General features: G+C 41.8%; 1 protein-coding gene and 1 long non-coding RNA gene across 5 annotated transcripts; both read right to left on the minus strand.

Annotated features, from left to right (window-relative positions):
• Positions 1 to 316: 316 nt before the first annotated feature.
• Positions 317 to 10128, minus strand: LOC137665393 (uncharacterized). Its single transcript, XR_011048499.1, has 3 exons — positions 10047 to 10128; positions 4318 to 4377; positions 317 to 472 (listed from the first exon to the last, which is right to left on the minus strand). It is a non-coding gene; the product is annotated as an uncharacterized lncRNA (long non-coding RNA).
• A 28245-nt stretch (positions 10129 to 38373) lies between these two features.
• On the minus strand, positions 38374 to 111602 carry FAM53A (family with sequence similarity 53 member A). 4 transcript variants are annotated; one of them, XM_068403322.1, is made up of 5 exons: positions 111530 to 111602; positions 88778 to 89024; positions 81467 to 81521; positions 78372 to 79171; positions 38374 to 39561 (listed from the first exon to the last, which is right to left on the minus strand). In XM_068403322.1, the coding sequence occupies exons 2-5, from the start codon at positions 88853 to 88855 to the stop codon at positions 39238 to 39240; spliced, it is 1257 nt and encodes a 418-aa protein (XP_068259423.1). In that variant the 5' UTR covers positions 88856 to 89024; positions 111530 to 111602; the 3' UTR covers positions 38374 to 39237. The 4 variants fall into 4 exon arrangements, with proteins under 4 accessions (XP_068259423.1, XP_068259420.1, XP_068259421.1 ...); XM_068403319.1 differs by having other exon boundaries at positions 78372 to 79174; XM_068403320.1 differs by having other exon boundaries at positions 78372 to 79174; positions 111444 to 111530.
• Positions 111603 to 144179: the final 32577 nt, after the last annotated feature.

Here is a 144179-nt window from a genome sequence, read left to right on the forward strand (position 1 = left end):
CAGCATAAAAACCTATGCAATTTTCTAGAGGCTAAGAGGCCTTAGATCTTATTGCTTTGTCTTTCTTACTGCTGGTAGGGCATTCAGCCTTAAGAAAACCATTAAGAATATGTTTTCCCAGGGTATCCCAGGCTTTTTGCTATTCAATAGCAGGGAAAAAAATGAATTAATATTATTCTGTTGGTTTCACAAACTGAGAGAGTGGACTTAAGGATTTTCCTCTCTTAAAAAAAGTTTTATTTTGCAAGTCTCAACTGTACCAAAATCAGCCACATTTACTGCAGAATAACCCCTTTAGGGTTCAGTGTGTGTTTGAAATATACAGGCACGTCAGATGAAAACCAGAAGTATGAAATTAGTGTACCAAGAGAAAAAGGCAAGGATCAGATCGGATCCTCTGGGGCTGGCTGCCGGCGAGCCTGTAGCGTGTGTGTGCTCTCCGCTTTACTCCCAGTGCCCTTGATTTCTCAGGCTGTTTTGAAAGACAAAAAGAAAGTTGGTAATCATACACCGACAGATGGTTCCTTGGTTAGTTAGTCTTTATTTAGAGGGAAGCAACTGCAATTCATCAGCTTTTTTCTTTTTTTTTTTTTTTTTTTTTTTTAATAGCTATAGCACGGTGAACTTCCAACTCCAAATCTATTTCTAAGAAGTATTGTGTGGCAGAAGTCTATTAATAACAAACCTTGGGCTGACTGGAAATTTCCTTTTTCAACATTCATATTCCATTCTTTGAGATGTTTTCACTCAATTTTGTTTCATTATTCAATGACAGAGCTGCCTAGAAAGTTTTCCAGTGAATGCTGTATTAAATATATTGCTTTCATGCCTATAATTAGAACTCAGATGTTTCTTTCTTATTTTTGGACTTCCTTTCTTCACCTTAATTGCAAATTGATAGCTAATGAGCTGCTTGGTTTTTATTTTGGTCCTAAACGTTTTTGATGTATTATTTTGGGGCAAATATTATTCTTGTAGCACCTCCACATGCAGATCAGTATTAAGCTGTATCTGTGAATAGTCCTTTTGAATGGTATTTCGTAGAACTTTATATGCACCTAAAGTTAAGAATGTCTCTAACTTTGCTAGATGGAAACCTGAACCAAAAATTTGGACTGATTGGCTTAAAGTTGAAGAGCAGCTCTCTACAATAACTAGAGAAAGCTTGTGTCCAGCTCATGCCTAGGGGTTCATTTTCCTTTTGACCCTTTTGTGTTGATGTAGGAATTTATTGCACATCTTAGATCCAAGCAAACAGCAATTTCTCCAAGATTCCCTAATTAAGGGAAAACCCTGTAAAAAAACCCCAAATGACGAGAGACTCTTTGAGGGCTTCTGTTCCATGTTTCCTACCTGAGCAGACATTAGTACAGGCCTGCACCAGAATTAGTGAGTGCAAACAAACTTGCACAGGAAGTTTTATTGAAGTCCAAGTTCTCTTTTACAGGCATGGGGGAGACTTTCACTGTTTGTTTTTTTTTTTTCCAACAGCACAAACTCTATGTATCGGAACTACTCAGTTTTTCAGGTATTAAAGTGGGTTGAAGAAAAAATGATTACTATTTTGACCTTTTAAAAATATATTTAAAAAATATTTTAGATTTGAAAAACAGAAGGGGACCATCTCTATACTTAGTTACCATAAAGAACGTAATGTAGCTGTGGTTATTTATTTTTAAAGAATTCCTCTGAATTTTGTGAGGGAAAATCTCAGGGAACTCAAATAGTAAATTTAGTATCTCTAATTCTAAAAGAATCTGATCCAAGCCCACTCCAAATTATTTTATATTTGGGCCTGAGGTTTTAGGGTAGTCTGTTACAAATCTGTAAAATTCAGATCTACCTCAAAGCCAGTCTATAGCTGGAGGAATCAGAGCCAAATTCAACACTATTTTCAGGTCACTCAGCACTATGCAAGTTCAAATTTTTTTAAAATTCTTCACTTTTTTCTCAGGTTATTACCACTACTAAATATCTATCTCAATATTCATTCTATAACAGGGATAAATGAGAGTAAGAGTCCCTTTCTCACAGGTGTTTTATGGATATATCATATTGCTGGCCATCTAGTCAAAAAATGTGTATATTGATTTCCTCTGAGGAACACCATGCTGTTAGGAGACAGGATCTCTGATGTGAACAACTCTCTCCCTTGCAAACCATTGTCTTCCTTGTCCTCTTTTTATAATAGAATCATAGACTCATAGAATGCTTTGGGTTGGAAGGGACCTTTAAAGGTCTTCTAGTGCAAAAATGCTCTCTTCTTACTGATATAAGTCAGTAGATAACCAGGCATTTCTTCTCTTGTTTTATCCTCAGTTTATCTGCCTAGACTTCAGCTTGCCCAAGTGCTGTTCAAAGGCATTAGGATGACACCACATTTTCACAGGGAGAAAGAATATGCCACAAGGAGATGCAATGGGAGGTTCCTTACACAAACCTATTCAAAGGCCTGGACCAACAATTTCAAGGATTTATTTTGTGTATGTTCTTCTTGCAGGCAAGCTCAAGGTAGACTCTCTGGTCCAGCCAGGACTGTTGACCTTCTCCGTCTCCTCATTGTGAAAAATGGATATGTTCTCAGATCTCAGCCCAGCCAACATGCTCTGCAGGCACCTCCCTCCCTCCCACTGACTCGGTGGGTTCTCCGGCGGCCCTCCTCCTCTTCCCTTCTTTGGCACTGATCTGAAATCCCCACAGGTCACACAGTGGGCAACGAGATTAAGACTGAGATTTGTAAAGATGATGCCTTTTGAGACAGCTTAATAGGCCAGATGCTCAGCTGAGGATCAGGCCATCTGTCCACTCAAGCCCTACCTGCACCAAACAGGTTATTGCTAGCAGAACTGTTAAGTGAGAGAGGGAGACAGTTCAGGACTGCAAACCCAAAACCCAGCTGCACAGGGATGTAGAAGGACCTCCTGACAGTAAGCATGTGGAAGAGAAAATGGGAGATGATGTTCATGGCTGATAAAGGCACTAGTAAGAGGGAGAAAATCCCAACTGCATGCACAGAGAAGCACTTCTTTGTTTTTCAGCAGATGTGAAGGAGCCCAAGAGTCAGCAAAAAAACATAATTATACTAACTTTAAACCCCTTTGTACTGCCAGGGTAGTGTGAACTGAGTCTCCCCTATAAATGACAGTCAGACCCACTCTCCAAAGCCAGTTGCTCCTTTAGTGCAGTGATCTGTCTCCATACTCGCTGATAAGCAGTCTATGCCCCGTGACTTATAATAAAAGGGAACGATGGTCCCTGAACAAACCCCAAGAAGAGGTATTGATTTGCAAATAGTTTAAAAGAATATTCAAGGGTCATGAGGTGACCCCTTTTCAGCTCTGACATTTTATATCAGGGAGGATCCTATTGAGATGGGAATTCATATCCTAGACATTGTTTTGTCTTGTTTCATAAATAAGTTGAATAGCTTAATTGATTGACAACCACTGCACTTTCCCAGCTTCCTCAGGCTCAAAAGTACACTGCTGTTTTATGCCATAAATAATATGAACTTTCAATCAGCTGCCAGACACAAAAAGGAACTGAAAATTCTTCATACAATAGCTGCAATCTGGCACATGAAGCACTGCAGGTCTGACAAGGAGAGCGGTATTTGGTATCACCAGGTATTCATTTTCTTCCTGTGGCAGCAATAGCATTTTCCTACCCAAATGACCTAAATGATAAACAAGAAATACCCAGGGTCCCCTGCAGGGAGGAAGACCAGTTTTTCCCAGCATTTATGTGTGTCCAGGAGTTAGGAAACTGGTTTGCAGTCCTGTGAACACAACATGGGGAATGACATGCTGGACCACCAAATCCGGTCCCTTGGCGGTGCCAGTACAACATCCCCTTATCCCTCCTGGATTCTGATCCAACTCCATCTCAACCCGAGTGATGTTATTTGCCCCCAGACTACCCATTTGTCCCCAGATCTCACTTCTCTGATTGTTACAAACCTCCCCCTAATTTCCAGTCCAGGCTTATTTGTGATTAATTGAGATCAATCTCTTCTCATGGTAGGTTTATTCTTTTACTCAAAGAGCTCTTTTCCTCCCTGGATATTTAGCTCCCTGATGGATTTAGTGTTCATTTCTCCTCCTCAGCTTTGGTTTCACTAAGGGAAATAAATAAGCCACACACTTTGAATCTCTTCTTTTTAAGACCATTTAATGACCTTGTCAGCAATTCTAGTGACTTTTGGTGAGCTCTTGGGTTAGCTTACAGCCAACGGGTTCAAAAAATGGGTGCAAAAATGAGCTTGAAAGTGCTGAGGACTTCCTTTTGAGAAAGAAAGGTGTGGATGTAAGTGCTTACCTTCAGTTGCCCAAACTGGAAAACATTAGGTCTAATCTCCCCGTGCTTTAATCTCCTCATCTGTAAAACAGAAAGACAATACAGACCTCAAAGGGGAGTAATTAATGTTTCTAAAGTGCTCCGAGATCTTCAAGTGAACGGTTAAATTCTAAATGCGAAGCTCTTTTGTCTGTTGTTCTTTCCTTGTTACTTCTTAAGGACTGCAAACCCTGGAGAGAGGGCACTGGGCCAGATTAAAGCCCAGGAAAGGCTTCCCCGTTGATTACACTGGGAAACTTTTATGCAAAAAGTTTCATAAAGTGTGACAGGCATCAGTTGCTAAAACAGAGCAATAAAAACTGGGAGAGAAAGAATACTGATTGAAACTGTTGCAAGGCCAATTGTTACGATCAGTAGTTTTTTTCTTTAGAAGAAGCACCAAACAGTTAAATCTATTTTTCTTGCTTTGCTTCAGAAGAAATCTCTCCAAGGATGACCACCATATGCAACCTCATCTGTAATTAATAAATGTTTGGAAGGACAATTTCCCACTCAACATATGAAATTGTAGATGATCCCTTAATTCCCCAGACATTTGCAAGCCTTGTCTTGTCAGAATTGAATTTACTACAGCTGATTACCCTGAGAATGCACTGACCTTCTTAGCTCCTGCTGTGGTCTTTATTTTTTCCATGGCAGATAATATGGGGACCAGAAACTGGGGACTTGGTAGTAGGGATTATGTGATACTAATGAGACAAAGCTTATTGTTGATGTTAACTGTTATTATCACTAAAAAAAGTGCACAGCTCCAGACAGATGGACTTCACTTTGTTATACCAGGAGGGAGCGAATGCATTTTGGCAGTAGCAGCATCTATTTAAAATCTGGATCACATCTGGTGCCTCTCTGAAGCAGACCCTATCTGATCAATCAGAATTATGGCCCTTCAGTCTCCAGATGAGTTAGAAGAAATTCATTATCTGTTTTGAAGCTTGCTTCTCTTTCATCTATTAAAAAATGAAATAAGATTCATTGTCACTTGATCCATTTAGCTACTGAAAGAAAAAAAGACAGGACAGTAATTAAACTAACTAGCAAGCTCCGCATCTGAAGACATGATTAATTCTTTGAAACACTGCGCATGTAGGTACTTGGCTTACACTAGGCTTTAGTCAACAGTTTCTTAGCTGATGAAATAGACAGCCTAGGACTTATCTCCATTTCTGGTTATTTCATAAACTCTTGGAAACACCCACATGAATTTCTTCAAACTCTGTCAGAGGTCAATATTTGTCTTTCAGGCACATTTAGTCCCTATGCTGGCCATGCCGCTTGGGAGCTACTACCTTGAGGAAAGCAATGTCTCCATGGGGCCTCCTACCACCAAGGATGTCTCTGTCCTCCTGTGTATCCCCTTCTGGACCAGCAGTTTTGAGTGATGAAAACTGACACTGAAATACTGGGAATTCTTCCATGTGAGGTCTGTGGAACCCAAAAAGATGGTGAGAGCCTGAGTTTACAAATAACTAAAAGCAGAAAGAAAAAGGATGTGTCCTGTTCTGGATCACTTGAATTTCTTAATGTGATTTTTCTGATTACAGAGAGAGTTTTTTCTTGCCTTTGCTGATGAGCACAGAAGGCACATCAACTATGACTTAGCCAATGAAGTTAGTCATTGCTTCCCTCTTTACCATGTGTTTTCTTTGAGGTGGGTAAGAGCACAGTTCAGAAAGTAGCCTTCTGAAAGCAATGGACTTTTATTTCTCTCATTTACAACTTTTAAAATAAAACTTAAATTAAAAGCTAAGGTATTTTATAGGTGTTATAACTAAAGCTGGTGAGAGAACAAAATGGTATTTTGGGGATGGGGAAACTCAGGCTTTAAGTTCAAAACCTCTGAAGAACAATTTAAAATGCTCATCAACATTTGGGAAATATTTCTCAAAATTCATTGTCAAATTGCTATTTTTGATTGATTTGTGCTAATGAAACCCAGAGAAAGCATCTACTTTTGTGAGTGGGGTGGGGGCAGTGACCATAACCTTCCAGAGGAGCATCAGGTGTGCAAAGGAGACCAAGGCTGGCATTAATTTCTTCTGTAGCAGTGATGGCTCGGGAGCAAATGATTTTGACTGCTTATGGATCATGTCCAGATGGGTAACGTACAAAATGAGGTTATAATAGCTGCCTGCCCCAAAAAATGCTAAACCACCTTCAAAATTAGGTGCGGTGACTCCAAAGCCATTTATCTACCATGGGTGCAGGAATGTCATGGCAAACTTGGCTCTGGATGATATATATCAAAATCTCCTGCTAGCAGTACTAACTTCTCTGGAATTTCTACAAATCACAGATGACAATTTTCTAACCAAGAAGTAAAAGTTAACGGTAACTAAGGTGGAAGTAATTATGTTTGATTCCTGTCTAAGCCAGTTAAAAACACATGGTATTTCAAGACAGCCAGTTTCACAAAGCTGAATCGAGTACAAAGCAGCTGTAGGGAAGGATTGAAAGCTAAATGTGATGCCTGTAGTGAAAAGTTTAAATTTTTTTAGCTAAATGTAAAAAAACACAAACAACAACAACAAAAACAAATTAAAAGTGTAAGTAAGAAAACATGGTTCAAAAACCAATTTAGACTAGAAAAGGATGTAAAATGAGCAATAATAAAGATGAATGGATGGATGTTTAGAAGATGGATGTTGTAAACACTGAAAATACATCCTGGGGCTATATAAAATGAATAAGGAAGCAAAGGGAAGCAAGGAAATACATATGGCCGAAGAAAAAGGCAGTAAGAAGCAGATGTTTGAGCCCATTGGGACTGAGAATAACCCTACCAATACTATAAGCCCATGAATAGTAAGAGCATCAGAATAGTCAGTAATAATGCAGAAAGTTTAACAAATACGTCCTTTCCTTGCCTAGGAGAAAACCAGATGTGTTCATATCATAAGGAAAGGATGAATATTTTCCACTCTAGCCATAATCAACAGTGAGGTAAAACAGTCACTACTAAAGTAATTTTTTAATATCCATACAACCAGGTGCCTTGCACCAGGATTACTAAAAGAGCAGGTTAGAAAGTTCCTCTGGATGCTGATTTTAGTAGCTCAGGTCCAGAAGTAGCAGAAACTTGAGAACAAGTAAATATTATGGCAATGTTTGGACATGGCAAAGGAAATGATCAAATAAGTACAAGTCTGTCAGCCAGACAATTACCGAGGGTAGTAGTAGCAGAAAATTTGACACAAGATTTAACTGCTAAAGAATTCAAGCAGGTACTCTAAATAATAGCATTGTACAAGAATTTACAGAAGACAGAGCTCCTGGAAGTTGCTAATATAATCACTGTGAAAGACAGAGACAGATAGGACCCATTGCTTTCAGTTGTTCTCATCTCCAGAAAAGAGATAAAATATTCACTTTATCCCCCAAGGAAGAAATATTTGGGGGTTAGGAAAAAGTGACACAAAATTCAGTCTTATGTTCGTTGAAAAAGCCTTTATCAAACTTAGAAGGATGGAGGAGGTCCTAATGAGGGCTGGTGCAATTTGATACACTTTTTCACTGAAAATTACCAGCTGTAAATTTTTTGGTTAGTTGTGGTGATGCAGTAATAAGTTTTTGTTAGTATAATATTTTAGCAATGGTATAAAGCCTTGAAGCAGTGCGATCCAGAACAGCTGAAGAAACCCGTATCTGATACGAGATATTCTTCTCCCCTCTATTTTTACATGCACTTCAATAATTAACCTCCAATATAAAGAAATAAAGCATTGGTGAAAGAAGTCGAAATAAAGAGCCAACCTCATCTAATTTCTGCTGAAGTCAGAAACAGGCATGAAGCATGGTCTCTGTAAATAACTGAAACTCTTTTGAAAACATTTGTCATTTCTTTGCTGAAATAAGGCATGTGGAATTCCTTGAGGTGAAGAGACAAATTCCCTTTCTGTCCTGAACTTTCAGAAATAATCCCAGCACATGCTCACCACTTCCAGATGGAGCATGCAACGGCAGGTTACCGAGCTCAGGGAATGGCTGGGGTTCATGTTGACGGTTGCTTTGTGCAGTTATTTCTGCATTTTCCAACAGCCCTTTTACCATATGGAGACTAAGCTCACTTTCAATCTCCGAACCATCACACTTCAAAATTTTCCATGACTCGAGGACTGAAATCCCAGATTAGGACACAGGAGCATTACGAGGTGTCCAAATTCCCGCTGCGGTCAGTGGAAATGTAGTCAATGCAGCCAGTGAAAATTGGGAAGTTATTTGCCTAAAGAAGACACCCACTTTGATCAGCAGGTTAAATTGCACACAAACCCCTTTAACATTTAATTTTTCAGAGGAAGTTATCCGATGCTTTGCAGCAGGTAAACAGAGCCCTCTTTTCCAAGGAAATATTTCAATATATGTTTCTCTGTGTAATAAAATTTCTCCTCAGGACTGTACAGAAGGCATTGCTTATGACTTTCAAGCAAATGTTCTTTCAAAGACCTCATTGTTCCTCAACCTTATGGAAACTTCTCTACTTCACGTCTCTGTCCTCCTAATGCATGATGTCTGAAGGGTGCAGCTACCCCCAGATTCTTGCAAACACTGTGCCTGTTTTCAAGAATAAGTGCAAACGGAAGTTTTGCATTGATTTCTCTCTGTTTCTTTTTCTTTTTGAGAATTTATGCTTCCTCACTTCTGAGTGTGCCTGTTGACTCTTTTGAAGGAAGGAATATGCCAGTGTTCTCCCAAATGCTGCTTGTGTCCTTCCAGCTCCAGCTGGGAAATAACACTGCATCCATGCCAGGATTGCAGGGGATGCAAATCCCTTGTACCAAGACTGTCCTCCCCAGTCACCCAAACTAGAGCCATCTCTGTCTTGCAACAGAGAGATAAGAAATGACCAGCAATTTTGCTCAGGTCATCCTAAGTCGTAACCTTCAGTGCGAACTCCCCCACTTGCAGGAGGAGCGTGGGAGGTGCACGGTATGACAATGCCTAAGGTATGAACACATTTGCATCACATTGTTGATAATCAAGATACGCTGCCAAGCGACTGTTTATAGGTTCTTGGTTTTCGCATTGTGATTTGCAATATTCCAGAATATATGTGAAAAAAAAAAAAAAGACCCCAAACCAAGATGATGCCCTGCAGCACCACCTTTGATGATAGAAACATATTTTCCACACCTGCCAGCTTCACACTCAAACCAACATCTGCTTAATAAACATAAGGGGAGAAAAAAATACCGACTCTGGAGTTTCATCAACAGTTAGAGAGAACCTGTTAGTGTGTCAACAGTCAGCTATTTCTGCTTGATGACTGGCACGCAGGTCTGGATGAGGCGTGTTTCTCAGCTGTTCTCATTTGGGACAAGGGCAGGATACAGGTGTATACTGATTTTACAAAGCAATCAGATAACCTGACTTATGGATTGCATTAAAAGGAATCTCATGGTGGAACTCAGATATGAGATCATCTTGTTCATACATATGGTATAAGAACGTTTTCATCCCAGTTTGAGTTTGGATTTTAGAGCTAATTACATTTAGTTAGACAAGATTAGGAGATATTTTAAGTGCTTTGACAGTCTTTTTGCTTTGCAAGCCATGCCAATTGCCAACTATTAGCACCTTACCATCTTCTGATCTTCACCCCTGACATTTTTCTTTGAAGTCTTTTATTTCAGATTCTTTACGTATTCTTTAGAGCCCTGCCTAATCTTCCCACCTAAACGTTGTTCACTCACCTTCCACACATGCCAAGCATTACATTGCTTGTTGACTTACTTAACAATACAGCCTTGCAAGATTTCAAGACGCTTGTCGTCACAATGTTTGATAATATAAATATTCCCTGGAAGAAAAAAGAAAGTACTTTTTTTTCCTCTGAAATATTTCATTCTAATTTTTTTCTAAAAAAAATTATTAAACCCAAAATTTTAACAGTTTTTATGGCTTTTACAAAAAGGGAAACAAAAGCCAAATATATTAAAGAAAGACACTGAGCTGGACTGAGAGTGCAACAAAGCATTATAGTCTTAATTCCTAAAACCAAGTAAAAATTCAGGATCTTGGCAGGAGTCAAGGTTCCTCCAGCTGAATTTCAGTAACCTGAGAACTTTAATAAACTTGGCCCAAGCCCTTCAACAGTTAAATCAGCCTACAAAAGAGGAGCCCCTTCCCTGGGGTCCTCACTGGAGCACCGTTTGCCATCAGCTGAGCACATGTCCTGCTCGGTCCCAGCACCGCTGGGAGGAGCTCCCCCTTTCAAAGCCAGCCAAGTTCATTTGCGTCACACTCGCTGCCTGCCCGGGATCGTCCCTTTTCTGTGCCTGTGCCCATTTGGCAAGCCCCCGGCCCTTCCCCTAGCCCGTGCTCCTATCACTGCAGTCTGCACACACACGGATTGCAGCCTGAGCACCATTTTGGCATTTCAAATGCACAACACCTGTTTTGAAGGTTAACAGATAGTGACAAGAGTAATCACAGCCTCTGCTGAAGTTCTAGCCTGCCAGCCAGACAATTATGTTATTATTTTCAATATTTTTTTCTCCCCACACATACATACCCCATCACTTTGCAAGCAGCTCCACAGACAGCTGCAACACGCTCCGTTTCGGAAAGACGGTTGCCTTTTCTCCTTCCCAGTAGCCAACAGCTCTCAATGCCCTTCCCTACCGTGCCAAGGCACTGCACCGTGATGCTGCTTCTCGACAGATGCATGGCATGAGGATGCTCCAGCAGCTTTGTCCACCTTTTGTTCATCAGGGCCACCACACAAGGCGACGTTACCTCTGGAGCTCCATCCTCACATTTCGCCTTTATGGGCTCTGAGGTCCATGGCCAGGAGGAGTCATGAGCTGTCCCGGTCATAGTTGCACGCTGCAGGACTGGGACTGGAGCTGGGGTGACTGCCAGGGCAGGAGGAGGAGGCTCATATATCCTTGTCTAAAGGTTCCCATGACCAGAAAGTTTCTCCTAATCTCAGTGCAGGGGGCTTTCATTGGTCATTGAGTGTGCTTTGACAAAGGTCTTCTTTCCAGGCAGCCTGGGCTAGTCTCTTGTGCAGGGAGAAGGATGGGGAAAAGGGCCTTAAAATGTGAATGTAGCAACGTCCCCAGCTCCCCTCAGCCCCTATAATACAGTTTACTGGTGTTCAGTCCTACAGCCTCAGTGGGGACACAGTTCCTGGCCATTGCAGTGTGCAGAAGAACACTGGCCTAAACCTTCATATTTTCAGCATTAGGCTTGTGGAAAATTCTGTCCAGGAGTTCCTCTGGACTTTTCAGTGCACCATTTTGATTTCATCTTACCACAGAAAGGGCAGACCAAGCTTTCTCCTTCCATCCCTGGAAGAGGGTCCAAAGATACCTGCAGCACTAAGGGCATTCAGAATCCCTCTCTAGTACAAACCCTACTGTCCTGAGCTAAGCAGCATGGACACTGAGCGAGGGTTCCTTCTTCAGGGTGCTTAACACACTCTGCAATTGAATCCCCAGGGTAGAAAAAAAACGTTGAACCTGCTGGATGTAATCTGGAAGGGTAGGGGGGAAAAAGCCAGGTTGTTGATTCACAGAACAGGGGCACTCAAATTTTCAAAAAGACTTTTTTCTTTTTTTTCCAATTAAGCTGAAAAAAAGGCAGCTATAAATACTCATTTAAGAGGTCATTAACTCTGCCACCCAAAACAAAGCAAACATAGCAGCATTGAAAAGAGCCGTGATTAGCTGACAGAATCTGCAGCACTCCTCTCCAGTGAAATCCATTGCTCGTTTCCCCTGGAGCCAGCATGTGTTTTTTGTAGGGCTACACGAAGTGGATAGCCCTGTCCTCATCCCAGCGACAGGGACACCAGCCATGTTCAGCAGGTACGCAGCACCAGAAGGTGGTGGCAGGGACAGCACTGGAGTCTTCATGGTGGAAAGTCAGAGGCTCAAGATGCAACTAGAAAACATGACATTATTGGTGTTTATTATGTGCCAGCATAAGAATACACACAGGGCTATTTAATTTGGGGTGGGAAGAATGGATAGGGCATAAGGTTTTTCTCTTCATTTGCTTCCCAGCTGCCTAGCAGGACCTGTAAATGAGCACGGCAATCTCCTAGTTTGCATAGAATCATGGAATCACAGAATGGTTTCGCAAAATCATCTAGTTCCAACCCCCCTGCCATGGGCAGGGACACCTTTCCACTAGACCAGGTTGCTCAAAGCCTCGTCCAATCTGGCCTTAAACAGGGAATATCATTTCACCTGTAACTTTCTGGCAAAATACCAGTTTGGAGGAATCTACAGTTTCCCTATGGATAGGAAGCTGATGGCAGCACAGTTTCCAGTGGGCTCCCTTACTTGCTCTTAGTTAAGAAAGTTCACAGACCTACATGGGATCTGTTTAAGGAGGTAGTCATGGGGCACCTGGGGTTGCCAGATGCTAAAATCTTGTGCCAGTGTCCCCTGACCTAAGGTTGCACTAGGGCAGCTTGGAGGCATCACATCTCAGAAGATGAATGGTGGAGTTTGGCATGGGAGGGACAAGCCTGGAAGTGGTGCTGAGATGATGAAAAGCTGTCAACAACAAGCCCAGATCTCACCTGCCCCGTTCAGGGAGAGGGCTGGGAGAGAGAGGAGAAAAGGAATGTGGAACTGGCTCCTGTGCATCACAGAGTGGCTTCGTGGTACCTGGAGGTATTGGATTCAAGATATGGCAGATCAGCCTCACCAGATGCATTTGCTACCTGGACCACGTGGTAGGAGAGGGGTAATAGCACAGACCCAAAAATGCAGGTGATGGTGGCCTGACAGGGAGGTTCACACCAGTTCACAGTCCACCTGCTCCTGGTGTGGGACTGAGACCCCTCCGCAGGCTGGAGCACTGGCACATAAAGGCTGTTGTGGAGTCTAAGAAACCAGAATGGCTCAGCAAAACAGTCCACAGAAGGGAAAAGGTTATTTAAGGGTGTTTGCCCAGGCTACGCACCAGCAATGCTCTGTTTAGAGGCTGACAGCCCTACTGGGGGGAGCAGTAGGAGGTGAGGAGTTAAGTGCCAAGTTCTCATCAGCCTTTTCCAACCACAACACTGCTGCTAAATTTAAACAAAATCTGTTCCCGTCCGTTCTGCACGCCACGCTCTTCCCTGTCACATAAGGCGACCTGAACCTGATACACCCTCCAGGCCTGCCTTTATTTATTTATTTGCAGACTGGTCACCTGGTGACCACCCATCCCTCCAGAACATCCCATGACCTCAGAGGCAGCCAGGGTGCCAGGGACACCCAGCCACCACTGCATGGGAAAGGACGGAAAAACGCAACCCCGCATCCCCAGGAAGCGTAAGGATCTGCATGTTGTTCAGCTCTCATGTAACATGGGGCACCGTACCTTCTCCACTAAAAATAAGGGTTACATTTGTACCAAAGCTATTCCCAGAGAGAGGTTAACTTCACAAATGCAATTTTTTTGAGAGCAGGTCACCTTGGCAAACACTTTTCCTTTCTCTGAGAGAGGAGAGATGGAGGAAACGCCTTCCCAGAGCTCCTGTGTCCTCAGCTGCACGACAGGTCAGTAAAGAGCAATGAAACACCCCATCAACCGAGCCCGTGCTATTAAATTCAAGCCAGCGATGCCATATGAGTTTTCCCCATATCATATAATCAAATAAAACTGAAATTTCCATTCCTTTTCAACTGCACTAACGCTGTTGGAATGATGTGTAGGGCAACACCAGGAAAGTTACTGCTGTAAAGTAAGCACCTGGGGTTTAGTTTGCATACTGTATGGACTGGGGGATATTATCTATTTAATGTATTAGCAGCAGAGCTTTTAGGAACCTGAGAAACAATATGTTTGCATATTGCCTGTAACTAACACTGTTAGTGAAAACATTCTGTGGTATATTGCTAATAGGATACCAGAAATCCCAAAACAGGAACAACACCGTTAGCAAAATAACATAGGGCATGTCCTCAGCAGAAGGGAGAGGCAAAACACACCTATATTCCACACTGGCATCCAAAAGTTTCCCATTTGTGAAAGCCAAAATATTGTGATGATCACAGCATTTCTGAATGAAATCCAAGATGGGTGGGTGGGAAAATGCCAGGATCTTTCTTTTTCTTCAAAAATTTCTGAAAGGAAATAATAATTTACAAAATGTTTCTCACTGGAAAAAAAGTTGATTAGAAAAGGAAAAAGAAAAGGAAAAAAAAAGAACAAGAGAAAGAAAAAAACACCAATGACCAATTCTAGCTACATATGATCCTGCCAAAGCAGTTTTTGTAATTACTACTCCAGGAGAGACCTTGGCTATGACTTGGGTTTCCCCACGCTTAATTGAAGTAATACATAACAACATTAAAGAATTTGTTCTTTTTGCCATGGTCAGTTATGGCCTGACCTGGAAGCTGTGGCCAAACTACCAGAACTTTCTTGTGTCTGATACTGTGATGTTGGGTTTTGGTTTTGTTTATTTTTTAAGTAACCCTGTATGGACTGCGCGTGCTCTCTAAACAAAGCCAAGGCTGTGAACACCCAATGCCACTGAGCACAATCCCCCTGCTGTGCCCAACAGCTCCCAAACACCTATCTGGCCCAATGCTTTCCCCATGGATGACTCCATCCTGGGACTTACCTGTTTTAGCTGCTTACATTTAAAAATAAATAGAGAAAAGAGGAAATTTCCTTTTTCATTTGCTTTCTTTCAAGTCTAGCTAGCCTCATAAATGACAAGGGGGGGCTGAGGGGACTTCAAAAGATCTCCTGTATGGTATTCAGGATTTGAAAATCAAAAGGTGAGACTTTGGCACCACACAGGCAAGTGTGCAGAGTAACTGCTCTGATTGATAGCTGGACCCAACCTCTTCTGCATTTCAGCTTAGCAGGTTAATGCTGAATCACTGTTTGTGAACCTGCAAATGATCTAGAGCAGCTACACAAGGCATATGACTGAAGCCTTCACTTCAGAACAATCTAGAAAGCCGTTCAGATTTCTGATTCAATATCAGTTTTTTCCACAGAGCATAAATTATTTCTGTCATACAGACTTGGAGACAGCTCTGCTTATGACAACTTGTCAACAGGGCAGCAGAGAGAGACAAATGCATTATAATGCCTTTCAGTCCCTATGTATGAAAACGTGGATGGATTTCTGGGGTGTTGCTCAAGCCCAAATACCAGCTCAGCATCACATGTGTTTGGGGCACTAGATAAATAAAGCTACCTACATCACTTATGAATAACAGAAAACATTCGATAACAGGGAGAACTTCCTTGGTCCTTCAGGAGAGGGTCATAGCTGTGCTAAGGGCAGAGACTTGTTCCCTGACATGTGGCTGAGAGCACTCCCGCACCAGTGAGCCATTCCCCATCACTGGGAAAGCTGAATCCATCCCTGGTGACCTCTCAGCAGACAAGCTGACCCCAGCACGGGAGGCAACAGAAGGAGAGCATCCACTTTCTTGACTCATCCCTACAAAGGACTTTGCCTCTTGAGCACCCCAGAGCAACAGTGTGGGAGACACCAGCCTTGTACTGAGGTGGAGCATCTTCCTCAGTCCTCAGCCATGACTCTGCAGTTGGCCGTGCCAGGCCTGCTCATAGCCAGACACCACAAGGACATCACATATAGGTTAATTTTAAATATAGAGAGGTGATCCAGTCCTCTGCCACTGTGCAGCTAACCGATACTTAGCCAATTAGATTGATCTGAGTGTTCTAAATGGGATGTAGTCAGCATTTAAGTAGATCATTGACAAAAATAGAAAATCAGAAGGATCTGGGAGTTATTTTGGTCTAGCCTTTGACTGTAAATGGTGTGGCTGATAGCTGAGACCACTGGCTCCATTACAAATAAAAGCGCCATCTGGAGTAAACAGATGAACTGACTCAAATAGACCAGCTTCTGGTTTTACATCTTTATAAGTCTTTTCCTATGAGAAATACTCTTAACAAAGTCTACGTTGCCCTATCCCAAGGTCCCTTTTACAAGGGAAACAATTAATCCCTACTATCCCCAAATACCTTCTCTCTTTCATGTGTATCCAATTATTGCTGTACAAAAATGTTTTCAGATGACGTCTTTTGATTCAGAACACCAATATCCATATATGAAAATACAGCCCATATCTTCCAGCAATATCAGAGGACTTGGTTTCCAGTAGATAAGATTGCTGCACTAAACCATATTTTGGAATGCAATATCCAGCTTCTGATCTCTGACTGACTTAATATTTGCTTCCCCCTGTAGCATTTGAGAAATGTTAATGGTCTTTTTTTTTTTTCCAGCCAACACCTGTGAGAAGGAGGGAAGTAGTATTATCTCTGGTTTACAGAGGATCACTGTTAACAGAAACAAGCTAAGGTCAAGGTTATCTGAAATGTCTACAACCCAGCCAGAAATAGTTCTTCTGGGTCCTACTGCAAGTATTGAAAAGGGTAAGAAAGTTGGTCAAAATTGTTCTTGGAAGCTAAACTTCCCCTGACAGTAAAAGAATGCTTAATCCAGAAGAAAAACACCATCACAAATCCCAGCGGGTGAAAGCTGAAATAAAGCACTGAAATAGACAGTATTTTTCCCAGCTGTGAGGATAACCTTACCATGATCTCCCCAAAATGGGTCCTTCAGTCAAGAGTGGATGCCTTTTACAAGCTCGTTTGGAAGCTATGAGCTTGATGCAAAACGATATCTTATGGTCTGAATCGTGTAGGAGGTCAGACTGAAAGATCTTCATAATCCCTTCCAGCCTTAAAGTCTATGACAGATTAGTGTCTTTCACATGGATAGTTCTTGCTTTGAGCAGATGCTGAATTATTTCAGCATTTAAGTGTTTTGCTGCTGGGTCTGATAGGATTCACTGCTCCTGCCATGCTGCCTTCCAGCTCTTTATCTTCAAGAGAATGCCCTGCTGGTAAGGGCTGACATGAGCTTTGTTTTCCAGTCACCATTTTATTATAACAAGCACTGGATCCAAAATGAACTGACAACCTAAGATAAGAAAGTGGCAGAATTTTCAGCCTCTTTCTCAAGACAGGCACATCCCAGAAACACCAATTGAACACATGGAGGAAATGCTTGAAAAACACTTCCTGTGCTGTTTTGTTCACATTGATCCAACATGCCAAGGATTCTCAAGTATACCTGCCTGGAAAATTTCCAAACAAATCCTGGGATGCCAGAATTGTGCTTTAGCAGATGAAACCTCCTAATATGTCATCTTGGACTGATGTCCCTTGAGGAGAAATCTAGTATGAGAGTCCAGCCTAATTGCAAAATCATGGAATAATTTAGGTTGCAAGGGACCTCCGGAGACCACTACTTCAACCCCTGCTCGAAATAGGGTCAGCTTCAGAGCTGTCTGCTCCAGTTTTGAGTATCTTCAAGGGTGGAGAGTCCTCAAACTCAAACTACTGGAAGAAGAGCAATAAATAATGGAACCAAACTCTTCTTGGCAGTTGTAGAAGGTAGAGCAAGCGACAGTAATACAGGGTAGCAGAAGAAGTTCCCAAGTTGCAGCTCAGGAGGCTCAGACTGGCAGCTCTGGGACCTGTAACTGGAGAGGGGGTGGAAATTCCACCCTTGGAGGTTTTCAAGACTTGGCCAGGCACTGGCTCAGCTGTCCTGACTCACTGTTAGCAACAGCCCTGCTTTTCATGGGAGGTTGGACTAGAGACCTCCAGAGGTCCCTTTCAACCAGTGGGTCCATGATTCTCTAAATAGATAGATCAATGGATCAATCAATCAATGGAACCCAACATAGTGTTTGCAAAAGTAAGTCATACTTCAAAAATCTATTAGTTATTTTTGAAGAATTGCCAGACATGAGGGCCAGAGCAGTTTGGCTGATTCACTGCACTTGGGTTTTGAAAAGCATTGACAGCTAGTAAAGGCTCTAAATAAATTTTTGTCATGGATTGTCATAAACTCATATCAGATAAAACAGGGAGTTAAAAGTAGGCATAAATGATGATATGCATGCACACATACATATGTGTGTGTATATTTTTGTATATATGCACATTCTGACACATGTAATAGAAGAAGAGTTCCTGGAAAGTCCCCCAAGACCTTGTAACTCGTGCTGGAGTTTCAGCTGTTTAATGCAATCACAGTGACCTGGAAAAGGGATGAGTGATGAAACGACCAATGATCAAGTACTAAAAGTTATCCAGGATTTTCAGATCTAAGCCTGAATGTGAGTAATTGTGGGAGAATCTCAGGACACTGAGTAACCAGGCAATGAAACCACAGTTAAAATTCAGTGTCAATAAGTGCAGATTAATGTACGTGGGAGAAATCATCCTAGCCATACATAGGAAAAGGACTGAACTAGTTGTGAATAATTGTCTGAAAATTCCAGCTCAGTAGCTTTGAAAAAGAGAGTGATAGGATTTATCAGAAGAGGGTAGAGAACAAAATAAACAGTCCATTGAACCCCCTCAAATTTTGGAAATTTTAGACAGCCCTGGTCAATATTTCTCAATAGCAAAACTACAAAAGGTAACAAGGAGGGCAACGCTGATCAGAGACTTGGAGTGGCATCTGTATGCCAAGTGACTACATCAACTCTTCAGCTTGAAAAGAGGTGATGGAGGGATGGGTCCCCAGATGCAATGACACCAGAAACAAGCTACTCCATCTGTAGGTTTAATTCCCCTCCGCCCTGGCTTAGATTCTTTGCAAAAAGCATAACTATGCACAATTCATACCACTGCACCCAGATGCCACCCATAATGTGTGCAGAGAACAGGCCAGTTAGGAGCCTGAGGTCATTTAGGTATTTCATTCTGCGATGGCCAAATTACGTACATGTGACAAGGTCTGCCAAAAACCCCCCATTTCAGTCTGCAGAGGTAGGCTGAGAGAAGGAAAGAAAGCAAGAGACAGACCCCTGACTCACAGGTCCTTGGGTGCGATAAGAATAAATGAGAAATGGTTCAAAACAAGATGCGTCTTTCCCACCCACAGGCCCCATGATGGGACTGTAACAACCATATAGTCTTCGAGTGGTGTCAGGAACGTCAGGGATTCCAGTTTAATGCTGTTACTATTTACTTATAAATAGTATCAGTGGGTGGAAACTCCCATTTCCAGTTTTGTAAGGGAACAAATCATTTTAGAAGTCTCCGCTCTCTCCAGAAATATCAGCATCAGGACACGTGACAGGTTCAACAGCCTTGAGGACGAGATCTGGGCACCAAGAGTGGTGGACAGGACACTATACTGCATGTGCCAAACTGGGGCTGGTGCACAAAAACTGACTCACCTGTTACTGTTCCCAGGTAATGAGTCCAGTGAGAGAAAAGCAGTCTACTCCTTGGATCTAGGAGCTTTCTCCAGGTCTTGGCCACACGTTGCTGTAAGAGGCAGGGACCTGAACTGTCAGACGTTTTTGTGACAGCTGAACAAATTCATATTTGGTTGACAGTCCTTTCTGGAAAGACTTTCATACAATGTGCTAAATACACTGGAAGATTTATGATGTAGGATGTTAAAATCTAGGATGTCAAGATGGTCAAGTTAGTAGTTCCCATCCATACTCATACCCAGCTTTCCACATGCTATGTACAGACCCTTGAGTACAGAGGTCTTGGTGGATGAGCATCATCCAAATGGATCTGGGCTTCTCCTCCTGGTATAATCAATGTGAAAGTCACAGATCGGAACTTCTTGGCAGTAGTACTTTGACTTGAGCATCTTACAGAATAACAAAGCACTGGTATAGAGTCCTGCAAAACCAAGCAATGCCACTTTTGAGTTTCAGTTGTGCCTGACAGGTTTCAGAGACCAAAACTCAACCCCACAAAGCTTTGCAAACAGAGTGTGACAGGAAAGTTGGCCAGCACCCAAGCCCATTCTGACAGGGGAAACTGGCATAGCTGTTTCTGAAAACACCTACTCAGTTCACCCATGCACCGAGGAGTTTTACAAGTTAGTCATTAACCACCTCACCCCTGCTGAAGTGCACACAGTGTATAATAACCTCATGATGTGGCTGTCTATGGCCAAGTGCCTTGCAGACCCATTACGTCTAATGGATCCAAGCCCTCACACACCCCTTTGGGGTCCTGGGAAGAAGTGGAAAGAAGGAACCTTGGAAGGAAACTCCCAGGATCGTTTCAATGGTACCCTAGCTGCCAAAAAGGAGTCAGGATCCTCTGTGGGTGCAGCCTCAAGTGACAAAGGTCAGTTACAGAAAGTCAGCTGAGGCATTACAGTGCCTGAAAACAGCTGCTAGAAGCTGCATTGTTTGGCACTGCTCACTGGCAGGAGCTCGTCCAGGACATCAGAAATTGGAGTTTCTCCTCTACCTGGAAAAGACTCAAATCCCTGTGTCGCTTAGAAGGTGTCTTAAACCATAGAGATACTGGCACTACTGGATCAAGGCATGTCCTGCTGAAGTTGGCCCAACAGGTAGCCACACAGGAAAGACTTGTGGGGCTAGGAAGATGCCAGGTGGAGAGAAATGAGACCTCATAATTTGGGCATTCAGCAGAGACCTAGTTCCTGCTTCTTGCTCCAAGTGGGCATCCTTACCATTAGACCTTGCCTCCTGTCTCCAGGACAAACTCTGCATTGCACCACTCATTTCCTCATCTGCCCATATTTTCAAGTGGCCCGTTAAACCTTGACGGGCCAGGAACAGATCGTGCAGAAGAGGACCAGCCCTCTTCTCTGATTTTGAAGGGATCTGCTTTGAGAGAGCTGCTTTCTGCCATGGAGCCCCTGGCCCATTGCCCCCTCAGAGACGACAAGCCTCGTTAGCACAAGGGAGGATTTCCTGACCACCCTCTGGCACTCGGGGAGGCTGCCAGCAAGCGTGGGGAGGGTGTTGCTGCAGTGAAGAGCTGGAGAGAACATCTGATAAACAAAAGGTTTCCCTCCCCTTCACAGCAGTGACATTACGGAAGGAAACAAAAAAAGTGACACAGGGCTGAGATAATGCCCTGCACGGTCTCTAAGCCTCTCGTAGGGTTCCCGCTGCCCTTCCAGACTGGAAAGCCTAGGAAAGAGAACATGTCCCAGCTGCAGAGCCCAAGGTCCTTGTCACTCGCCAGCACCTTTAGGACCCCGCCAGCCCTAACTAATTTCTGCTGAACATGCCATGTAAGGTCTTAAGCATCATGGTACCACCCCTGTACCCTGAAGCCTTCTTCCAGGCAGCAGTTGTGGTTGTAGCTACTTTCCTCTCTCGCACACAGTAGTTTTGCAAGCGTGTCAGCTGCAGCCAGGGAGTGGGTCCGGCAGGTGGCATTTCCTCAGCTGCACACAGGGTCTCACTGAGGACCGCCACGCGCCCTTGGAGGAAGGAGTTTTACTTCCATCTGGCAGCTCTCAGCGCAACAAATCGAGCAACGCATTGTTAGTTTTAAGACAAAAGGGGAGGGAAAGAACAAAAGATCAGAGCAGGACTGTTTTCTGTCTTGTCATCTTCCCCGGGGCTCTTTCCTGTTTATGAAAAGTTTGCTGAGGGCTGCAGATGAGCCTCAAGTACAACCTCTGCTCCAGACAGCTTCGAGCACTTGGGAGGAGGAAATGACTCCAAACTTGGCAACACAAGGCCCGTCTCTGCCTGTGCGTCCTGCCACTCGCTGGAGAGCAGAAAGCAAAACCTCTTGGAGGAAGCGTGCGGAATGCTGTTTTTTGTCACAGCCCTCAAAGTGAAGGCAAATGCACGCTGAAACCATGACACTTAAAAGGATGCAGGGGACCTGCCGCTCTGACAGAGTCATGGATGTCATGGAGTCAACAGCACACCTAGAAATGAGGCTGTTTTACCATGGGATCATGCAGGGTTTCTTGTGGAAGTGACTCAAAAGGAATGAAGATCTCACACCTCAAGGCTGCTGAGTTTGCTTGTGCTCATGCGTGAACGCTTTTAGCCTACAAACCTCAGGTGTGCTGCCAAATAGTTATGGGAAGACTTTCCCCTGTCCAAATTGTGTTTGCAAGGAGGTAGCATTTGCTGTGGCACTTGCAGAGCCCTTGTTCCTGCAGTAAAGGAATGTGTGTAGGGTTCTGGGTTGAGATCTTTTTTTAACAGGAGCAAAACCTTGGTTTGCAAACACAAGAGCCACTCTGCCCTCAAAACAGGCAAATCTGCTCATGATGGCTTGGCTTACGATCACAAGTGCAGATTTTGGAGCACATGCAGGGATCTGGCGGTTCTGTGAGGAGATCCGTATGTTAACCAAATCTCTTGCCCGTGGCATCTCCCCACCCTCCCTTCCAGGCCTGGCACAATGAAGTTCTTTGGGGATCATGGTTCCCCCTCATTCAGTGCAGAGGGTAGAATCATAGAATGGTTTGGGTTGGAAGGGACATTAAAGATCATCTAGTTCCAACTCCCTGCCATGGGCAGGGTCACCTTCCACTAGACCAGGTTGCTCAAAGCCCCATCCAACCTGGCCTTGAACACTGCCAGGGAGGGGTCATCCAAAACTTTTCTGGGCAACCTGGATACCAGCCCAACTGGCCATCAAGATCTACATACTCGCCCTGCCAGCAGCACTGCCCCATGCAAGACACAGGGCTTGTGTAACATTTCCCCCCTCAGGCTGGACTGTGTGTCCCCATGGAGTAAGGGGCCACGGTACTACCTTCCAGCAAGGAACCCCTCTTGGGGCAGCTCTTGCCTCCTATCACTGTAGCCCCAGACACTGGGCAGAGCTTGCGAGGAAACAGCCACAACTGTCATCAGTGCCCTAGGTAGAACCTACCTGAGCTGCCCACCTGGGAGGGAAAGCCAAGAACCTCTGAAGAGGACCTGGCCACCAAACCTTATGTCTTTCCTCCCTCTCTCTCAGATTATGGGAGGAAATCTGGAGAAAGTGCAAAGCTGCTCCTTCTCTACAACGGCAGGTCAGGATTTGATCCACCAATGATGCAAAGGATGATGCATAGACAAGTTGCACCTGTGCACCAGTGCTCTTGACAGGGACCTCAGGGTGATGAACGAAAGGTCAAATAGCTTGGGTGGGGAGAAAAAGGTAAAAAAATATTTTGTCCAAAGGAAACAGAAATGGGCCATGGCACAGACCCATCTCCCTGCTAACCAGCAAAGCTGTTGCTGCACGAACCTGGAGAGTCAAGGCCCTGTGGACCAGCCCTTGCCTCACTCCCACAGCTTCAGCAACAACCATCACCCACGAGAGAAGCAAAGGCTTTTCCCCAGGCGAAGCTGAGGGACCCTTACCCTGCCCAGGACCCTTCTGTTCAAAACGACCAGCTAAAACATGCTCATTGCCATGCCTGGGAAAAGTCCTTCTGAGGCCCCTAGTGTGAAAGGTGAATCCAGAAACCATCCTCATGGTACAACAAAGAGTGCACGGTGACCAAGCACAGTTCAAAGGTGCTCTGTTGATCAGCAAGACAACATTTTCCTCCCATATACCAGCCCTGCAACTGCAGGCTGTGGTCTGAAGCCCCCTCCCAGGTCCAGCATCAGCACATGGTCTCAGTGCAGTGCCCCTTTGGCTGTAGCTGTGGCTCAGTGAGGCTGTAGTCCTCCAGCACCCTGCTATGTCTGCTGGCACAGAGACACCCTGGCTGTCGGGAAAGAAAGGAGATGGCTCAGCTTTCCAATTCCCAGATGATCCTCCAAGGCAGGCAGTAAACAACCCACAGCAAACAGAGCAAATGGGACCAGAGAGACAGTGAAGTGACAGAGACATTTTCAGATGGCTGGAGTATTTTGCAAGCCAGGGGTGATTTGAGTGGGGTTGGCCCGAAGTTTGCATGTAGGCAAGGCACAAATAGCCTTTGTTGGCCAAAACCCAACATGTCCTACAAAGCTAAGAGAAGGAACTGGAGGAGATCCTGCAGGGTGCAAGTGCTGCGCACCCAAAGCATCCTTCAAAGGTAGGACCCCACCCTTGCTGGCACTGCTGATACACAAAGGTGCTACTCAAAACGGGACAGAGTTATAGTCGCACTGCATGAAAGACGTCCTTACCCTAATCTGCTTTTCAGGCTGTTCAATTCCTCATTCAATTCAACCTCTTCCCCAGCCCTGGGAGTCCAGGGGCTGTTGCCTTGCAGGGCTCTTCCCTCCCGCAGCCTCCCCATGATCAGGTCCCTCTCTGGCCAGAGGAGCAGCCTCCAGAGCAGCTGTGTGCAGTGGACCTCATGGTCCCTCTGCGTGGGCAGCGAGGCTCCCCTGGTACAGCTGGACTTCTGCCACCCAGCCCTGGGGACGTGAGACTCAGCCACAGAAGGGCAGTTGTTCTCCAAGGCAAGACCCATAAGCATCCATTTGAGGGCAGGTCGGTGCCAAAGGACACCCTTGAGAGGGGGTGACACGTCCCACGCAGGCAGTGGTCTCCACCCCTGCCAATGCACTACAGGTGGCCAGCAGCAACTGCAAGCTGTCCTGAAACTGGAGCCTTTACAACTAGTTAGATAACAGATATGGTCCGTTAGTTTGGCAGGCCGACAGGCCCCCGTGCCAAAAAGCCCATCTCTACTCAAAAGGGACAGTGTTAACAGTAACTCAAGAGGATGCAACAGAAGAAAATAAACAACAGTTGAGGCAGTTGGTGTAATTGGCCAGCGGACGAAAATAAATTTATGCCAGCTTGTGAATACGGCTGCTGAGCATGATTCAGTGTGTAAATTGTGTGGCACAGAGCATAGGGCAGACGGGAATAAAATTAAGTAAGAGACAAAGGCCAGGCTGCCTCTTAGAGAATATCAGCCTCCCAGACACCCAGCTTTTCCCATTTCTGCCCGTTTCACCCACATGTGTCCCACGACATCATTAATGTATGGGTTTCCCAGCCAGCCATAATGTTTTTCAGAAGGGACATATGCCTGGGCCACTGCTAAAACAAATACCCAAAGCCCCCAAAACCCAAGCGGAATTAAAGAAAGAAAATGTCCGCAGAAAATCCCAACCATTTCAAGTGCTCTTTGAGCACCACATGTGAATAACAAAGAGCGAGCCTGCCATTTATTCCTTTGCGGATCACTTTTAAGATCAGCTTTTGTTCTGAGCTTTTTAGAGCAGCTCGGGTCCAATGGACAAAAATTCCATTCCCAGGAGCACACAAGAAAGAAATGGGAGCCCTGGGCTGCACATTTCACCTTTACTTTTTTTATTCCATACTATAAAAGTTCGGCACGGTCTTAACACGCTGAGCCAGCATCTTCCTTTATGCAGTGGGGCCGACAGCTTGGAAACTGGGATTCTGCAAGGAGGAAAGGAGGACGGAGGCTATAGATGATGTGAATCACCTAGAGAAAAAGAGACCTCAGCCAGGGTGGATGGGATCCTACCAAACAAGAACATAACTGCTGCTTTGCAGCTGCTGCTTCTGGATCTCACAGGCAGCAGAGGAGAAAATATCTCCCCGTTCCACATCCTGACCTGGATACGTATAAGGCAATTTAGACACCTACTCATCTCCTAGTTTAGCTGCAAACCACTTGCTCTCATCTGCTCTCTCTGTGAAACACCAACCTACCTTTTTTTGCAGGAAAGCTCCAGCTCTTGCTCACACAAAGGTGGTTTCAAAGGCAGCAGAACCCCAATGCTCGTGTTCTCTCCCACCTTCACAGAGACGTCCCAGCTTGTTGCCAGCCCAAGCCCGTCCTTTGCAGAGAGCTGAAGGTCTCCTTCCTACAGAGAAAGCACTGAACAAGCTCCTGGCAAGAGCTGGGTTTCCTCCCTTCTTCCTCAGACTGATGGGCTCCTTGTTCCCCCCCACCCCAAATCCTGACTTGTTCACTCTGTTTTTTTCAAAAAACAGTCAACTAAATCACAGCGCAAGGCAATGAGATCACTATAAACTCTGCAGATGTTACCACTGCTATCCTACAATTCCCTCTGTTTTCCTGAGCCATATGGGAAGATACTGCCTCTCAGCAAAGTATAGACGTGAGAAGTCTAAAGGGCTATGCCTCAGATAACAAAGGCACTAGAATTTCCTTGACAATTATAACTCTAAGAACTAGAATTTTTTTCTTTTTTTTAACTATAGAAGAAATATTTGGGCCAGATTTTCAAAGATTAGTTCAAATCCCATTTAGATAGGCCTGGTTTTTCCCCTTAGAGGCTTTTTGAAAAATCAGGTCATAAAAGTCACGTTAGGAGACACTGAAGGCAGGGACCTTCTACCAAACCTTGCCCCAAACAGCTTCCCTCGTCTACAGAATCACTCTTTTTTACAGCTGCCCACGGAACTTGGGAAATAATGTCACACTGGTAGCATCAGTCAGCTGGAGGAATTTGGGACCACTGAAGTTAGTGCTGTTCGATATAGCTGGGCATATTTAAGCAAAAACATTTTCATGCTCTGATAGGATGCACAGATTCACTGAACCCGAGGCCAGGAGGATCCACAGCAGGCATCCAGCCTGGCCTCGTATGGCCAGTATAGAAACCATTTCCTTCTTTGAATATGACAAATGCATCCATAGCGTGACCACAGTCTCGTAAGCATAAAGCATTTTAGGGTAAGGTTAACTAATTAACAACAAATTGTGTTTCTCACCCATTTGAAACCACACCGTTCCTTTGGTATGGTATCCTGGGGTGCATTAGGAAGAATGTGGCCAACAGGTCAAGGGAGGTTATCCTGCCCCTCTACACGGCCCTGCTGAGGCCACATCTGGAGCACTGTGTCCAGTTCTGGGCCTCCCAGTTCAAGAAAGAGAAGGAATTACTGCAGAGAGTCCAGCGAAGGGCTACAAAGATGATCAAAGGACTGGAGCACCTCTCTTACGAGGAGAGGCTGAGGGAGCTGGGTCTGTTCAGCTTGGAGGAGAGAAGACTGAGAGGGGATCTTATCAACACTTACAAATACCTTAGGGGTTGGTGTCAGGAGAAGGGGGCCAGACTCTTCTCAGTGGTGCCCAGTGACAGGACAAGGGGCAATGGGCACAAGCTGAAACATGGGAAGTTCCATCTGAATATGAGGAGGAACTTCTTTACTTTGAGGGTGGCAGAGCACTGGCACAGGCTGCCCAGGGAGGTTGTGGAGTCTCCTTCTCTGGAGATACTCAAAACCCGCCTGGACGCGACCCTGTGCAACGTGCTCTGGGTGACCCTGCTTTGGCAGGGGGTTGGACTAGACGATCTCCAGAGGTCCCTTCCAACCCTTAACCATTCTGTGATTCTGTGATTTAGGAAAGCTGTTTGTGGGCACACGTGGTTGTGTGTAGACACAGAATCACAGAACGGTTGGCGTTGGAAGGGACCTCTGGAGATCGTCTAGTCCAACCCCCTGCCAAAGCAGGGTCACCCAGAGCACGTTGCACAGGGTCGCGTCCAGGCGGGTTTTGAATATCTCCAGAGAAGGAGACTCCACAAGCTCCCTGGAGGCACTTGCTGCTGCATTGTCTCATGGTGAGGAGACTGTAATGTATATCTTTGTACCTGCAAAGCCACTCATCCAAAGTCCTCCAACTGCCTTGCAAATATTAATTGACGACTCACATCCTGAGGATGTAGGTAAATATCAACTCCCCCATTTTACAGACAGGTCAACTGTTGCATAATGCCAGTCGATGTTATTCAGAAACTAAAACTAAAAGGTCATTGTCTGGTTTAAGCACTATGTCCCATTCCCTGCGTTGTGTAACATTACTTCATGTTAGGTAACCATTTTTTCCCCAGTATTTTATATGCGTGTCTACCCTAAATGCGGCTGGCTTCCATGGCTGTCTGTTCTGCAACCATAGATAAGTGTTCTGCTTGTTTATTGGTGATCTCCTTAGCTGCAGGCTTTCATCACATGTTGGAGACCCCAGCAGCTCCCATCGCTACAGAGCACCACCAAGCCCCATGGACAGGTACTGGAGGGACTGTTTGGACCCAAACCTCGAGCAGATATCACTGGGACAAGCTGTGACTCAGACACTCAGATATTTAATGACTGTCCAGACACATCTGAAACCCAGAAATCCTTTATCAAGCCTGGGTAGAAGGCACATCTGCCCAGGTAGCAACTGGCAAACCTAAGCCATCACTCAAGGTTTGTTTTCAGTGTTTGGCACACAACTTCCCCCTTTATTTGGAGAAATGCCATTGATCAGAGGTTTTTTAACTCCCCAGACGTCCCTGGGGCAATGAGTGTGTTAAACCACACCTCGTAAAGACGGAGAGAAAGGTGTGATCTCAGGACAGACTGTTATGGGACAGCAACATAACTGCAGTATCTCAGCTGTGGGGCAATTTCTACTCTTACTGCTGGGACCTTCTGCTGCTGCTTCGTTATTAAAGCGTGCAATGATGGCCAGCTTTAGAATAACCTTGTTTGCAGCAGAGGTAGCTCCAGATTTCATATCTCCGAGTTCATCTTCTGTTTACTTTTCTCTTGTTGGCCAAACCTCTGGTAGAGCTCTGCTCGGTATGACAACACCAAGTTACAAAGGCTGGGTAGATAAGGAGCTGGAGATGCATTTCTCTAATGGATACAAATTCAGCATCAAGATAGCAGAGTCAACCAGAAAATGAGATTTCTTTTCCCTCTCTCCCTTCCTCCTTTTTTTTGGAAACAGGGTGAAACAAGAGTGCTATTCTCGTCACAACTGTAACGAAGCTGGTGACAAGTGACTCTAGAGGCTGTTACTTGACTCTCCTCCCCGCACTGCTCCAGTGTCCTGTGGAGGATGTCCCAGGGAAAAGAATTACCTTTGACAAGACTGTGACAAAATGTGCAGCCCAGGACCATCACCATGGGAGAAAACCAGAAGCTGGTTTTGGCACCAGCCCAAGGAGAGCCATGATCTGCACAATCCAACCATCCACCTGCTTCCTTGTCTTGTTCCCCTTGGACCTGGGACAGGGCAGACTTTGCATTGCCTCTGCCCCCACATTGCACAATGTCTGTCCATCATATTCATGCTGGTGTGCTGGTCCATCCCAGATCTTCCTCCTAACCCAGAGATGTTGGAGGACTTGACCTAGGAACGATCCCAATTCAGCACGGGTTAGAAAAAGAGTAAGCACCACTTATCAAAGGTTCCCTCCCTGCCCAGCAGCAGTTGAAGTTATAAAGCATCTTCTAGGTCCTAAAAGGGCCATTTTACTTTTAGACAGGTTCTTTAACTTTTTCTCCTTTTTGCAGCACAGAAGGGGAAACACCAGCCTTGCTGATTGAAAACTTTGTTTCATGGAGTGAAAGCTGGCAATACTGAGGACAAACATAAGCTCGAGAAGGAACCGTGCTCAAACGAATGCCCTATTGTGAGATAAGTTTTTCTTTTAGCAATGAATCAACATAATAATCCATCTGTAACACTAGATGTGTCTGCCTGTACTACAGCAAAGGGCCATCTGCCCATCTGCATATACGTTCAAAATGCTGCTGGGACAACCACGATGGTCTCTTAATGAAAGGCACTCAGCAATTAGTACTTAAGTGAGATCATGCCCGGGTGGTTCTGAACCCCCATTTGTCCTTCCCACTCCAACGCAACAAGTGCCTGTAACTTTTTCTCTTTGGTTTTATTCCAACAATTTATTTTTAAAGCCAGTGGGGAAAGGCGAACACATTCCGATTCGTGCAACAGCAGGAGCCGAGTCAAGTTGTAGTCAACATATGTCTGGTGTAAGCTGCATGGCCACGAATTAGGGGGGCAAACTGCTCATCGTTTCCAAAATACCCACCTGCTCAGGGGCCAGGCTGCAGCAAAGCCATCCACTGCGTGGCTCCATCTGTCTGATAAACAGGCTGCAGATTTGCTGAAAGCTGGATCGTTTTGCCTCTATTTACTCCCTTTCTTTCCCTCTCTTCTCCCCCGTCCTTCTAATTGGAGCTCGCTTGAAAGGTGCAGACACCCACAAAAACAATGCAGCACAATGAGGCCAGCGCTGACGTTTGTTAAACCGCTTCAACCGAAATCCGTGCCCGGCTGAGGCTGAGCAGGCATAAAGGAGGCAGACATTGTCGGCCTCCAGCCAGAGCGGGAAAATTTAAAAAAACTAACCAGGCTATAAAGTGGTGCAGAAAATCCATCTGTGGTGTGGTGTGCTGTTACAGTTATAGAAAGTACCTGAAGGGGCTACAGGAAAGCTGGAGAAGGACTTCTTAGAAGGGCATGTAGTGATAGGACGAGGGGGAATGGTTTTAAACTGAAACAGGGTAGATTTAGATTAGATCTTAGGAAGAAATTCTTTTCCTGTGAGGATGGTGAGACACTGAAACAAGTTTCCCAGAGAAGTTGTGGATTTCCCCTCCCTGGCAGTGTTCAAGGCCAGATTGGATGCGGCTTTGAGCAGCCTGGTCTAGTGGAAGGTGTCCCTGCCTGTGGCGGGGGGGTTGGAACTAGATGATCTTTAAGGTCCGTTCCAACCCAAACCATTCTATGATTCTATAGTAGCTGCAACCAAGATGCAAAGGGTGCTTTAGCACACGGGTCCTGCTGGGGAAACCAGGTGAAAGAACATGCCTGATGTTAAAAGCCCCGAAGACCAGCTCTCCAGCACCATGCAGGGCAGGCTCTCTCATCAGTTTTAAGGTGTAGCCCCAATGATTAGATCGAGCACAGGACTTCACCACTGACCCCAGAGCATACAAGAAAGCAGTGGAAATTGCGTGTATTGGTATCATAACGTCCGAGCAGGTGTAAGTGCGAAGGCACAGCTTCTTGGAGGAAGTCTTCCCTTGCTGTCCATAGCCTACAACCATCCTGGCAGTCCTGTCATTGGTAAAATAAGGGTATTTCTATCCCTGCTGCAAATCATGATGGCCAGGAGGCTGAATTGCTCCCAGTCTGGAAAGCGTAGACTGTTGCATGGAGTGTCTAGGCTAGGACATGCTATGGTCATGAATTTCCTTCATCTAATCGCTTCACCACTTACTTACAAAGGAGAGAAAAAAAAGAGAGAATTAATTGTGATTCTAAATAGATTTTACTGAAAACATTGAGCAACTTCTACCAGACAGTAAAGACATCCTAGGAAGGGACGTTATTTTCCTTATAGCCTGGACTATCTATATTTAGATGGGCTACTTGCAAAAGGCATCAAAATTAGACAGTAAAAGCTATAATTAACATCAAGCGAAGCACTGATTTTCTGGTGAGAGAGTGAGAAATGGAGAATAAGTCAGGTTTCAAACACCAGACAAGTCAAAAAGGTGGTCTTTCTGGGGAAAAAACCTCCTCCCTGCAGATGACAATGGGTTTTCTCCCAAGCAGCAGCTCCAGGGCATAGGCAGGAAAGGCCTGAAAGGATCTGAAAGATTCATCAAGCTACTCAGCATTTAGAATGGGAAGAATATGGGAGAATAACATCTGCCGCACACTTAGAAGTGTTGCTACACACAGCCGACAGTGCTGCCAAGTGCAGTAAATTCCTCTGTGGGTTACACCATTCAAACCTGGCTCAACGTCTGAAAGGGTAGCTCTCTTCCATTCATTTTATCCATGATCCACTGTTTTCCTTTGGCTTTGGAAGCCCATCTACCAACCTGTCCACTCAAGACAACCTTCCTCTGCCACTAACGTCTCATCATTACAAGCAACTTCCCCCCAGTTCCCCACAAACCCTCACTGCCTCTCGGTCCCTCCTGACTCCCCTACTCTGAACAATGCAGGTAAACATTCAAGAGCCCGACAATTTACATGACTAATTACAGTTCAAAGTGTGCAGGGGTGTTTTTCAGCACTGCCTGAACTCCCAGCCCCTGAAACAGCGCTCAGCCTTCAGTCAGATGAATTGCCATTCATATTCTCCCAGCCCTGCTCCCACCTCTGCCCAAGAGAAGGATGCAGGGAATCCACGGGACCGGTACCCCGGCTGCACCGAGGGCAGAGCATCCCTGCATCCCGCCCTTGGGTCACCCACAGCACCGCGCATTGGGGTTTTGATGGCAGTGGAGACACACGGCGTGCTCTCCAGGAACAGCTTCTACAGGAGCCATGGGTTTCACAACCACGCAGGTGCCACGGCAAGGTGAGAGGTGTCAGTGCAGCACATCCACCACAGTGTGCAGCTCCAGGGAACTTTTGCTATTGGCTTCAAAGGGGACTGCTCCCAATGCAGCAGCGCATCACTCTTGCCCGGAGGCCTACTGCAGCACCCTGTTCTCGCCCCTGCCCCCTCGTTTTGTAGGGGTCACTCCTGCTGCCCTTCTGCCCCTCAGCCCTGCGTAGCTGAGGAAGCTCTGGGAACAGGTAGGGAGGAGAGAAGGGGCAGATGCCCTTCATAAAAGGTTATTGGGCATCCTGACCCTGTCTCAGCCCAGGTTGAGGCCATCAGTCCGTGCTTCAGAGATGGTGTAGGACGCTGGTCCACAGTTCTGCCACAGCCATGCCCACCATGGGCACCGCAGAGCCAGGATGTACATGCAGGCTGATGTCCTGTCCCGTCCCCACAAATGTGCCTGATGCCCAGGGCTGCTCCTCTCCCTGGCTGGGGGCTCATTGGGAGCCCTTGCTCCTCAACATGCATCTCCAAACCTGAGACCCCATTTCATAGCCCAGCAGTGGGATGCAGCTGCCTCAAGCTGGAAACCCCTATACCCCCCGTGGGAGCTGGGCTGAAGCCAACTGGTGTCAGCTGCATCGTGACCCACCCAGTTCTCTCCTAAACAAGGTGTGAACCTGGAGCTTTCCGCCCTGTTGCTGAACAAATCTGGCAACAGGGCAATAAGGGCAGGCGGGTACATCACCCCACAAACCCCAGCACATTGTCAGAGGGATTAAAATAGGGCAAACAACACGGGACCAGCCACGCTGCTGTAGCAGAGCCTCGATGCTTGTTGAAACATCACAATTTTTTATACCTCCGTGCCCAGTTTCACACAAAACCTTCCTCACTGCATTAAAGCGATGAGGATGGGAGGGAGGAGGAGCAGGGCCATGGGTGGGGGGAGTTACCCAGACTGCTTTACAAAGGCCATTTGCACTGACCTTGGGGACCCAGCATTTCCCCCCGTCCTTTTGTGCACGCCGCATGGCGGGGCCGAAGGTGAAGTTTGGGCTGGCGAATCGCAAGCCCCATCCCGAAGCACCGCGGGTACACGCAGCAGCCCGGCTAACGAGCAAGCCCACGTTACAAAGCCCAGCTTGTCGCTTCGGCCGGTGGCCCAGCTGCCTTCCTGCGTGCCCCCCTTCTATTTGCATTGATATCCATGGGGGGAGCGGGGTAGCCCCGCAGCCGAACAGCTGGCCGTCCATAACATGGATTATAGCACCCTTTTGTCCCCATGTATGGCTCGCTCTGCTTGTATATTGAAGCTTTTCCCCCCACTTGGGCATCTCCTGTGCTGGGGAACCACAGTGGTGCTCCTGGCTCAGACCCCTCCTGCAATTCCATTTGCTCAGGTGTAGAAGTGCCCGAGAAAAGAAAATGGAAACAGATCGATCAGTGTAGAGCCCTTAGCATGAGGGAAATTTAAAGGAATGTGGAGAAATGATGTTGGATGTTACCATTTGCAAGTGGATTTAGGGACAGGTGTAAGGAGGGTCAGGGTATTCAGCAATACTGGAGTGTGTGAAGACACAGCATTAGACAAATTAACTAGGGGAAAAAAAATACTTTTAGGAGTTGCTCTTTTCCTGTCTGAGAGCCTCTAGGGTCACTGCTACCATTCTGAACAGCTCTTACTATGCAAGATACACAGAATAGCCCTCACTTTAAATTCACATCATCACTCACATCAGACGAGCTTACCTCAATTAGGATACCACAATTCTTCGTCCAAACTGAGACATCATAAAACATTTAATCTTATGGTTTGAGTTTTAAAGAGTTTCAGAAGTGAAATGCTGTTCTAAGGAAGTTTTAAACGTGTCTCCATGAAGTTCATGCAATACTTCCCCGGCTCAAATCACTCGCAGCATAGATCTCCAAGTCACTTTGCAATAGCAAAAAACCATAAAAGCTGGATGGGTCCAAGAAGCTGCAGACAGTAAAGGCACCCTCATTCTCCCCTAGCAAACACCAGCTTTCAGCATACCCATGACTACCGTGCTGACTAGATGGTGGTGGGAGCAGTAACTTGGATGATGTTAATTACACACAAACTCCAAAACAACTAATGTCAAAACTTACTTTGAAAACACACCAGAATGGGCTGCTAAGCATATGGTAGTGATGCTCCTCTAAAACTGTATTTTGTGTGCATTAAACAACTATAAAACTGTATTTTGTGTGCATTAAACAACTAACAAGCTCCACCAAGGGGTCCAAAGACAAGCAGCCACAGTGGCAGGGTCCCAGATCCCGACTATTTGATGCTGGTCCCTTTATAATGCTGAGGAAAAGGCACAGAGATGTGGTGAAAGTGGCAAGCTACAGCTCCTGGACCAGGTCCTTTACAGGGTGAGCACGCACAACACGTGCCACCAGCCCAACCAGCTCACCTCTTTCAAGGACAAGGCAGAAGCCTTGAAAGAAACACCCCAGGGGATCTGCTGAGCTGCACTGGATGATCTCTAATGAGAGGATGAGCCCTGCTGTGAACGCCCACTGTGCGAGCACACTGATCTATACTCCGGTACTTTTAAAAACAAACACCGTAGTTTGCAAAATACACACAGTGAACAGATTGAGAAAAATTATTCTGGCATCTGCCAACCACCAACGGGGACTTTCCAATGAAGCTATGTGTTTTCAGAGGTTCTGCAGAGGCCAGCTTTACACCAACACATAATCAGCACCTTTACCTGCAATGTGAAAGTCAAACTCAGTAGGCACCACCACACCAGAATGGGCTTGGATAGAGTCAAATACATACTTATGTATTTCAGAAACATGGTTTAGCCCAAGCTTACAACACAGGGGCCTATATTGTGGCAAATGGCAACTCCAAATAGGATCTAGAGATTACAGTTGAACCATAAGCTGGGAGCTCCTACCTCTGCTCCAGAGAGCTTTCCTTGCCATGTTATTCTCCACTCCTCTTCTTCCAGCAGTTATTTACCTTGTAACTTCTAGGCTTGCTTGGAGATGCAAGTCATATGGATCCAAAGAAAAACAGGACGTGAAGGGACTGTGGGAAGTCAGCCAGCCTTTTCTCCTACCCCAAAGTGAGCTGAAATGTAGCTATTGCTCCTGACAGATGCTTGCTCTTACCAGATCTCCATTGTTGAAGAGCTACCATCTCGGAAAAAAATCTTTTCAGTGATTCCCTATCCTTATTTCTTTTTACATTCAGCCTTAGGAGAAACTATCACTCATCCTAGCTGCAATTTAAGCCCAGTCTACCATGTGATTTCAAGCTCAGTTCTTTCAGTGCTTCCTCACAAATGCATTCTCAAGATACCAGTCATGCCACTCTCCACTGCCCTCTCTAGTCCTAAGTGCATCGTCTCAAGTTGCACACTTAGAGGTGCTCCTGGGAAGCACAGGATAATCTTGAGTCTCACCAAATATACCCCCATTTGTGAACCTTAGCCTGAAGCTTGCTTTTCTACTGCCAGCAGGACAAACTGCCAGATCCCTTAGCTGAAATAACGCCTACTAGTTGGCCCCACTCTGAGTTTGTGCAGTTGTCTAACCCTACCTAAATTTAGCGCCTTGAATAAAAGGATCTTGTCTTTCCCCACCACCTTCTCTGTCGCAACCATTTCTACAAGTTGCCAAGACTATTTTGAATTCTAATGCTATCTTATCTTTCACATCTGTCCAGCTTCCTGTTGACTGCAAATTTAACATGCATACTACTTTGTTATCCAGGTTGCTAATAAAAATGAAAGATAAGTGACCAAGAGCAACTCCCACAATCCCACGCAATACCGTCTTCTGTTCTGACACCAGGTGCAAGACGGAAGGAAACCACTCCCAGAGCAGATCTGCGTACAGCCCAGTTCAGCCCACTTCCAAATACAATTCAATCTCTGAAACCACGCTTTCCCTTCGTGCAAATCCCATTCTGTATCTGCCCAACAGACACTACAGATTTTATCCTATAACCAAGTGCAACAAAGGTTCCCAATTCATCATCTGTGAATTTCTTTTGGAGTAGGACTTCAGATCTTGTGGGGGATGCAAAGCCAAAGCCTGCCCCATCTGAAGTAAGTTTTAACCAATAATTCCTTTTACTCTTGCTTCTCAGGGGGGGACACATCAGCATCCATAGACAAAATGCACAGATTCCCTTCAGCAGATTTCTTCATTTGCCAGTGTTACTGCACAGCTGTTCAGCTACTTATTTTCCTGTCATCCACTAATAAGAGCTTAAACTAGATAATTACTACTTCCTATTTTCATGAAACTTGCTCTTCAGTATCTAAAACTACTCCTTTCTGTTTGCCTCCATGAAAGGGCTATTTAGAGTTTTAACAGCTGGCTTACCAGGAGGCATAGTCCTGCTTTCCCATATGCAAATGTATCCACACCCTCACTTGGGAAACCCCTTCCTCCCCAAAGCGAGTGGGTAGGAACGTGGCTTTGCTTTGACTGAAAGCAGCGCACCTACAGAAGGGAACTGGAGAACCTTGCCTTTGAGGCTAGAGAAGTCAATTCACTGAGATCACAGCCAGGCCGTATTTCAGAGCTAGAATAAATATTATCTGATCTTCTACTCTTGCCTTTGCTTTATCACTGTCTTATTAATAGCTTCAGCTCTTATTTTTTTTTTCTTGACAAAGCACATCTTACCTCTTTTATTCATGCCCTCTGAGGTATTTTCTTCTTTTACTTCTGCCAGAAGTTTGTCTTCCTTGGGGGAGGAAGAGTCAAATGGATTGCCACATTAGCTTTCTCATTCCATGCCATTACACTTTTAACTAGAGTGCTTTCAAATAGGCAAATTAGCTTTTAAGCGATCCCAGTTGTACTATTGGCCTTTGCTACAATCCTGCATTAAAGTGGATTCAATTTTACTTACCTCTATTGCTCAATTAAGAAGAATACACAAAGAGAAGCGCAATTCTGCAACTAGTAATTGCAGTCCAGGAGAGAGCTGGGTTGTTCCATTACCCACGATGGACTGATCACCACACTATAGCACATTTCCTATCTACCCACGAGGGGAACTGGCTGTACCTCACTTGCTACTTCTTGAAGTAGCTATTTCTTAAGGAAGTAGCAAGAATTGTGATCCTCAGTTGTACAAGATTATTTCAAATCACTTTGTGCATGTGTATGCCACCATCTGTATGCTCTGTGCTACACCAGAGCAAATATCTGTGCGGTGAGATGCTCACTGTTAACAGGAACTGAACTCACTGCTCCAACAGCAACTCCTTTATTTACTCTTGTAGAAAAAGGAGAATTACTTTTGCCAGCAGTGAGCAGTTTCACTTTCTCCCACACAATATATACTAACATATCAAGAACCCAACAAGTCTTTTCCGTGTTCTTGTACCTTACAACACACATACAGAATCACAGAATGTTAGGGATTGGAAGGGACCTCGAAAGATCATCTAGTCCAATCCCCCCACCGGAGGCAGGACTACCTAGACCAGTATCAATATCACAGATCACTGCCACTTGTAGTTGTGTATGCAGGAGTCTTAAACGCAAGAAAAAGAGTTTAGAGCTTCTTACTGGCTACGCAAACTTTTAAAATTTTTTATAGATACTGAGTTATTTAAGCTGGTTCAGTAATTAAGTCCAATTCTCTTTATTATCAAAGGCTGACCCTAGTCACAAGGTTGGAGCCTGTGTTTATACCTTGCCACAGACTTTATCATATGCCTCAAGATATTTATTTCTTAATCACATTCCATTAACTGACTTCAAATACATTGCTGTATTTTGGTTTCATGGCAAAAGTTACAGGAGTTGGCTCACTTAAGCAGACTAACATGATGCACTGAAATGCCATAATCTAAGCTTCCCCATTTCTATCCAATTTAAAACCTTTTCAAGATTAATTTCCCTCTTGTTCAAAAAATTCTTATTGTAGCTGAACTAACCAAGTAAGTATGTGTTGCAACAGTTTGCAATGAATACAGTATTACATTTGAGATTATTCCAGTGTATGCAACCACTGAGACACACTTTTGGGATCCAGCATGAGTTATTCTCCAGCTCCCCAGACTAACCTGATGTCACTTTCTTTACAGATGACCAGAAATCTGCCCTCCCCCTCCACCCAATTCTGCACATAAGTACCATATTGCACAATCTGCCACAGACTACACATTTTCCACTAGTAAAATTCATAAGCAGACACAAGTGCAAAGCAAAATGTCATTTTATTTAATTCAAGGACTATTTTCCTTCTAGTATTGCTGAAGGGATCACCTCCTGGGGAATTGATCATTACAAAGTCCCTGTCTAAAAGTTCAAGTGCTCTTGTTGTACATTCTTTTGAACCACAGAAAACATAATGACCAAGTAGGCGGGCAGCTACTTGCAGTTTTACCCCACCTAAATTAGCATTGCTTCAGGCTAGAAAACAATTCAAGTAGTAAAATCATGGAAAATGTTAACCTTTAAGGTCACTACCATATTTTGATCAAAAAGTCCTGAATGTATGAAAAGAACATTTGTACATGTTATGAAGTTTGTTTAACCAGACACTGTCAAAGATGGCAGTTGAGTACTTTGGACCAGTTGTCAACCAGATATTTAAGAGTTCTATCTGAAGGTTTATTACCAATTTTGTTATGCAATTCACTTTTCACATTAAGCTCTTTAACAAAAGCAACATATACCCGCACCAGAATCACTGTAGACAGATTTAGTTTTATAGAATGCCCTTCTGAAAATTCATTTCAAAATAGAGATGCTTTTTTTTCTCCAGAACTGTAAAAGCCATAAAAATGCAAAATATCTGTTAGGAAATTTATTCAAAATTATTCCTTAATGTTCAAAATAACATTTAACCTCCTACTTTTTTTGTTGTCATCCACATATTGATCAATAGACTAAACAGGTAACAATGGTTCACGTTTTTCCCCCACCTGAAACATTTCTTCTAACACAGGCCCAAGATAGGCAATACAGAGAATTCAGGGACATGGATTATGCATGGCAAAGGTAATCCTCTATCATTTTAATTTAGAGCAACTCTGATTCTAGCACACAACTTTGAGTCTCAGTTGTTTTCAATCTGCTCTAGGTCCAAGTCCCCACAGTCTAGAGGAAAGATGCCTTCTTCAGTGCTCTCACAATCACTTGTGTCCTCATCGCTTTCACATACTGCAGCTGCTTTCTTATAATCCCTTGTTTTGAAGCTACCTTGGCATGACCCGTGATGCCTTACTTCATCCAGCTGTTCTTTCATCGGACTGGAACCAGGGGTGATGATGTTCATAAGATCATTTGAGTCACATGGGGATGACACAATTGTCTTCATTTGTGTGTCATCATCATCATCTTCATAGTCAAGGGAGCAAAGACTTTTGGAATTTTTTAAAGTCTGCAATTAAAAGAAATACATGAATATATTAACCACGACTGTACAGGAGGAGCAGAATAAATCCCTTAAATTCTTGAATTGAGTGTATGTACTCAAAATTAGAGTGCCACATATGTGGAAAAAAAGAAAAACGATTTACTTACTGTGCAATCTAGCTCTGTGCATATATTTTGCCAGTGTAGATTCCCATTAGTGAGAAAAACTACTAGTCCCCCTTTTTTTTTTTTAATGCAGAAAGATTTAAAAACCTAGCTTTAGTCAACTAAATGAGGACCAACAGATGCCCAGTTTGATGTATGAGCTTTCTAGCAAATCCAGAGCATAGCATTTGGTAACATCAGCAGTTAGGTCAGACAACGGCACTGCTGCCTAGTCAACAATTAAATTTCTCAAAGTTCCCAAGCACGCAGACAATGAGCCCTCGGGCCTCACCTCAGAGACAGCGAGAGTCTGCAAGGCAAATTGCAGATTTGTGTAACCTCAAAACAGGAGAAAACCAAGCTTCTAGTCAAAGTGTCTTGCTCCAAAAAGTCAGCTTAGTTTGTCTTATATTTGGTACCATTTGAACAAGAGCTCAGGAATTTGAGCAATTCTGTTTGAATGAAAAGTATATTAAAAACAGAGGGGCATTCACCCTTAGACAAATGAAAAAGAAAAGAAAACCTCAGTAAATGTGCTACCTCTGTCCCTCAGATAAAGGAATAAAATGCCTAAACTGCTCACGTAACTGTAAGGGATCCTTGACTAGAATCCAGAAGCAGCATTTAAGAAAAACAGAACTATGCTGACAGCAGAACTTAGATTTTAATAAGTGAGAAACTTCTAAATTTTGTTCCATAGAAGTGCACCCAGTGAGAGGAGGGTGAAGTAGACAGGGCTCCTCTCAGAGGTCGTAAGAGCCAGGAGAATGAAGTTGTGGTGGCTTTCTGTATCTTCCTGGTTACATGACTCCAATCTCACATACGCACAGCAATTGTTTTATTACAAGTAGATCCACAGGGAACAAGACCAACTTTCACACCCATTTCCAGCTTCCTCCCCCAATGTGTCATTTCTGAAGTATTAGCATCTTGCAGACAAGCCCACTGCCACTCTGCAAGTCCATACAGTTCCTTGGACACCCCTACATCAAATCTACATAGAAAGTTTATTTGAGGGAAAGCTCGGGTAAAGGTAAAAAGCAAAACACTTGAGTTTTGGACTTTAACTGCAGCACAACTAGGCTGAGGAGTGAAGAGCAGTGCTGGTAAGGGATGGTGGTTCACCACGTTGGTATCTCTCTGCAGGTAAGACACTGCAGCAGTATTCCCCAAGCCCGCACCACCTGAAAACACTACAGTGCGGCACTCTTCACCTCTGATCAGAGGTTTGTTATGCCTGTATTGCACACAGCTCTTCTTTTGCTCAAACAACTTTCATATCTTATAACATACATTAGATCATTAGTTAACAAGTCATAGGTTTCAGGGCCAGAAGGATCCATAAGAGTAGACATGGTGCTTAGGGACATGGTTTAGTGGTGGACTTGGCAGTGCTGGGTTAACGGTTGGACTCGATGATCTTAAAGGTCTTTTCCAACCAAAACAATTCTATGATTCTGTAAGGGATAATCTAGTTTGCTTGGACAGACACAAACAAGACTTCATTTAGGAGCTGATTTATGCAACTCCAAGACGTGCATCCAAAGATCAACTTTCAGAAAAAAAATGACTGTTGACCATAGTTCTGTCAGGAGGAATTCAAAGTCTTTGCTAGCTATGGTTAAAACCCACATTTGATTTTGCATGTGACTAGCAGCAGCAACACTGATAATGTTGCATAATCAAAAAGCTTTCTATTTCCAAATTTCACTCCCCTATGAAAACAGCTTTGGTATAAAATGAATTCCTGTTTTCAAAACATTTCTATGTAGCTCACAGCTTACTCGAGTACAAATGTTTGAGCACCTTTATATGACTAAGAGGTGTGAATTTCCCTCATATTTACTTAAAAGCAAAACAGTATATTTTTGAAGTAGAAAGCGTTAAAGGTTATTTTAATCCTAATTCTATCTCATTGCTTTGAAGAAGAACATATTTCCTGTTGTGGATCTCCATAGAGGGGACAATATTTTCAGTTCTTTAAATCTTATAGTAGGCACTGGGAAGGAAAGGGATCCAATAAAGGAAAGCTTTGAAAGTCTCCTGCTTTCAATGTTTTAGAAAGGAATTCCCTAGTCCCCCTTCAAAATATCTTTTATTCAATTTACTGCTAGAAATTAATCCAACCACACAGCTGTCCTTCTAGAAGGTTTGTGTACCTAAATGGGAAATTGCCTGTTAGCTGTACTGTGCTGAAACCACTTGAATGGGAACTTTTACCCGGTTTCAACACAACAGCAAGTGCATTCAACTGGTTCTTTGTTCATCCACTTGTCACAACCCCACCGAACTAAAAATAGGTGGATTTATTATCTCACAGCACAATCCCACTCCTTTCACAAAGCAAAAGGTAGAAATTGCAATGCATTCAAGCCCTCTGAACTACAGCTTTACATGTTACACTGGTACAGTACCACACCTTTCAAGCACAATTGTGCTCAGTGGGGAGCCTGCGAGGACTTGCTCAATGGTCCTCATTTTATAAAGGATGCTAGACTAACAAGACAAAAGAGTCCACAGTTGGCAATGGATAGAACTCAATCAGCTAAAAGTATTCTTTTGTGTGATGGAAAGAAAAAAAAAAAGAAACTCAGAGTTTTAAAAGAAGCGAGGCGATAAAATGTCTGAATATTAAGGAAAAAAAAAACCAAAACTTTGTACAGAAAACAATGGTGGGGAAGGAAATAAAAGAAATCTCTCTAGACTCTTGCCACACAAAGCAAACAAGAAAGGCCCAGAGTAACTTGAAAGGAAGCTAACGTCTGTACTCTTTACTAAACCTCCAGTTCAGAAACCCATAATACATCACTTTCCAAATATAAAAAGCAATTAAAATGTTGTTTTTGTTTTACTAACAAAAATAGAGCATTTGCTACAGTAGTCAAGAGAAAAACAAGTCATTTATGTGCATGAAAACCTAGCGTATACCGGGAGCAGCAGTTCTCATGCTTCTTCCCATGCCCCATCATACACCAAGTCCACCCGTTTTCCCCCTCAGGTTTGAATGGGGGTAGAAGACACAGCTGCTCTGAAGAGATGCAGCTGCAGCAGCTGGTACACAGTGAGGAGCAGAGGGAGCCTGAAGCCACCAGAAGCCCTAAACCCATCCTACTGCTTCTCAGCACTAGTTATCATGACAGGATGGGCTGCTCCCTGAGCCCACAGTCTTAGGAAGAGAGAGGATTCATCAGACTAATTAGACTAGTTATCTGGCTTGCTTTCTGTCCCATCCTGAGACTTTTGCTACAACTGTACAACACACAAGAAGATGCTTTAAGAGATACCAGCACAGAGGGTTTCTTGACTGTTAAGGTCTCTACCAGGGATATGAAAGATGTGGGTGATGCAGTGGTCCTCATGATGAGGAGATCCTGGAATTTCGGCAACCAATCCAAGCATAAGACACTGAAGAGGCAGCCCGAGCATGGAGCAACACATGGCTTTTTCTGTTGCTTCCCTGTACCTACCCAGCCAATAGAGATGGGGAAGGAGCAAGTTCAATGGGCTGCATTTCCCTTTGAGGGCTTCACAGGTCCTTATTTCACTTCCTGGGCTTATGTTTCCTAAAGATTAGTCAGACTGGCTCAAAACCAAATGCCTTTGCTGTTGGTAACTCATACCACAGTTAAGTTTTAGATTAGAAGCACCACATACAGCATGACCCCCAAAGAGGTTACAGTTTAGCCTCAGCAATAATGAACTCCAACCATGGTACAAATTCATGACATCTAAGAGACTTTGTTTAACGAAGCTAAGAGGGAGACTTAAGGAAGGACTTAAATTATAAGAACAAACCGTCACAAAAGACTGGTCCTAAACAGCTCATTGAATCATGTTGAAAACTGCCTTCTGAACACACCATCACCTGACTGATATCCCATCCTACCACAAATCAATGTGAACAGTGTCCCTCCCTGTAAACTGAATTTTCACTTCATGCAGCTAATTACTTGCATTAATATCACCTGTGACAATTCAAGTTGGAGACATGCAGAGTTTATCATAAATCACTAGAAATATCAGCTGGTTGTATAGATTAAAATATATCCCATCACAGTCCTAATCCCTGCATCTTCTACTACACAAAGTGAAAAATAGTAAGAAAAATGCTGTGTTTACGTAACAAACTATTAACCTTTCTGTGGAACAAAGCTCTTGATGTTTGACTGACTTTTCTGTCTTGAATAGCACTGAGCATTTTGTGAATACTTCAGTGTTCACAGATAACCTTAGCTTTAAGAAGCTTGCAGTTGAGAAGAAATTCATTGGTATGAAGTAGTGCTGACAGCAGGAAAACAATATAGTATTTTTCATAGTGTTATATGCTTGAAGCTTGCTAATACACTCCAAAAGTTAAAAAACAAAGTTAACTGGGAAAGAATTTCTCCCTGCTCAAATGAGAAATTGAAGGTGTAGAAATACATGACGTTTTTAAATTCAAGTGTATAAAAAAAAATACTTCAGGTCAAAAACCATTGCAGTTTTTTAAATGATGCATTTGAAATAAACCAAAAGTTGTCGGTGTTTTTTTTTGCATTGAGCTACAAACCGAGTAGTTAAAAACATTTCTATTTATGTATTTCATGGAAACAGAATCAAATCCCTAGAAAATTTCTGACACTGTCATGGGTAAAATCTGATCTCTGATCAAATTCGCTTTGGGAACTAAACATGCTGTTCACTTTTTGTAGCTCTGCAGTCATCTCATTTTCCTGGAAATTTGACATGTATTTTTAATATTCAAAAATGCAACACTTATTTCATCATCTATAACTAGGAAGCAGAAAAAAAACATGGAATACTGGATATAAATGAGAGCAAACAACCTCTACCATTTTGCCAAGTAATCAGACACTTAACTATAATAACTATTCCTTACAACAGAGATAAAATTACTGCTGCAGTTCTTGTAGTCAGATAAGATAAATCCTATTTGCAAAGCCACAGACCTAGTTAAAAATCAATACAAAGTGACATGCAGCAATACGGCTATGACTTGAAATGAAAGTTGTTCAGTACTTTGTCTCTGCTCTATCTTCAAAGGTTATTTTAATTTTTTAGATGTAGGTGCCCAGGAAGAGAAGTAAACTGACATCAACTCATTTCACATCAAATGCTGAACAGCATTATGAAGTAACAGGCTTTCATCTTCCACTAGCCAGACTGTTCTAGATTTAAGCATACAGTTTTCTGGTGTAGTCTACCATGAAAGTTGATCTATTTATTGGCCTAGATTTTTATGCTTATATTCTAAATTGTGCCACCGTGTCCTTATAAGTTTTGTTTATGAGCTGTAAGAACTTGTGATTTAATTTGCCTTTTTATTTAGTGCTATAAGTTGAAAAAATACTATGGCTTAATGAAACAAATATTTAACTGAAATGCTGAATTTGTCTAGTTATACTCACGTGCAAGAATACAAAGCTGTTCATCACGTGAGGTACCTGACAGAAACCACTGGAGTAGTGAAAGGTCTACAAATGAATAAACCAAAATGCACAAAGACTGGGGAGGGATCAGGAGTCCAGTTCTCTGCCTGAGCACCGCTGCAGTCCACACACATTGGTCACCCATACTGGTGGGGAGATTTTGTGAACACACTCATGCGCTACAGTCTTCAGACCTGTACAGTAGCTGACTCATTTACCTAGGAAACTTTGTAAGACTCAATTAAAATCACTGCTATCACACCAAAATCCAGATAGCCACGTGTGAAGTCACAGGCATGGCAGATCCCAAATACGGCAGCGATTACAACTACCATGGATTAAGTTCAACTTGAACACCTTCTTCCCCCTTGCCCCAAAGTCAGACATAAAAATTACTCATGACAGAAACTCCACATATGAAATCAAATTTCGTATTCAAACAAAATATCCTCTCCATATCTTTTTCTTGTAGTGGTTTGCAAAGATTACCTAAACTTTGGGGGCCCATGGATTTTCCCCTCAGTTGTTTAGGTGATCTTTGCAAATTCAAGAGAAGCTTGTCAGCCTAAAGGTGTTTCTCTAAACTGAACTTGAGCAGACAAAACACTACTGGTGTTTTTTATTCATTCCTATCTAAATTACATTTTGGTTGGATGGGGCAGGTGAGTACAGAGCTAACATACACTTACAGGAAAGTCAAGTGCTGGGGTTTAGCAGTTTCTACAAGTCCAGGACCACTCACCACAGGGGTTAACTTTTTTTGTTTGTTTTTAAAGACAAATTGGAAGCTAAGTGAGTTAACGCAGTACTTGATGTAATACAGTCAGGACAGCAATACTAACTTGAAGGGGGTGAACATATATGGCAATTTTCCCCTTATATAAAACCCAGGCCAACATTAAATTCTGTTTTAAAAAGTTTACAATATGGAATTTTAATTAAGATGTTGGCATCTTGCATTTTCTACTTCAGTGAATTTGTGAACTGCAACCTTTTACCTCTCCTGTTTCAGTAAGTATAAATCATGCAATCTTTTATTATGAGAATGTGGAATTAATTCTACAAACATCAGACCTACCTATTTCACCTGCATGTAATTAAGTAAAAAAGTTTCAACTACTCTTTGTACCAGTCCAGCAAGCATAAATACCTACAGATGCTATGAATTATTCCGTTAACTACAACAGAAGAGGGTCACATAGGAGATTTAATTGTTCTGAACTGGCTAATAATCAATATAGTGTCAAACAAAGTGGAACATAATGACATGGGCTTTGTTCAGCTCAATAACACAGCACAAGACTTTGGCCAGGGAGAAAGAAGATTAAGCCAAACAAGATGACTACTAGATACGGCAGCAGTGTTCATCTGAAATGCACTAATGCATTAGAACAGAGGTTTCCTCAAAGGGAAAGAAGCACCACAGAAAAGACTCAGAAGGGCACTGAAATAGCAGGAATAGTGGCCAGGAAGATGGGTTCTAGCCCTGTTCTTGCTTCGGCAGCAGCTGGAGTCAGGGGGCTCTTGCAGGACCAAAGCAATTGCTCTGCCTTAAGGGAAATAACTTTTTGCACACCTTCATCTAGTTATTTTCCTACTCCCTGCTTGACTCTAAGCACACCTCTAATACAGACAGCGGATTTATCCACCTTCTGGATAAACCAAAGAGCTGGACAATGTGGAACTGGGCCTCCACTGTGCTTGAGCTGCACAAGCTCGAGAGGCTTCAGTCTGGCAAATATACACCAGCCAAGTGCATTAATGAGTGATGGTGTGATGAACAAACAGCTGCACCGTTCGTGTTCATACAGGGATGATGAACACATCTGGTTTTGTAGTAGAATGGCACAGAGGGAAACAATGTAAGCACGTGTTCTCTCCCGGCAGAAATGATTCATGTTTTGCCAAAGTTGTTCCATCTTTTCCGATTCAAGAACTTTTACCTTTCCTTTTAGAAAAGGAACACAGCCTCTGGAAACAAGAAACAACTTAAAGTACATACTACCAGCTTCATTAACAATATGAAAGAATGATTTTATAAAGACTTAGTTTAAATAATAATGTCTAATTCATGCAGATTTTAGGAAGATGACCATGGGCCAGCAATGTGCCCTTGTGGCCAAGAAGGCCAATGGCATCCTGGGGTGTATTAGAAGGGGTGTGCTTAGTAGGTCAAGAGAGGTTCTCCTCCCCTCTACTCTGCCCTGGTGAGGCTGCATCTGGAATATTGTGTCCAGTTCTGGGCCCCTCAGTTCAAGAAGGACAGGGAACTGCTAGAGAGAGTCCAGCGCAGAGCCACGAAGATGATTACGGGGGTGGAACATCTCCCTTATGAGGAGAGGCTGAGGGAGCTAGGTCTCTTTAGCTTGGAGAAGAGGAGGCAGAGGGGTGACCTTATTAATGTTTATATGTAAAGGGCAAGTGACATAAGGATGGAGCCAGGCTCTTCTCAGTGACATCCATTGACAGGACAAGGGGCAACGGGTGCAAGCTGGAACACAGGAGGTTCCACATAAATATGAGGAAAAGCTTCTTTACAGTGAGGGTGACCGAACACTGGAACAGGCTGCCCAGAGAGGTTGTGGAGTCTCCTTCTCTGGAGACATTCAAAACCCGCCTGGACGCATTCCTGTGTGATATGATCTAGGTAATCCTGCTCCAGCAGGGGGATTGGACTAGATGATCTTTCGAGGTCCCTTCCAATCCCTAACATTCTGTGATTCTGTGAAGATCCATCTAGTTTTCTGCATTTTAAACTGGGAAATAAGGAAGCACACTCACATCATTAACATGAGATACACACACATCCCTTCACACAGCCATATACTAACATACTTCACAGTTGCTCAAAATGTTGATATCCCTGAACAGTACAAGAAAACTGTTTAACAAGAATATGATTGCTTACAGTATCATCTCTCAGGATTCAACATTCAGGATCCAAAACCAAAGAGACCTCCCCAAGTAGTCAAAGCCTTCTAATATATTATTCCTCTGACAGAGGAATTAACAGACTTGCATACTACAGTCAGCTCTGAAACAACATTTTATAAAGTTACCTCCAAACCCAGGAGTTTTACTAGATTTCTAAATAAATGCATTCAAACAAGAAGAGAAAAAGCTGTAGCTGTGCTTCCACAAAACTCCTAATAATCAGTCCCATTTTGAAGTTCACTTTACCATGCCAAACTCTGTTCTCAAGTAACAGGGTTTAAGTTGACTGATTATGCACCAGAGTAACACAGGACAGGATTTGACCCTTGTGGCTTCAAAACATGACCATATTGGCTTCATTTCCTGCCATTTATGTGTCATCTATTTTTATAGAGAACTTCTATTCCTGAGCAGTTTAGCCAAAGTCTTATTCCTTCATGACTTTGCTATGAGCTGCAAACAATTACTTTCACAACTGAATACATATGCACTGATTTTTGCAGAGCACTCCCACGTACCAACTTCTCTTAAAATTCACTCTTCTTATCCTCAGTTCAAACATTAAGCTGATATGATGGGTCAAATTTATAAGAAATTAGAGAAGTAAACTCTAAATCCTGATACTAAGGCTGCCCTCATTAGTTACTGACAGATGTCAACCTCACCTATATTATTGGGTTATGCTGGCACTCTATCATAACTAGCATTTTAAGGGATTCTATAATTGGGCCATAAAGTTCACTTCTGCCAGTGAAAGGGGGATGGGAGAAAAAGGGAAACAACCTCAGCTTGGGAACAGTTCCCCCTTCTTCAGACCGATTTTTCCACTACAGAAATACTTGTCCAAAACAAAATCTTATACTAGTGCACACAGGCACACATGGGTATATACACATGCAGACAAAGTACAAGTGCTGTTACAAATCTTTTGCTCAACTCAATGCAAAGAACTCCACAATTTAACAATAAATTCTTGTAGGAGCATTAATTCAAACTGTAGGTGGACTCTCGCCACTAATTATTTCCAGAGACAAGTTAAGTTGAATGTAACACATTGGTTCAGAAAGAACAGAATTAGCACTATTCACCTTCAATCTCTAATACATGCACTGCATTTTTTCTAGTTTGGTATCTGATTTTGGACCATTCTGAACGTTTCTGAAACTGGGTGCCTCAGGAAATGCTCTCAACATCAAGTGGCAAGCCTGCTAGAGATTTTTTTAATACTGAGTCAACTTGTGCTAAAATTTCGGTTTGGTAGATATGATTTGGACAAGTTTGTTTATTGTTTCAAATACCAAAGCTGACAACACTTCATCAGTTGATGCTCAATATGTTTTTTAAAAAAGTTAAGTAAGGAAACCACATATGTGGTCCTTTATCCTTCAGCCACACTGAAAAACAACATTTTAAAATACATCATAACAAGTCAGAAGAGAAGCTAAGTACACGCAACTTCTGTGTAAGACAGAGTCAACATTCAAAATCCTAAAGCATTGTGGTAACACTAAAACTGAGCTCCACTTCTCACTGTATGGCCAACTTCAGTTTTCCTCTATTTCATGACAAAAACAGAGTTCACATGAAAAAGCTGTAATATTCAAAAAGATCTACATTCAAGTATTACATACACTTTGTTTTAAAGACTCAAATTTGTTTATACTACTACAACTTGCAAGCTTCCTAGCATAGCACAAAAGTCTTAAGTTTTAACCACATGGTTATTACTATAATGAAAACCGAAATCAGGAAACTCGTCAGAAGCCTCATTTATTTAAAATGCAATTTCTGGTAATGCTTAAGTTTTATTGCAGAAGTATGTGTCATCATCAGCATATAAAGAACTGAGTACTTTCAAGTATATGAACCGATCAGCTATTTGATTATCTGCAGCTAACTTCAACACCAAGCCATTACCTCCCAGATCACTTATGCAGAAAACATCTGCTTGTAACTGTACTCCATTAAAAGTTGCATCTAACAGCAACTTAGAAAACCCACACTAACTTCTCTTCAGTTTGTATATACTTGAAAAGAGCATGTAAACAAGTAAATATTTCCCATCCTAACAGAAGAACAAACTGACATCACTAATTGATGTAGATAAATTCAAATCCGTTCATTTTCACATGCGTGAGACATCTGTTTTGCTTTTACCACACCTAGGTACCAGTAGATACATGCAGCAGGAACTGATCTCTGCAATGCAAGACTAACAAAAGACAAAGTGACAGTTAAGCTCAAGACTTTCCACAGTGGTTTTGGTAAACCTCTCTGTAGAGAAAATCCTCAGGTGAATCAGTTTGGTTTAGGTCCCTTTCAGAAGATGATACATCAAGTCAGAAAGCAACTGTCAAAAAGCAAGGGAAGTTTCATAACATATAATATTCAGAGTATGGAAGACCAAAGCCTAGTTCCAGAATTATGAGTCCTTCCATTCTGGTACTGTACAGATACACTAATCTATTGATTTGATTACCATGTTATTACAAGAATACTGAATATTAAGAGCAAAATTACCCTGTTAAACTCCAAGCAGTATAACAAATTTTCTAATAAATTTTTAAAAATTAAATTGGTATTTCATTTTTTGCCCAGAGATCTGTGAAAAAGTTCCCATATCCATGATTAAACACTTCTCAACTCTCCTGCTAGCCACCATCTCTTGTAATTTAAAGCAAGGAAAAAAAAAAAAACACCTAATCCCCTGCCACCTGCCAAAACCCAGATGGTAAAACCTGAGAAAAGTGCTCTCACCTCTCTTTAAACTCTCTGGTACAGCTTAGGCACATTTACTATAAGTACCCTATATATAACACCAAACCATAGCTCTTAACTCAATATTGTATTGTATTCCAAACAACATCACCAATAATTTTAGCATAATCCAATTTTATGACAGGCTAAGTAATAATTAAAGAAGAAAATAGCCACAGCTGGCTGAAACCTGGCTTGGGAGTTAATAGAAGGCCCCTTTTCTCATAATGTCCGATGCAGCTGGTCTGGTACTCATTAGCTCTTTCAACAGCAAATACTTACTTGTACATACAGGAACTGGCCAGAAAGGAAAAGCAAGTCTGCAGCAGATATTAAGCTGCCTTGTCCTCTTATTAGCACACTGCTTACAGAAAAGTACCATAAACACACAACGCTAGTTTCAGGTCTGACAAAGCAACACAGTGCCGAACAGCTCTGAGAAACTCGTTATTTGCAAGACATTTGTTACACAGCACCATTTACAAAAGAGGGGAGGGAAAAAAAAAATCTGTCCTTAATGAGATTTCCTTTCCTTCACTATCCTCAAGGCTTGTACTCCCTCGCTGTCAGAGCACAGGGAACCTCCAGCACAAGGGCTCACTTCATTAAATGCCATTTCGGGCCTAATTTCACATTGTGACCCACTCTGCTGATGCAAAGAAAGCAAAACGCCAGATGCTCTCTGCGCCTGCTACCTCAGCAGCGTTTCATTCACTAGTCCAAAAAAAACTTCCAGGCATCCATTCAAAACCAAATACCCCCAGCCTGGTCTGTCCTGTCACAGGACAAAGTGCTGGCTTGTCTTCAGCTCACTTTTGATGCTTGGCTATCATCTCCCAGGCCAGCCTACTCCTATCTCCTTTCCTTCTTCCCAAGCCTGCTGGAATTTGAACTTTAAATGGATGCCCTCCATGGCAACAGTAGATAAAAAAAAAAAGGAGCCTTTGATTGTTCATGCGTTGCGGAAAAGGAGGAGATTCATCCTGGCTGCGACCTAGCAGGAACTCATCAAGCACAGCTCCCCTTCCATTGCAATGGGATGCCTACTCATTCAAGCTCCCTGCATCTATGTTTCCATTCAAAGGATGAATTCTTTAGGTTTCCCCCATTAAGGAATTAAACATTGATCCTATGAATGAAGAGCAACACCAAGCTTGAAAAGCTGCCAAGAGGTTCTGTAACACTCAGCAGTTTGGAGTTAATTCAATACTTATTGATAACTAGCAGGATTTATAGCTGCATTATTTATAAGGAAAAAAAACATGGAGCCATATTTAGACCTTGGTAATAAACTATTTTTAGCACCATCTGTTTTTCCAGTTCGTTCCCTTGCTTAGGCAAGAACATACTTTTACCCATTATTCCCTCTTCCTTGTCCATTTAAAAGAATCCAGAGAGCCTAAATCAAAGCACAAGCAAGGATCACGCTGAGTATTTATTGTGCAGCAATCCTCCTAATCACGTTTTGGAAATCAAAATTGCTGACTTTGGACAGTCTTGGGCTGATGTAACAGTATACACTGCCTTCAGTTACAAAACTGAAGAGACTTTTTTAATGCAAGGGGCAACATGTTTCACACAGAGAAGGTTACTATCTGGAAAGAAGCAACCGATCATTAACTGCATTAAGCCATCTGAAAAGTGTTCACACTCCTGGCAGTTCTTTTCCAGGGAATAGTTGCCAAGTTTCACCCTCATTAAACCCATAGATACTTTTTCACAAGTACATTCTGCCAGGCCAGGCTGCTGTTAAGACAAGGAGACACAAATCATAAGCAGCTGCTGCAGGCACCTTGCCTCTGTGAGATGAGGTGTTTCAAGCTGCAGCTGCCACCCAGTCAAAAGCTGCCCCAAACCTCAAATTACCTCTTCAAGCTTACATTTATATTCTGCTTTTAGTATGGGACACAACACTGGTGGCCTCTGCAGCATGACAAGAGGGACAGAGTGAAGGGGTTGTCGGTTCCTTGAACAGCGAGTGAAGCGAGGCTTTGGGTACTTGCATACTGATTAAGTTCTCAGAAATGCACTTGATAGTGGCAATATATTCATCTTATCCTCCTGACTCACAAAAGTTTCCTTTTTACCCAAAATAGTAGCACAAATATTTGAAAGCTTTACAGTTAATCATGTCAGATTAAGAAATTTTAGTTTGGAGCAAGGCAGAAAACTCATCTAAAATATGAGCTCATGGAGTTCCTACCCTTTGCAAAGGGCAGTAGCAGGAAGGGTTGCAAGCTGGTTTACTAGGGCTTGTCACACAAGTCAAGCATTCCTGGGAAGTACAAGCCATGCAGCAAAAATAATAAATCCTAGCATACAGCACATAGGTCAAAATTAAATTCTACAAATGCATAACAAACATACAGCCACTATAATGGGTTCCAACAAAGAGTCCTGAGGACTTTGAAACCTTCAAACAAACAATCAATATTATTGATTAATGTAACATTTGTTTGGCACTGGCATTATGTGACAATAATTGTAGAGTGTGAAGGAACTAGCAGCCCTTGGGATGCTTCTTCCACTCTACCACTTTCTTTTTCAGTGGAAAAAAACAGGGCACAGCACTTCTAACAGCAAGTCCAACAAACTGCCAGGTAGGCGGAAGGGCTACTTGGCTGTGTGATGCAGTCGGGCCATTCCCAGGATCAGAGCCAGGATGCTGAAATCTGCTCCTGGTGAGAAGCATCTCCATATGCCCTAGCAGAAACTGCTGCGCCCCATCTGCCAGACAATGCTCAGTGGCTGCTCCCAACTGATGTACCCAGTGGTCTGACCCTCTCAAGGGGAAAAAGCTCCAAATCTGTGCTACTTTGACAGGACACATTTCAAAGGACAGCCTGCCTCAACTGAGAGGAGTTCAATAAAAATGGTTCAAAGGAGAGAATCAAAGTCTGCAGTACTTTCAGTGGCCATATAAAGCACATGGACAAAAGCCAACACATGCAGTAACTGTCACAGTAAATTTAAAAGCTATTGCCAAGTATGTTTAAGAGTAAAAACTAAGCTTGCAACTTGTAGTTCAATTCCCTAAGGCTGTTGCATAACCTGCAAATACATTACAACATGAGAACAAATTAATACTGGTGATTAACCAGGAATGTAATCGGAGGATCTGGAAGTCTTCAAAATGAAGCTTGTTGCAAGTGTTGTACCAAAGCATCTAACTTTCATGCGGGCCAGGATGCTCACTTGTGTGCACTCAGTATCAGCTTCATATATAACCATGCATTCTTACACAGATTTGGAGGGTGTAACCTACCTTACTCCTTTTACAAAGTTTACACTTATTAGCTAGCACATATGCTTATTTAGTACGATTCTGCATTAAGACAGGACTATAGGGACAAATGAATTACAGAGTCTCAGAAAACAACTGGAGAAGATGATGGCAAAAAGAGCCAGGACAAGGCTTGTTGGGATCCGCCCATCCACCCTTCCCTTACACACCAGATGGCAATGGAAAGATGACAGTTATCTGTCCTTAAAAATCAGTGATCACAAAGAAAGGACTTCGCGATTAACTCTCAAGTTCATACCCATTTGAGAGATGGCTTGATGCCAGTGAAGGGAACTGGCAAGTCAGAAGAATCTGTACATCTTAATCCACACAGTGATCTCTCCTCTCCACCCCAGTGCCTGGAAGGGTCTAAGCAGTTGTGATCCACAACTCCAGCACTGAAACCCTTTCTCAGCCGATATTCTTACATAGCAAGCTTATGTTAAAGTGATATACATCTGGTCTTAGCAGTATCAAATCATACATTGGCAAAAATCAGAAACCATTAGGAGACTCGCAATTTATCCTAATTAAGTAGCTAATATTAGTTTGGGTTGAAAGGGACCTTTAAAGGTCATCTAGTCCAAGCCCCCTGCACTGAGCAGGGACATCTTCAACTACATCAGGTTGCTCAGAGCCCTGTCCCGTCTGACCTTGAATGTTTCCAGGGGCAGGGCATCTACCACCTCTCTGGGCATCCTGAGCCAGTGTTTCACCACCCTCACTGTAAAAAATTTCTTCCTTATACATAGTCTAAATCTACCTTCTTTTAGTTTAAAACCATCACCCCTTGTCCTATTGGAACAGGTCCTGCTAAAAAGTTTGTCCCCAGTTAAAAAGTTTATTCCCCAACCTGAATTTGGAACATTTTTTTCCGGGATAAGGTAGCAACCAAATAGTTTGAACCTCAATGAAGAAGTAAATAGCTCCTCAAAAGATGGGGGTCAATAAAATTCTGTCTAGTATACTCAAGCCACTTAAGATCATTAATCATTACTTAGCTACCTAGGGTCTATACTTTCTGCTGTTAAAGCAGCTTGGGCTCAGTAACAGAGAAGACAGAAAATTCTTACTTCTTCATGTGGTTATTTGAACTGTCCCAGAGGTGTATTCTCCCCCTAGGAGAGGGGACAGCAGAAGAAATTAAGTTATTTTAGAATATGAATAGCAGAAGATAGTATTTTTCAACATAGAGTATATATATTCTTTAGTTATAAATTTGAGGTGAGTCTAAAAGTTAAACACACTCCACTGCAAAGTTCAGTATTTCTGTATCATATTAAATCCCATTAATGCATTCCTACTCACCTGACTTAGCACACAACAAGTACAAAGTCCTTAAATTTAACAAGCTTAATAGCCATTTACCAACACAACTGCACTCTTGCATGCCCTGAAAACACACCTTCCTGTGCCAACTACATGAGCTTTACAAAATTAAAAAAGCAAGGTTTTTGCTCTGGGACATGCATTTTTAACAAGCCTTAGAAAATTCAACTTAAAGTGATTTCTGGTTCTATGGTAACACATGTGAAAGTTACAAAGGCTAACCTATCCAAATAGTATTTTTAAAATGCTTAACACAATGAACACTATGCATTGAGCACTTACAGCAGTACCAATCACTTTCAAATCCTGAAGTCTGTATTTTGATTCAGGTAAGTATCCTTAAAACAAGTACGATGAATAATGTTCTCAAAAACCCCTGCTTATGCAAGCTATTATTCAAAAGTAAACTCTAATTAAAAGCTGTAAGGAGGGAAGGGAAAAAAAACCCACACACTAAGTTTCCATTTTAAAGATTTAGAGCACATCAGGAGTCTCAGACTTGGGAACAATTTTATTATTGTGCACTAATGAAGAATTTCCAGCGAGGCTCTGTGTTGACTATGCTTCAAGCACATCTGATTTCTGCCACTCTAAGCACACACTATAGCAGCTACAAGTAACCTTGAAACTCTACAAAATAGGACATGACAGTTAAGCCACAAGGCACCTGTCATAGACGTTAAGATCTTATTTAACATCTTTCATGCTGCTTGTACATCATAACACTACTTCAAATATGTAATTATTTTTAAACTACTATTTCAATCTAAATACCCTTATAATGTGCATCTTTTTAAAAGGACAAGTTTTAACACACTAGTTGAAGTGGAGTTGCCCAGTGTTAGCTGAAGTTCAGAAAAATTTTACTCCTGCTAAACAATTTACACCACAGTATTCTTGTTTGAATACTGTAAAGATTGCAAAGTTCTCCTGCTTCTTACTGTTAATGTGCATTAGTCTAGAAGACAGCCAAAGTGCATGCTGATCAGCTTAAAACAGAACTGAAAGCTGAGATAGTTAAAATATAACTAGACAAAGAAAAAAAAAAGGCAGCTTCATACAGTATCAACAACCTAGCCTGAAGAATAGCTAGAATCTGCAAAACCCTTTCCCAGAAGGACAGTACCTTTGTAGGGCTTAACTTGCTCGATCCCTGGTCTTAAAGGCTCTATTAAATTCTGCATTCATAAAATGTGTGTGTTTGGTGGCCCAAGCAACCACATATGGAGGTTTTGAGTTCTGACAAACTAGTCTACCTCTTGCACAAGAAGGGACCGTGTAGGCTACTTGCCTTCTAGTTTTACTATTCAGGCCAGGCTGAGGCAAGGTAGTTTCTTTAGCAGGTCGGAAGCTGGAAACAAATATTGGTTAAGTGTGGTATTGGAGCCTCCTGCTACGTACATCCTTCGTGGGTAACGACAAGGTGGAAAGAGAAGAGACTCACACCCATGACCCACCACAGATACCAGCGACTTCAGTGAAGTGCCAGGACATCCAGAGTAGGAAACACACTGAGCCAAGCCCCAGTACTGATGCAGACCTGAGCATCTATCAAACTGAGGTCCACCATTCCTCCTTACCCTTACCCTGTATGTGCAGCATGTTCTTTTACTACTGCACCAAATCCTGTGCAAGAAGCATTGTGCCCTTTTGGAAATAAAACAAAAGCTAATCCTTTTCACTGATAAAGGCAGTTACACACGAAAAACTCTGCATGTAAAATTTTAACCCTTTGATATTTCTGATCAAGACAAACTATGTAATGATTCCTGTAGCGCTGGGGTACTGCAAATACTGAAAGAAGCTAAAGATTTTCAATAGGCCTCCAAAACACAATGCAACATTTTATCCCACTGTCATGAAAACAGACCCACCTTTGTGCTAGAGATACTTCAAACATTCTACTGATGTGAGTAAAAGGCCCTTTTTTGCACCCCCCATGCGCCTTCTCCATTTTTAGAGGAAAATGGAGATCACCGAGGGTTTGCACCTACAGAGGAAGAACTGATCAAAATGGGTGGACTGGAAAAAGGCACTAAGAGAATAGTGTTTGCATTCAGCTACTCTACAATAGTCCTTGTCCTTCAAAACTCACTCTTCCTCACTTGGTAACTGTGCTACACAGGCAAGCCTCAACGCATTTGTATGTATGTGGGCCTTGACACAACTTGTCCACTTAAAATAATGGGTTGTCAAACTGATGGTGCGATTAGGGGAAACCACATTTTTAAAGACCAAGTTTCCTTTGGTGATACTGCAAAACTATTCGTGTGAAAGAATGTTAGTTCTGTTCTCAAAATTAAAACCAGAGGGTGTTCCCTTACTACAAGAGAAAGATGTTTGACAGTCGAAAGATAGCCTTTGTCAAATTGTCCCATACACCTTGCAATAAATAAGCACCATTCAATTAAACACAAGTTCAGTTCAGATGAGTTTTCTGGCTTTTATGCAGCTGGAACCAATGGTCCTAGGTCAGAGGAAGACAAATTTGTCCAGGAAGTTGAAGAGAGTGAAATAAATCGATCCTCTCTCCTTTCCCAGTGTCTGAAGTATTCTGCATTTTTGCTTCCCCTATCATCCTTCTTTATAATGCCCAGAAGCAGAAGAAAGAATTTTGGACCAAAAAAAAAAGTGAACTGGCAAGATGATGATCTGTAAAGTGTTTTAGTTACATTTAACAAAATATTCAGTAAATTATGTTTTAGTTTAGTTCAGTTTATCAGTTTCTACCCATAATTTGAGCACTTAGACATTTGCTTGAAGTTTACAAGCTAGCCACATTAATAATGAAGTTATCAGCACACAGAACCCCAATACTGGCTGCTTAGTATGCAGCTGAAGCAAGCAGAAGAACTGAGTAAGTTCATCTTAAGAACTGAGGATGTCTTTGCTGTTTTCTCAAAGCTATGTGAAGCTAGTTAAAATATAGGAAGTACTATTAAGGAAACATCCATATTGATGGAACAGTCATTTCAAAGTGCACTGAATGAGTTACATTAAGAATCTTGAATGTGCACTAATTATTTTTTTAAAAAAAGGACTATTAGGTGGATGAAGTGTGTCATACCAGTATTGCAACTTAAACTAATGGACAGCTACCTAGACTTACGTGCCCTAAAGGGTGCCGCAGTTGAGACTCCAAAAAGCCTGGGCTAAGACAAGCTTTCCACATTTTTGCAGTTTTACTGTTAAAAGTCAGAGTACTAGTTTAGTCATTACAGATTTGTCACCAACAATAGAGTCAGCAAGACACATCTTTTGACCTAGCAAAATTAAGCTTAATAAAGACAGACATATCTACTACGTATCCCACTGACAACTTGGTTTGTACCTAGAAATCGTATTTCATCTCAGACTACCTTCTACTGCACTTCAGAGTTAAGAACTCCTGTTCAGGAGCTGCATTTTTTTCTCCATCACTCCATTATTACAACAGACCTAATCTCCAAGGTACCATCCTATTTGCTAGTTAATGCAAAATATTTTCTTGAACTACTTAATTGCATATTTGAACTAGACAGGTGATGCCTGATCAAAGTATTTTCCTGAAAGTCAGATACACAACATAGCAGATGTGTTCACGTGGCAAAGCAACCTCAAAATCTACGGTGATCTCCAACACTGGGAACAGTGCAGAGAAACTATAACCATGACAACAGCTAGTCACCTAGAAAAAAGCTGCAACACCTCCTGGTACCAAAACACGAGTCCTAACTTCAACTTGTGTTGCCCAAATAGAAGCAGTATTTTTCACCTCAAACTGATACTTTTGATCTCTGAAGAGCAAATTTGAAGCCAGCTCCTTCTGCTATGCATACATAAAAAAGAATCAGATTAGAGAATTATTCAAGAACAGAAAACAAAATACTCCAGGACCTAAAGAAAAGCATGTTAAAATAACTCATTTTTTGGTCTCTTGCTTGCACAGAAAGGTGGACAATTCCCAATATCTAGACAAAAAGCAACCAGCAAAATCTGGAAGAACTTTAGTCTAATTTACTCTTCATTATCTTTTATATAGACTTGCCTGGAAATAACTATATTGATTTCTACCATAAAGAACTTTTTCAATGTAACAAAAATTTAATCTGTTGCTTCAAAATGCACAGTAAGAACCTCATTCATCTGACTACTTGATTACGAGGAAATCCCCACACGGATTCCAGAAACACTCCAAATCCTAGCTAATGGACTGCACACTAGAACTGGGTGTCCTTCCTGCTGCTCTCTCCCTTCCACCACACCAGAAAAAGCCCCCAGACTTTAGAAGCCTTCTTGATATTGTCTACTCTCAGATAATTCTTCTAAAACACTGAAAAGTTTCCCCTCGCTTTTTGCAAACTTAAACCATTCTCATTTTAAAATGGAAATTCCCCTCCACACATATATACAAGTCTTTACCCTTGAACTTTTAGGAAGAAAAACTCATTTCATATCAGGACTGCAGCTACATTTACTGCAAACCAATTTTATTCTTTCACCAAAATGCACAGAAGTCATTTATACTAAAGTAGTCTTACAGACAAGTCTGAAGCAAGTTATTTTCTCTAATATGTTTATGCATCACACTGAATTCAGAAAGTCCTTCTGAACATCAAAAACACCACAAGAGATGATTTTGCTGCACTAATCCACCTAAAATCTAGGACCTCCTTATCTTCTTTGTGTGTACTGATCTCACAGGAAGTTTCCTGGGCGGAGACTTGAAAAAGTTTTAAAAAGCCTCTGAACTGTATCTGAATTACTAGTGCTAGTTCAGTTTCTTGCACATGCCCATTTCTGCTGTCCAAAGAAACAGACCTAAACCAGAATCTGGTTCCAGAGAAAAACCTCAGCCCTGGCACATCTTCAGCCCCTTAGAGCTGAAGAGATCACACACCCCACTCAGCAGAGCAATTAATTGCAACTCTTAACATATTCTACTTACCCTTGTTGACATAATCAAAGCAGATTAAAACACTTTTCCATAAGCAAGATAGGCAAGGCAGCTAAATGACCAGACTTCAGTCCAAGGGGGCCCATAACAACGGCATGACACAACTAGTCTTGGAAGTTACACCTTATCCCAAAAGGAAAAGGGCTACTTCTTCAAAACCACACTATGACATACACTTGGCATAAAAAGTCAAGATAGTCTGTATTAAAAACCGTAATAGCAACAAGCTTGAGCTGCCTACAAAAAATAAACTAAGTATTGAACCTCAATTGCTTATTCTACAAAAGTACATGAAAAAGTCCAGAGAAGAATTGTTTCTTAAATATTTTCCTCAACATCCATGTGGTCATCATGACCAGATAGTTTTACAAGAACTATAGCTCTTTAGTTTTATGTACTTAACAGCACCAGCACGTTTACCTCAAGAGTGGCACGCAAACCTGTTGAGAGTTGATGCTCTCAACTCTTAGGCTTGTCTACCTCAATGACCAGTTAAAACACCATACATTAGTTTTGCCAGACATAGTGCAGCAATACCAACAACTTCACTGGGGAGGTTCAGGTTGGACATTAGGAAGAATTTCTTTTCAGAAAGGGTTATTAGACATTGGAATGGGCTGCCCAGGGAGGTGGTGGAGTCACCATCTCTGGATGTGTTTAAGAAAAGCCTGGACATGGCACTTAGTGCCATGGTCTAGTTGACAGGGTGGTGTCAGGGCAACGGTTGGACTCGATGATCCCTGAGGTCTCTTCCAACCTGGTTGATTCTGTGAACTTCATATAGAAGACAGACCTAATCAACATACAAAACAACTGCACAAAGATGGATGTGGCCATCTATAGATGATGCAACTGAAGACTGGTTAAAAGGAAAAACAAAAAAATACCCTGAAGAGTACATAATACTAACGCACTTCACTAGTTAAAGTTGAGTGGCATCAGCCACATAAGGGAAGGCTGGAATATTCAAGAACTCGATTGAAATGATATCATGGGCACATTTATAGAAAAGCACAAGGTCATATTATCAAACTGCATCATGAGGAATTCATCAGTTGGAAGGGTCAGAGCAGGACAAGAAAAACAAGTGACTACAGTCACCAACATAATACAGCCGTAAAAGGAGACAGAATAACGCAAAAGCAGACCCAAAGCAGGAAAAAATTGTAGTGTTTCAAAAGAAAAGAGTTGCAGGCAGGAAAAGTTCACAGAAAGGCTACTTCAGAAGAGCATGGGGAAAAGGGCAATCAGCAATAACTGTTCTCTAAATTTGCGTAGAGGGATCAATCGGAAAGAAAGAGCTAAAGAAGCAGCTCCAGAGAACACGCTTCCAAAAGGACAAGTGACAATCAGCCATGAGTGTTTACGGGATTGCTCTCACAACGTTATTCTTTGCACCAGTTTTCTAATATAAGCCAACCATGCTGGGAATGTCAACAAAATCCAGTTTCAGTTAAAACCCATGTTAGTTGGTGCTCACACCTAATCTTAAAGAAAAAAACAAAACAAAACACATCAACTTCTGTTTTATTCACTTGTCTTTTGCAGTAAATTGAAGCCTAGAAATCTGTGTAATCTCTTTCAACAGGCTTAAGCTTGGCTATACATCTGACAGCTATTACTTTTTGGAGATTTTGACATTTTTACAGTATTTAAGACCAACCAAGAAGGTTGCGGAAGGGAAACTAGTGGGGTGGGGAGTGTTACACAAGAACAAGCTTATCATAAATCTCAGAATATATTTAAAGAGATCACAAAAAATACTTTGAACACAAGTTGGTCAGTGAAGGGTGAAAGCAGCCTACTACAAAAAAAAATATTCTGAGAGCTGTATCTTAAATACAGTAAAATAACAAGGAATTGACATTTTAACAGCCTGTGTGACAGACTAGCATAGCTAGGTAAGATTTCTTTTGAGAAAAAATATGAATGGAAAAATTTATGAAAGGAATCTGTCCCAAGTTCTCTTCAGCTGTAGGGAGTACAGCAAGAGGAGAAAATAAATAACTTAAATGAAATAATCAGGAACTACTGTATGTAGTTGATCAACAAGCTTCCTAAAGGAAACAAAATGCACATTAAAACAAAGTGAAGAGGCATCACTACTACTCGTTTATGCATAGTCATCTCTGAGAAACAGTCTAGAATATTGTGCTTAGTGGTTTTCAGGCTTCTAGCACCTAAAATTTAAATTGGAGAAGTAAAAAAAACAGACTCTACAATTATTTTTTTTAAAAAAACAACACTTTTAAACAAATTAGCGATACTCAAGCCCTTTACCTTCCTTGTTAGGGAAAGGAGCATCATCCTATGTCTTACTCCATGCATAAAAAGCCTTTTCAGATGGAGGAAAAAAAAAATCAAAGCAGGTATTTAAATATGACTGATCTGGAATTGATGTGTAGAAGGGGAAGGAACTTTAATGCAGAGGGAGTTAACAGCAGCATTCACAGTTTGCTAACAGTTCTACTGAGGTTTGTTCTTACTGATTAGAGGTTATTACAAATACGAATGTTCACGAAAAATGTATTTCAACATCCTGCCATTCCTCTTTATTTCCTTCTCTCTAATCCTCAGTTTTACAGTTTCCAAGCATGAACTTCAAGGATCAAGTTATTTCTGCTATAACTTAAAGGTAAAACTACTAATATGCATTACAAACTATGTTATCATCACAAAACTGGACCTGACCCGCCACTCTGAATGGCTATAGATCAAATGATCCCCCATGCAAGGCACCATATGAAGTCTGTTTCGTAAGAAGGGAAGGACTTTATCATAACAGAGGAAAAAAAAAAAAACAAACCCAAGTATGACAGCAGCTAAAGCAGCCAAGCAGTACTGTGTGCAATATTTCCTGTAAGATATCAAAGCAAAAAAGGTCTTTTTTTAAATAAACAGAGAAGAAATTCCAAGTGTCCCAAACTTGTCACTCATTATGCTCTGCAGACAATATATTGTAACACTAGTTTCAATCTCTTTCCTATTTAGGTCACAGTTCCTGCTACTCCCACAAGTTACTGTGGTGCTCTATGAGAGGGACAGAGAAGAGCCTCAAATTGCCACTATTAATTGGAGTGAACATGGCAGTTCATTGATTTTTGCTTTGTATGAGTGGCAAGTGCTTTCACCACTACTCAGGAGAACACAAGTCTGAACCAAAGTTATTTCACAGGTGCACGAGGAACTCCCAAGGTAGAAGATCTACCATGTATCAGTGGACTCTTACCTGAAGAAGAAATACTATTTATGCTTAAAAAGACATACAAAACCAAAGGCTGTCTCAAGAACACTGGTTTTACAAATAGTGCTGCTTGGGGAAATAATAATTGGAAGAGACAGGCACTGAGAGCTATTCATAGACCTAGAACATAAACTGAAAAGGCTGTGGAGAACAGATTCCTTCCTTCCCCCTCAACTCCTCCCAAAGTACAAAAGCATGCTTTTTTTAACCCACAGCTTTAAGGCACAAGCTTCTAGACTGTCAAACTGCTGACAGTGGTAAAGAAAAAAAAGATATTCCCAAATTTTGTTTGGGAACAGAGCTTCTGTGAAGTTCTTCTACCCTTTTGCTACCATCATCTGGTCGCTGACTATACCATACATCCTACTTGTGAGACTTGTATCATGGCTCCCCAGAGGTCTTCACGTTTTTCAGAATATGCACTAAGACAGAAAAAGCCAGAACCACGCTTAGGGGATTACAGTTTAATATGGTAATGTTAAAGATTCAGAACCACAGTTATTGTGGAAATAGGTTTACTAAAAAAATACAAGTACAAGGCATAGCGAGTGCCGTTTCAATAAATGATCACATTTCAATAAAGATGATCACATTTGATCCTGTTTGGACACTAGAAGGATGATCCTTTTGTTACAACAGGAGTGTACAGGAGAGACTTGTGGGTGGGGATGTTGAGGGAATTGTGTGGCTTCACAGATGGTTGATACTCTCAGGTCTGGCCCTCAAACACACTATGGCTACATTTGAGCCATCTGGCAAATGTCAGGGTCACTAGATCCCAAGCCTAATAGTCAGGGAACATTTTAGCAATTTGCATAAGGCAGCTTCTACACTAGCCCAGGATGAGCTCAGTATATTTATATAGGAACTGCAGATGCTACCATCTGTTGGTCATGTCACCACACAGAAGAGGATCAAAGATGACTCAATTCTACTGGATCTTTCTGGTAGAAGGTATAAGATATTTCTTACTGCCATGATCAAAATGGAGCAGGATTTAGCGATGCTCAACACCAGGAGACACAGTTGGTTTTCTGGACAGTTCTTCTCCACAAGGGAATCCAAACAGGATTTTGACAACAGACCAGAGAATTGGAAAAATCTCTAAACAGAAAGCAGGAAAGCAATGCAGAGCAGCAAAGACAACTCAAAGCAAAGCCAAGAGACTTGCAGAACAGTAATGTACAAGAAGCAGGACCTGAAGAGTGGCAAGCTATGTAAACTACTTAATTCAGCACACACCCTGGTCTCACACTGTAAAGTAAGAAGAATTACTCCTGCTTCCAACATTCACTTCTCTTGTCCTCCCTCCAAAGAAAACAGAACTCACAGCAGCAAATAATAGTCCATAACTTCCTTATAAAACATAAGCACATGCAGGCACACACACAGATTCAGTAATGGGAAAGAAGCTGGCAACGCTTTGGAAGAAAAAAGTTTTTTAGACCATGTGGAATCAGTCAGGAGATATGATGCTGGGTTTACAATTTCCTGTAAACAGACACGTATTTTGTAAGGATGCTTAACTGCCATTTGACAAAAATGTTCATTCCAAGTAGAACACTTCCATGCTTTAGGTTTGTACCATGTAAGATTCATCCTAGAAGAAAAAGCCTTACATGCCTACAGAAAGATTTGCTTTCTCAGGGCCTGCTACTGAAGGAGCTTTTCAAGTTCAAGTACCTGCATTTTTAAATCTTTTTTTAGAACACAGCTGGGCAGAATAGCATCCAAATTCAATGGTAACGGAGGAAGAGACTAGAGGTTCTCCAAACCATGTGTCAAACCATCAGACTAACCCCTTCAGGCAACAGCGTTCAAGGTAAGAAAAACAGTAATCCGTCTTTGAAACATAACTAGGTCAAGAAAATGCTCTGCTGCGTTAGAAAAAAAACACAAGGCCATTTCTTAACAAACTTTATGACCTGTACAACTCTGCTTTGGAACGCAGTTATCAGTTATCTTTCAGTACAGAAAACTAAAATCTGTTCTTGGCAGCAAGATCATTTAAGGTACAAGATTGGAAAAAATGTTCCCCTCTAATACTGCTCAACCTAAAAAGTTATTTCTAACAAATTAAGGACTTCATTAATTAGCAATTAGAGTTATAGGTAGAGTTTTCTCATAATGAAGGAGGGAATTACACAAGATTTGCATTATCCAAGCTGCAATGCATCTGAAATGGAGCCCTAGATGAACAGCAATTCCCATCCACACTTTTTTTTTTTAAGCTATCTAGGTAATTCACCTTGTTTGTGGCAGGAAGAGTTAAAAGCATCAAATTTAAGACTTGCATTATCACAAACAACTTGGCAAACTGGACATTAATCCTCAGGTATTTGAATTGACACCACAGTAAAACAAGTCTCACTTAACTGGGCCTGTTTATTAAAACAGGATTAGAAAAATTAAGAGCAAGTTCAAATTTAAGCCCAGTAGAGGCTGAAGTTATTGGGACAACATCTGCTCATCCTGCATGAAGGATCCGTCATTGATATCAACACTTGCTCCCATAAGACTGAGACTATGCAAGAAGCCTCAGATGTGCCCTAGACCTTTCTTAGGAAGAATTCTCCTGCTCCAAGACACCTAGACACCCATTTTTAAAGGCCTTCCTTCTCAAAATGGCTGTTCCTTGGGAAAAGATACCAAAATTAACAGCTTTGGTGTCAAAACATCTTCATCAGTAACAGAAGACTACCAAGGAATTTTACTAGTTTTATGCCAATGGCAGAGCTATATGTGAACAACAGCAGATGCACTGAAATAGCATGGACTCAGCAGACCACTCATGTTCAGTAGAGCTATTAAGTGCTACAGGCAAGGCTCTCGCAGAAAGCATGAGCTCTGATGATTAAGCACCCCAGGCTACTCAAAAGAAGCCTAATATTGCCAACTGGAAACTTCTAACTTGCCCAATTAATTACTTATAGTACTTTTAAACTAAGCTAAAGCTGCATAAAGTTAATTATCTCAAAAATAATTAGGTGACCCTAACTCTATTTCAAGTTTAAAACAATCTTTAGTATATCAAGGATACTTCACCTCCTCATCTAAATCAGTATGAAGCTAGTGTTACATGCACACCAATACAGGCAAAACATATCACTTGTCTCCCAAACTATAACAATGGTTATTTTTTAATATATTAAACTTTAATTTCTGCTGCCCTAGAATAAACCCACAAGAACTAAGTGAACAAAAAAAAACCCCAACAGGCAACCCTGTGAGAGCAATTCACATTGCTTTTGTACCACAATACAAAAAGTTGGCATTTAACGCTTCATATATTAGATCAAATTATAAACTGGGTAGAAAATGTTTCTCTACACTATCCCACAAAAAGGCAAAATACCTGGCAGACACTAAAGCTCAGCAGGAGCAGGACACTAATTATCTATTACTCATTAGCTGTCCCACAAATCTGTTATTGCTTCCTCCTATGGAAAGTTCTTAAGGACTGTCATATTCTGAAGCTTGGCAGTCAGAAGATGACTCACTTGCTTTGAGACAAAACATTATTACCAAAATATAATGCCTGTTTCATACAGACATTGTAATCACTATTGTATTTGAAAGAGGAAAACAAGGAAAAGGAATTCAGCTTCCCTTCCTCTGAGCCCTCCTCATACAAAACTCAAACCACAGGGGTGGCAAGGGGAGGGAGTAAGGAAGGGGAAAAACAAATACTAACGTGGTTTCTATAACCAAAAACCCCATAATTTCAAAGCAGATTAAATGACTGCACAACACTAACATGCTACAGGACGATCACAGGAAAGCACAGCTTCAGAAAAGAGAATACGTTATCGCCAATGCCTCGCACACTGGCATTTGCTTAAGAACATCATTAAAATACCACCATAAGAATTCAAGTGTTTAGAGAACCCAAACTTAAAGTTACACAAGAGTGGATGTGAAAAGAATGAAGTTAGCACATATTCATCTACATAACAAGACAGATAAATAGAAGAAAACATAAAGCAAGTGATGAAGGAGGAGCTGTAATTCACAATAAGGAAAAAACAGAGTTTAACAGATTTTCTCTATATAACTTTTTGGAAAAAAATGAATTCAAGTTCCCAATAAGCACTTTGTTGAACAGGGCAGGGGGAAGTCTCATTCTCAAGTATATCCCAGATTCAAAAAGAATTTGGAGGAAGCTGACAAGAAATACAGTTTCAGCATCTCGTTTTGTATCTAAGCACACACTTTTTTTCAGCTGTATTGAACTGTAGAACTACCTGAACTGTAAAGTTCAAGAAATTGATATAACAAACATTAATTGCTATGAGACATGTTTTTACTGTGTGAAAAAGTGTTTGTGTTTTGTTTTGTTTTGTTTTTTTTTTTTAAGGAAAAACAGAAATGCTCAAAACCTCGAAAAACAGGCACCCTTCCCAGTTTAATTTGTTGGACTCAACACGTATCATCAAGCTAAGAGGATCCAAACTCATCAACCCAGCCTGTCACTACACAAAGTCTCCTACATCTTGCTTTTGTAATAACTGCACTCTTAAGTTAGCATTGTTCTGCCAGGAAACCCTTACACAGCTTACACAACCAACTACACATATTGCAAGCACAAAGGTTCGAACAGATTGTTCAAGAGGAAAGTTAATTCCACAGGACAGTGTCTCTGAATTAAATCCACAGCATTTTTTCCCCATTTTGAGCTCAGTTATATGTTACTTGTACATATTGGATAAAGCCCACAAGTTTTACACAAAAAGCTCAGACAAGTCAGTTCAGTAGCTACACACCATAGCACCATCAGGTATCCTAAGCCTTGAGATTCATTGTCAAGTTAAGTTACAACCTGACCTGCCTTTCTCATAGCCAAGTTTTGGAAAGGTTTACACAATGTCTACCTCCTCCTGAAAGAATGGTATAATCTAATCTGTTACTTCATTTTAGGAACCTAGACTCTTTCCTCAGTTCCACAAGAATCCATCACAGCACACTAAAACAACAAAAATCACACTTAAGTCTCTACATCTCCCCATCAACAGTATAAGCTCCCAACATTTGCTCCCCAACCTCTGCTTTAAAGTTAGTCATGGCACAAAGGTTGTCTTTAGGCAATGCTGCTACACACTTTGGTGAAAGACTCAGCTCTTTGTACAAGAGTATTTCTTATTTCACCTGGTACAGTGTCTAAACTTATTAAAAGTAGTTAAAACTTAGTGTTATGTTGCTTTTTTAAGTTATTAAGCATAAAACCCACATTAAAAAAAAAATAATCAAGATTTTCAAGCACTTCATATTAAAAACCACCTGGGAAGAGATGGGGGTACCATTGCTTACAGAAAACAAACATCAGTTTTCAAACATCAGTGTTAATAAGAACTATGTAATTACAGATAAGTCTTTTAACTGATGTTAACACAGTCACTCCTAAAATAGAAAAATTTTGAGACTTCCTACATTACTTTCACACATCTGATGTGCAGTTCATCTGTTTAGGTTTAGAAGGATGAAAGAGCACCATACAACCATGCCTGAAATGACAAAATCCAAACTCATGACTTATTGTCAGTAACAAAGCCCAGTGGAAAATGCAGATTTCTAACAAGATTAAAAAGCTGTCTTTAAACTTAAATGGACTACTTATGCCACAAATGCACACTCTATAAAAATAGTTCAATACCTCCCTGAAAATACTGTTGCTATTTAAGCAAGTTCCTGCTCAAACAATGGACATGTCAAGAAACAAGCACAAGACCCTACACGATTAAGTTTAGAAGAATGCTAACAAGTACAGGTACACTTAAGCTACATAAATTCAAATACAGGAACAAATTCCTAGTTCAACAGACCCAACATATCCCTCCCCGAGTGGAAGAAGCACAGAGCTAGCGGAGGGAACGGCTTGCTTTCCTCAAGTCAGAAATCAGCGTTGGCTTTTCTGTGTCAAGTTACTGTTCATTCCACTTGGGGAGTCTCGTTTGAGAAGGATGATCTTAAAGGTCCTTTCCAACCAAGACGATTCTGTGAACTAAACGCCTCCCTGTATAAGCTCCTCCCTATTGATTTATAACAGAATAAAGTTGTGGTGTCAGTGGGTTTTTTCTTAAATATTTTTGGAGTTTAAGTCCACTTATTAGTTACGTACATCTTCACTGCAGACTAGCATCAGAACAAACAGCCTGTATTCCTGTATACAGGGTATTTTTTTTTTTTTCTTTTTTAAGTTTTGAAAACAGCAGTTGATTTTTTTTTTTTTTAAGAACTTCAACATAGGAAGCAGTATCTGTATAACACTTCACAAAGGAGAGCAACTAAAACTTAAGATGACTGAAAAGGTTCATCACTTTCTACAAGCTATTCATTTTGATTAACCTATTTTACTGGAGTACTTTGAAGAGCTTTAAATTATTAAGAAACATAACTATCAGTGAAAGGAATAATCTAAATGTTTGACTGGAAATGAAGATCTAGCTGAACAATTCAGCTTATCCTACACTCAAGTCCTCAGAAATCTCTGCAAGAAGCCGTTAAGTCCTTGACTGTTGTTTCTTACAGCAAAAACTACTGCTTGTGCAATTCCTCTAACTCTCATGAAAAAATATTCCAGGCAAAACACACAATAATTCCTAACATTTTCACAAACCATAAAAATAACTGGACACAGACTCCTAGTCTCTAGACACCATACTTAATATCTGCTATTCCTCCTCCCACTCCTGCAGAAGTTGCTTTCAAATAGAGACTAAGAGAGCTCATATGCTTTCACTAACCAGAGGACCAGAAAGCTTAAAGTTTTATTTCCATAAAATATTATCTGTTATCATGACAATAGGAAAAAGATCCAAAAATACATGCCACTATCTTAAGTGAGTCTGAATGAGTTTTATAGCCTAGCAAAACTGCCTTTGCATCTCACAAAAGGCTCTTTATCTGCTAAGGAAACCACATCCCTGGAGGCATTTAAAAGTCTACAGTGGACCAAATACTAGAAAAATATATATTGTGGGAAGTAATCATGCATCAACAGAGAATTAGACAGGATGATTTAAAACATCTTTCCTCACCCATAATTTCCACAATTGGTTTTTACAGACTGATAGTAAACCAAATGTAAATAGTCACCCACATAAACTTCAACTCAAAACTGCTGTACATTATTTTTCCATTTAATTTGAGGATATGGGAGGCACAATCACACTATATAGTAGATAAGTATTGCTCAACTTTGAAGAGGCCAATTTAACCTACAATCCAAGTCGAAATGCTTGGAAGTTTACCAGACATCTGTTATCCAGAGACAGGTGCAAAGACTATCTGTGCTGTTTCACCGATGACAGTGGTGCTAGGACTGCCACTGGCAGTCACTGAAGTTTGCTCAAAAAGTCTCTCCCTTTTGTAAATGCCACAGGAGAGCAGGCATCTGAGGAAACTGTTCCAACCGTCCACGTACCTGTTATTCTCCAAAGAGGTCTTCCTAATCTTGGCAATTCTCTAGTTCCTAAACTCATTTGCAATGAATAAATATAATAGCTTGATCAACCTCTAGCAGACCAAAGTTGACTTCCATTTCATCATTCAAAATCCTGCACGCACAGCAGTAGTTTATTTTCACTCTGCTGAAGCTTAGAAAACCTGCTAGTATCTTACTGTATCCATTTCCATTCAGACATTTGTCCTCCAAGTCATAGGGTTGCCCTTAAAAGAAAAAACACTTAGACTTTGGAAATGCTGAAGTCTTTGGCCTCTTGCATGTAGGGGTACATTGTATAGGCAGACAGCAGAAACATTTTCCTTGAGGTCCATTGCTGACTATGTCTTTTCAGCTATAAATTAAGTTTACACTTAGAATTACACAGAGTGGATTTAAACCACTGATTTACTTAGCTGGACAATTTTGAGACCCAGCTCCCTTCCTCTGAACAAGACCACTGAGCTTAAATTACTTCATGCCTTTTGAAATACTAATCATCTTATCTTTTGCCTTCTTTGTTTATGGTCTCTTACAGAAATTACTACCATGGGAAGAAAAAAAAAAAAAGCCCCAGAACTCTTTTTCAAAGCAGAGGTAGGCCAGGATTAGCTCTATTTTTCAAATGTGAAGTTAAAGGCTCTCCTAGGAATAGGTATTAAATTTTCAAAGAAGAACCAAAATTCTGTCCCTGGCTCAATTGCTTCATTCACAGCTGTTCTTTTTGGTTCTTAATGTTATACAAAGATAAACTACTAGTAAATTAATTATGTTGCATATTTACATATTCTAACATTTTATTGATCCAAATCAACCCCAGTCCAATCCTTTACTACTTATAGCTCATGTGTATTGTATTTTCCACAAACCATATTCCAAAAGCCAAGGGCATCAAGGGTGCCCTGAAGCAGAAGATAACTCCCATACAGTGCAAGGACATCTACCACCTACTTTATCCAAGCGGCAGCGGTGCACATCAATGCATCACTGAATTGAAAAGCGTCATTCACAGGTAGAAAAAAAAAGTCAGACCTATATTCTGACCAAGAGATGCTGTACTACTTCTTCTTGCAAGAGTACCACAAAAGCTTAGTGATTAAGACTTGCAATTGCATTAAGTATCTTTCCCAAATCACACTACACAAGTGTAGTGTGCCAGGCAGAGAACAGCCTTTGCTGACTTAACTGTCTCTACAAGCAGAAAATACATCTACCCCAAATAACCTGTTTGTTCCCATTTTGACAGGAGGCTATAAGAGACAAGCTTTACATAAGCATCTCATGCTATTTAAAGCAACATGCTTACTATTTAGAGAACACAATCTGAATGAATTTCATGAGCCAGTACTTAATCTACTTTAGCCAGTCCAGGCTTGACTCACAGGTTGCCCTGCTAGCATTGTAAGGGACTCTTGATATCACTTACCTTGCACATGCTAAAACAGCAGTCTGGGAGAAAGCTGTTACAACACAAGTGAGCAGCTACTTCACTACACTACTTGTGTGTATGATACTGTCTTTTCTATGCCCATGCTTGAGTTGTTCTTATACCTGTGACACTGCTTGTGCAGCTTGGGAACGTTAATCCAAGTGAACAAATCTACTGTAACTATATTGAACAGGGCATACCTGGAAAATTTCTAGACAACAAGAATTCAAAGAATCAAGAAGAATGCTTCAGAGCTTATTTTGCCTAAACTGAGTGAGACCACAGTATGGCAATTCATTTACCTGTACATACTGACTATTACAGTGACCTCAAAGAGCAACAAAACAAAATGAATGCCTAATAGTTCTCAGATAGCAACCACAAGTTTGTTACCCTGGTTTAGATACTTAAATAAAATAATCAGTATCACATCTCACCCTTGTGTCTATTTGCATTGGCTTCTGCAAACCTGCCCACACGAAGTAAAATTCAAGCAAGTGGATACAGAGATTCTGCAAGAGAGATCAGGAGTTACTAAGGAAGTCTCTGCAGGAAAAACAGCAGTCATCTGATCTAAGTTCAGTCGCAGCACTCCTGATGTGTTCTGCCCTTCATAAAACACTGCCTCCTCATCACACCCATCAGGGAAACATATCCACCTCCACCAATCATCCCTACTTTGTGTGCATTTTTAGACTGCTGTGAAAATATCAACTAGTCCCTCTGCTTATCTTCATACCTAAGCAATATTAGTCTTGCTGCTTTAGCCAGAGTTGACAAGTCTTTATGACTCAGATGCTGTCTTCTGTGAGAAGCTCTCCTTGCTATGTAGATCCACAAAGCCACTACATCACTGTGACCTAAAGCATAAAGTCAATAATCATAAAGCACAGACAATTTTAGCTCAATTTACTTTAAGGATCAAAATTATCCAAGTGTTTTGCAGATTCAAGACCTTAAACTCCAAAAAAGAAAATAAATCAAGCATTCACGTGTTTGGAGAAGGTGATGATGAACAGAGTTTACAAAAACTAAATTGCTGTGGAATATTGTGGAGGTCCAAGATAAAGGGTTAAAAAACCCCAGATAATCAACAGAAAATAGATCTATCAGTAGTTGTTAAGAGTTTGAACCACTGATGCACACTTTGAAGCCCCCAAGATGCACACTGGCAGAAGCCAGGCCATCACGCTGGAGGAAGTATCACGTTGCACGGTCATTGTTCCTGCACGCCTCAAAGCAGCTGCTCTCTGTCAGGCAGGGTGCCAGGCTACACAGAGTTTGGCCTGACCTGGTGTGGCACGTAGGATCTCAGTACCAAGAAAATCCACCAGTATAAAATCCAGGTGACTTTAAAGCATTTCAAAGAAGGCAGAAGCAGCCTGTGCTAGGAAATCACAACTTCAGTCCCTGAGCTCCTCTCACCATTTAAAGACCCTTAAAACTTTTCATTGTGTTGTCTTATCTAGTCTAATGTTAATGCACAAGATGCCATAGCACCGAATAGTTAAAACTAATCCTTACTTGGGTAAAGCTAGCTATTTTGATTAACTATTTTAACAGACCAAAGACCACTTCAGAGAACATGTTAAAGAAGTCTGGAGGTTTTTTTTTTTAAGCACAATATCACAGGGTTTTTTTTGCAACTCCACGCCACAGCATTGGGGAAGGAGTAGCACAAGAATGTTAAACACCAGAAAGACTTCAAACTACAGCGTGTTGTTTGATCTGAAACGGAATTAAAACTCACTGTCACAATAAAACTTGCTTACGCACTGAAAAACATGTGCAACCTCTTGGCTGTTCTTTACTTGTCGCACCTTGGGATCGACTGATGTAAATCATGAAGCAGAACATCTGAAAAAGCTCAGCAGTTTCCTCTTGTTTTCAGTAAAGAAACATTTCTAACCACCTACTGCAGTTACCAAGCTAAAATGCCACCTTTACTTACTCTGTGGCAGCCTCTGTGACAGAGCTCATTAGCTGCAGAAGAGCGTGAGTCCAAAGAGGCTCTTTGCCAAGCACAGTCCTCTTGAAAAACCGGGTGATCAGATGCCTGCTGCAGTGAAGGAAGACCGACACTCCTCATCAGAGCCAGCTTCTTATTGGGGCGATTGTGAACAAATACTAAGTAGGCATAGACAACTGTGTTCTGCTGTTCTACAACCCATACAGCTCTTCTTGCATACATAACTGAACAGAGAAAGTAACTGAGTCCTTAGGGGCTGAGAACAGCTATCATATTTTGTTTTCTTTTCCTACAGTCTTTTCCACTTGTTTTTACAGCTGTCTTCATCTTCTAGAAGGTCCGAAGTTTCACAAGTTTGTATTTTCAGCTTCAAGTCCAGAAAAAGATCCCTCCAGAATTTAGTACTATGTGAGAGCTGAACAGTGGTGTACAGCAGTCTGCCTGCTCCTTTCAACCTTTTTCTACATACATTAATTACTCATTTTACTGAAAACTAATGCAGTGTTTTCCATGCAAATTGAAGAGACAGTCTATTCTTTTCCAAGCGGGCATAAAATCTAAAACAGAGGAGGAATACAGTGAAGTAAAGTGTGAAGGTCTGTGGAAGAAAATAAAAATCAAGGTATATAGAAAGAAACAGTTTTATGGTGTTTAGAGCTGCCCAATTTCTTTCCTTCTTTAAAATAAAGGCACAAATTAGCATATTAAAGAGGCAATAGTGGAAGGAGCAAGCTGTGGGCAAGTACAGAAACTAAAGACAGATTATAAGGATAGATTAATAACCTGAATTTACTCACCTATGAACTCTGAGATTACAAAGCAACAACAATAGGAGCTCTGCTTTCATAATTAGGCTTTTGATTTTCTAGCACTTATATTTTCCGCATTATTAGGGACTGAAGCAGCATCAACCAAGTACATTTTCTAGAACTCAGCTGGAAAAACACAGTTCACTAATACAAAAAAAACCCACCCCACCAAACAACCCACAACCGCCTTTCATCCCTTTCTCCCACTAAGGATTCACCCAAACACAGAGCTATTTGAGAACTTCATTCACATATAACAGCACTTGCTTCAGGTTAAAGTAAATATATCATTTAGTTCTGATAAATACTCATTTGAGAGGATTCCTAGCTGAGAAACCTTGAGCAACTTTGGCAGGTGTTTCGATGCTGACCTCTCAGGACTCCACAACATTGGCAGAAATGGCTGCAGACCCAAAACTCCTCTCTTCACGCAGCTGTGGCTCCAATATACCATGGCAATGTAAAGTAAAAACACCCTTCCCAGCACCTTCAGATCTATCATAGGTCAACTATGACTTAAGTTCTCCACAAGCAAAACTAATTATCTAATTACTAACCTGGTTTTGAGCAACTATTTGGTAAGTTTAGCTTTTTAGGAAGACTTGAGGACATCAAAACATTTGCAATAAAACTTAGAACAAAAATCCTTAAAAGCACTTGTTTTCAACACAGGTCTTTCATAAACTGACTTAGAAGTGAATTTGAAATCACAGCAAATGTATTTTTGGAAACAATAAGGAACCATCAAAATACATGAAAGAGAGGTCTTACTGAACTTCCCCTCATCGTAGTCCTGATCTTCACTGAGCTATACACAGATATAGGACACATCCACATCGCCTTGTATGACACTTCAAAACAAGTCTTCTGTAGTATTACCTTATAATACTTTGCACAGCAGTAATTTTGTTTAAGTTTAGAGAGAAATGTTTAAGACCACAATGTAAGTTTCAAAGCACAGACATTTGCCAGGATTTGGGGCACAGGGAGAAGGTGGGCTATGAAGAAATATAAGACTTCAACACTGTAATGGGTAAGCAAGCTGCCACTCTAAAAATCCCCAACAATTCTTGAAAACTTAATATTTACTTCAAATGTTTTCAGTACTTGTCTAGATTTTAAATAAATGTTTTCATTAAAGTTTAGCATGTTTGAAAGCTGATGTATTTCCAAACTATACTTTGTGCCTTTGATTAAATACACAGTAGTATATTTATAGGAAGATTCTACTGAAACAGCTGAAAAAAACCCATCAGTCCTTGACACTGTAGAATGAACTTTGTTGTATAAACTACTCAGCTTATTGAGAAAACATCATTTCAAAATAGGTCTTAGAGGAAAAAGTGATCAAGATTGGCTGAATATTAGTCTCACATACTCTTCAATTCAACAGCAAATCTAAACAGCCAAAAAACTTTCTATAGATGTGGGCTATATAAGGTTTTCTCCATACACACTATTATATGGATTATTTAGAAAGTGTAACATCTGAGCAACTGAAACTATTCTGCCAGTCTGAAATACTGCATCTCACCTCTAGAGCCTGAAGAATGCAAACAGCAAGTCTAGCCAAAAGAGGAGCAGGTTTTAAATTTTACAACCAGTTTAAATAAAGAAACCTGCATTAGACCACATGAGCAATTAAAAGGCAAATCCATTAATATTTCTGGAGTAGATTAGCAAACTAATCTCAGCAGTGATTAACGCAGAGAAACAGGTAAGATCTGATTAGCTAACTAGTAACTTGCATCTTAACCAAACTCAGAACAGTGCCTAGTCGTATCTAGAACGGAACTGGTTACCAACCTTGTCAATAAGCAAACAGATCATTCTGTATGGCTTACCAATTACCCACCCCACAACTTCATCAAAAAAGCCGTGTTTTTAAAGAAGAAAATCCTTTAAGCTATAAGTTGTCTCACAAAAGTATAAGAGAAGGACAGATGCCATCATACAGACTTTTAGCTAAGCAAAGTGGACAAACTAGTTAACTCCATGAATATCCCACAGCACAGTTCAGTTCCAGTATCTCACTGGTATTTTTCCCACAAATTTCTATGTGAAGCCTATTAATACCCAGGTACCACAGAAGGAACATTTTAGCCAGCATCCCATTTTATTTAGCTTTTCTTTTGCACAGGGCATCAAATGCAGGGACACTGCTGCAGAAGTATTTCCTTTCCTTGCATTTTTATTGCTACTTCTGCAAACTGCCTCCTCCCCACTACTCTTCACAGATCTACTCACACAAACCTCTTCAAGTCTGGTACCTACTGAAGGCAGTAGGGTTACATTCTCACAAGCATAAAGTGTTGTCTGATCATAATGTAAGACTCCATTTTACATCTACAGAAACTATATTAGCATCTTCAGTTTTAAACTGTAGCAGTTGCCTCTGTGGACACACACAGCAGCTTTGAAAAGCGAGCTGTGTACATGCATTTGTATTACATACAAGTATAGGCACAAAATGAAGTTCACTAGTTTTTAAATCAGCACCTCCACTCTCACATGAGGAGGGAAGTAGAATTCTGAATAACAGGAGTAAAACATCTCTCCATTGAGCTGGATCATCTGCAATTGCCATATTAGAACACTATTTCTGTTTCTGACTGCTTATTAGCAGTTTCTTTAGTTAATTCATAGGGGTTTCCTTGCTCTTATTTAGCTTTATGGAATTACTCAAATTGTAAGGGGAGGCTTAACCAAACAGATTTGCACCAAGATGACTTAGAAATCATTGCACACTGTTCTCTAGGAACAGAGTGGCATAACTTTTTTGCTACCCTGTCTACTCCTGCCTCCTCATGGCTTCCTTGCATTTTAAAAACAAGCCACTTTTCTTTGGCCTCTGCTTCAAGCATCTTTTCATAGCTCTTTGTACTCTGTATCAAGTAGACTGGACTTCAAGAACTGGGTTGGGAGCAGAGAGTAAGTTGCCATGGGGTATATATAGCACTGGCAAGTGTAAGAAGCCTGCTGTACTGCTGAAGTTAAAAAAATCAGAACTAAAACACAAGCAAATCTTTAACAACTACAATTTAGTTCAGTTTATCTAGAAATAGCCTTTCTGCAACAGTTCTCTTCACACACTGAGGAAAGTAAAATCTCACCCGTGTCATTTTAAAAAAGTCTAACGATGGTCTGTTCCATCGAACATCCTCCTCCCGTCTGCGCTTTAGCCGGCTTTTCTTTTCATTCAGAACACAAGGCTGAGAGCGGCATCTCAACAAGCCCTGACGCCGGCTGAGCTCGGGTGTGGAGGTGGGAGTGCTGTTGGCTGAAGGCAAGAGATTTCCCGTCTCGGTGATGTGCTCCTGGGAGAGGGAGAGGCGGCGCCTTGGGTTAAAGTCACAAGGGCCTCCAGAATTCCAGCGGGTACTTGAGCTTGTGCTGCCCTCGCTACTGTCCACAAACCCGCTGCTGGCAGAGGAAGGTCTGGGTACTGGTGATGTGTTGAAGCTGGTGATAGTGAAGACGTTATTTAGCGACAGTATGTTTTGTGGCAGACTGATACTTGTGCTTCTCTGTAAGGTTGCACTTCCATGACTGTTGCAGCGTTGCAAGGTAGCACTACCACCACTATTACACCGTCTCTTTGACACAGGAGTCCAAACCTTTGAATTGCCAGGCTTCCACGGTGACCGACAGCGAGCCAGCTCATCTGGCTCAGAGAGGGACCTACAATGCCTTTTCGTTGGTGGTGCCAAGGGTTGACCCGAGTTTTCGTTAAGGTTTAATTCGCTTATCCATCCTGACACCATAGACGTACTGGAAGATTCCTGCTGCCACTGAAGACTACCATTACTGGCAGTGCCGGTGCTGAATGGGCACACTGGGAAAGGGTAAGCTGAATTCCTTGTTGTATCAGTCTGGATTGGGCAACCCCCATTTAAAGCTTTCCAAGGACTCTCTTCTGAAAACAAAAGAAAGATAGAGGTGAAAGATGCAAAGGAAAAAGACAATTTGTTTTAAACCTAGTTTAACGTAAAACCATTAATCAAACTCAAGCTTAGGAGAATGAGCCACAAATACCCAGCTCTTAACCAAAATTCACACTATAGTTACATATTAATTTTAAAAAAGGTAGAAAATTCAAAAAAAAAAAAAAAGACCAAAGTATTTCAATCGCCAATCCAGGCACTGCAGTATATATGTACCTTGTTAATTCTTCCTGTACACTGAAAGATTACAGCACTGTGTTTCTTAGCGAGCAACAGGGACAGCTTCCTTACCTGCTTCCTAGTGCATAGCATATACCACAATTAAAACCTATAACAGTGAACAACCTAAGGTACAAACAAAATGGATTAACAGGTAATGTGAGAACCCACCAGGGAATATTTTAATTTTTTTTTTTAAGTTAAAGAGCAGGATAATCTGTTCATACACTGCTGTCCATCTGGCTGTTATGCTTTTCTATTAAGAATACCTTACTAAAGAAAAGTTTCAAAGAGATGGGCATTCGCATTCTGTAGTGTGAAAAGCTTTAAATGAGAAACAGTATAAAGTTAAAATCAGACTGCAGATTGTTTCCTTTTTTTTTTTTCCCCTCTCATATTCAAAGTGTAGGAAAAAAAAAATCTTAATTCAATGCATAAAATAAAGTGAGTGTCCCTTAAGAACCTCCTGCAAGTTTTACTGTGAATACAGCCATAACCCATAGTGCACAGCTTCTCATCTGAAGTGGCAATGCTGGGTTAAAAGCAGTCTGCCAGAGAAGCCTCTCACTCTTTTGTAAAGTGTTTCTTTGAGAACATTCTGCACATTTTACAGCTGTTCCTCCACATTATACAATGAAGTGTAAGAAGAACTACAGCAGACTTTGGATTTGCAAATTGAAAAGCAGTAAAACTGTTGGCCAGTTAACAGTGCTTCATGCTTGGTTAGAAAATTTGCTAATTTAAACCAATTAGCCAAGTAAGTTTCCCTTATCCCAGCTTTAAAGAAAGAATATTTAAAATACCAAGTTTTTCCCCTATGCCTATTTTAAGAACCTAGATATAGCCTAAACATTAAATACTTGTATATTCTTATAGTTGGCTGCCTAAACTAAGTTTTAGAGTAATTAACAGATAAAAGATTTGCTGAGTAGGTTTAAAAGTTGCAAACCCAAATAGTTGTACGTGTTCCATGCCCAAAGTATGTCATGGATTATCCTGTTTATTTGGATCTTATTTAAAGAACACCCTATTGTCTCAAAATCATTTAGCTGTGCAGACAGCTGGCCTATTCAAACAACATGTTTTATTAGAATTCCTCTGTCCTTCCTCCTCCATTCTTTCAGATGGGTACAACCACATACTGTGCTTTGCCTTAAGCATGTAAGCTCTTCAAGGCAGGGACCATCCATAATTCAATGCAAGTAAAATAGCCAACACAATGGGATCCAGATAACGTTTGAAACTCCTAGCATCTACTGTAGGACAATTTGCTAGCTTGGACTGGCCTGATTTTTTAAAAATCCTTAGGAAGTTTTCTCCCAGGCTGGGAGGTTGGTTTAAAGTTTACTGTAAAAAAAAAAAGTCAAGAGTTACACATGTGTTTTAATTGTTTACATGGTAACAGTATTTAAGATAAAATACCATTTCCCTTTGAAACCTCACACAAAACCAAGATTCACATTTTACAGGGAATCCCACTGAGCAAATAAAAATCCTCCATGCTTAAAGACACGACAGAACATGCAAAATTTTAAGTCCATCCCTTAATAAAGCAGTACAAAGTTTACATATAATAAGTTGCACTTTTATTTTTGCTAGATACAACTTACTCTTATTCTAATGGGACCAAGGGAGAAAAGCAAATAACACTTGTATGATGGCACTGGACTTCAACTTATGGTTTGCATCATGCTGGATATTCTGTGTGGCAAAGCATGTAAGAAGGTGTGTAAAGACGGGAGAGCTTTCTGCTAGCTGAGGAACCTGAAGAGATGTTTAGCATGAAAAACAGCATCGCTGTGCTTCTGTACACCACAGCAGATATTGAACCAAAAAAAAATGTGTTACAAGGGCTTTTACTATGCAAAGCAGATCACAAGTACAAAACTAACAACCAGCTATTCCCAGTATTGTTCAAAGACCAGCTTAAACCAGCAGGCTCTACAACAGCATGCTCCATCCCCCTCACCTTATTTACAAAAGAAAGGCTGTTTGCTATACCAATTACCTCAGTAAAACACAGCTACGGTTTCTGAAGAACTTACCGTTGATTTCGAAAGGGAACAAGCTGCCACTTTTGTTCAGCTTCTCAGATGAGTACTGAAATTAATCAGAAAAATAAAGTTTTAACTGTGAAAGAGTCAGCACACACCTCAAGGAAACTGCATGCAGTTTTCAGTTTCTCTATATGTGCATTTAACAACGTATTTAAAAGGATGGGGTTTTGCTGGGTATCTTGAAGAAATTCCTGAACAGTTAATCATTACAAATAAAACCTCTAGCATCTAGCTATTTGTAATGTTTTCTGATATATTGCGAAGTATCAAACTGTTTCAAAAGTTGCAACATTAGCCCATGTGAATAAACTGCAAAATTAAGAGCGATAATTCACCCTTAATGAAAAAGCTTTGATCCAATTCTAATTTTGGTGAAGAAGAAATTGCAATCTGACAATTGGGTTTCCATTTCAATCTTAAGGCTAAAAAGCAAAAGACTTCATCTTAAACTAAGAGACAGGAATAGCTTTATCCAAGTTAAGTATACAAGCTTTTAAGGGTCACCACAGTGTTCACACTGTCCCAATCAGGCTTTACTAGTATTTTACATTTTCTTAGAACCAGTGTAGCAAAGTGTTTTCTTATTTCTTAAAAGTACAAAAGCCATTAAAAAAAAAAATCTTTCCTATCCAAAAATCATCTTTTGCAGACTGACAGTTTTTGAAATCAGTTTGTTGGTGATGGTTCACTACTCAAACAATGTAAAAGCCATGCTTAAAACAAGGTTTGTGGGTAAAGGGATGCAGAATTTATGATTAAGCTTCATCAGTAGCACCTGCACAGTAAGACAAGTTTGTATGTAGAATATTTTCCATTTCCTTAAGTAATTATACCCAGAAAACATTACTACAAAGGCATTCTTAAAGGGTCTAGATTGTTCAGACAAAGAATAGAGCTTGCTATCCAGCCTCCCATGAAGGAGTTATAAATAAATGGCTTCAGGCTCCATCAGAGCCCAGGGGTCATTATTTATTCCCCCATCACCACCTCAGGCTGGAGAGGAAGACTGCTTTAGAAGAGAGCAACACACTTTATGTGAACGTTGTTTCTTGTATATAGCCAAAAAAGATAGCATTGAACACACACTTCCTTTCCAGATACAAAGTCAATTTTTAAATAAACATCCTCGGGCTACAAAGCTTTTCTTTCTTGCTGTATAGCAGCACATGGAGTGCTAGTGACAACTTTATATCCTTGAGCCCCACACATAAGACACAGACACTAAGCAATGGTAATATTCCCTTGGTGGTGGTGTTTCAGAGGTAGGAAATAATGGAACAGATGAAAGGACAGGACAGCAATCAGATTTTTCATCTTATTTTTTTATCAACATCTGCATATGAGACTAGCCATTTGATTTTTACTTTACATTTGCATCTGTAGATGCATTTATAACTTCCTTTTAAAGAAGGCTACTTTAAGTAAACAGTAGAACCCCTAGTTTGAACATCCATGGGATTTGCAGTTAATTAGCCCTATTGAAATCATTTGAAGTCTGCAACTTGACAGCTGGAGCAGCAGCCACTTCTACTAGTTTGCTTTTCATAAATGCAGTTGCCAGTTACATAGTATACATGTTTAAAAAGCTAGTATCAACCATTTACTCTTAACAGCTACTAAGGTATCATACAGAACACAAGGACACATTAAGATAACAGTAATAGTTACATTTCAGCTGTCCCTGAAGGAGAAACAAACAAATTAGAGACTTAAAGGTAAGGTTTTTCAGCAAATTCCTCCCTCTCCAGCTTTCCCCAAATGAAAGGCAACATCAACCTATTCAACTATCAGATAGTAGCTAAGGGAAATAAGTTTTTGGAACAGAATTCTGTGTCAAAAAGTCTTAAAGCTAATGTATCTTGAACCACACAAAAAATGGCAATAAGAATGACCTAATCATAACATAATAGTTAGGGATGTTTAAAAGACTATTCACACAGGCAAAGATCTTCAGTGCTTAGAAGGAACAGAACCTTAAAGACAATCCCATGTGGAAATTATTTATATTTAGTTTTTACAAACAGTTTTCAGCCAATTGCATCTTTAAGAAGGTTCTCTTCACGAATGCCTGAGTTATTTTGTTACCTGCACTTTAACCACCTTAAAAACCCTTGTCCATCAGGTAGAGACTAAACTACCACATCTTTGACAGCTGCAAAGCACTGAAACCATTCTTCAAGGGCGGCATGGAAAAAGTAGGATCATATACATGCAGGCTATCGGTACTACAGAGAATGACTGCAATGTTCTCTAATGCAGCAGACAGCAATCCCATCCTCAGAGCTATTTCTGATCGGCTTCTAGCGAAGTCAGTGCCCAGCTCTATGACAAAGCAGACATATTACAACTGCAACTTGTTCTCTTAAGCGGTCATTTATACAGAATCCTGTTGAGTTACAAAAAAGGTGCTAATTCTTTGAAGATTCAGTCTAAAAACCCTCCCCTAAGAATGTCACACATGACATCATATGCAGAAGAGGGACAGTAAGCTGCACTGTTTCCAGTGAAAGCTCAAGGCACTGAAATAAGGGGTGAGTAAGGGGAAAATGAGTGAAGAATCTCCTTTATGATATATACTTGGCTTTCTATAACTGAAACTAAAAATACTTGGAAACACTATCTGCTAGTGTATTTTAATGATGTCTGGAAGTCCAAACTTGAGTAAACTCTATCAGGCTATAAACTGTTTGTAAGAGGGAGGATCTTTTTATCTATACAGCACATGGCAGAAGTCCCAATAGATATTACTGTAACAGGGCACTGAACCAGTTTATCAGCTCTCCTGGGTTGGCTACGCTCTACCATCCCCCATTCATTCCCTTTGCGCTATGATCTACCCAAAGCTTCCTGAATGAAGAGGGTATTTTTTATGTGATTATGCTCGAGAAGAGATGGCAATTGCTAAGAACCTTGACAGGGAAGTCTACTACCCTCTGTGTGAAGGAAATCTTCCTCAGAATAAGGCCAAATTATTCAACAAGGTCACTTTCCTGGAGGGGAAACTCAAGAGGTCATGCATGTCCATCTTCCAACTAAAAACATGAAGATCTGATGCTTCTTGAGAACTTTCTGGGGAAAAAAGTGTACATTTTAAGATAGAGACACACAAAACAATGAAACTACGAGTTTCATCTAAGGTTGGAATTGTTTGCTTTGTGCAAGAAAGTGGATCTATTTCAAAATGCTTGTTCAAAAGTAGAACCTCTTTTGTGCATTTGGAGAGACCATGCTCAAAAGGAAAGGAATTGCATAGTATGACATTAAGGACAGTGCAAGTTTTGGTTGGTTTACTGAGTCTTAGCAGCTGTTCTTTCGTTAAAATATTCACTTAAGGAGACATCTAGTCTTGAATTAAGTGACTGGAAGTAGCACGCAAGCGAGACTGACAATGAATTGTAATTTACATCACTAATTTAAAAAGTGGTCTTTGCTAGAGAAAGCCCAACTGCAACAAAAATAATTATGGCTGTTCTTGTACATACACTCCAATCTACTACATTAAGAACTTCACAGCCTGTGCTATCCTCCCCATTATTCTCAGAATGACTTCTTGATCTTCATAATTTTAAAATTAATTTCTTTAGTTTCAAGGCATTTTCACCAGTTTTCAAGTACATTTGAGTTCCTCCAATTTATCAGCATTCTTCCCAAACCACACAAAAGCCAACATTTATTATTCAAATACTAATTTAACCCTCACCATACAGATGTGACTTTCATTGTTTGAATAGGCCATGCCAACCCTCCATCTCTCTACCAAATATCCTCCAAATATGACTAGGTAAGAAGCAGTGAGGAGAAGCATTTGACCTTTTCTCAGAATGTGAAGAAGTGATTAAGTCAAGTCACATCTTAGGATCAGCCCTCAAGTCTTTCGGCTAGCGGCTTTCCATTCAAGGAAGTCAGCCCAACTCTACATCTTTCAACCCAAGTCAGCTTCATAAAAATTAAAAATCATGGAAGCCCACATGCACAGAAGAGGTTTATAGTAGACCTTCTTCCTTCCACAAATGCTTGTCTGGAGATGCTCACATTTTGTTCTTAATACCACACCTTGAAGTCTTGCATTTTACACACTGTTACTTCACAAACCAATACTAGCTTCTACACAAATGCCAAAAAACTACAAGCTTAACCAGAACAGAAAAGTCTTGAGGGTTTTTCTGTAAGTTAAGATTCAAGAAATCTTTGTTCAAGGAACTAGAGACCAACTATTTGATTTAATGATGTTGTCAACTCATGAAAGCCTTCATATGCTCGCAGAACATCTCACTGTTGCGAGGTAGAGTCAACCAACCAGGGGTACTATTCTACCTCATGAGCTACAGTGCCCACTTGAGATAAAAGCTTGGGACAACCTTCCTGCTTCTACAGCAGGAAACCAAATCATTTAGTTTTTTTCTGAAGGCAGGTACAGCTCAAGACTGTACAACACAACTAAGGATGCACTGGCCAAATGAATTTCATCAGCTTGGGAAATCAGCATGTTGTTTAACAAAGCAGTAAATGAAGCTACAGCCAGTATTTTACAACATACTCAGGCAACAGGTAAAGAAAGGTACTTGGTCAACATACAGCTTACACAAATGCAAAAGCGTACTATGTCCTATAAATGTTGTCTTCATGCCCAGCTTGGCTAGCTGGAAGGTAAACAGCTTTGAAAGAGCTATTCATTCTTTCTTTTATAACCTTCATTTATGAGCTATATTACAGAATAGCTTTTCCTCAGCTAGTTTACCTATATGACAAGCACTTGTGCAGATGCACTTTGAAAGGTATCATGAAACTGATAAGGGTTAACATCAACCCGGGCAAGATTGATCCTCAATCAGCTCACAAGATGATTCACCACGTGGTCCCACAGAAGTTTGTGCCAGCACAAGTAATGAAAGGTGCAGGCAAGACCATTTCAGAATTGCTCTAAATTGCTGTTGCTATTAGAAGAAACGACAGCATTAACCTGAACTTCTCACCAAAAAGTCTAAACGTGCTAGAGCTGATTCCAGACCCTCACTAGCAGTCTCTTTCCCTTACTAAAATTTAGCAGTTGTCTTTACTAGTGGAAAAAGGGTGCTTTTTATTATCTTAGGTTCACATTTTAGTCAAGAAGCCATCATTTGCTCCCATTAATCCTTTTTAGTAGGGAGCAACCTAGTGGCACACTTACTCACACTTGTTTCTCTATTTCCACAGCTCACTTTGTGATTTCCACACTTTTTCAAGCTTCCATTGTGCACAAACAGAACCTGTTCCTGACCTCAAAACCCATTTTCTGCAAGAACTAAAGCATTTACAAAACCAGCTACTTGATTAAAGGAGGAGAGGAGCAGGAGAAGGGTGAGCATGAAACCACTGATGAGACATCATCTGCCGTTTTCCACTCATTCTTTTTCATGCTTTATTGTGAGTACAGATAAGGACAGGAATAAACCAACCTACAACACATTACAGCATGCCAACACACTGCTGTATAGACTCCACACAGTGTAAGAGCAGTAATACATCCTTCTCTGCTCTTGCAAGTCTCTGGTCCAAAACCTATAGTGACTATCAGTAAAAGAACAGGTCAGTTTCCAAATTTATGCAAACTTCAGTGCCTCAAAAATTAGAAATTACAAGGTGCCACTACAAGTTTAGAGGCAAGCAATACTACTGGTTACTGGTCATCATTGGCTCACACCTAGGCTCAGAGTTTAGTTACAAGTGATGAGTTTGCCAGTTCAAGAATGCAGCAGATTCTCCTACAAACCGCGTATCTGAAGTGCTTCATCAAGCTAGCTGAGATAAATGCAAGCTGAGTAAGCACTTCTATTCTGAGAGAGTTATCATTCCAAGACCTTATATCTGCCTTTCAAGGATAGTACATATTTAAGGTGAAGATAGTAAAAACAAGCAAGTTATTACAAAAACTCTAAATGGACCTGTTACAGTTTTAAAAATAAAACCATTTGATTAATGTCTTCTATTAGACATCCTTATGGACAAAGTATGGGACAAAGGGTCAATGAGAATTGCAGGTGCTTGTGCACAAACTCCACCGCATTCAGGATACACTTCACCTGGTTTGGACTTGTGAACTAAATAAGGAAGCAGTTCAGCTACTTAAGTACAAGTTACAACAGAGGCAGAATCTTACTGTTAAAGTCACTTACATGCTTCAGGTTCAATGCTTGCATTATTACTTAAAAAAATAACAGAACTAGAGTTGAATGATACTTTGACATTTAGTCAAACTAATTTTTTTGTGCCCCGTTGGTACAATAAAGTTTGACCTACAGAAGGGTGCCACTGCAATTCAAGTCAGTGAAACAAGGCTAGTGCATTATGTGAATAATATGGTCTCATGGTTCTCAGGTTGGCACCCAAAATTAACAGGAGACTATTTTCCATTACTCACTCTGGAGTAGGTAATATCTCATTTCACAAGTAAGATGTGAAGAGAATAGATTCCTTACTGTCTGAATAGCAAGCTTGAACCACACCACAGACCCACAGATTAAACCACCAGAAAATAACCCAGTAAATATTACAAAACTTTTCAGAGCACCAGGCATCTGACACAGTGATAAAGCAAGGATCTACTAGCATCAACAACAGTCTGGTAGTCAGTAACCTAACTTTCAGTTCAACTGTATTTACTTGATGACCTGTGCTCCTTCTGCCCAGTGCGAAACTTACCTACCTGGCAGTCACTGATTTTTGTGAGTAAATACTATTGTCAGATCACTTTTGATATAGCCAAGTGCTTGTTAAGAAAGCTTCACCACATAACAATACTTGTGGTTTCTGTTAGGGAAAAAGGAACCCTGAGAGGTTTTGATAATTCTTTTCAGTCATAAGAACATTTTATTTTGTGAAGAGAACAGGCTTTCTGCTAATTATTTAAAAATTATAGAATCATAGAATGGTTTGGGTTGGAAGGGAGCTTAAAGATCATCTAGTTCCAACCCCCCTGCCATGGGCAGGGACACCTTCCACTAGACCAGGTTGCTCAAAGCCCCATCCAACCTGGCCTTGAACACTTTCAGAGAAGGGGCATCCACAACTTCTCTGGGCAACCTGTTCCAGTGTCTCACCACCGTTGCATCATTAAAATAAGAAAGCATCACTTCAAGAAGAACTGTACACTGAAGTTTCACTTTTTCCCCTTACAACTCTTATCTACCTTGCAAACCAGTCCTAACTTAAACAGCTGAATTCTGGCTGAGGCACATTCTTGAATTTGTTATGTAGTTTTGAGTTACTTTTAATCTACTTTGCATTTCACATTTAGTACATGTTATTCTGGTAGATCCTTACCAGATTAATATTGTACGTTTTACACGTCAGATCATCCAAGCTCTGGTTCTGCAGCTTTTCTGTTATTAGTGTTACCATGGTAGTTGTTCCTTTTCCACTGCTGACACAGAAGTGTTGGAGGTTCTTCAGTCTCTTGTTTCAATACTCATAAGCCATTTCTGTTTTGGTTTAAAGTCTTGATATTTATGCTTCCATCTTATTGCCAAAGTTTATTTCCAAATGCTGTCAGTGTATCATGTCTGATTTTCTGTAAAATTGGGGCAGAAAAAGGAAAAAGTCAGAAAAATTCTTGTATACATCATAATTAGTGTTGTAATAACAGGACTTCTGTTTGGACCACTCATTTGTGGAAGTGTACCACTCTGACCAATGCTATTGCCTGGCATTTCAGATTACATGCCTCTATTCATGGAAGAATACTCCTATTGAGATTTTATTGATTACAACTTCAGAAGGGAGATGAGACTCATACATACTAAAGACCAGGATATTATTTGGCTATTTACTACTATTAAACTGATGCTACCTAGGATTTTTGGCCAAGGCAGAAGGAAAGACTTAAGCTTTCCCTCATTTAAACTACTGCTGAAGTCTTAGCCAGGTATACTAGAACAGCATATGAAACATGCTGATACCTACCATACTCTTCTAGATGTATAACACTATTTGCCATTTTAAGACATTCTACCATATTGTTTCATCACTAAACCCTCCTTAAAAAGAAGGGTGGAGCAGTGGGTACCTCAAATGCTATATCCACTTTCCAAACCCTCAGCTACTTTTAATGTATACCTTGTGCTTCTTCTGTTTTAAAGGTTATGTAATTGCTACCTGTCAGCAAACACCAGATCTTAAACTTGTAAGAAGGACAGATTACTACATACGTAAAAGCATCATTGACAAAAGCTTAGATATCTTTATTCTGTGAGCAGTCATCTAAATCAAATGCACTAGGCTCACTGTCTGCCTCTTTCTATCCTGAACATCCTCTACATAATTTTTTCCCCTCTCTCTCTTCCCTCAGCATCAGTAACCCTTAACTGCTGCAATATCATTCCTCACTGTCTTCCAGAAGTCTTTATTAGCTGGTTATTTTTACCACAGCAAACGGACCTCTACTTTCCTCAACTCTACCTCATGCCTCCAGTTCTCAAGCAGAACAAAACCACAGGACTTCAGCTTGTTCATTTTCCTGCTTCTATCATCAAGCCTTTCAGGCTCACCACAGTTCTCAAATTCACTTCCAGTTTTCCAAACCAAGTCTAAATTAGTATTAATTGTGATTTCTTCATAGTACCGTCAACAAACTCCTCTTCCAATAACTTTGCCTTGCTGTGTCAATAAAAACATTTTTGCTCAACTTATGGTGATGATCCATTAGTGACCTGCATTAACCATTCTTGTTTATGATTTAAGCTGGTGGAGCATATTCAGTGACTGCTTATGGAATTAAAAAAAAAAAAGGGAAGAGATCCACACATGTGTCCAAATTTAAACAAAGCAACATGAGCCTTGGGGAAGACACACTGCTGCTGCTAGGACCACAAGTTTACTTCCATTTGCTAGGCTTTAAAGTCTACAGTAAAAAAAATAGCAGAAAATAATGATTTTAAATGAATGTTTCCATAAAATATTGCCTCTTTTCCACACTGCTACTTATCAGCTGTTTAAATAACCAGTAGTAGCAAGAAAAAAAAAGCCACTGGAGTCCATGACCCAAGTTAAACCCATCTAAAACTAAGACATTAATAGTATTAATGGTAATGTTAAGATTATCTTTTAAACCTGTTGCCTTTGAGTACACCCTCAAATATGATTTTCACATGCTAACCATACACTGTTTCACCTTCACAGAAGCCTGCTATGTAACAGCCTCCCTTAGTTGGAGAGCTGTCCCACAATCATAATTTCTGCCCATGTTTTGGCCTCATTCTCACATCTACTTTTATTGCTATACGGTATGATGCTTACAAGTGCTCCTCAACCATAGATAATGTTATCCAGAGATCTGGAGATTCCACTGATCTGTTTTTACTGAATGTGTTCTATCTTTCAGGAAAGCACCCAACAACTTGAAATATTTACTACACCTTGTTCTGAAATGACACCACGTCAAATATCAAAATCATTCAAGTTCACACACCCACTGGTATAAGTTGTGTGTACCCTTTACAATGCAAGCACCTGCCAAAGCAAAGCGCAGTTCATGAAATGCTATGCAAGTTGAAGGGCGAGCATGCGAACGGAGCAGTATTTAGAGCAGCACGATCAAACATTGTAACGTTCCTTTTAAACATGGTGAAGTTTAAACTAGGTCTAGAAATCCAGAATACGAGTCAAAAGAAAGGCTGACTGCAGACAGAAATGGCCCATATACAGACTGAAAATATACTGAAGGCTAAGGAGCTTAGTAACTGGCACAAAGACTTTCAGATTCATTGTAAGGATTAAGATTTCCACAACTAAGAGGCTACTATTAAGAACCAGCTGAAAAGTTCAGCAGGTGTTTAATTACTTTTCTGTTTGGAAGGGCCATATATGAGTTTGTGTGGGGTTTTCTCCTCAAGGAAAAAAGCAAATACAATAGAACTACCAAAGACAAGAATAAGGTTTTGATCTGTAATCAATTAACTATAATGTAGTTATATTTCCCTCAGTTCCTCTAATCTTCAAACATTTCACTGAAATTTTAAGACAGCATAATACAAGCTAGAATAAGGACAGAATAGACAGAAGGATATTAGTCTTTCATTAATGAACCAGTACCTTCAGTTGCATGAAAGGATAAAGGGGAGGCAAATGAAATCACAGAAGCGTGGCACTTCCAGAATTGAGCTGAATTGTACAGTCACACACATTCTTAAATCCTACCAGATACTGAAAGCGATACTTCAGAGTTGCAACCATGCAGGCCCTTTCTGACAGTGTGCAACCCAATCAATTCTGAAACACAAGCAAAGTGGAAATTCCAAAAGTAGTTTCTCATTTTAGCAACTCACACTTACCAACAATACTTTTTAAAATAAGATGCACTCCATTGCGAAAGATTTTTTTAAGTACGTATTTAAGGGCTACGTGGGACAGGGGTGAAAATCTGATGCTGGTCAGATAAGCTTCATGTATCAGCTCCCAGTCTCTACCGCTCCTCCCATCAGGAAATTCCCTTTCTGAATACCAAGCACAAACCCTAAGAGTAGCAGTTTTAGTTCAGATCAGAAGCATGCTTTAGAAGTGAATTCCCTCCTCATCCTCCTTTCCTGTGCTTTATCTCACATTACGGACCAGTCCTGCCCAGCAGTAATCCACTCTGAAACAAAGCCAGAATTAGCCACTGCAGCCACCATTCGGTGTTCAGCACGCTGCACTAGACTCACACTGGTCCAAAGCAAAGCACTGGGCTAGGCATATGCTGTGAACATCAGTACTAGCTGTTTTAAGCTACAAATCTGTTCCTACTGGGCAGACCTGCTTGCTAATGATGACATAACGAATGTTTAAGTGGGTAAAATGTTAGCATCACCACACTCCTACCAATGAAAGCCATTCCAGGTTGCAGTTTGATATACCTCAGCTGCCATCACAGCTGCCAACACATTCTCTTCTCTGGCTATTTGCTGCCCACAGCAGTATGCCAGCGCAAGTGTTTTTGCTACTACACAGAGAACTAGATCAAGGAATTTTTATAGTTAGATAAAAACAAAACACTTCCTTTTGTTGCTGGGAAAGGTTGTTTTCCAGCTGGATAAGTTCCCCAGTCTAGTTTGCCATGAACTGGACACAAATGCTTGTGCTGGCACACCGTGGGATGCCAACGCTGCTTATCAAGGTACCTGTCCAACTACAGCATCAGAAAAAAAAAACCAACAACAAAAAAAAGCAGCACCACAGTTGACATTAGCATTCCTCACACTAAGCCAGGCAGGTTTTCCTATAATTAGGAACTAGATGTCCCCTTCCAAAGCAAGGTTTGAACATGTTTTGCTCCTATTTTCCTTTTCCAATTCATACTCCCTTGACTAGTCAAACTTACCAGCTCAAAGGGATCTGAAATCACCCCTGCAGCCTCAGCACCTTAACTCAAAGTGACCGAAGTCCTGGTTCACTCTAGTTGAGCTATTTATACTCTACCAGGAACTGCTTCCCTCATCTTTGCTAATTAATATTGGCTGTTAGGAGACAGGAGATTCTTCAGAGTCACTCCAGCTTTTCTACGCTGTTGCCATTTTAAAACTTCATCAATATATATTTTCAAACCTTACAAGCTTTTGGCCTGCAACACCTCCTAGAAGGAAGTTCCTTACACTATAGAAAACTCTGCATGGTATTTTCAAATTTTGGGGGATTTTCTTGTCTGTTTCAAGATCCTCTGCTGCGGTATGCATTTAACATACTCACAGAGATGATAAGCTGTTTATTTTACGTACCTTTTCCACCATGCTCTCTTTCCAGAGCTGGTTAAAGGCTAAACTTTCTTTTTCAGTCTCTCCTTATCATGCCCTCTATGCTTATCAGGCCGAATCCCTCTCAAACTGCTTGGCACTTCAAACTAATTGGATTTTCAGTAATAGGAACCATTTGACCATCCTTGTTAGGGCAATGTGGATCCTGCTGAATTTGCATTTCTTCAGCTGCCTCACAGCACAGATCTTAACACAATCAAGCTCTGCCTACCACTGCAAGTACATGTCCTGCTTTCTACACAACCTGTGAGCATACCCCAAAGATACGCACCTCTGCTGTCACCAAGTCTCTACAGGTAGCAGCTGAGCCAGGTATGCAAGTTCAAACACTAAGATCCTCCAAGCCTTGAGGTAATAATAATAGCCCTTGGAGCTCCAAGTTGGATGAAGTCCTACAAGATTATGGCCATCTTTCCCTTAGCACACCACCCTTTATGGAGCCTGATTAGGTAGAAGAGTGAGAAAGCTGAGCCATCCAAGATAAACATGCATAACAAAAGATGTTAGTCAGTCTCTGTCCTGGGAGAGACTTAATCTTCCTAGGATCTCCTTAAGCTGGGGGGTAGAGGTGAGAGGTGCAGGGAAGAGAAGCTATTTTTATTGTTGAAAGGTAGGCTAACGAAAAGCAATAAAATAAATGGAATATAAAAACCAAACTCCAAATGCAAGCCAAAGCTAACATTCCTCACAGCTGGAGAATGAGTTGTGATGGAATCAGTATCACTATTATCTCTGATTTAAAGTTCTGTTCTACGACACATTCTGAAGTCTGAGAAAAGTAAAGATTTATTATTCTATCTCTATAGTACTACTGAAGAAGAGAGGTTTTCTTTCTTTAAAAGTTTAGTCACAAGTAATGACTTGTAAAATATCTGCCAAAATTAAGGGTGGAGAGAGAAGAAAAGAAGTGCTTGTGTCACGAATTCTGTATCTACTCAGTGACATCACTGGGGTCTTTTTTGGGAAGACTACTAAAAATATGGATTATCCAACCCCCCCAGACAATTAAAGGATGTCAGAGGCTCATCCAATTTGACAACCTACTTTCAAAGAGATGAAGAGTCCTGATGAAGAATATAAAGCCAATTCAAAAAATCTCTTCTTGGCTCTAAGAGAGCAAGGCAGCCAGACTCATTTCCAACCCACTCCTCCTCCTCTGCATCCTGCAGGACAAAATGTTCCAGCAACAGCTCATCTCACTGGGAAAATTTACATTTGTTTGAAACACTTCTAACAATTTCTCCTCTGTCTCTGGAAGTTCCATCTTGGATAAAGGAGTAAAGATCACAAGATTTTAGATTATTTCCCCATAACACAAATGTAGGTGTTTCTTGATGATCACAATTCCATTTTTTTTCTGCCTATGGGACTAAAATCACCCAGCAAAAACACAGAAGGTTGTTCCATCTTTTCCTTCACATTATTTCCTACTCCTTGCTCAAAGAGCTATATGGAACCTTTATTACCAACAATCCCATAACGATGTACTTAGCCAGCTCCCGGCACAAGAAAAGGATTAGCTAGAGTCAAAATTCCAATTCGGATAAGTAGGTCCTTTAAAATATTATCTCTGCTTCAGCAAGCCAAAGCAGCTAATGACCGCAGCAGTACTAACTCCAGATCTAGATGATTTTGCTACTAGACTCTAGATGAAAGATGTTGTGATTTTTTGCCTCCTGGCACTTTCTGCAGCATCCAAGAAGCATTTCAAAATTGAAACCACGCAAAACTGATCAAGTTTTAACAGACCATTGTCTGTCCCATCCTAGTTATGCTTGAAGCAAGACTAAGTTGTAAGACCAGCTTTTTAGAAATTGTTAAACTTAATACTTTATGCCATCTGAAAAAAAAAGCTACATAATGCCTAGTTTCTTGCAATGCAGAATTCTAGCTTCCAAATGGAAAGAGGACATTCTACCCCTAAAACTACACATTATTTACCACAGTGCTAAGAAGTTCACAGGGAGGCTAAGCATTCCTTGTAACATAAGTCTATTATTAATAACTTCTAACCCAGAAGGTTCTTGATAGCAGGCATTTAAATAGAACTATTTGGACTCTATCCTTTTTAGCACTAATCTGCAGAGTGGTTGTTCTGCAGCCTTCCAAAACTCCACATCAAGTCTAAAAAAAATAAAACAGAGCTTTAATTAGGAAGTTTCCTGCAGCTATAGAATTACCCATCAATGTTTGGGGGATAGGTACTAGAGGGGGACATCTCAGTTTCCAGTATACTATACTTTAGGGATCCTTTCTTAATGCACAGTTAACTAACACCCCTTTGTTTTCTGAGGTTCTCTACAAAGTGTAGAAACAGTGTATTAGAACAATAGTTTCTGACCAAAAAGGACAAAAAAAAAAGAGTAGGGCTTATAATCCTAGTTTGTATTCTGTAGAAATTGTTTCACAACTGTCTAGCAAATCCTGTTTAAATAGTAGTTCCCCTCCCTGAAGAGTTGAGACATGACACAAAGTAAGGTAGGGCTCAACAACACTCTCTATATATGCTAGAACTCAAAATGAAGCCAAAGAAGTTAGTTACAACATTTGCAATTCAGAATTTCTTTTAAAGACTAAAGAGATATTTCTTGAGCTACAGAATCTTTTAGCTTTCTCCATGCAGTGCTTTCATAAGCCAGTTTTTATTAGAAGGAAGCCTCAATATTATGAGGTGTTCAAACCTGGATTAAGGTTGCCACAACCCCAGCATAAAACTGCAAAAAGGGACAAGAAAAATATGCTAGAAGGCATCCTTTATATTAACTGATAGTCACTGGAGTCAAGTTTCTCAAATATTCCACAGGCTCAGGAAGAAGCAGCAATATCAAGAGCTCAAAACTGTCTGCTGAATAACATACCTCACTTAATGTGCAAGACAGGAATATATTCCACCATTCTAAGGTTGAAAAACTAAGATTTGGGTTGTTATTACCTCCAGAAATAGACGAGAATAAATATTAAGTCAACTTGCCTCAAATGCAGGAAGTTATTATGGAGCTCACTGCATTTTGACCCTAAAGCATCATTTTTCTAACACCAACCAGTCAGAGAGCTGTGACAAAATACAAACCGTAAAATAAGGCTGCATCCTACACACTCATTTCTACTCCATCTCCTACACTTCAGACACGAGAGCTCCTATGAGGAGGAAGCAAAGCCTCAACCATCACATACAGCCTTTGGACTCCATTCTACTTAACACACAACACATTTCAGCAAATCCCTTGAACTCAAAGGGACCAAGTAGTACTCCGAGTTTTCCGATTGAGAAAACAGACCTTGTTCAAAGCCTCCTGTGTGAGACGGAGAAAACCTGCAAGCAGAAGCACGAGAAGTAAACTAAAGAGAATATCTTTGCTTAAGATGGTGATTTCCAGTTTGCAAAATTCGCAGCCAGACGATGTGCTGGAAAGAGGCTGAAGGTTAACACTTTGGTGTACAGATTTCTCATTCTTCAGGTGCAGAATTCATCCAGCTTGGCTGAGAAACACATACAAAATGAAGACCTAAAACTGTTTAATAAAAGTTGAATTAGAAACAGAAGATTTTACTCTGTTACACAATGAACTGTTGTCTGTAATAAATATTGAGACCTTTATGTCTCAAGTTACTATCAGGTAGTTTGGGTTTGGTTTTAAACCAAGAGGAAAGCCTCCTTTCAGAAAGGCAAAGGAAGGCTGGAGACAGAGGATGTTAAGCCTTTGTCACAGTTTATAAAGTATATTTCTCAAAGCAACAGAAGCAGTGGAGAAGCAAGCTCAAGAGACTTTTTCCAGGTCACACCTAATTAAAGCAGGGAATGTATCACCACAGAAAACTAGGGCTAAGAACTCAACTCAGCCAGAGGTTAAAGCATTTATTATTGCCAACTCATATCAGTAAGAAGTCTCATCAGTCTCCCAGGTTTAAACCTGTCTTTCAGACTTGAGGAAGACCTAACATTCACATCACTGACAAGTCATCCTGCATCTTCTAAAGTATCTTTGTCAGACAGGACAACAGATAGGCTGTGCCTTGTGTCTGATCCTGCACCAAGATGCTTTTCCAATAAGTTTTTGTTACTTATGTTCTCTTTCCTAAAATAATCTACCACTGTTTAAGTGATAGACAAGGATTTCATTAATTTTGCTGAAGGATATTTACATCTACTATGTTCAGAGTTCCATTTGAATTAGCCATCAGCGTTGGCCCATAACCAGTCATCTCCCTGCAATGTGTGATTTGGACTCTTCCTTCCTCTTGTCATTGCTGCAGAAAGCACAAGATGATGTCTTGTTGAGGAACGGGAGGTCTGGTCTACCGAAGCTCTTATGGCAAAAGCAAAGGGCTTGGAGTTTGTCTATAATTACGAACTAAATGTGCTAACAGTCATTATTTCAATAATACGCTAGGTCAAACTAAGAATTATTACCCATTTAAGTAGTTCAGAACAAAACCTAGTGGGCAATCACCACTTAGGAGTATTACTGTAACTTTCAGTCTATGATATTACTGAAAGCTTGGAGTTCAGGTCCTACACAAATTATTTCCACCTCCACACACTTTTAAAAAATATTATATTTAAAACCAATGGAAGTATTTATTTAGTATACAAAGCCTGCAGTAAGATACAAAATTCAGATTCATTATAAATAATAATTTAGACAGAGAATATTAGTGTTTGAAGAAATATACATACTGCTAACAAGCTCACCACAGTCCCACTAAAGCAAGTGATCCAGATTATACAAGACCCACAAGATTTTATTTTACTCTAAGGCTTGTGGAAAAAAACCCACACAGATGAAGGTTAACTGGCCCTACTACTGAGATATTTGCTTCACTCCATCAGTTAAAGAAGAATAGCCAGAGGAAAAAATAAAGATAAGCAGTAGTATCACATACTTAGTGTTTGCCCTTAGAAATGAGAAGAGTCAAACAGGCACACATACATGCTTTAAAAATATTCTGCCCTGAAAAACATGTAGCACTGACCCTTAACTTTTATGGCAGTGACAATGACTGTTACTCCACACACATGCTGCTACCCCATGACAGACTGAAATAAGATCAGTACTGAAGTACTGTTATATTACTAAACCCTATGGGCTTGGAGCTGAGGGATTATACAAATCTCTCCCATACATCCTACTCCCAAAACACACACAGCTAATAAACCTCCTCCTATTTACTTTCAGGTTCAGTCTGGAGTTTCAGACATCTGGTTGGCTTGTTTAAAATGAAAAGCCCAACTAGTAGGTTTGTTTTTATGATCCCGAGTGTGAAGTGTTCTTGCTGGAGGCTTCAGGCCAGGTGAAAAACACTGGTGTTAAGATGCTACTGCATGGCATTCAGGGATGTAATGAGCTATATAACCTGCACACAGGGAAGTCTCCCTAACATTAGCTTGGGTACAACTATGGAAATTAAAAACAAGGAGCCTATAGCAGTCCAAATATTTTTCGGTAAATACTACAGCTGGTGAACTGCAGATACTGCTAAATTTAGAACTCAAGTGCTCAGCAGTGTTCTGTAAATATCCATACATCTCAATGCTTACAATAACATGAAATACACTTCTCCCTGAGCCTTACTGTCCTGATTTTTTCACACTAAAGAGTAGTAATTCCCTCTCATGACACGAAGTACTATGTCCAGTTTAGTGGGGTAAGAAAAGTTTCAGTCTTTGTCTCAGAATAACTCTCCAGAAGATTATTGTGTAACCATACTAAATGAGCACATGTATGTGCATATCCTTATTTTAGCAGTTTACGACAAATACATTGTTTACATATTTTTATATAAAACCCAAAAGTCTAAAAAAGAAAGCAAATTACAGGAAGAGCTACGCAAGAGTATAGTTCTATGCAGGTTCACATACACTAGTTAAAGCTTTCTGCTATATTATCTGTCTTGAAAGAGCACAGAAATGCACTGAACAGATACGAGCTATGGTGCATAACATACAACCAAGTTCCCTCTCATGGCCAAAACTTGTTCTCAATCATGGCTGACCATCTGTAACTTGTTACTCAAGAAACTTGAATTCATCTGGCAGGAGACACCACTTCAAGCAGCAGCACACCGAAAGACCTCAAATTTTACAACACTCATCTAGTTACATGATGCATTAGAATTCAGAAAAACACCTAAACATCACACAGCTTTCAAGTAGCAAGAATTTTCTTTAACATAAAGAGGTCTCCGATATTATACTACAAATACCAAAACTGAATGCTAGTTTGAAGACATTGTTGCTGTTGCTCCTTATTGTGCTGAACTACAGTTCATATCAACTTATTTGTTTGTTTCCAACTTGTTTTGCACATCCCATGAGTTTTCAAATGGTGAAATCTCCGGAAAGATGTGCACTGTATATATACTGCTCTACCACACGTGAACCCTCAGAAACAGTCATGCTCAATGCTCAAAGTATGAGCAAACCACAAATTAAAGTCCATTAAAATAATGGAATTAAATACAAAGCACAAAGCAGTATATATGTAAATACTGTGTGTGCTTTCAGCATTGGGTTCAGGTATTGCTTCAAGTGTCACCAGGGACATCCCTCTTACCAGGCTTATTAAGGTATTTGAATAAAAATTAGTTCAGTTGAGCTACACAGTTTAAGTCTTCCTGGTTCACTAGACCATTCCAAAAGCAAGATAACTACTTTCTTCGTCCATGCATTCAGCCTTCAATAGCACACTGAACAGCTGGATTCAGGAAATGCTCTGCTAGAGGTCAAGACCCAAACCAAGGGGTACACAACTGCAGGAGGTATTTCAGAAAAGCATTTGTAACAATTACATGAATTAAAAGAAACCCCATGAGACAAAGTTACACCACATAAGAGAAGATAACTATGTTAAGTCAGAAAAAAAATATTTTTAAGTGAACTCCATTATAACTACATCAGTGTGATTTTTCTGTTTGTTGGGGTTTGTTTTGGTTTTAAATACTGAAAGACAACCTTCTGCTTGATGAAAAAGCTCTGTATTTTCATTGTGCACTACCTCAACACTATCAGATGTTTAATAAATGAGTCATTAATTCTACAAACCAGTTCTACAGAGATTCATTTGCCCAAGTGGATTCACAGAAGTCATTAGGACTCCAAATCATGAAGTTTACTCGCTCAGTACAGACTATGAAGCCTCAATGCAAAACCATGCTCCTGTATGGGAAGCAAGTGCAAACAAGGTGCTGATCAGTACACAAGTATTAAGGACTGCACTTCAGTTAGAACAGGGCAGAATAACTCAATTTTATTTGAGCCAAAAAGGCCAAGTAAAAAGGAAAATTTGAGGAAGAGGAAGAGCCTTTAGTTTTAATCTTCACTGATCAGAACAGAAATTTAGCAGCTTTAAATGGTGGCAGGTAAGTCACCTGACTAGCAAGTCAAGCACCTAACATCTGCCAACAACAACCATGCAATAGAGGACAGGACCATGAGGGTTTGGAAGGGAAGTCTGTACCCTCCCACTTGGGCAATTATCTTTACAGATAACTGCGTTCTGACAAGATCAGCTTCTGGTAACCAAGTAACAGGACAAAAGAGTAAAGATTTACCTGACAAAGTCAGCAATAAGAGAGATGCAAGCATGTCCTTTCAGCTCTTCACCTGAAAACTCTCCATCTTTCAAATGATCTTTCAATACTGATAAAGTACATTTTACCCAAACACTTTAAAATAAGCCTCTGAAATTACATCTGGGTTTCTGGCATCTTCACTCATGCAAAGGTTAAGCATGCCGTAGTCAGCATAAAACAGTAACACCTTTTCTGCTGAAGATCTGAAACAAACCACTGTGTTAGGGGAAGTCACTGGCTGAGCACCTGGACCCAAGAAGTACTGAAGTGATAAACAAGCTTTTGACAGCTGCAGCCTTTTCTGCAGGTGCAAGAGGCATTTCCTTCATTTCAGTTTGGCTCAGTTTAACAATTAGCTCAACAGCTAGTTGAGAATTTAGAAACAGGTTTGGTTTTATTTGATCCTCTTAGATCTCGTGCTCAACTGAGAAAAGGGAGAGGGGAACAGAAGGTCCCCCCAACCAGTTCCAAAGTTTGTTAAGACTATAAAGTTTAGTCTTAAGGACACATGGTATTTTGCAACCAATTATATTACTAAAATTTGAGCACCACAATACAGAAAAACCTCCCACAACCAAGTATTATCCCACCCTGAAAAAGCCTTTCTGAACACCGATCCCCCTGTACCACCCTCAGCTGCAGTTTCCACAGCCTAGCAGCACCTAACTAAACAAGCCTGAAAAAAAAAGCACCCTAACAACAAAATCCCTATTTCTGTTGACTATTAAGGAGCTTGGAACAGTTAATTCAGCTGAAGGTGTTAGAAACTAAGCAAGTAAATCCCACCCTGAATATCCAGCCCTGGAAGTATTTAAAAATATAGATGTGGTGCTTAGGGACATGGTTTAGATGTGGACTTGGCAGTGCTGGGTTAACGGTTGGACTGGATGGTCTTAAAGGTCCTTCCCAGCCAAGACGGTTCTATGATTCTAACTGGGATATGCCTTGCTGTACAAGTGAGTGCACAAATGCTGCACACAACAAGCACAGAATTATTCCCCACTTTACCCACACCCCCAATCCACGCCAGGCACCACCTCCTCAACGATAACATGGAGGATACTTCTCAGTCCTATTATTCCCCAGCAAAAATTGCAGTTTTGGGATAACAGCATAAACCTACTTATATCTTAAAAGCTTGAAGAGGAAATGTAGTGATTTTAAGATATGGCATTATGCAAATATAACTTAAAAAGCCCTTTTACTTTTTCATAACATTAAAAATAAGCAACTATACTTCATCTTGTGTATCAAAATCCAAACAAGTATTAACATCCAAAGGTACACTCAATACACATTTCACCATCCACATTGCCTTTAACTTCTCAACACCAGGACATGCTGCCTTTTTTGGCAACATATTGTGGGTTAAGTGTGATCACTGAAGTAATCTCAGCCCACAAATATCCAACATCTTTAGAGCAGGATCATCAGACTTCCTAAACCTCTGCTCAATTTAAGACTGCAGCATGATTTGAAAGGATAGATGTCTGTCTCCTTAGAGCACACAGTGGAAAGAATGGCTAGAAGGTTAATTATTCCAGCTTGTAGCCAACCACATCAAAACTTTAACTACATTCAAATATATCTGGGCAATGAGAATAAACTGCTACATATGCAGGGAGATAAACATGGCAATGATTAGAGCAAGACTAAGGAAATTACTGGAAGGTGGAGAAGCAAAGTAGTTTGAAAGTTTACAGGGAGATATGCTGGAGAAGCAACAATGAAAAGTATTTACAGAACTGTGTCAAACAATCACAACAGAGACAGGCCTTAGAAACCTGTTCCTATAAAGCGCAAGATTCCTGATGTGAATCAAGTTTGGCAGGGGAGATATCATGGGAACTAAGATTTCAAAGCAAGAAATCTGCACCCACAGAGGTGTCAACAAATACTTCCAAATACAAATGCAAGAAAAGCACTCCAAAAGAAAGCTAAGTAGCAGGGCTTATTCTTCAACATCTAGCTTGTGATGCAAGAGAAATTTCATCTCAGCAATGGAGACCTTAAACAACTCTAAGTATAGATAACTTCAGAGACACTCTACAACACCTGGAATTATTTGGAAGGTACCAGATTTAGGCTGTTATGTGATATATTTGAGGACAGGAATAGGCCACTTTTTTTAAAAAAAAGTTTTGGACATCAGTTTCTGAAGCTAGGCCTGCCTTCATTCCACATCTGCCTTCAGAAAAAGGTCAAAATCCATGCGACTGGTTTCCAATTCCCTGCATTCCAGTAGAATCCCAGGGGAGGGGGGGAACCTTTTGTGAGCACTAAAAGGCAACAAGGAGGTGAGTAGCACCCAGCAGGTTCACTTTGACATCAGAGTAACAGGGTTTAGTGACAAGAGAGAACCTACGGAGGTCACACACATAGGTTTAACGACTTCTGCTGTTAGCAAGCAAGCAAAGGCTGTGTAGTGAATGCAATGCTTAGTGGATAACCATACCCAGGGGTGCACAGGAGAACACACCGAACAGGAAACCAGCTCAGTTAACAGATTTGTTTCCCATTATCTGTTGCTGGCACAGTAGGCTTGTTACAAGTAGGAGAAAGGCAGGAAGAACTGCAAGACAGCATTAAAATTCTGCATAACTCAAACTGGAAAACTGTTCTGAAAGAAATAGGATACAATTCAGTTCTGAAAGGTACGCTCAGGCAAGATTAACTGAGCAAATAGGAAGGAGAGTTCTTCTGAAGAAAGCTGTGGGCTAGGTTGGATCAACAAGCTGACCTTGAAACAAGTGTTAAGCTATTGTAAGAAAGTCAAACGTATGGGGATACATAAACAGGAATATCAGCTCCAGGGCACATGAAACAGTCTTTTTACTCCACTCAGCGCCGGAAAGCCTCAGCTGAAGTACAAAGTTGGGCTTTAAGCACCACATTCAAAGACCAATGCGAACTAACTTGAGAGAAGAACAATTAGAGCTGAAAAAACATGACCTCTTGGGAAGAGCTGAATACACTAGTTTTATTTAGGCCAGAAGTATCACAAGGCTACAGGGTGGAGGGCAAGACACAAGGAAACAGGAACATGACAAAGGACAGTTCAAATATTTTTAAAAGATTACTTACTATAGGGGAAAGAAAAGCTGTCCCTCATGCCCTGGCAATTAGGCAATAAGCTTGACCTGCAGTAAAGGAGATGTCTAGTTCCATATTCAGAACAAGTTTTAAGGCTGAGAACAGTAAAGAGCTGGACTGAGGAGAAAGTAGAGCTCCTCACGCTTCTTTCATCAACCACACTGGATGTGCAATACTGGTATGGGACAGGGGACTCTCACAACCAGCCTACATCTTTTGCAGCCCTACTTTTTTTTTTTTTAAAAAGGACTACCTCAATTTCAAGCCACTGTAATGTCTTTGCTTATCCTCCTACAGTGTATGTTTAGTTTGAATGAGCTATCAGTTACTCTTCTGATTTTTTAAATTAAAACTCCAAGATTTGCATGTTCAGGTTATTTTACTATACAACAAAAGAAAAGTCACACCTGCCTCATACTTCATGCAGAAAGAAATCAACTCCCATCATCTCCCATGTCAGTATGCAAATTTCAGCAATATTGCAGTATCCTGTTGTACCTTCATCCTCTGACCAACAGAAACCAGAAGCAGATTACTTCAGAACGTGCGTGCTTCACCTTTTAACAACCTAGAACAGTGATGTAATAGCTATCATTGATGTGGTGTCACAAAGCACCTCACACAAAAACATATGCACGCACTTTCTACTATAGCTATAGCCTCAGGCTTGGTTAGGACTTCCCGAGGATGGAAAACGCTGCATGCAAACCAAATGCTCCAAAATAAAAACTAATATACCCAGGATTTTACATATAGGGAGTTGAAGCAGACAACATTAGTTACATCCAGTCAGAGGAAGTCTGTGCCTGAAATTAAGTTACATGTTCACATTTAAACTGCAAGATCTAAAATCACAAAACTGGGGAAGAATTAACTCTTAAGAGCTCAAGCACAAACAGTACACCTAAGCAGCATACAACAGTTAGGGACAACATACTGTCCTTTTTTCGTCCTCTGTAACAGTTTCAGTACTACGAGTATTCATCCAGGTACTTCTCTGCTTTGTTTAAATGCCATTCTTCTGATTTATGAAACATGAAAATAAGAGAGCAGCAACAGTCCACCTTTACCCTCCCGGAATTCAGCAAGGTCTTATCCAAAAACTGAATCACACAGGTCTGGTCAGGTCTGAAAGCTAATGGAAGAAGATCAGGTAAGCAAGCACACACGTAGCCAAGCTCAAGTGGACTACCACACGTACTGAGAAGCGAGCAGGCTAAGCTTCACACGTGTTCCAGTGCCAGCAGTATCTTCTCCTAAGCAGCAACTCTGCTATTGTATCTATCTTAACCTTCGGTAGCCCCTAACAGCAGACAACAGCACTTCAGTTTAGCCTCCAAGTTACTCACACTTCCCAAATTCATCAAGTTTCAATTTTGTTGTTCCACTTCATCACTTTTAAAAAATGAAAAGATGAGGTACCCAGGTACCCACTCCTTTCCCACTAGAAGAAATATATACCATATATATACACCATATTTTAGCCAATTCAAGTAAGTACTTATTGAATACTGTTTTCATTACTCCTGTTCTCCTCACTTACTAAATACTGCATCAAATTATGCTCTGGAGCACAGCAGTAGTTTTGAGGCATGCTTACACACCACTACACGCTATTTGAAATAGGACATAATGAATAATCATTTGCCACTACTATTAGATTGGGATAATTGAGCAAAAAGGTTCCTTTTTTTTGTTAGGATTGTATTAGGATTGTAATTCTAACTGTCAATTCATCAAAATACAAATATGTCCTACGTACCTAAATAGAGACCATTACTTAAAAACCTCAAACAGTCCATAGAACAGAAGTCTCCTATGTTATGAAAACAAAGCTGGCTCGTACCATGATACAAAACCCACCTGCAACGTCAGTGGCCATCTACATGTGGTCTAAGAAATGCTGAGCTGCAAGAGACAGAACGCAGCAGATCCAGACCCATCCAGCCTCAAGCATGTTTCCACAACTCCATGTTGATTCATAATCTACATCACACCTGAGGCTCCAAACTTCAACCTTTTTCTTATTCTGCACGCTACTTTTGGACCGTGGAAGTTGATAAAGCAACAGGGTTTGTCAGATCCTAATGACATACAGCTTTTTGTCACTTGCATCCTTCCTTAAATATGATAAATTTTCATCCCTCTAAAACTAAAAGAGGTCAAATCAACACAAACCTTGAAGGCAGACAGAAAAGTCCACTTTTCATTGGGAAAGCAGCAGGAGTTAAAGGAAGCAGTACCTTTAAAACAAGAATTTTCCCTATAGCAAGCTCTGGAGGGTAGAATAAAAAACACAAACATCACACAGTATCCACTAGTAACTATGAAATGCAGGAATACTTTACTACTACAAAATCTAAAGCCACAATTAAGAAGGTGAAACATAACACATGTGCACAGCACTGAAGGAATGATATAGTGCCATTGACACCAACATGAACCGCAGAGCAAAAATTAAACATTCTGCAATAATAATTCGAACTGCCCAATTAGGTTAAAAAACACATTTACCCTACAAATTAAAAAACCTCCCAAACCCCTCAAAGGCATTAATGCTGTTCACAATGTTATTTGAGATGCAAATCAGAGACCTAAAGTTAATGTAACACCAACAGAAGTTCCTATTATTCCCATTCATGGCTCAAGGGGAAGTGACAGTAGAAGAGAAGCCACAGCCTTGTTGCAGGAGGTCTTATTAGGACAGTAAAGCTGCTTCTTCATTTTTAAAGTTAACCCACCTTAACTTCAGTGTAGAAATTGCCAAATTATAAATGTGATCTTTCATAAGCCCAGAAAACTTAAGTGCATTAACAAATAAACAGCAAGCCAGCTGCCAAGGCTGGCTGGATGAGGCGGGTGTTAAGGAAAAACAAGTATTCTTCAGAAAAAGATTAATTTAGATCCTGTCTTCCAGCATCACAGATCTCAGTCGAAAGCACAAAAGCAAAGGCATAGACAGTGGTGCTGCAGTTATTTCTTCAACTATTGCCTGTCCCAGCTGGGTTCCAATTTTAAAGCTCAGCAAATGCAGAAACAGCTTTTTCCATCTCAAACGCCTTTCCCACAATGACATGTACGTCTTCGTATACTGAGCCAGTTTTGCAAATGACACTCCTAATAACAGCTCTAGGCAAAATATTGTTTGATTTCACACCCTTAGCTCTATCTGTGCAGACAGACTTACACACATTGAAGAGCAACTGCCACCACTGGCACTGTGAGTACGTCCAAAGCTCTAGGCCTGCAATTTGATATATCATTGAAACTATTCTTCCCAGTACTTAACTATACTGGAGTTTAATTTTCACAAGAACTTAAACCAATGTTGTCATACCAAATTCAGAGCAATGATGCTAACATTAGGTAATCAGAACCCTTGATCTTACTGTGAACACCCAACAAGCAAAACATAAGCGATGGCCTGTGTTTCACTAAAATACAATCCAGTGGAAAGCCAATTATATTAGTTTTGTTTTTATAACTCAGTAAGTTTCCTAATTGAAACATTTCATATTTTCTAAAGCACGATATTCAACTGCTTGCTTAAAAAAAAAAAAATACTGCTGTCAGTAAACTGAGAGCCATAACCCAGATAATGTATTTAGTAACAACCCTGCCTACTTCCTCCCCTCAACCAAAAAAATAGCAGAAACACAGCCTTCAGAAGTTATTTCTGCCCACTACAAAACATTAGAAGTTAGCTGAGGAGCTTCTTGCCAGCTTGTTGATGACATTATTTCCCAAACTGATTGAACAGAAAAACCAAAACAGCACAAGATGGAGAAATGGCAATCTTAGAGAGTTGACAGTTACCTTGATTTTAGGTTTTTCTATACTCAACAGTACTGCAATATCCAGTTGGGTCATCACAAAAAAATTTGTAAACTAGCCTAGAAATGAGTTAAAAATATGCCTTTTTTTTTTTTACAGGCCTCCTTTTGAGGGGGAAAGAAAATCTTTAAAGAAAACTATTTTCTGAAAAGATGACTGCCTCAACCCCCCTAGCAGAGTGTTTACAGTTAAGAGAAACCAACAAAGCGCAATTTCTTTTTTATACAGACTCTCTTTCATCACTAGATTGCAATACTTCACTGTCAGCTAAGATCTTGTTAACCACACAAGCTTCATGACATACCAAAAAACAAGTTGTCAACATAAATGGCTACCTCTCAGGTACACACAGTCAACAGATTAAAACAATTTACCCACTAAGAAAATATCAGCCACTACAGTACAGCGAGTTCAAGCAGCTGTTTTCCCAGCCATGAATTTCTTCCCTGGAATTAATGAACAGGGCTACCTTCTGCTCATTAACCCTTCCTTCAGGAGTGCTCATAAAGCCTTTTACAGCTTTCTGTGTGTAGTTTCACACACCCCCCCCCCACCCCCCCACCCCCCCCCCAGTGCTTACATTACTTACAGTACCTAGAATAAGTTACAGCTACTTCCATAACAGACAGGAATCTCTTGCATGTTCTACCATAATATATTTCAAAATTTAAGTTTATATCTAGTTGTGTAAGACCAAACACATGGACCAATGAACATTTACATGCAAGATCATTCTTACATAAATATCAGATCTCAAGAACATAGTAATCTAAAAATAGTCCAGCAAGTTTATTTTATAGAAATAAAAATGAAAGTTTAAAGCAAGCTAAAAGAAGCACAAAACTTGTGGGCTTGCAGGGGAGAGGGAAATTCACTGTTGCCAAAAGGAAAGATTTCTGTTTATATTACAACCTTCAAAATACACAAACAGAAATGTAAATCACAATATAAATACTAATATGTTTCCACTAACAGTGGACTTATTACTATTTAAGAAAACTCAAAGCAGAACCTCTTAGAGCAAAACTCAAAACCAGCATAAAAAAAAAGTGTAGGAGCAAGGAAAAAATCATGTTTGCAAAGTTTTTAGTACACCATGTTTCTAAAGGGAATAATCTATCAAACCACAGGAGGTGACTAGAACTGCCATCATCACTGCTAACACAAAGGAATGCAGATTGGGGGAGGCAACAGAGGAAGGGGGAGAAAGAACAGGGACGGGAAAAGGAGAAAGAACTGAAAAAGGGAGCTCCAGTAATGGCTACCAGACTCTCAAGGAATTCCTATAGGAAAGAATAAATCCCTCATGCCATTTTAACATAAAGCACTCCATGCAATAACTTGCAGTCACCTCAGTAACATGAAGCTTTCAGTTTATCTGCCCACCGTATTTTCACAAATACAGTTGTATGCCATATACTAAGCTTCCAAAGCTTAACACAATGGTTGCGAATACAAATAATATTTCTTCTTCCAGCCTCCTCATTCTTCTGAACCACAGTACCCTGCAGAAAAACAGCTTTTCAAGAGGAAGTAGGGAAGTTTAACTACACCAAATTTAAAATATGCCTTTACAATTATTTCATCAACTTTAATTCTCAAGTTAGAGACAATAACTACAGGCTACACACTGGCAGGTAAAGGCCACTAGAGGACAGCCAGATTACCACAGCATGGAACATCCTGAAAGGATAGCATTAGGGGGATCATCTTGCAGATTAGTATTTTAAGTTTATGTCTAATAGGCAGCATGTACTTCCATATGATGAAGAGCAGAATCTTGCTACTGACAAAAAAAAAAGGGATGATTAAAAACAGCAGACATTAATATGAACTGTATTTCCCAGAAATTAAAAATAAATGAGCAGTAAACCCATTTTCTAGTTAGGAGTTCCACCAGCTGACATAGAACTACTTGGAATATAAGTTTTATCTCCCTACACTGATCTCCTGCCTCTGAGTACAATTCTTCCGAGCATTTTCAGAAGCTCAATAACTGTAAAGACACAAGCTCTTTGGGCTTGATTATGTACACTGCATCTCCAATAAAACCAGATCAAGTCACATGCTTCATTAGGAAAGTTTTTGCTATTCGGCAAACATTGTACTCCAGGTTTCATAAGCCTGACTTGAAGCAGACTATTCACAATTAAAACACACCCAGAAACATTTCAGCTTGCCACAAGATACACAAACTTACTGGTTCTTGCCAAAAATGGCTTTGACAAAAATATTTTCTAGCAGCCAGGCATATGAACGGGAGGCAACATAACAGTAAAGGCTGTAATAACTGTTCTCAGGAGCTAATTTTAATGTAAGCACAGTGAACCAGAAAATAGATTTGACCAGCTGGCTCAATTCATCCCGAGGCCTAGAACTCGGCATGCACATTAAAAGCCAGCATCTTATCTGGTCTGACTCACCGAGCCACTCTCAACCCTGCAACCTGAAAGTTACGGCGCTACTACAAAGCACTGTTTCTGTAACGGCTGTTTTCTGGAGGGTTATGGTGGATATAGCACCTACCTAAAGAGAAAAACACCTTAACTTGCAGATCTCTACCAGAAGAGTTCAGGTAACTGACATAACACTAAACCAGAGGATCATCTACAAGGGCCAGACACTCTGTCTCACCAGAGCCAAGGCGACCTCCCTAAATAGCGTCCAAAATTTCAAGAACACATTTCAATTTAGCCTTCACGCAGGCAAGAAGACATTTAAGAAGCCAAATAATCAGAACAAAGCCATGTTACTGCCCTTCGAAAAGCCAGAATAACACAAAGAGCCAATTCACTCGTTGATCTTGGACTTCTTAAGCCAACTGGTCATTACAGTTACGAGCCATAAATTATAAATCAACTTTCTTATAGTGGAGGGAGGGGAAGGAAGAAAATAATCACCGTTTTCACCCAGGAACCATTGTGGAACACAGCTATTGTGGAAACCTACACTGACGTAACTCTATCCTTGAGCAAGAGAGGGGTGAATCGACCCACAACCCCGGGGCAGGCGCCCACAGACAAGCGTCCTGCCGGGCAGCGGCACAAGGGGCTGCCCGCACCCAGCCGGGCCCCGCGGGGCTGGCACCCACCTCCCCTCCTTCCCTCCCCACACGGGCAGGCCGGAGCCCTCGCCCGCTGCGCAGCCAGCCTAATGCCCGGCCCCAGCCCCAATTATTAACGCTAAAGTGGGGGTTTTGGTGAGTTTGGGTTTGTTTTTTTTTCTCTCTCGTTTGTCAGGGCTGCGGGCAGCCGCCGCTTTGCTTCCACACGTAGTCTTCAGCTAAGGGCAGGGCGAAGGGGAGCTAACCTTTACCTCCAGCTGTGATGAAAGAGCGCGGCCCCAGTCTGAATACCAACAATAATAATAAATATATCACCTATACCTATTTATCTGTATAATTAAGGAGATGTGCAGCCCACAGCAGGCTGCTGCCGCGGGGAAGGGCAGCTTCGGGGTGACACCCCCACCCCGCAGGGTCCCCCCCCTCCAGCTCCACCACGGCGGCCCAGGCGGAGCTCGCTCCGCCGCCCGACGAGAGCTGTTCGGTCCCCACAGCCGCCCGGGCTCCGTGAAGGGGTCCGGGCCTGGCCGCCTCCCCTCCTCTTAGCGCTGCCTCCGATCCGCCACCGCCGGCTGCCTCAACGGCCGTTACCCGCCGCCTGCCTCAACGGCCGTTACCTGCCGCCTGCCTCAACGGCCGTTACCTGCCGGCTGCACTCGCCCTTGACCGGCGGGTGAGGCCCCCACGGCCTGCCCCGACCCCCCTCACCGCAGCTCCGGCCACCGGTACCTGCGCCCGCCCGGGCCGCCTCCCCTGCGCCTATGGAGCGGGCTCCTCAATGGCAATTGAACAAAACACAGCCAGCTCCGCCCCCTCCCGGCAGCCGCCTGCTCCCATTGGCTGCACCGCCCGCCCGTCGAACTTTGACCCTCTCTGCCATAGGGCGGTGGGGCACGCTGGCCCGGCCCACAAGGGGCGGGGGGCGGGCCGGGACGCACAGCTGTGGTGCCGGGTTGGGCTGGGAGGCCGCGCCGGACTACAGCCCCCAGCAGGCATTGCGGCGGCGCGGCGCCCTGCTCTCATTGGCTGGCCAGGGAGCGTGCGGAGGGGAGCTTGTGGGGGGTGGAAACTGCGCTTTTCGCTGGGGGGCGATTACGTCATCGCGTCCCCAGATGGAGCCGCAAGAAGGAAGCGGACGCGCGTGCGGCGCAGAACCGGTTGGACTGCGCATGCGCAGTGGCCAACGATGGGGCAACGGGCGGTGGCAGCGGCCTGAGCATCCCCGTGAGGGCTGCCCCGCTGGGCTCGGGCCCTGTCAGTTTGCGGGTGACCTCCGCCAAGCCTGGCCGGGCACAGCTGGTTGCACCCAGCCTGGCAGCGCTTCTTCACAGAAAGGAGGAGGTGCGGGTACCCGGGCCTTTGGCAGTCCCTGAGGGAGCAGGAATGGCGCCCGGGCCTTCCCCCAGAAGGCATTGCTGTGCTTGCCGTAACCAGCTGCTGCTGCTTGAGTTACCTTCCCCGTAGCTCGTTCTTCCCAGCTTCCTCCGCGGACGTGCTGCCCTGCGCTGTGTAACGGTGTGGTTACACTGCCCTCTGCTTGCTTGCGCCGGGCTTCCCTCGGCTGGCAGCTTCCACACCAACCTGCTGGAAACACCTCACGTTCATCTCCTACAGGGGTCCTGCGTGGACCCGGACTGGTGCCATCTTCCTTGGCTCTCAAAATGGAGGCCAGGAAAAAACCCCAACATCTGCTTCTTACTCTGCAAGAAATGTTCCTATGGGAGTTTTTCAAAAGCAGTTATGAGTCAGCCGTAGTGAGGAAGTGGGATGTGTTTGGACAACAATTACATTGTACACTTGTCAGGGCAGAGTCTGCTTTACGTGAATGTATAACCCTTCACATCATGAGAAACCAAACCCTGATTTACTGTTGCCTACAGGCCTAACATTACTGAGGCCCAGGTATTTTTTATTAATGGTAACTATTAGCAAGCTCTTCTCATCCCTTTAACAAGCATCTGTTATTTCAGCCTTCTGCAACCTGTTCATCAGTGTTTGCACATGGAGTTGTATTTCACTCCCTCACCTTTCCTTTGACCCAGAAGTTTTTCAGCTGACTTTACCTTATTATCCTATAAGATTTTGCTGAATTACAAGACAGTCCTGCAATAGCTACCTGAGTTAACGTTGCGATGCGGAGTCCAAATCAAAACTCTGTGCCTGGGACATCCTTACTTCAGCTGGCTTGTTTTCCAGGCTTTCAAATTTTAACCTTAAGAAACTGGTAACTTAAAACCAATTTTACTTCAAACAGCATTACCAGGTTTTGCTGCTTGTTCTTCATCACTGTCCTCTTGTCTTTTACACCCTACAGTACCCAGTTTCTTGGAAAAGTTTGCATGTTTATTTTATTTGGATAAACCTTAGGCTGAAATCTTTTCAAATAGTTTTCCAAGATACCCTTCCCAAATTATATAATGAATATTTAAATTAGCATACTAGCTTTGTGTAAGATCAACACCTACCTCTCTTTAGAAAGATCTTGCAAGCGATAAAAGGCACACAGAGAAAAGTACACAGCTTTCTCCCATAGTTCAGTCCTGGCTCTTGAAATACTTTCTGGTTGTGCTCATTTTGCTCCTGGCCTTATTGTGAATTCTAGTGCATGGGAAATTGTAGTTCATGCGCTTTCATGATCCTACCCATATCTTTGGCAGGGATTTGGCTCCATCCTGTAATCAGTTTTGTACACAGAATTCCCCACTGAAAACAAGTTATCCCTGAAGCATTTCATTGCTAAATCCTTATCCAAACTTAGAATTAACAAATTTGTTTTTAAAAAAATGAAGTCATAATATAATTTTAGCTTTCACAACCATTATATCTAAGTATTCCACTGCAGTTTAGCAGTTTAGGCATGAGATTTTGATGTAAAACTGGTTTTCCCTCACCTACAAGCTCAACTGTTTTCATAGTTTTGAAACATTAACGTTCCTCTCAGGTAAGCCACAATACTTTCCTCCAGCCTCCTGCACTATTTCTGCTGCAAGTAAAGGTAAAACCAGGGGGGAACTTTATGTTTCTGAAACTAAACTGCCTCTCGATTTCAACTGTTTACTTCCAGCCGTGGCTGCAGCGATGGGGGAAGCATGTGAAAGGAGCTACAGCCATACTCCCCCCGCAGTCCATGCTTCTGCTCTCAACTTCCACAGGCTGCATATTTCCAGCTAGGGTAAAACCTTGACAGTAAGTAAATTATCTTATGGATTAGATAACTCTTTAATTCTTCTTTCTCTTGTTCTGTAATGCTCCCCTATGATTTCTCTCCCGATTTCTTTTATCACTTTCCATTCTTTTCTCCAACTTAATCAGCTTTTTTTCTACTGTGACCATGGCTGATACTGTCTTCCTTTGGGGTGGAGCTGCCTTACCTGTCTGTAGTCCAAAAACAGGTGGGAAGCTGAGCCCTAAACTAGCTGATGGTACAGCTAGTTTACATCTCTTACAGAGATGGTACCTCCTGTGATCAGCTGGTTGCATCCCAAATCTTATCACATGGGCAAATCACATACAGTGGTCAACAAAAACTAAGGGACTGGGGTGGAAGATATAGGAGTGAGCGATCATATCTGAGACAGGGCAGGTGGTAGCTTTAATCAATGTCATTCAGTATTCAACCATAGTCTTATTTTATACCCAAGAGTAAAGCTCTGGCAGGGATCCAGTTTATAATTCAGATCTAGGTAGACACAGACCTAAATTTCCCTCATGACAAGGTTCAATAGTAATTGTCTAGCACTTTAAATATCTAATTACAAACATGCTACCACATGTTAAAGTGGTCGGTGTCTGTTCACTCAACTGTGTGTCTCCAGGAAGGGCCATCTGTTTCTAACAAAACAGTGAGACATGAATGTAGACAGGTTTCTAAATTAAAAAAAATGAAAAAAAAAAAACACTAAAGAGAGACACAAAGCTGCCTTTACAATAAAACACAGGCTGAAGTAGGTGCAATCAGAATGAACCTCAGGAGAAAGTTTTCGCCTAGGGGAACTGGTGCATGGCATGATTGCTCTAAGATGCCCTTCTGGGGGTTATTTTATGCAGCTAAACTACTGGAGTAAGCATATGGAAGTCTTCATATACAGATGATATGTTCAGTTTCGTCCTTCTTGACCCCTGTTTTCCAAAAAGGAACAGCAGTTCCTCTTACATCCTGTCTCAACACCTAGCTCCTAGATCCAGTTCTTCAAGAAAGCAAATGTTTTCCCCTCCTTAGTCAGAACATGGTAGATAGGCGTGAGTGACGATAGCTTTGCCTCTCGTGCAAAAACAACAGATAGACCTTAACGCTCCATGTGTGTTACTACAAAGCTGTTGCCAATCTAGGCAAATTACCACCTAAGATCAAGAAGGGAAACACAGGAGACTATGCAACTCAGTTCTTTTTTTGTTATTATTTTTGTGTTGTTTGTAGATAAGGATCCCAGCAGCTATTTGATGTAGTTAAAGAAATGAAGTGCAAAAATAGTTCAGACACTCTGTATCATGTACAGCTGCTCATAAGGTTCAGATGAGCATTTCCAACACTATTTCAAATTGGATGAAAGGTATTTTGCTGTGTACATTGATCACTTTTTACTTAGCACAACATTATTAAGCCAAAAGTTAGTGTATATACTGCATACAGCGGTCCTCTTACAATGAGTTATAGAAGCAAGACAAGTGAGTTGGGATAGCAAGTCTCAGGTAAATTTACTGCAAATAATGGTATTTCTCTTCTTGTAGCAATCACTGTTAGTCTTTCATCTGTTTCCCCATAAAATACATATAATGGAAAAGGGGCCTGTGTTTTTAAACACAAATTTATGAAGGCCTGTTGGAAAGATTCCAGATCCAATAAAATCCTTCAGTGGTCCTGTTTCCCTCAGGGTCACTTCGCACTCGCCCGCGGGAGCACGGGGGCAGTGTGGATTCCATCTCCCAGCTGAGGGAGTCCCCACACAAGGGGGTGAAGAAAGAAATGGGACTGACTTTGGACTCCAACACAGAACAGGTACAGGAGACACTGCTTAGGTATGGAGGGGTCCTGTGATATCCTGCGTGTTTTGGGAGGATGTTTGAGGGATGTTTGAGCATGGCTGAGCCTCATCAAAGATGCTTTTCACGCTTTTCCATTCTCTCTGTTTAGCAGTTTCACAGCTGAGCATACAGGTTTTGGGCACAAGAGGAAGTTCTGCCACTAATTATATGTATCAATGGTTTTAAAGTAAACCTGGCTCAGACTGCTCAAACAGATGAATTTTTTGTATAAGTTACTTTTCCTTGCTTATGTTAAAGGGCTTGTTATAAATCAGATAAAGCAATAAGAATGCTAAATAAATAAGCTGGAATTGAGAAGCAAAGCAGTGTTCAGCATCAAAATCTGAAACAAGCAGAGGGCTGACATCCTGGGATATTAGAGTCAGGGGTCTCTCATATACCGCTACGAGTTGGCCAGACATTATGTTCTTTGTGAACTCTTAAAAGGTTTTTGAAAATGTTGAGTTAATCATGACCAGATCAGGTTTTATTGGATTTCATGGAAGGGTGACTCCATCCCATGCCCCCTGTACACAGCTGACTTTTCCTACACCCAACCTTTCACCTCCATTACCTGCTATTCCAGCTACACAGTTGCCTGCTTCCTCTCTAAATTGAGCCATCTGGCCAGGATATACTTCATTTTTCAGGGTATGAATTAGGCACAGGGTTTCAAAAAGGGCAAATCAAGCTCCAAGTGCTGAGCCAAGACGGCATTGTTCTGCTTTTCACTGCAGTCCCCTAGGAACAGTCCTACTCATGAGAACTCTAAATTGCTAAGAGTTCAGCCAAAGCATCTTCTGCCTACTCAAGTTTCTAGTCCTTCCTACATACGTTTCCAAGTGCCTTGTTCCTTTTGCAATATACAGCACTTCCTTCCTAGACCTTCCTTACACTTGCCTGCTTTAGCAAATGGCTTATTCACCTCTTGAGTGAGCCTTTTCTCAGTCCAGAACTTTTCCTCAACTTGTCTCTCCTTGAAAAAAGCCAGGGACAGCGAAGGCACATCAGTTACCTGCATCCTGGTGCAGCCAGGAGGGCTGCTTCAATTCTGAAGTTCCCATTTTTTCTGCCAGGACTGGCCTTATAGAGCTCTTGCAAACTCCTCTAGTGATTTCCAATACAAGGCACAGCAAAGATGGATCACTAAGAAATAAATCTGATTAATAAGCACGGTTACTTAAAGCATGCTCTGCACAATATATCACACTTGTTATGTTTCACCATCCTTAATACAGAATTTCTGCATGAACCATTTCATCTCACTTTTTAGGAGTTGGGGGTTTGTTTTATTTTGGTTTTAGCTGTTTTTGTTTCATTTTGTTTTGATTTTTTGTTCTAAGGAGATAGTAGTTAGCACTGTTCTGGTACTTTTCTGTTATTACTTCTCCAGAAATCTGAGAGAGCAAGAAACAAATTAATTTTCCTGTGGAAACACATTGGATAAGTACTTTCTTAGTGTAAGAATAGTTTATATTCACATAGATATTATTTTCTTTTATTCTACCTCAAAATCTGCTGAGAGGTGGTGGAAGATGAGCAGTGGCATTGTGTCAGGCCTTCATATCTTTTACCAGTTTCCGGGAAAGAGATCTTTCAAACATGAAACTTTACTAGAAAACAAAGTGGTTGCAAACCAGTAATATCTGTATTTCACTTCATCTCGTTCCTAAATTGACTGTGGTTAGATAAAGAAGGAACTATTTTAATCATCAAATCAAAATAGGGATTTAAGGATGAATGTTCATTTGCATTTCAGCCAAGCAGAGTGATATATACCCAAGATTTTAAACATGAATTCTTCACATAGATTTGTGCATAGTAATCATCAGGTATATTCTTGTATTGAAGGGTCTTCTTTTACATCGTACATTTCCAGATAATTTCCCCTGCAGAAGGCAATTCAAATGCCATGTTTCTACTCATGCTCCCAGACCTGCCTCCTCTGCTCAAACTAAAATTGCAGCCTGTCTCTCAGAAATCCCATCCCAAATACATAACTGACAGATCGAGCCCATTGTGACTCAAATAGAACTTTTAATTTTCTTTCACTTTCCTCCTCGACTAGTACAATCTCATCTCATTTATATCCATTCAAACTGCTGCCGCAATGGTTATCTAGCCCTGTCCTTTAGCCACACTAACCTTCTCCTTCTAACTCTCCACTGGCTTTATTTTTGTTCTATCATCAACCACACACTCCCTGTCTTCCCATTCAAAGCTCTTCATAGCCTATTCCACCTCTATCTACCTTTCACTAAAGCAAAGGCAGCTTCTGCCTCTGGAGCCCCCCAGACACTATGAACGGCACCATAAGATCACCTAGTGTGACCACTACTCACCTCAGGCCTTTACATTTAGCAAAGATACTCATATATTAAACCCCAAGGTTTCAATTAAACTAAAGCATTTTAGTTCTTATGAGACTAACCAGTGTTTCACAAGCAGAAAACAAGAGTCGTCACTGATGCCTGAGGCTTTTACAATGGCCTGAATGATTCAGGAGGTCAACCAGGCCGTTGGCTGTAGAGGAAGGGGATAAAAAAAGACAAATAAACCTTCCTGTCCCTTCTTCCCTGACTGGGAGGGAAATGTCTTCCCAGCCCCCAATCAACCCTGTGCAAGGGAGCAAGAGACATCTATCAGTCCTGTAGAAGGAGGGGTTTCCTCATCACTTCAAAGCACACACTTAAACTGTTCTGTGTTTTGAGCTATGAGACATCTAGGATGTCTCTGAAAAAGGAAGGAGATAATGTCGGAGCTAATAAATTTTAAAAATCTCTTTTAATGACACCTGGTGTCTTTTGAATGTGTTTCAAGGCTGATTGACTAAGATGCAAGTCCTGACTGAATCTTTTGCTGCGGTTGAAGTGGGTGCAAAGACTCACAATCTTTTTTCTGTGTTCTTTGTTGTCTTAAGACTGCAGGACCTGAGTAAGTGGCTTTGTCTTCAGTGGGAACACTTGTAGAGTGTCTTCTGTTCAGTTGACTACTTCCGTAAATTGTGTGCAACCTCCAAAAGGCCTCTAAACCTTTACCAAATTCAGCTGAAGTGGTCCAACTGGTTTTAAAGGTATTACAGCATATACAGATATGCATGGACAGGCACAGGTGACAATGCACTGGTGGCTGTCTGTTGGGAAAAGGAAAGTGGGCGAGCAATAATTTCTCCCTCATCTCTGAAACTGTTGGCTAAAGACGAGAGATTTGATTATAGCTGTTATTTTAATACTGAACTGGGATTGTTAGAAGTATTTTGAAGACTGTGTACAAAGCCTTACTCTCAGAAAGAAAGAGCTGAGCAGGAAGACTATGATACAGATACTGGGTTCATGAAGAACCAGTGAGACCCTCCAGCCCCAAACCTAGCACTCACAGAGGATTTCTTCACGAAGCTAATGAAGCATCTCATGGTTTAGTTTAAATCAATGACAAGCGCAGTGCATTGCTAAGTAAGCAGCAATGCATGTTTACAATCACAGTTAAAAAAATGTATGTGATTTCGAACTGCAATGTATCTAACACAATGAGGGCCACCTGAATCCATAATAAAGATCAGCCATGGAAGCTCTGTCTTCTTATTAAACTATCAATGGACACCTCTTGACTTTCTCCTGTGCCAGTCTTCAGGCTTGGGAGAAACTCCCCCTAGATATCTGCAAGATTATATTGTTCTCTCTTCTCATATCCCCTCACAAGCTCTGACTTTGCTTGGAGATCTACAATAGCATGACAAAGCCTGCCAGTGGTGTGCTGAAGATGCTGCTAACCAAGCTGATCAACATGCACATACTCATTTCCCTTAACTCTGGTGGCTGCCTGCTTCTCTCCTCTTGCCTCACCCTTACTTTGGCAATTCTTCAGGCAAGGACTGTATGCTTATTCTGTGTTGGTGCAGTGCCCAGCATAACAGGGAGCTGGACCATCGCTAGAGTTCCTAGGTGCTTTGGGTAGATAAATAATAATGGTAATCTGCAAGCAAGAAATTGCTTTGAGGGTTTGGGGGGAGGTATTTTCTGTAAACCAAACATTGTAGCTTGCCCCTCAAAAAATTGGTTAAAATATTCCACATGCAGATCTGCAGATACCACATGCAGAGAGGCCACTGCAAAGAGCTAAAAAAAGTTCCCTCCCCCCTGCCCCGAGAGCTATGATCAAACATGTTTTTTGAGGAAGAAGTGCAATCTTTGAGAGTATGTTTCCTGTTTCAGTTCTTTTTTAATGTTCTAAAGCCAGCGGGTACTTCATTTATAACGAGCATCTCAAAATTTGTCGTGAAGACAGCTGTACTCATTTTTTTACAAGTGGTGCATTTTTAAACTCGTTATATATATGTATGTCTGTATGCTAAGGGCTTATGTGAAAAAAATTAAAAGCAAAATTCACAACAGCAATGTAAGGCTCTGCCTGTTCTTTTCCTGTTGCCAACCTTGTACAAATTAAAAGCACATTAGCCACTTTGAAAATAAATCTGACTGCAGCTCAACCTCTTCTCTTTGGAGTTTTAGTTTGAAGATAGCGGTGGCATTCCACTGGCTAAGCCACTTGAGTGAATTTCCGGATTTTGCTTGGATGCTTAATTTCCCGTTGGGCTCACATTTTGCCTAATTCAAGACAAAAAGACCCCTCTAAATGGGATGAATTATTGAAATTGCAGAGCTGGACATAGTAATTTAATTGCAGTTCAGCATGTGCCTTTCTGAATAGAGGTAGAATTTCTGAGACATGCATGTAAGTCACTCTAACAATGTCTTTAATTCAGCATTTTCTCCCCTTATTGAATTACACATCTGTGCATCCTAATCTGTTATCAAAGGTCTTCTCCTTGTGTTCAGATTTTAATGTGTGTCCATGACAAGTTTTCCCCTGTTATGACATCACTCTTAAGTCTCTGAAACAGGACAAAATATAAAACAATAGGAAGTGCTACGGTCTGTTATTCATAAAAGCTCTCTAAGCAGTACTTAGGAGTACATTTAAAGCAGATCTCCTTCTCTGCATCATTTTTCCAGTGATAGGCTTTACATTAAACTTTTAAATACTCAGGATTGTGAATAGGACTCAATAATGCTCTAGCAAAAGCCTATAAATAATTGATACATAATACACACAACTCTTTAACCTCATTGTTCCACACCTCTTACCTTTATACATTGCCTGTCATGCTGTACAAAATTACTAGGCTATAACAACTTCAAGTAGAACTAGACATGTTTTCTGATGTCCCTTCCTCAATGAAGAATACTACCTATATGGGTTTATTTATCCATTAGATGAGCGGAAGACTTTATTCATTAAAAGATGCGCTTTGCAGTTTTATCTGAGCACCATCAGCCTGGGCTCAGCCTGGTCTTTCCTGGGAAGGATTTCCAGGGCAGCTCTGTCTGCGAATGCAGGCTTTCCACAGCACCAGCCACGCTCCAGGAGCTACCCAGCGTATCACCACTATAGGGCTGGAAGCTTTGAGGATTCAAACTCTGCATAGATCGAAGCTAAACTAGAATCCTGAATATACCCTGTTATGAGGTCAATTTCTGTACTATCTGTTATTCAAGTATGTTTTCTGTCAAGAACTTGCTGGTGGAATGGGTACCAAATTGTTAATATAGGTGAGCTGAACACGTGTTCAACTAAAAGGTTAGCTTGGCTGCGGATGCTTGGGCCATGATTCTGAAAGCACTGTTGTGAACCACATTTCCAGCAGGCTGATTTGCTTCACACATGACAGATGGATCCTGCAGGAAATGAAAATGCTGCGTCTTCTTTCCTGAAAAATATTATTATTATTCTTAACCATTACTCTTGTATGTCTCTTTTTTTCAGATGGTTTGTTTGTGGCAGGGATCTTGCTATGTTGTACATCTGGTTAATGGCCTAGAACATCATCACTGTTTATAGTTATTTCTAACAGGAACAGGAACTGAGATCAAAGATCAAGGTAATGGAAGAAAGAACAATGAAAGATGAGAGCCAATCCTCTGTTAGGAGGGACTATATTCTGCTCTTGCAGAGCTTCACCTGGTAAGTATTTTTCCATCTGACTACTAGAACCCAGATCCTGTGATCTTTATATTGACAAGCTTTGTATTTAAAACTACATCAATAAGACTGCATTTAGTTTGGGCACATTTTTAACCCACTGCCCTTTCACTTCTTGAAAAATCCATTTTACCTAGCAAGAGCTATATAATACTGCCTCAAAAAATACTGTGCCTAGGCATCCTTATGGCCGTGAACTGAGCGTGCTAGATTTTTCATTGATTATAGACTTGATCTGAAGGTTGCATCATCTTCTGGGTTCTTGCAAATAGAAGAATATAGGTTGAGACAGGGAAAATCATTTTTCAGAAGAGCCGGGTACACATGGATCCAAAGGCCTCTTGAAACCTTACACACTTGGTAGCTCTGACAGTGGGCTTCACATTTCCTTCTGTATAGCAGCAAATTTAAAAATGTGTATGTAACATAAACAGGGCCAAGATACTATGACTAATTTGGGTGGTTCTATTTTTATGTTATTTTATTTTTAAGCCAGCTAGGAGCAACTGTGGTTTAAATTAAACCTGTCACTTCCACGGGTTTATTATCCCTCCATAATTGAAGAGGGATTTACAGAAGATGCAGACGCTTTTCATGCCAAATGTTGTGCATGTACAGAATGAGAACCAACAATTACAATTAATTTCTGAGCCCATATTCTGTACCCAGGAAGCAGCAGTGTGCCTCCTTATCACCACAAATGCATGGGGGAAGGGCTTTTATAGGGTTTTTATGCATTTTTTTCAATGCTGTCAGAACCTGGAAGTTGTGAAATGCCTCCGATTTCTTTTGCATGCATTTGTCCAGGCTGGCAAGAAGGCGCCCTGTCTAGCAAGGTCTACAGGCTGGGACAGCAAAGGGTCCGGCAGCATCTGAGAGCTTTAACTAAAAGTTAATGGCAGACAAAAGCAGTGACCGTTGCATTCCACCTGTTATCTCTGGGAGTCAGCAGCACTGCTGTCCTCCTCCAGCTTCCCTGCGAGTCCGGGCTGCACCAAGATAACATTTTGTTCAAGATCTGCTTGTGCCAGGTTATCGATAAAGTTAGGAGAACAAATACCTTGAGGGAGCAAGGCTAGATTTTCAGTTTGCTTAATTTATGGGCCAAGTCTAGCCTGGTACAACGGAAGTCCAGCTGTCAGTGTTCTTTGTCACCCAGCTTTTAGAGGATGTCATTTCGCTATGGCAGGACATGAAAGGGGGTTTGAAGAACACTTTGCAGTGATGGTGGCTGACTACTTCCTTTCTGGTAACAATTAACAGGACATTCTCACCAGCTCTCTCTGATTCTGTTTCTTCATAGGCCTGGAGCAACCGGAATATCTTTCTTTTGTCCCACTCCTTCATCACCATGGCAACAAATGAGGAAATATTATAAATAATTTTTTTTCAAGTAGACTGGTAAGTTTTCAAGACCACACACACACACACGCAGAGTACAGGTAGTGCAAACTCGGGGATTAACATGTTAAAACCGTGGGTTTAACCAGTAACTTGGGCTGTGGCCCAGCTCCATGCCAATGCCCACTAGAAGACAGCTTCACAAAGCCACATAGCACATTGATGACTACACAAGTACGTGGGCAATGCCCAATGCCAGCCTGTGGCTGTTGTCACCAGCAATTAAAGGGAGGTTGAGATCCTCTCCAGGACCACCCTGAGCTCATCCTAATTGTGCCACTTGTGGAAACAAAGGTCAGCCCTTGTGCAGGGGTTTAAAAGTTGAACTGGCACTCCCAAGGGAACACAGTAGCCCAGAGCCCTTAGGGACACTGCAGTCACTAGTCACTGTGGCCTGGGAAGCAAAGTCACCACCTGATTTGATAAACACTGGCCCCCAAATGGAGGGGCAAAAGGAGCAACATCAGTAGCTCATCGTACATTGGGAACTGAGGGAGGGGATTCATCTCTGCCTTTCTCCAAGTCAAAACCATTGCATCACCGAGAGCCCCACCGGGCAATACTCTGCTGTGCAGCAGCAATTACAGCATCAGGGCTATAGGCAAACATGGACTTTTAATTTCTGGTTCCGAGTCTGGGAAGAGCTCCTTGCCAGCTGCAGCGGCTGGAAGGTACAGTGTCTTGGCATGGTCGTTAGACTGATGGATCATCTGGCATCAGACCCGAGGAAGCTTGAAGGCTCTCATCTGCAGCCTCTGGATCCAGAAGCTAGCCAGAAGGTCTTGAGTCTTTCCCTAACCTGCAATTCGTTAAGCACCCTGCAACATCTGTATCACTAGGGTATTTCATGGGAAAGTTTTCTTTTTGTTGGTTACGTGTTGCTGCTTGCACATGTTTCTTTCCCCTGTATCTAGACCATCTATTCTTTTCAAGTGACAGATACTAAAAGTAGTAAGCTGTAAAAACATGTACCACCAAGAGTTATAAAGAAAATCTCTTGGGAGACGGTAAAACAAACCCAGTCCCAAACACCCTCCCCTTGCCCATGTTGCCAAACCACCTCCTTTTCTACCGCCCTGCCAACAACTCAATTCTTCCACAATACCTACAGGGAGGGAGGTGGTAGCAGATTAAAAAGCCACGTTCCTCCCTCCCTGAGGTTTCCCAGCACGTATTGCTGGCCTGGGGAATATGGGGGAAGGGGAGAGGAAAGGCTGTCTCTGCCCTGTGTAGGGCCAAGCAACTTTTCAGCTGTATAAAATATATTAAATTCCAATCTCGCTGGAGCCGGTGTTGAAAGATTTCAGCAAGGCCAACACTTGACCTTTAGCAGACAATAGCCCCGGCCCTAATTGGCAGCTGCTCATTGTGCGTTTTCACGTGTTTTGAACAGGCGGGTTTCATGCTCATTCCCCTGTAGGCTCAGGTCTGGGGCTACGAGCGGGAAGCAGCGAAGGTTTGGTGACTTCTGATTGTTCTATAATGCCACCTGCTGACTCGAGGGCGACGGTAGCCAGTGTATCAAAAGTCCTTTCACGGAGCCCTGCTTTTAACTTTAGTGCTATTTATATTAATGGGATCATTCGATGCATTTCACTCATGTTCTGATTTAGAGTCCAAGGACAGACCCGAGTTACAAATCCTAAGCGCACACCGTAAGATAAATTGGACACTAACTATATCGACTTATTGTGCTTCAGTTGGGATGCAACTACAAAATATAACGAGGAGGTGATTGAAAAGGTCTTGATGCTCAGATTATTAAAATATCATGTTTATAACATCCTATGATTTTTCATGACTGATGCAAGCTCCAGGCGTTCATGTGCCAGCACTACAATGCGTCTTCACTAAGTGACCAAGATGATAGGAGGGGGAAAATCATAAGTGGCTACTTTACTTCAAGGGAAGCCCAGATCTTACTGCCTCTACAAGGATGATTTCATCATCCATAGCAATTCATGCAAAGATGCATAGAATAGTAAAGAGGCCCCCATCCAGGAAAAGGCTCCAAATCATCTACTTTGCAAAGCCTGGGAAAGTTCAAACACAGCTCTGGAGTGAATGCCACACTGCTAATTTAACCTTTTAACAAACTGAAAAATCATGACCCTTTTATCTAACAAAATTCTCACTTCCTGGGCTCATCCCATTACACCTGTTGGTCCTTGTTCTTCATTACTTCACTGTCTGGACCGAAATCCTGTTTTCACCCCCATCTCTGGCTGAACCCTATAAAGAAGTATCTCCCTTGCAGGGCATACGTGCTCCCAGCGCACCTCAGCCATTCCTGCTGCTCTGCCCAAACTCCGCTGGTCCCCTCACGTCCTCTCAGGTTCTCTTTCCTTTAGCTCTGGTTCTGCTTTTGCTCCTGGCACCAACCCTATCTGTCAGCTCCATAAATAACTCTTCATTCAGGTGTCTACCAGCACTCCCAGCAAATCCTTGCATCTTACTTATGAGTTCCAGGTTCACGCTCAGGGTACATTTTTGAGAGGGCTTCAGGCATGGGCATCTTGACGCTCTCCAGCACAGTGGAGACAGGCAGTGCAAAGCCTTTGCACCACTCTCCTCCTTCTGGCACCTCAATGGGGTCTAATTTTTGTGCTGCCCTCCCACGCACTTAATAAAAGACACACATTCGAGCAGGCTTTGTGCCCAGAACACAATTAAGCATCCAACTGTCCGATCTGTGTGGCCAAATCCTCGGCGTTCCCGGGGGTTCTCAGGTGCAGGTTCACACTGGTTCATCAGGTTTCCATAGGGGGGGAGGAAATGTAATTTAGCTCTTTCAGTCTTAGTCATTGAAAATAAAAGGGGAGTAAGTGAAGCTTGTCTTTGGCTGTAGGAATGGCAAACAAACCAGGCATGATTCTTTATCTTTAAGTGAAATTTGCAAGTGAACAAGGCGTTATAATTGATGCAGATTTAAAGATATAAGGTGAGGCTATTCTGTGTTTAGGTTTAAATGACAAACCTTATCTCACTTTTCCCATCCCCTCCCTTTTTCTTCCCTTGCACAGCAGAATGCTTAACAATAATTTCTTCAGGCCCAATCCTCAGAACTGCTATTCCCCACAACTCCAGCGATTTTTAGAGCAGCTGGAGATATTTAGCAACCCTGAAAAAATCCCCCACCATCAAACCTTTCTTTCAACACAAGCTGACCACAGAAATGTCATAATACCTGAGATGAGCAGTTTTGCTACGTGCTCTGGGTCATTCTGTGCCATTAACAAAAATACTATATGTGATGAAAACAACCCAGAGCCACAACACAGAAAATAACCAGTGCATCAACTCGCATGAACGTGAAGGGATACAAAGTCTGCCTGACTGATGTAAAGATATATGTATACTGAAGATATATCCTGTCTGTTTAATTCCAGAGCTGAATCAAACTCAGGCTCTGGACTGTTAATTGTGCACCCTGCTAAATTGTCAGTACCTTTCCTCATATAGCTGTGGCCTGTTCCCATAAGTACCTTCCCAGGGAATGGCTGGCATGGCTTGGGGGATGACTGGAGCATCTCTCTTATGAGGAGAGGCTGAGGGAGCTGGGTCTGTTTAGCCTGGAGAAGAGAAGATTGAGAGGGAGTCTTATCAACACTTACAAATACCTTAAGGGGGTGGGTGTCAAGAGGAGGGGGCCAGACTCTTCTCAGTGGTGCCCAGTGACAGGACAAAGGGCAACGGGCACAAACTGAAACACGGGAAGTTCCATCTGAATATGAGGAAAAACTTCTTTACTTTGAGGGTGACAGAGCATTGGAACAGGCTGCCCAGGGAGATTGTGGAGTCTCCTTTTCTGGAGATATTCAAAACCTGCCTGGACACAACTCTGTGCAACCTGCTCTAGGGGAACCTGGTTTGGCAGGGGGTTGGACTAGATGAACTCCAGAGGTCCCTTCCAACCCTAACCATTCTGTGATCCTGTGACAGCAGGCATGCCTAAAAGGCAGCCTGGACAGCCCAGAGCCAACTCTGGCTCCCTCCATGGTCCTCCAGCGTTATCTCAGGCAGCTTTGTATCCTCAAGGATGTCTGGCCCCTCGTCGTGCTGCACCAAGCATACGCACCCTTAGGTTCATACTATGAAGACACCATCTTGGTGGGATGCAGCACAGCCGTTGTGTTGCTTTGGACACTTTGAACCTCAAAGTATGATGTCTTAGGCCTACAAGGCAACCACATGGGCCCAGAGAACACCACAGCACCATATAGTGTATATATAGCCAGGCTGTGCCACTTTTCTTTGGTCCGGAAGAAAACACCTGGTCCTGTTTTATTTAATAACATAGATGTCACCAAGGAAAGGAACATTTCCACCTCCTAGGACTTACCAGCGGGCAAAGACTTATACTATAAACTCTGTTATGAGTTTAACCCTGACTCTGAAACACTGAAAAACACTGTGGAAGACTTGGTCTCTTCCGTTTGTTTAGGCAGTGAGGTTAGAAGACCACAGGGAATAACTGATACCAGAAAATAGTCTGGGATGAATGGAAAAATAAAGAAAAATTATTTTATAATGGTGTTACTCAATGACAAAGAGCTATTAGTGTACTAACGCATTGCATACTTACTGTGTGAGGGAGGATCTTCATCCATCCAGAGATGGATCCATCTAGAGACGAATCATAACCTTCATCTATCTCTAGTCACACCAGCTTCCTTTGCATGTAGTTGGGCATTGCATTGATTTTGCTCTTCAGCTAGAAATAAATAAGGAAAGATAAAGTGTATGAAGGAATAAGAGCTGCAAAAACACAGACTTCAATGCAAAGCAAGATACCACAGGAGCTATAGGTCCTCACATTTTGATTTGCATTTTCCAGCTATTGCAGAGGATCTTGAAAATGAGGTATCATCTGACTGAAGACAGTGCTGTCCACTGAAATACCTGACTGCACAGAGAGGCAGATGAGCCTTTGATAAATTAGCTAAAGTTTGAAAGAGGTGCACGAAGAGGGAAAAACACACTGGAGAACAAATGGAAGCTAAGCACACCTTGGCATCCTGAGCTCTAGGGTTGGGGTTTTTTTTGCTTATAACTAGAAATTGTTGAAATTGCTGCAGGATTGTTCTGTTGTATATAGTAAAAGGAATACCCCAATAACTGAGAGGGTCAGCCTTACTAGGTTACATACTCTAAGAGCAAGAAGAACCCGAGTCATGCTGGGATAATAAGTTTTAAAACAAGGTATCCGAGAAAAGTGCTTATTTTTGGTCAGTGCCTTCAGTGAAAAACAGTTTCTACTGCACAAAAGCAGGAGAAGGTGGGAGCGAAAGGCAGTCAAACAATGAGGAAAGAGTGTTTCAGTATTGCACAGAAGCGTTCATTAGATTAGCATTTCTCTGCAGCCACCTCTGGCTCCACCCTTGATATTGCTAGATTTATGCAGGAAAAAAAAAGATGTTGCCTTCAGAGGCTGACCTGCAGGAACTGGGATGAGAGGGGAGCAATGAGGACGTTGAGCAGAGGTTTCTCTGTAGCAGGTCTGATAGTGACAGAGGGAAGGGATATCTGGAAGGCACTGCATGCTGCTGAGATACGATGGCATGTCTGTCCTCTGCTGGAGGCACCAGGCTGGACAGCAGTGACAGAGTGGGCTCCTTGGTCTTTTCCTGGGTATTTATAAATCACAATTCTCTTTCCAGAGAAGATGAAGCATTTGATAAAAGGGGGACTGCCACCGTTTTTTAAAAGCCTGGCAGCCTCTGCAAGGCCACCCAGCAGCGTCACCCAGCACCACACTGTTTCCCCAGCCTGCAGTTTTCCAGATGACCATCACCTTCCTCCTTGCCCCACTCTCCATGGCTGCTGGAAGCCCAGTCAGTCTCATTTTTCTACCCTCACAAATATCCCTGCTGCCCCACCCTTTCGTTTTACCCAGAAATATCATAAACAGATCTTTTTTCCACTCTTCTAAATCCTTAATAATACTGCCAAATAAACCAATTGCAGCATCCTCATTGATGGAACCTAGGAAACACCAAGGCTGGGCATCTGAAGAGTGATGGGACAGTTACCCCACATTAGAGCAGAGCAGATATCCCAGGCAGTCATACGTTGTTATGGCAGTAGGAATCTAGCTCAGTTTCCACCTTCTCATGCCCTTTCCCAAGGCAGCCAGCCCTAAGGGTCGAACTGGCACTAAGTAGCTGGGCTTTTTGCCTGGTGCACTTTGCCACTTCACCAACCGGACTGAAATCACTAAGCTTTATTGGAATGGGGGCAAAAATGACAAATCCCATCTCTGTGAGGTGACGTCTGATCTGTGCTGCAAATAATGAGAGTTGAGGGTATTTGATATTTTAAAGTGGCCATTAGGACTTCAATCATCTGGGCTGGACTTAACCTAGAGACTTGTAGGTGAAGTGTTCAACCCTCACTCAATGTTCCTCTTAATCTGTTGATCTAGCAGATGTTTATTCTGTGTATAACCCTGCAAGATGCAAAAAAGGAAAGAACGGACTGTAAAGATTTTAAGTAATTCATCTTACGTTAAAAACTTAATATTTTTAAACTCACATACATTTCGGCATAGTGTATAATTGCCAATCTGTGCAATACATGCTACGTAGGTACATTTGCTTTACTGGGCAGGTCTCTTCTGAGCAAACTAGAAGGTTGTAGGTTTAATAAGGACTTAGTGTTTAATTATATTTTTTTATTTTATTAGTTATATATTATGTTTTCAGTACTTGAAATGAGAGGGAGAGAGACCATAAGAAAAACTTGTTCTGGGTGTTTACTCTGAAGAACTAGAACTCAGAAAACACACTTGGAACAAACAGTTGCAGAAGTTCTGCCCAGTCCTTTTGCTGCTTTCTAAGATTATTGGTGCAAATTAAAGCAATGGTGATATTTTCATTCCAGTTTGGAAATAAAGGCTGCACGAGGAATCACATTAGAGACCCAAAGTAACTACCTACTATTTGCAGCAAACACTAGATGGGATATTTTTCAGACAAAAGGGGAAGAACCAGTAAGGGACAGCCTGCTTACTTGCCTGGTTTAGAGCAATCTTAAGCCTTTGCACTTTGGTGATCTGCCCAACCCAACTCCAGATGTTAAGTCTGGCTGGCTGGAGGGAGGAAGGGAAGATAAGCAGAAGAAAATGCACCAGATATCCAAGATCAGAAGTTGCAGTCTCAGGCATTCGTAAAAGATGGGAGCTCACCATACGGGAGGGAGGTTTGAAACTGGAAAACAGCTGCTGTTGTCCTGTGCTACCGCCCAGGCCATGGAGGTTATGCCACTGGCCCGCCACAGGTAGAGATGGAGACGGATCCTCAACAGGGAAACACAGTTAGCTGGCAGGGTTAGAGGTGGCATAGGACAATCTCATCATCTCATCCGGGAGAAACATCACTGACTACCAGACTACAGTTGACCCATAATGACAACTGGGCTCCTATTACACCCACATCCTTCACCTGGGGCAAAGAGCAAGTAATGTAGTTAGAAACTTTGGGAAACAGCCTTGAAAACACAGTCAGCAATGATGGATGAGGCATCACTGTGACTTACACTGGGGAGAGCACACAGAACCAGTGCCAGAGAGGTTGGGCTCCCCATCAAACGTCACCAGCACCCCAAAGCCTGCCAAGAAGCGAACTCTAGGTAGTGAGAAACTCTGCAGGGCTTCTCTCCCTGTAGGAGACACTGGACTGCCTGCCTTGGAGGCTCACTTGTACTTCTTCCATATTGGACTGTTGAATTCAGTGCCCCAAACCAAAGAAATAACCATTAACACTAAATTTTCAGGTTTTGTGCAAAGCTTCCACTAATTTTCCCTTGCAATTTATGTAATATGAATGTTACTATGGGAAAGGAAAGAAATGTGGGGTTGAAATTGTTGGCATAATTTATACCTATGGGGATGAAATGCTAGGATGGGAGAAAGAGGACCTTGCATTTAAGACTTCCACTGCCTTTCAGAGACCTGGGGTTACCAAAATCACCCAGGCTCACCTCCTGAGTAACACGGGACACAGGGTTACACATAGCCATTGTCACACAAGCCCAGGAGAAAGACACCACGTTTTCATTTAGAGACTCCAAGGGATTTAGCATGTATCTCAGTAAGCTACTGTCAGGGGTAGCCACCACTGTCACCAGTCTGTGCCTTAATTTTCATCAGCTAGTTCAGGCTTCATATCGCCCAGCTATCGAGACCAATATATGATTGGGGAAGCTCTGAAATAAACACCTTTACAGGGCACTGTGGATCACGGGAAGGAGGTACTGCAGAAAGACAACTTACAGTTAAAGCCAAGTCACGAGGATCTCGGGACTGGACAGAGAGAGGGGCATTTCTGCAGCCACTGGTCTTTGGTATCATTTTTGCAAATGCCTTAGTTGTATCCTACTTCAGTTATAATTCGTGTTACACAAGAGAGAGGGAAACTGAAAAAAAAATGTTTGTAGTTTGGATAGGTCAGCCAGAAGACTGATGGCTTCAACACTGTCTTGGATGACTGAGGAAGAGATCAGGAGAGGAAAGGAAGGATAGTCTTATGTCAAACAATGGAGACATTGAGAAGCTTTGAATATTTTGACTCTTGACAAAAAAAATGCTGGCATTTGCCAATAAAATTGGGAAAATATTCACTGAAGAGTAAACCACCTGTCTTAATACTGAATGATGCGTTATTTGTTGATAGGAATAATTAATACGGGGCTTGGCTGAAAGAACAGCTCATAAGGCTGGACAAGGTAAGGGTGTGAGACAGCATCTGCGGACCCAGCAGACAGTCGGTTCAGTTGCCACAGACATCACCATGCCTCGGCATGGATGTTGACTTGCAGACTGAAGAGCCATGCTGAATGTGTCTCGTGGAGCATCCCCTAATAGCTGCAAGTGTTAGGTGCTTCAGAACAGGTGAGAAACCAAGGAGGATCAGCATAGCACAACCACCAGAGATGTTTGTTCATTTACAAACGTGAGATTTATATCTCCTTTAACTTAAGGATATGAGGCACAGAGAGCAGCGAAATGAGACAGTATTATCCTCCCCAGAGTGTTCATAACCAGCCTCACTTGATTTCCTTTTCTTAAGAAGAGTTTCAATTGCAGTACTGGCTAGAGCTCAAGAGAGCTCTAAAAAAAACCCCTTATATCCTGATATTATTTAACAGGGCTATGGACAACTGATGCTTCATCTTCAGTTTCTTCAACTATCTTTAAAAGAAATGTTATCTGAAATGCTTCCCAGATGATTGGATTCACGAAAACAGATGTATTAGGAAGAGTCATTATAAATGCCCCATTGCAACATGAACAGCAAGGAAAAAAACCCCAGTGCTCCAGCCACCCCAGAACCACGTTGTTTACATCTGGCAGAGAAAAAAATCTTGGTCTGTGGTGCAAGTTAAAATTCTTTTTTATTTATATTGTGATATTAAAAAGAAGCAGCTGCATTAGTTAAACATTTACTGCCTAAAGCAGAAGGTCATTTTTGTCTTATAAAGTACAAGGCAGAAGCGCAACAAAGGACGCAGTCCCTGCCATGCCTCTAACCTCCTGTGTGACATGGGGCAAGTCCTTTCTCTCCTGTTCTCCAGCTTCCCCATCGGTAATTGGGGCTGACGTTAACCACCACCTTGGGGAAGCACTGGTATGCTAAAACCCAAGTATGACCGTCACGTGCATTTTCTGTGTACAGTAAGCGTTTCCTGAATCACTCCATATGGCTGATGAGATTTTATATTTCCCCGTCCTTCAAAAGGAACATGAGCCTTTGTCCGGCTGCAGTCCCATCTCCCAGCTCATTTCACAGGCAGCTCAGGCTGTTACTGTCTGCTACCCTGGGATGCTGAAATCTCGCACCACACACTGCACTTTGATGTGGCATTGGCACAAGGAGGCTGCTCCCCTCCAGCGATGCACAGAGTGAAACCATGCAGTGAAATGCCGAGTCCGGGCAGGGTCAGGACGGATTCCACAGCTCTTGTGCTGCCTCTTCACTTTTCCCTTCCTGTAGCAATTATTGCTTATCAGCACAGATTAACAATTGCACAAACGAACCCTCGGAACAACTGAATTCAGGGCCAAGGGCCAACCTTAGTGGAGCTTTGCCATGGACTTTAAATGGGATTGGGATTTAGCCCTGCAGCCTTCCCCTGTATTTCCTCTTTTCACCCATTCATGTGCTACACATGTGTAGCTTGCTGGCAGCTCCCCTGGCTTTGGGATGAGGCACTCCCAGGTACGAGCTCCAAAAGTTGCGCCCGTAACATCCTGGCGTTCTTCTCCACCCACTCCCTGGCCCTGTCTTTCTGCTAAGAGCTGTCCCAGCCTTTTTATGGTTTCTTTTAAAAGGTAGGAGAATAAAGTCAAATATAGATCTCAGTTTGTTCATTCATACAGGTTTCTGTTGGGCTGTGAAGAATTTAAAGGTCCTCTCACCTCATCCCTTGTTTATCTAGTAGCCTCAGGCCTCATCTACATGAAAGAGTTGCACCCATTCAACTAGATGTTAATTTAAACCAATTCATCAAATTAAGACAAACCCTGGAGCAAGCGGAGGGATGGACGCTCCTGCACTGTATTAAAACCAGACTCCTATCGGTTTGCTTTAATCTGGTGAGAAACTAAACCAAAGTAAGGAGCGCCCATGGACAGGTTTGCTCTGGTTTTACTGAACATATGGAAAAGAGCAATGCAAATCACGCCAGGGAGTTCTCACTCAGCAGGGCTCTGCTGCTCATTCGCCTGCAGGGACCAAGTCATGACTTGAAATGAATGCCTTCCACTCCAACCCGGCTGTCTCTGGTGCAAGACTTGACTTTCCTTTCTTGCAGAAGAGAAACAATCTGTCTCCATCTTAATGCTTTAGAGAGGATTTTTCGAGGCATTCAGATAAACCCGCTTCAGTAGACAAGGTCCAGCAGATCTGGATGGACTGCTGAAAACGCTGCTGCTCCCCACTGCCCACGCCAGCCGCTCCTGGCAGGGAGCAGGCAGCAGGGAACATGTGTCCCAGGCCACTCAGGTCACAGCCCAGCACCGTCACACAAACTGCCAAGGACAGGGTGGGAACAGAGGCAGCAGGTTTTGTAGGAGATTGGTTGGAAAGTTGGCACACAACCCTTGCTGGATGTGCCATGACCTTCTGCACAATGGGAAGTGGACAAGCAGGGAGCAGAAGCTCCGTGTCCCACCCCAGCAAAGTTCTCCAGAGCTGATCTGTCCGTGCCCTTGATCCTGGCCTCAAGTTCAGCTATTCGATGGAGATCTGGAACCACTGAAAAAATGGCCGGGAGCCTTCAACATACACTCAGCACCGTAAGCCTCTCTCTTGCACTGGAGTGCGTTGTGGAGGTCTCATACCTCTTACCCAACTCAGGGGCTCTGTTTCAGGTCTCTACTTCACGGCCAGTGTTCCTGCACGTGGTACTAAAGTCATAACAGTGTTTCCATACCATGCTAATGGGGGCTAAATAAGAAGCCAGGTAGAGTGTAGCTCACCTGAAAAAACTGTGATGTAGTGAGAGCCAATAAAAAAGAAGTGCAAGGAACACCACCCCAAAGTCCCAAGCAAAATCACTATTCAATGAAAACAGTCCCAAAAAGGAGGGGATGGATGGGACTGGAGCATTTCCGTTTCACAGCTCTGCCTTCTTTTCAGTGACTGTAAAGGACTAAATCCCCTGTTGTCAATATCTAATGAGGATTATGGAGAACATGAAGACAGACTCTTCTCACAGGTGCCTAGTGAGAGGATGAGAGGCAATAGATCCAAGCTGCATCAATGAAATTCCAATGGATATTCAGAAAAAATACTTCATGATGAGAGTGGTTAAACTTGGGGCCAGAGAGAGGGTGGTATCTCCATCTGTGGAGATACTCAAACTAAACCGGACAAGACCTTGAGCAACCTGGTCTAATGTTGGAACTCTCTGTCTTTTAAGTGGGGAGAAGGTTTGACCTGATTGTTTTCTTAAGTCCCTACCAACCTTAATTATTCTGTTTTATTCAAGGAAAATAAGGCAGAAATTTATCTGAAGCCACCTTCCCCCATGTTCCAAAGACCAGGGCTGTCACACAGCTAGTAAATTCACCTGGCTATTACCCAGGTGCTCACTATTCCTGAAGAGAGAAGGCAAAAAGAAAATTAAGAGACCCAGGTGTCTGCAAAATGGTGCCAGTGACTGCAGTGCCATTCCATAGAGTAACACAGAAGATTGTCCATCAGGAAGGTGCAAGTGGGAAAGTGAAAGCCTACAGCAAAAGCTTCTCAGCAGCCACCTACCTGCTGAGCAGGCCACACCGAGATGTCTTGGCTCCGGGGGCCCCATCTAAGCTAGGGAAGTTGCTAAGATGTTTGCTGATGTTGATAATATCAGTTGGCTTTCCCCTGCGTTGGTAAGCCCTGGGAGCCTGGGTGTAGGTGGCTGCCGGCAGGTTCTGGCAGTTCAAAGCTCCATCAGTGAGACATGCTCTGAGCAGCACTACACCATGGTGTGTAGACCTCTAGCAGCAGCCACGACTCCTAAATTTCCATCATTGCGAGTACTCAAGGCAGGAGGAGAAACAGAGTCACTTAATACGGGCAAAAACCCTTAGGCTGTGTAGGGGCAGTGTAAATATAACAAGATTCTCATTGTTTAAGCGGAAGAAGAGAAAAATAGAGGAATAGTTTTGCAAAAGGCATATAGATTTTACCAATAATTGAATATTTTGAGGTTTGTTTTGATTTATATGTATATTCCAGGAAAAACATTTGGAACTGCTGTTTACAGGAATTTTTCACCATACTGGAGAAATCCTGGTGTTTTCTGCTAGATCTGTTTTTATATTACTATGGTTCTTTTCATCCAAGGATCTAAAATTATCATGCCAAAGTTTTCATGGATTCAAAGACATGATTAAATAAACTTGCAGAAGAGAGGCATGCCAAGGGCCATGAAACACAAAAGCATGATCTCTAACTCAGGAAGCCTTTAAGCCACAGATCGCTGGAAGCTAGGAGAGCATACCAGAGAGATCTCAGAGTGTGCTTCTGTCCTTATCTTCTTTTCTAGCATCCATCTAGGTACTGCCTACGTGCTATCTTCATGTTCTTAACCAGCTCTTTACATCTTTGGTCAGAGGAAAGTGATGATGGGTACTCCCTCGATTTCACTCATCCCCTCACCCTAGGGATAGACTTTGTGGTTTGTCCATACTGCAGCACCTTCAACTCGCAGGGACTGAGAGTACCACCTCCCCCTTTCTCCCCACCCCTCCCTCACATTGACCCTTTGCTGCATTGATTCAGATCCCTTCGAGATGCAAACTCCTTTTTTTTATTCCCATGTGGTTTTCTGCCTGCTTAACGAGTTGATTCAACGTGTGCCAGAGCTGGCCCAAGGGAGAGGAAGGGAAAGCACAGCTGGAAGCAGAAGGAAGAAGAGCAAGATTTTCCCTCACCATGACAAGCTGTTAAATTTGCTTTTGCCATAACAGAACTTCTGCCTTCAGGCACAGCTCCACCTGACCTGAAGATCTTCAGTGCATCTCCAGTGCACTCTCTCAGCCTCCTGGTCCTTCTCCATTTTTGCTCTGGCACTGGCTCTTTTTGTGACCTTCACTGAGCTAAATCAACTGGCTGATCTACCAGTTATTTGGCTTACAAAGGGGTCTGACAACTACAAGACATGGTACAGAACAAGTAGCAGGACCATGTAGTTGGCTAGAGATAAAAGGAGAGGGGGAAGAGTAGGAGAAAACAAAGTCTTCCCTTACAGCAGCCATGAACTGTTAAATTGCTCATACATAACTTCATCTCCATCTGTCTTTTGAGTATTTTCTCCTTTACAAGGGCCAGGATCTTAGCACAACAGCCCCAAAATCACTTGCCATTAACAAAGCAGCACCAATCATCATGTGAAACTGCATCAATTCTTCCAGGCTTGAAAACTTCTCACACAAGCTGGAGAAGAGAGGCCACGTCTAATTCCTCCAGGCACAAGGCTGGTTTGAGTCCCATTTAACACCTTCTCATTTGGTCAGGATGAGGGAAGCTGTCCCACAGAAGATATGAGATGCACCAGGGAGGGGCTGGTGCATCACAGGTGGACATTAAATCATAGCAGCATTGCCAACCTTAATTCTCTTGAACTGCTACACTTGCAAGAACCTAAACCATGGCTCTGGCAAGAAAAGAAGAAAAGCATTTCCTTGTATAACATTTACTGCACAGAGATTCCAAGGGGCAAAGCACCAGAAGTAAGTTAATAAATAGGTTGCAGTCTTAACGTGCAATAATGTAATCTGTTTTGTGCATCTATTAGATGAGTTGGTTGGTACAACTCCCACATGATAAAGTGCTTACAGGGTTTTCCAATGTTCCATGCCCATGGTGGGTTGAAGAAGTAATTGGTTTAAAGTACCACAAGAAAGACGAGCATCTTTAGGATAAGTTTTCTAAATAGTAAAGATACTAAAGCACTGGAAATGATTCCCTGGAGAGGTTTCAGAACCTCAGTGATGTATCTGGGGTTAGGAAGAGGTCTGGCAATGTGATGGGCGAAGCTGATCCTGCTTTGGGCAAGGACATCATCTTGAGGTCTCTTCCAGTCTTAAATGATGATGGGCATTACCTAGACCTTGTTTCAGCTTTTGAATTTGACTCACCTCTTCCACCCCACACCACAAAACAGATGTGGTTATAAATTATAGCCCGATTAGAAGGATCAGTAAAGAGTGTAAGAATGCAAGAGCAACTAACAGATTTTAAATTCTGTTGGGTTGTGACTTATGTGAACAATTTTCAAGTGGCTGTGACGTTCAGCACAACACAGTCCTCAGAGGCTGTGTGACATGAACAGAAAAGGAGTCTGCTCTGCTGCATTTCTTTGACAAGACAGTATAACTGCAAAGGATGGAGAAGCAAGTTTGCAGAGATCTCACAGAGCTTTCCAAAAGTCTTTTGATGATTGCTGTGAGATGCCTCACAGGCACGCTCATCTTGCCCCTAGCTGTTCATGGAAGATGCTGAAGACAATCAGATTACAGCTGTAGATACAAGAATTCACATCTGACCACCCAGATGGGCGAGCCGGGTGCCTGGTGAAGGCCCAACATTCAGAAACCATATTCAGCAAGTCCACAAGAAAAGAAGCCCAGCACAATTAACACATTGCTGTAACCTAGAATGAGAGATCAGGCAGAGGCAGAAAACCTGATACAATACAACTTGAATGACTTCTCTATCCCAGGTGGTGTTTGTGGCCTTCCCAAACACCCTAATCTGGGAGCCATCTGAAGTCAGTGGGAGGTTTCCATTTACTGCGGCAGGTATCAGACAAGTTATCTATAAAGCATTTAAATAGGAGTATCTTTCAGTCCTCAAAGTCTGTTGAACTAGCTACCTGGTCAAGTTTGTACAAGTGCTGAAGTTATTTTCTAGTATGAGGTCTAGGCACAGTTGAGGGGAGAGGGATTCATTACAATTCCTTCTCTCTAAAGGAATTGTAATGAAATTATTTTAAAAAGTATAAAAGTGATCCTCCTCTTGCCAGGGAAACTTCATGATTTTTCATACTCCACTGGTCTGAAGGCTAGTTTCTATTTGCTCAGAAAGTGTTGCAGAAAGTTGACAGAGGCTTTAAGAAATTATACTGAAACGGGTAGCATAGTTGTCACTGGACTTGTATTTTGTTTGGTTAAAGAGATTAGAACTCAGGCAGTGGTAAGGTTTTGATGGGGAAGAGACACTTTTCTTCAGATTTCTACACACAAGAGACCTCTCAGTATTTTACGTCTGCTCCATTAAATATACCCACCCCAATACAAGAGATTAAATCCTTGGACACAGAAGATAAAATATATTTCAATTGCATTTAATGTATGGTGCAGTTAGTGCATACTCACAGCTGTAAAATAAAGAAAATAAGTGAGAATGTAAACAGTTTCTTCCAGTCAACCTACACGTGCTGACAGAAGAAACAAGAACCTGTATCTCATCTCATTTGGACAGCATGGAAAAGATGAGGCAGGGGACAGCCAGAGCAGCTGCAAATAACTATGTCTGTTTCAAATTCAGAACAAATCACCTTCTTGCTGTAATTCCTGACAAATAATTTTCTTGTTCAACAATTTTTAGGTTGATCCCGTAGGACTGGTGGGATAATCGTCCTGACACTGCAGATAACAGGATTGTGATCATAAATTGTAAGGTTCAAGCACATTCACCATGGCTGAGTGACCACCAGCATTTTAAGAGAATGAGAATATTTTTTCCCCTGAAACGTCGGCAGCATGAAGGGCACATATGCAGAAAGTGAAGCCTCTGAATTACAGAACAATGCGTCATTTTTATTTTCAATTTGCCATGCGCTCCTTATCATTTCACCCACATTCTGCCCACTAATCAAGAGAAGAAGGCTTGGCTGGTGCAACTGGTTCTGGATAGATCTATTTGTGGCTGTTGCTGTTGCAGCAACAGCAAAAATGCCTTTTTTAATAGAAGAATCTAGGCTCTGTCCCAGAATATAAGTGACTTATTCTGAGAACAATTATGTTTGTCTACAGAGTGAAAGAACCTTTACTCCAGACTAGTCTTGTGTGGAGCTATGCCAGCTGTGTACGTGTAAGTGATGAGGGGAAGCACGCCTGTTCTCATCGTGCGGCCCTGGCTGGTACAATTCTGCCTTTTCCCCATGGAAGATGAGAAATCAGATATTTAAGCAATATTAATACTACAGAACTATGGAGTTGTTGTTTTCTTTGGGAACTGTGAATTTTGCCTTTTGAAGCTGGTTTGTCTTCTGCAGGCAAAATGAGAAAAAAACACAAAATAGCTCCGAGTTGATTATCAATATAAAACACTCAGCAGCTGAGATGCACTAATCCACAGCCAAACCCTGATAATGGCCCAGCTGACTCATATATAAGCCATCACCTTACTCCAAAGGGTTTATATGTGAATGCATTCAAATCCTTGACAATACCTATGATTGGAGCCAATTCTACGGTTATCCACAGTCCTACACATCCATGGCGATCAAAAAAAAATGATCACCTTCCAAAATGTGAGGAATGTGACATTAATAAAGGTATGCTACACCCTGCTAGGCAATACACTAACCTAGCAGACATGCCACGTTGCATCACTTGCAAACTAGCAGCAACACAGGGCAAGCGCATCAATTGAGATACTGCTGTGCAAAGCAGAAGGGGCTGTGACTCTGGATTTACTTTTTTCCCCAAGCACCTCTCCAGCAACAGCATCTTCTCCTTCAATAGTTGTCACGTATTGCGCATAATTCTTTTATTAGAAATACTGGGTAGGTCTTGTAATTTCTGTCCTAACGTTGCGAAGTGCCCTCTGCTTCCGCACCCTGCATTCTCGCACCGCTGGCTGTTGTTCTCAGGCCACACAAGATACCCTCTTTAAAAGAACACAAACAGCAACAGAGCTAAAAACCAGCAGAGGTGGAAGTAAATGACTCCCCAAAAAACAGAATGAGGATATGTGCTGTGCTGCAATCTTAGCCAACGGGGTCTAACAAAGGGTCCCCTTTGCTTCCATGTTGCCTGTGCTGCAGGCAGCCTGGTAAAGCAAACAGACCTCTACAGACAAAGCACCGCTGCTTCACAGGGTGCCCAAGCCTTTCTGGAAAAAGTTGGTTAAGTCAGTGAGTAAACGGTTTTGTTCAGATTGCAACAAAAGTGACTTGGAGGACAGTGAAAGCTTCTTACCTTCTTTCTTTGCCATTGCAAAGCTCACGCGACAGGACCCTTATACTCTTGCTGCGTGGTTTATCTATTCCGTGTGTGTGGGAGTGAGTGCTCGGGGACTGGGAAGGGAGGGGGGGAAGGGGGAAGAGCCCAAACAAAACATTTAAATGTAGTTCCTTTGATGGTGCAGCTGTGAGAGGGCAAACTCTCTGAGACTACTTTGCTATGATATTTCAGAGGCTGCACGGTTTTACTGTCCTTTATTAAATATGCTTCAGAAGCAGCATAGAAATCATGTTTCCACAGCCAGACTCTCCTCAAGTCCTCTCTCCTGCCTGCAGAGCGGACCTCTGTTCTGCATTCCTGAACACCAACCCATGCTTCATTTTCCCCCTTTCTCATGACCCCATCTGTTTCCCACCTTCTCCCCCAAACACTTCGTACAACAGGCATTTCCTAATCAGCGTGAACAAAAAAGTAAGGATGTAATGACTCGTCCAAGAGCCCATGTCACTGCTCGCTTCAACGTGCCTACACCTCGCTTCTGTCCAGAGTAGGTATCTATCTCCCTACCTGCCCTGTCAAATAGGAGAGAAATACCTGCCCTGTCAAATAGGAACGATGGCAGTAAGGGACTTTACAGGGGACATTTTCAGAACAAAACACACTGCAAGGCGTTCCTCTTTGCTTCGATGTTCACTTCTGCGAACCTGCAACCTCTAGCTCACAAACCGTTCAGCCCTTTCCCTCTAACGCTGGTTTAATCAGTAGCTAAGGTGACAAATGCAGCAGTGCTAGAGGGCCAGGCTGGTGTCAGCGGGCTGCGGTTCCTCAGATAAATGACCACAGGCGAGGCAAGGGATCAACTACCTGCAGCGTTGTGCTGCTTTATTGCGATGGGAAGGGGGAGGCAAGGGAGGTTTGGCAGTTCTCAGTTTTACCCTCCGTATTCAAACAATATACATGAAGGTTTTTCAAGCTGATGTGCAGAAATCACTCTTCTGGATAAATATGATAGTTGAGCCTTTCCTGCTAGGGCGAAACCATTCAGAAATGCCATAAGAAATGCCGAGACAGCGCCGAAGTATCTCCTCAAGCACCAGCATCTCTGACAAGCAGCGGCGTGACACGCCTGACGTGATTACAGAGTAAAACTGAAATGCCCCCCCTCCCAAACCATTCATTCTCGTCTTCCTCGCCTAGCACCTGGCTGCCTGGCTAAGCTCCCCGCTACCTCCGCACACGTGATATTTGCAGCATTTCTATCAGGTCTGTGAAAACAAGAAACTTCTGTCACACTCTAAACTGCATCTAACAGCATCTAGAAAGGGGGAGGGAAAGTGTTACCTAGGAGCTTCAGGATTTTCTCCGATAGACTTGGTTCATTTTCTCTGAAGCTTCTGTGTTTTCTTTTTTTTCCCCTTTCGCCCCACTTGTCTCAATGGTCTAGTGCCCTCGGAGCGCCCAGGAGCAGACACCAGCTGGCCCTAGCAAAGGCCACATCCCCCACCGCCTGCCTTGTTCTCTCGAGCTCGGCTATATGGATCCCTTAATTGCATGCATGTCTTTCAGACTGTTCTCCATGCATGAGGTGTCAGCAAAACCTTGCTGGAAACACTGGAATTTCACATTTTTCATGGAGATTTTCCATACCAAATGGGCAGTTTTACATTTTCCATGAAATTCCTAATGACTACAAAAAAAAAAAAATACAGCCCCAGTGTTTGGAAGGACTTGCTGGGCTTGCCTTCAGGCACCGTTTGAGTGTTAAATGCATGTGTGTGAATTTACTTAGCATATCATTTCAGGGATGGGGTTGGAATATTTTTTTTGTCGTTGTTGCAGGTGACAGGAGAGAAGCATCCATTCATTCATAAACTCAACTTGCGGCACTGCACACCGGGGAAGGGATCTTTCGCATCGTTTTTAAAATAGAGAGAGTGCAAAGCCCTGTCAAGTGACAATATCCATCCAAGCTGTCATTGCCAATCACTTGAATGGACTGCAGCAGAGAGTATTTTCCACAATGAGATACCAATGGGGGTGACCATTAGGTCAGGCATCTTATTTTCTCAGCTCACCAACCCCTGCAAATAAATTCTCACCAAAAGGAGAGAAAAGCCTCATTGATTTGACAAGCGATCAGACACCGCAGTTGTCATTTTCCCAGCAGTTGCCAGCATATTTTTTTGGCCTGGTGTGCGAGATATGAATTTCCTGACTTAACCTATCGAGTTCTTAAAGGGATCATCCCTTTTTCATCTGCATCCTTGTGAAAAGTAGGACTCACGGCAATAAGTCTCTGAAAGCAAAATGCTGTTCTCAGCTTTAATATATTATTAGTTGATTTACAATGAAGTTCACACAGGGGGTCTACTTTGTTATTAATAGTCAGACATACTTATTCGACCCACAAGAATGTGTTTTTTCCCCCCATCAATATTCATTTTAATTTGTAAAAGACATCTTTACAAAGTTCATTTATTTTTTTCTTTATGAAAGCATCAAAAACAAACCAAGAGAGGCTATGAAAGCAAGAAAAACTGCATTCTTCGATGCAAGAAGTCACATTTTCAGGTCTCTATGTTCTTAGACACATACATTGAGTTTTCATAACTTTTTAAAACACTGCACTAGTGTAAAAAAATATATATAAAATCTTTATGCTGAATTCCAGCATAGGGCCTAAATTCTGCTTGGGGTTCTAGTGAAACAGATTGGTGCTGGAAGACAAAGGATACCTTACTCCATGCTACCCAAATCCACTCCACCTCTATGAACTATAGTTTGAAAATTCATGTTGGATTTGCTGAGGAGTTTTTTGGAGGGAATATCTTAGCATCATCCAAAATTAATTTATTTACTGATGTAAAAGCATAGACTTTGTGACATTTTTATAGGAAGGTTCCTTCAGGAATGTTTTCTGACCGCAAGGAGAGCCTGGTCCCCAGCTGAAGAACAGTTAAGAGCCTGCAGGGATGCGAGTCCTTGGTTTAACTGCCTTTGCCACAGCAGGCATAGCAAGGGTCTGAATCCGAGTTCCCCAGAGTGACAACTTTGCTTTTTTTCATTAAAAACAAAAGTTTGGTATATAGAAATCTTTCGCATCACGAGAAGCTTGTCCCTGCCTGGTTCTAGGCCCTTTCTGAAGGGCTCGCCACCTGCTTGAATACAACGACTTCAGCCAGCCCAGGCGATGATTTGCAAAACCTGTAATTCCATCCAGCCATCCTTTATGTA

This window comes from Nyctibius grandis, chromosome 6 (genome assembly GCF_013368605.1).
Source record: "Nyctibius grandis isolate bNycGra1 chromosome 6, bNycGra1.pri, whole genome shotgun sequence".
NCBI lineage: Eukaryota > Metazoa > Chordata > Aves > Nyctibiiformes > Nyctibiidae > Nyctibius > Nyctibius grandis.

Bases quoted from the DNA above. Each gene is read 5' to 3' on its own strand.
- FAM53A (XM_068403319.1), bottom strand. From the start codon at position 88,855: ATGGTAACACTAATAACAGAAAAGCTGCAGAACCAGAGCTTGGATGAT. The intron at 81,522-88,777 runs GTAAGGATCTAC...GATTAATTTCAG, and splicing joins AAACGTACAATATTAATCTG to TACTCATCTGAGAAGCTGAA. The intron at 79,175-81,466 runs GTAAGTTCTTCA...TTTTGTTTTCAG, and splicing joins GTTCCCTTTCGAAATCAACG to AAGAGAGTCCTTGGAAAGCT.